This window comes from Lutra lutra, chromosome 14 (assembly GCF_902655055.1).
Source record: "Lutra lutra chromosome 14, mLutLut1.2, whole genome shotgun sequence".
Taxonomy (NCBI): domain Eukaryota; kingdom Metazoa; phylum Chordata; class Mammalia; order Carnivora; family Mustelidae; genus Lutra; species Lutra lutra.
The window spans coordinates 84888839-85033017 of record NC_062291.1 but is presented as its reverse complement, the minus strand read 5'-3'; the positions used below and the strand labels follow the sequence as shown (position 1 = coordinate 85033017).

Below are 144179 nucleotides of genomic sequence, written 5' to 3'. Positions count from 1 at the left end.
GAGGGGATTTCTGCCTTAAAAAAATACATTGAGTGCAAATCAGGCATCTCCTACCTTTTTCAACTAAAAGAACATGTGGAACATTTTACTTTTAATTAAACACTAGATTTTTCTTCTGTTTTGCAAACTCATGGTTCAAAAAGAGTAGTCTGGGATAGAGCTATGGCTGCAGAACCAACAGAAATCATCTCGAACCCCTTGAGAAAAGGAAGCATTGGTGAAAAGTCATGTCGTTAAGCACCTGATTTATTGTCACTTGCACGGTCTTCCCTCCTTCCCTTCTCTCTGACTGTCTCGTTCCTTTCTTTCTTCATGGTATGAAGTTAGGAGTAATAAAGTGTGCGTGATAGGCATGAAGAACAGCGCAGTCTATTTGCATGAGAAAAGCGTTGGCCCCCTGGTAATCCAGGAGCCATGAATAATGAAGTGGCAGGGACAGTTCGCTTGGACATGGAGCCCCTGACTTTTTTGTCGGCATTATCACCTTCCTGGTTATTCCAAACTCAGACTGTTGTTCACATTAGCTCTCTCTCCCTTCATGCAGAGGCTGGGGCCGCTGAGGGAGGGCTAAATATTGGGGTGTGGGGGGACGGGGAATAAAAGGTGTGTTCGTTAGCCATCGACCAAGTGTCTGATCCACATACGCAGATCACCCTCGTGCTGGCCATGGAGAAGACACCCAGTGGTGCGGACACATGGGTGCCCCCGAACGATGTCCACACACAAACCTGAAGCCTGAAACCCTGGGCTGTCACCTAGCCAGCAAGGGTTGTACGGCAGGCGAACGTGCAGAGCTCCAGCCCCACTCAGTGAAGAGTAGCTGGGCCCCTCCCTTGGGGGACCCTGACCTGCAGGTTGGCCCCAGGAGGCAGGGAGGGGAGGGCTCGTCCCTCCCAGAGCTCTGTCCTACTCCTCAGCTCAGTTTCCAGTTTGCTACCCAAATTGGCGTCTGTGGTTCAGCCGGCAGGACGCTGGAAGAGGCCTCTTCTGGGTGCAGGCTGCCGGTGGGGGGTCAGGGGCTGTCTATCCAGCAAACTCATGGTTCAAAAGTCTGTCAATCCCGAAGTCCGCCTGCATGAAGTCTGTCCTGGCAAAGTCAGTGATTTGATTTGATTTTCTCACATTTCACCGAAAGAAAAAGCCTCCACATTGGAAGAATTGCCCTCCCTCCTTGAGCCCAGGGTGACTGCTGACACCCAAGGGCATGGACCTAGCCCCTCGGGATAGAAGGCGGGGGTCCAGGGTGAGCCTGGACAAGGCAGGAGTGCGTGTGGCGGTGAGCTGCTGCTGAAGAAGGGGGCCGCGATGCTGATGAAAACCCACTTCTCAGTAAGTGGGCGCACTCCAGAGACAGGAGCCTCAGCTCGCACCACTGAGGCCCTATGCTTAGAGAGCTGAGCCCACATGCGTGAGCTTCGGAGCCCATGTGGTGCTTGGGGGAGGGGACGGTGGAGGTCAAGGTGGGCTCCTTATTCCCCAGGGATGTGCACTGCACGGAGAGGCGCGGGGGCAGGAGCCTCAGCTCAGACCCTTCAACTACTGGAAGGACCCAAGTTGTGCCCAGCACCTGCTCGTCTGAATTCCATCAGGCAACTCAGGGAACAGGGGCATTGGGGCTGGATTCCAACCCCACAAGGCCACACAGAGCAGTCATCAGTGCCGCCGCCACGACCTGACCGGACACAGCAGCCCCCCGCCCCGCGCTCAGATGAGCAGAGAGGATCTCAGGAAACCTAACCGCCCTTCGACTTTGCAGCACAGAGAAAGAGCCACCCTCCTACGGTTCCCCGAGAGGCCTTCAGGGCTGGCCAGGCCCGTCCAGGTCCCATGGCAGGGGCTGGGTGTCCTCAGCTTTGGCTCCTGCCACTGTCACGCCCGCTGGGCTCCGAGGGTCCCTGGAACTTGGAAAGCCGCTGAACGGCGAATTCACCAAATTCTCTCCAGCCTGTTATGAATGTGGGATCTCAAGTGTTCACCACTGATTAGGCAACATTATTTCTATTATCCTACTGGGCTTCACACTAGGAGTGGAGGCACTTGCCTTGATTTGAAACGCGCAGACACCAGGAGAATTTGCTGATTGCTAATGAGAAAGCTAAGGTTTTGTTGATACCATCTGGGACCCTCTTGCTGTGGGCTGAGATTAGGACGGGGAGCTCGACATAACACACCATATTAAGCAGTCATTGACTTTGTTATGGGCTCGGTATAACTTTTCATGTCTGCAGTATGCCAAGAGCTTAGCCCGAAACACCTTTTTCCAGAATATGAAACATAATATCTCCGTGCTCATTGCATTATTTAAAAAGGGGCAATGTGGTTCATAACTTTACATTTATTGCATACTTTTAAGCTACTTGACCCATATAAATATTGCTATAGAGTTGCCCTCAGTTATTAAACTCTTATTGCTTATAAAAGGGGCAACAGGAAGTATATAACCCGCAGCCGAAGGTGTGGGGAGGGTGGGGAGGGCTGGGGGAACCCAGCGGGGGTGTGTCGGGGGGCGTGCAGAGAGCAAATCCACTCAGTTCTGCTCTCTGCTTTCCAGCCTGGGTTTTTTTTTTTTTTTTTTTGGTTTTTTGTTTTGTTTTGTTTTGTTTTTTCTCACCTTCCTACTTGTGGACAGCAGCCTGTTTTACTTTAGCTCAAAGAATTCTACATCGACATGGCAAGCGACATTTTACCTTTCCACTAATTAAAATGGAACCCCACTCTTTAAAAGAAATTGTTTAAAAGAATTTTTTTTTTTTATTTCAGCAGCACAGCTGAGACCAGATAAAAACAGGGCATCAACATTTACCAGGGTTCAAAGTCAAGTCTCCTCGCTGTGAAAAGGAGCAAATTGTGTCTTCATTGTCAGTCTTGGATTCTTGTTACTGCTGTCTCCCTTGTTCTCCCGGTCGTCCTAGGAGGTTCGCCGGCTCTGGCCACTTCACGTGTGTGCGTGCGCACACACACACGCACACCTGTCCTCGTCCCCAGGCAGGCTCTGCTCAGCCGTACCTCCAGGGGCTGTCTCCTGGGGTGCACCTTTTGGAAATGACAGAATGACCATAAACACTCGTAAGACACCTCAAAGCCCTTCGATAGAGAAGGTTTCCAAAAAGCAAGTTCCCCTGAACGCCAGGGTGTCCGCAGCCACATGGAGCCTTGCCCCTACCCCCGCGTGGAGGACATGGCCAGCAGAGACCGTGGATGGCATCATCTCCAGCACAGAGCGGAGGTGGAGATCCATGGGGTCTGAGACCCTTATCAGAACATGATTCCTTGCACCTAATAAGAATTCCTCCTGCCAGGGTCCACGCTAGCGCCTGGCGCCGGGGCAGGGGATGCCTCCTGTCCCGATCCCTTGCCTGTTTGGGACCGCGCTAGCCACACATTAACATGGGCAATTTCGTTTCCCCTTTGCTTAGGGCAGAGTCTCTGAACCTAGAGGTTACTGCTGTCAACATAGGACCTTTTTCCTCCTGTCACTTCTTTTAGAGATGAAGGGAGAGATTTCCCTTCGCCAACAGCACTTAGCGTGCAAACCCTCCGCTGCCACATTATGAAGCCACAGAAATCACGAAGCCAGTCTGCGACCTTCCAGCTCTGTGACAGGACAGGAGTCCCTTGAGCAGTGGACGCCTCCTCTGATATTTGGAAAAGTGTCATGTTTTCTTTGCAAAGAAAACTGTCAGGTTGTTGTTGGCATAAAATACAACACTTTCTGGATGGCGATTTGCTTGTTTGCTACAAAATGTCACCTGGGCACATGACATGTTTTTGTTTGGCTCACAGCAACTCTGCACTTAAGATATTCAAATGGAGCCCGGAGAAAGGCAAGCTGTGGGCTCAATCAGCCCCATCAGCCCTCATCGCAGTCACAGACTTTCCACTCCTTGCAGATAGGGTAAAGCTTGCAGACCAAGAGGGCTCATCCTCCGCTCCACTCCCTTGTTTAGGGTGGACGGAAAGCGCTCTGCAAATACAGGTTTAGCCCGGCGATGTCCTCTTTAGAAAACCTGTAGAACAAAGACATGCAGTCACCCACCATGGTGAGTTGTGCTGTTTAAAAAGAAATGGAGGAAATGGGAGTAATTTCACAAGGCCACAGCAGCCAGCCCGTTGGGTCGGCCGCACCAGGCTTTGGTTCCTGCAAGGGGACGGCTGTCCGGGTTAGCCGCTCACCTCTGCGCGTCAGCCACCAAGCGTCCATGTCATCGGGCTGTTGTACCGAGGTCAGCCTTAATCTCCCCTCCTGGATAATACTTATTTGTAAATTCCTTTTCTTTTTTTCCATTCCTGGATCCTACCGTTAGAAGCACACAGCAGGATTTATACTTAATAAATAATGGTAAGTGATTTAGGTGACATGAGAAAAAAGCTTGAGGAAATACAGTATCCATGTTATTTTTTTTTCCTTTTTGCTCCTTTGAAGACCTAAAGCAGGGGAAATCTGTCCCTCTTTAAGTCTTATGTCTCTACAGACAGAAGGGCAGACATTTAAATAATGCTTTTTTTTTTTCCTTGTGAATTTAGCACATAAAAGGAAAGCTAACTAAAGAAGGGATCTTGCAAAATTCAGTTGCCTATCTAGAAGTGGGATTGTCGATAAACAGAATTCTCTTGGAGGAGTTCCTCCCCAGCCCTAAGAGGCACTGAACTGTTTAGTGAAAGGGGCGAGTAGAATCCTATTCTTGGGATGACAAATGCAGGAAAAATTCAGCTCTGGTGATGCTCCGGTTCCCAGAACGAGGGCTGGAGTCCAGTGAAAAACAGAAAAACAGAAAAAAACAAAAACAAACAAACAAACAAAAAACAACAACAACAACAGCGCAATCACAGGGAGGGTTTACCCCTCAAGGATACCCTCTGGGAGTGTTTCAGGCCACAGGGAAAAGTACAGTCTCCTGTGCAGCAGACAATGCCAGTCCTTCAGCTCTTAGGATGCAGATTTAAGGGGGAAGCAAATGCAGGGGAGTAGACAACACTGACCGCAAACGTGTTTTGTTTATTTGTTTAAAGGTTGGAGTGATTTGCCAAATCTCTATCTGGTGCCAACCAAGAGAATTCCTTAATTGCCACCGAGCACACCCCCTGGCTGCCGAGGAGGCAACTGGAAGGCTCGAGGCTCTGTGGCTAGGGCAGAAGGCGAAGCACTCTGTCCTTTCCCTCCACACTCTGTGCCAAACGCACTCTGAGAGCGAAAAAGGCAGAACCTGTTATCATGCCTTTCCCGGGGATGGGAAATTAATTTCTTGCGGTTAAATGCACACAAACTACAGCTCTGGACACCTGCCCTTCAAGATTCTGCCTCTGGATTTGGATAACCAGCCACACTTCGGCCAGATTTTCAGGGAATCTGAATTAGGAAATGTGGCCTTAGTTCATTAGGGCTTGCCTTCAGTGGCCATCGCTACTATTTTAGTTCCGAGCTTCTTTTACTCTGCGGTGGCCCCCAGAGGACTGCTTCACCCTGCAGCGTCACGCTCAGTCAGGCCAAATGCTGGCTGCGTCCTGAAACGGCAAAACTGCAGAAGTGGCTCGGGAGGCAGCACCCTGACCTGCGGAGGAACGAGCCGGTGGTGCACGGGGCCGCGCTGGCAGGACAATGCAGTTGGCAACTTCTTAATTCCACGTGGGAGAAAGCAGTCTGGGTGGCTCTCCCGGGCACCTGCTGATGGCCTTCCTGGTGCTCAAAGGGGAGCTTTTTGTTGTGACTGCCTGGAAGGTACAGCTGAGTGCAAAATCCAGCACACCCTGGACACAGATACTGCTTCAGGGATAGAGCCCAGGTTTAACCTGTTTCCCAAAGTCAGAGGTGACTGTCAGAGGGAAGCTAAAAAAGGATCTGTATGAATCAAGTGCTCTCAAAATGGAAGGGCTCTCCTGGAAAAAGTCGCCTTCGCCCGGCCTCTTGCTTGGACTTCATCTGTGCGACAGCCACGGCAGCTTCGTGCCGGAAGGTTCATGTCTTGTCCTGTGGGACATTATCCTTGCTCAGTGGTGCTCACAGCCCCGGTACACCTGGCTTGTGGTCCTGCCGGGAAGACACTCTTCTTAAGGATGAAAATACACATTAACCAAATTAGGTGTTTTCACTTAAAAATAGGAGTAACCCTTTCCTATTGCGTTAGAGAAATCTGAACATTTCCAGTCTGGAGCAAGGACAGTCTTTATGCCTAGACGCCTGTTCCAATCACGGAATTCATTCATACTTAAAAAAAAAAAAAAAAAAGAATTGCAGGAAAAAAATTAACGTCTTTCTTTTCCCCCCTTGAACATTTTAAGGCAAGCACCTACCTTCTAATGGTAGAACTTTATTTTCTTCCTCATAGTAATATATAGTACTGAAATTCCAAAGGTTTCTGGTGCATTTCAGCTGTCACCTCAAGTCAAAACCATAGCATTCAGCTATAAAAGAATATAATAAATTTAACCTAACCTAACTGGGGATTTGTAAGCAGTTTTTTTTTTTTTTAATTGTGTATCTGTGAGCTCCCTGTGCCCACATATAATTTTTTTTTCCTAGCCTGGTTCTTTCTTGAGTTCAAACTTGTGTACATACGTGCCATTCTCTCTGCTTACACGAAACTGCTGTCAAAAATTTTAAGGGAGAGATGCCACTTTGGGGTGAAAAAAATGGAATTCTAAGAGAAACTTTCCATGGAGTGTTTTAACCCCGGCCTTCTATCGCCTGAATTTTCGGTGGTGTCCTGTCCTGGGTGACCGTGGTAGGAGTCCCCCGGGGTGGGGAGCCCCCCTCCCCCAGGAAGGTCCGTGGATCTAGCCCGGGGAATAGTCTCGCCCGCCTCCCCCCACCCCCACGCCTCCCTCTGTCCGCGCCAGCTCGCCCCATAGCACTCCCGGGGCTGGTATCTTTTGCACCGAAGTAAACTTCAGCACTCCAGTTCAAATGTAATCAATGTTTTTGTTTTGCAGCCTTTGTAGACGGAGTCTTTGTTAGGAGCGCGAATCGTTTCCCCCAACACCCGAGGAAATCCCCGGCATCAGAGTGCCCCCAAAAGGCAGCCCGGGAAATGCGCAGGGGCGCGCTGACCTTTAGCGAGACAGCTAAGGTTATGCACATAACATTTGCTTGTTTACTTTGCAAAATAAGCAAGGAGTTGGAAACTCCGCTTCGAGCTTCTCGGAGCCTCCGCGCCCTCGAAAAACAGCCGCCGCACCGAGGGCTGCTCCCGGCCGCTCCCGCGCGCGGAGCCCGCGATCTGCTTTGCTCTGTATCCGTCGCGATGCAACTTTAATAACGCGAGCCAGGACTGCTCGGAAAATCACAGCCGTCGCTGGAGGCAAAGGAAAAGGGGGAAAAAAAGAGGGAAAAAAATGCGCTAAAACGAGGTGCTTGTCCCCAGCCTCCCCAGGACTGGGGTGGGGGGGCGCCGCCTGCGCGGGGGGAATGGGGGGGGCAGGGCCACCGGATCGATGGCCGCAGCGGGCTGATGGCCACTGGTCGTTTTGATGGATATGACTGTAAAAAAAAAGTCCAGATTGGTTCACAGTGGACCTCAAACCATGTCAGCTAAAACCAAAGAGACAAAAAAGTGACAGCTGTGGAGAGCGCACTGCAGGCAGTCAACGGCGCCTGTGATTTATTGTTCCATCTGCCTCGCCGCTGTGAGGACAAGTTCCCCCTGATTTGGTTAAAATGAAAAGGACCTCAGAGAGCGCAACGTGGGTTTTGAAAATGTGCAGAAACTTTTTTTTTAATTTCCTGATTTATGTCCCTTTCCCCCTCCAGAAAGTCGGCCTGCTCGGAGCTGCTCGGGAGGGAGGGTGGGCTCGCCCCCGCCCCCGCCCCCGCCCCCAGGGCGCCCCCTGATCTCGGGGTCTGGCCCTGGCGCCCCATCCGGGTCTGCAGGCGCTCAGCTCAGGGGGCGCGGGAGGGGCGCGGGAGGGGCGGGGGGCTGTGAAAAGGGGCGCGGGGCGGACTCCCCCCACCTCCAGGGCAGAGTGCGCCGGGCTCCTCCCCCCTTTCCGGGCAGCTGAACCCCGAAGATGAACCCCGGGCCGCCTGCGGAGCGCCCCGTCCAGGCTGCGCCCTCCCCAAACCGCCATCCCCTGGAAGTTCGGCCTCCTGTCCGCGGCTCCAATAAAAGTTTTATGCCGGTCAGCACATTTTCAGCCAATTTCCCATGAAGAGGCCTGTTGGTTTCGGTGGTGCATGGAAAGTTCTGCTCTCTCCGCCTGAGCGCGGGGCCCCCGGAGCCCTGACCCGGTGGCCAGCACTTCCTGGCTGGAGGTTTTAGGCCTCACAGGTCCAACCTGGTGTCGAAAGCTGGTCTGTCTTGTGTCTCAGGATGTTGCTTTTACCTCTCAAGTGTTTCCTGAACTTGTGAAAATTCTCTTTCTAGCCGCTTGTCCGTGGTGGCTTAATGCTCAAAAAAATGTTTATTTATTTATTTTTTTTTTTTTAGAGAGAGAGAAAGCCAAGGGTGGGGGGAGGTCCGGTGGAGGAGGGGACTGACAAAGTGGCAGAAAGAGGGAGGAAGAGGAGGCTTGGCAGCTACCGTGGGGCAGGGGCGGCCCCCTGGGGGCCGGTTCTACTTTTGGAGCATGTTCCTGTCAGGCAGGGGTCAACATCTTTTACCTCTTTTTTCCATTATTCAAAATAAGTATTGATGTGATGTTTTAGCTCTTTAAAAGCCAGCTGCCTTACTCATTTCAGATACTTTTCCTGGTCTGATTATATGTGGTAATAGCGGGTCTGCGTATCGTCTTTCACAAAATCTAGCCTTTCAGAGCCTCGGTCTTCAAATGATATCAATCAAAATTTATGCAATTCAAAATCCATATGCATAGAGTCCCAGGTCACCTCATTTCATGATAATGGTAAACCACATGTTGTGTACATGTCTAAAACACTTTTCTCCCTCTTGACTGTGTTAACCCTAGGGCCACCCTGTTCTGCACAGCCTGCCCAACTGAGCGGCCTAAGACATTGATTACTACTTGGCAACAGCGGAAATCTTGAATAATAAAATGGTGCACGAGGTAAATGTGAACAAATAACACAAGGAGAACGTCAATCATGTTTGAAGATGCACGTAACGTAAACAAGTCGGGAGGACCTGGGAGGTGGCCGAGGCCCGTTCGTCTGGATGCACAGAATCACAGATCGTCTCTGACGAACCGTCTTAGAGTCGATCTGCACCCAAAAGAGATGTTGTGGCATGGGGAGAGTAAGCCCTTGGGTCTGGCCAGGTTCTTTTTCAAGTTAGGGGGAGGAGACCCCGGGGCCCTCATCCCAGGCAGCCTAACTCCCCAGGTGGGCCGTTGCTCCTGCACTTGTGTGTGGAGCAGAGGAAGGGGAAGAACCTTCTCCCCCATGAAATCAGCCCATCCTTAGAATGCCTGATCCTAGGTGGGGAAAATGATTTTGGAGAAATCATTTGCATTAGCTTTGAGACCTGGTCAGTGCAATGCTTGAGGGCTGTTTTTGTTTTTTTATTTTGTTTTTGTGTTTTTTTGTTTGTTTGTTTCTTCCAGAAAGAGCTGATAAGCAGGTGGTTCAAAAAGGCATTAATCGCTATATTTGAGGCTTCCGTCCTGATGGGGGATCAGAGCCCCGCTCAGACTGTTTATCACCACGCGGACGTATGTGCTCTTTAAGTGACGCAAGCCTTCATAGGATCTGTTTTTATCAAAAGCAAAACTGGTAGCGTCCTTCCGTGGTTGCAGGATAGCATTTGCCTCCGACAGGATGCATTATTTACTTCAGGTGTAATATACATTACGAGTAAGATTTGCTTTCATGGAAAAGCGTTAAAACATTTGGCAAGGGGAGAGCTGAATATGTTCCTTAATTTGTTTTGGCAACTCTGAAAAACAGAGGTCATCACACACACTTCTCCATTCCGGCACCATAACAAGGAACAAATATTTTAAGACAATCGAGATATAATTAAAAATACCACAGTGTCTTTGGAACCCAGGAGGCGTGAGCTGGTGAGTGTGACTCTCCCGCTGCCAGGGCTGGGGGGGGTTGGGGAGGAGCGGAGTGGGGGGGCACAGAGCGGGTTTTACAAGGAGCAGAACATTAGAGGCGAAGACTCTGAAAGCATTTCTTCTGGAAATCTTTAAAAACAGCCTAACATCAATTATTCAGCATCAAACTCGATTGGTTTCATTTTCCCTCCTGGAAAACAAGGCTTTTTGAAACACCTACACGTATGTTCCCATCCCTGTCGTGGGATAGCCAACGCGCATACGAAAATTAATGCTAAAAAATTAAGCACACTTTTGTTTTGATTAACCGCGATCCGTTCCTAAAACCACAAGGTGAAGGAGCAGAGGAGGAGAAGCAGAGAGCGACGCGTCTTCCTCCTCTGCTCTCCAAATGAGCCAAGCCGAAGCAGGAAAGCTGTTGACAAATTAATACTTTAAGAAAATCAACTATGGTCAGGTTCGACACAGAGCAACTTTATCCTGATTAATTTGTGTTGGAGGCTCTCCAGGCCCCATTACAAAGCACTGCAGTTTGTACAAATGTAATTTCCTAATATTTACATGAGGAAAGCCTTAGCAGTTAAGCTTTGCCTCGAGTGTGAGTTTTGTGGTTTGTGAAAAGACAATAAAAATACAGAGAGGTAATTGTAAGCACATTTGAAAAAGAAAAGAAGAAAGAAAGGATTTTTTCTCTCCTCCTCCTTGTAGAGCCCTATAAAAATGGGCCGTGTGTGCAGACGCTCAGAGAGGGAAGCCGGCGTTCAGCCAGCGAGTTTTAAGTAATGTAACACCTAATACTTAATAATGTAAGCGTGCAACGGAATACAGGTAACGAGCTCGGAGAACACCCACCGTCGCTCTGAACGTGGATCTTTTCCGTCCTGACATAATTCATCTCTGTCCATCGACACGGTCTTGTCATTTTCTGCCTTTATTTATATTGAATGGTGGGCACTCGGAGGACTGTCTGATTTAATAAATAGGGAAAAAAGGAAAATGCAGTCGTAACGTGTTGCTTTGTTCTGAGAATATTAAAAAAATAACCTTTAGTTTTAATGAGATTTTCCCCATCAGTTTACACAATTTTCCAGATGCAGAATGAGCTTTTGGCTGTAAAATATTTTATCACATTGTCTTACACAATAAAGATTAGATGTTTTCTCTCTCTCAACTGCACTGCAATTATTTTTTAGTGTTTGCAAATCATAATATCATTTAAAAACCATATTTTATACCTCATCTAAAATACTTTTATAGCAGTATGATGAAAAACATAACATCTATTTAACTACTCTTTTTAAGTAGCTGTTACGTGCTTTAGTCTAATTTCCCGGGAAAAGGCATAACTAAAAAGCTTAGCTTTGCTTGAAAACATATCTCTCAAGCAACATCTTTGCAAAAATCCCCAGAATTTAATTCCCTCGACTGGAAAGCCCAGAGTGCCTGAGTGTAAAAATAGTAGCCCTTGTCATTTCACATTCATTAAGTGTGAAACTCAGAAATTAATAATGTAAAAATATGCTTTTTAATTAGTCTTACATTCTGCCCAATGTACTTAAATGGGATCAGCGGCTCCCTAATGATTTTTTTCTTAATAAAGTATTAGCCTGTGATGCACGGAGGTTGACAGGTATGATAAACTGGAAAGTAGTTTTGGAGGCGTATGAATGATACCAAAATAGTGTTCACCCATTTAAATGTAATTAACATCAGGGAACAATATCCCAAGAACAGAAACCTGCAAGATTTTTATTTCATTTCTTATTTTATGAGTAGTTTCATGATTGTAGCAGTGATTTTATAATTTAATTACCTTTGCTGAAAGCTAAGCTTCCACTAAAAGCAGGTCAACAGAATCATAAAGCAATCTTCAAAAATATTAAAAAGAAAGTAAATCCCACTAGACAGGCTCTTCAAGTGCGACGCGTGTGTGTACGTTTATTTACGTGTGTGTATGTGTGTGTCTACGTGCATGTATTTATATCAGAGACAGATGCAGAGATAGACCGGTGTAGGCGTGGGGTGTGTCTACATGGTTCTAGAAGGGAAGTATTTCACTCGTGGTGATGAAGACTATTGGGAAGGAATTGTGGTAACTTGTCCTTGGAACAGAATTGATGTCAGGAATTTTTAAGTGCTTCGGTTTGGGAAAAAGCAAAAGAAGACCCCAAAAGAGTGTATTTGATCAACACAAAAAAATTAAAAGGGACCGCTGAGTAAGAGACGGAAGTCAGTTGTCACCTGATCGTCCTCTGATGAGCAGCTTCCAAATCACAGCCGCGACTTTGAGCGGGTCTACTATTTTAAGTCACAGGGAATAAACGCGAGATGGATTTCTTAGCACATTAGCATGCTGACTGTCAGTGTTGTTTACTCAAGGTCCTCCCCTCAGATCTCTGAGTTTCTGAGTCCCAAATGATGGTCGCTTTCAACTCAGTAGACAAGAGAACACTGACATGACGTGTAAAATATATGACAGAATCCAAAACGTCTTGAGTTTACCCCTTAACTGAAGAGGGTCGGCTCACCGACCGGGCTCCGTGTCCATTCCAGGAGGACCGCCAGAAGCCCACTGGACACTTGGAACTTGTGTGACAATGTCTGATGGCCACCCTTGGATGACCACAGCCCAGACATAGCAGCTGAAGACCAGCAAAGAGGACCACAGAACCCAAACTCGTGATCCACGGTCTGTCCGCCCATGGGGTTGACAGGGCCTTGGGGAGTTTCTTTCTTAATTAGCCTCAACAACAAAAGAGGAGACACAGCCATGACTTGTCATTTACCCAGCAAACAGCCCTCATTGAGCACTGACCGTTACCGATATTTTCATCTATTCAAGAAGCAGCCTAGACTGTGAAGGCATGGACAGTCATTTGGCCACTCCTGTGGAACTGAGCTCAATGGTCAGGAAACCAGTCCGCTCTGGCCGGCCGGGCGTGCACAGCCTAATTCCTCTGAATTATCACGGAACCCTCCTCACTGATATATTCCTTTCCACACACTGACATCAGTGTTCAATATTTATTGGAAGCCCTTAAAGAGAAAATCTAGCAGCTGTGTTAGGGAGATGTTTGAATCCTTGGCAGTGGGATGTGTCTTCTGTTTACACAATAAACAGTTTACACAACTTTATTATCAATCATTTCACTAGTGTATTTTTAGAAGCAAAAGTGGGGGGCTGTATACAGGGCACTCATTGTCATATTTCCTTAAAATTCAGGTGAGCAAATTCCAACTAGAAGCTCCGTGAGGACAGCGTAGGGGATTTTCTTACTCAGGGCAGAATTCCCAGCTCCCGGGGATAAGCCCCCCCAACACGTGTAGGATAAATGGTGGGTGAGCGATTAAAAATGTCAGATAGGAAGTTTTCTCTGCATCTCCTCAGATCCAGCCAAAGCCTTGGTAGATATGATTTTCTTGGTATTTTTCTGACATAAACTAGAAATGCATTATTCTGCTTCCCAGCCTATTGTACTAAGTACTGAAAAGTCACAGCCAAGTTAAAATTGCAGAGTTAGTAGATGAATAAGTTATGGGGCTGTAATAAGGTACGGCGTAGCGGCTCCAGCTAGCAGGCCTGCCTTATATGCTGGGAAATTGCTAAGAGGCTAGATCCTAAATGTTCTCACCACAAAAAAAGGAAGGATAGTTATGTGCAAGATAGATGTTCTAGCCTTGGTAATCATACTGCAGTATACGAATGAATCAAATCAACGCACTGTAGCCTTTAAACTTACATAAGGTTACATGTCAGTTACATCAATAGACACAAACCTCAGAGAGCCACGCGTCTGCCGCGTCACGGAGCCCGAACTGGCCTTTATAGCCCTTAACCACTCAGACATCATCCGTTCTTAAATCAGCCTGTGGACACTGAGACTTCACTTCTGACGCTGTCTGCTGGGAGTTTCATCATCAAGATGTATCTGCGGAGCGGCGATAATTTACCTAAAATCGTGAATTATAGCTAATGCCACAGATTTCTCTTACTGTAAAACAGATGTGCCTTTTCTCTTACTGTGTTAGAGAAGCTTGTCCTTGTGGGTGATTCACTCTCATTTTGTTGGAGAAACACTAAGATGCTAAATAACCTTTCGACCAGGGGTCATTTTAATTATATTCATTGTTATATGAAGGCTCATGTCAAAATGAGTTCATTCGTTTATTTGTATGTTTTTGAATTACATAGAATAAATCGTCAAAAGTGATTTAATAATCTGGAAGTCGAGGGCACCTGGGTGGCTCAGTTGGTTAAACATCAGACTCTAGATTTCAGCTCGGGTCTTGCTATCATGGCCGAGAGTTCAAGCCCTGTGTTGGGCTCCATGTGGGCAAGGAGGCTACTTTGAAAAAAAAATTTCAAATAGCAATCTGGAAGTCAGACAACAGAAAATATACTGAGTTCATCCCACGTTACTCCTATTGATTTAATTGCAAATTTCCTTTGACCATTACTTAAAAATGGTATTCACAAAAATAACAAAATATAAAATATTAATTTTTGTCCAGTGAGTTTCCTTAGTTTGTTTGTCCTCCTCTCTCCCTTTTCCCTTCCTTCCTTCCTTCCCTCTTTCTCTCCTCCCTTCCTTCTTTCCTTCCTTTCGGACTTTTAAATCCAGTAGTGTGACGGATCTATCTTCCTTTAATCTGACTTCATTCTTGGAAAATGGGACTTAGACCATTCCCTTCAGAGGAATTTAATTTCTTTCTTGAATGAAGGGAACTACTCTGAGAATTTCAACCTCTGGGGAGAGAACCAGAGCCTTTTACATTGTCTGGACAATCCCAGAGACATGAAAAGTATTTTCTGGAAACTTCAGCATCAGGTTGGTCACCTTGACAGGGCGGACAGTCCAGGTGTCTCAAGGGCTGCTGATGCATCCGTCTCCCCCCATGACAGACCTGGTGGCCATGGGTCCTCTGCTCCCAGACCTACAAGACAGTAGTTCTAGGCAGACGAGATCTGCTTCCCACCAGCCTTGCCTCTAAGGCCGCTCCAGTTTCCAAGATGTGATGGTCCCAAAGTAGGCCCACTTCTTTTTGTGGACCCACAAAGGATTCCAGTTTGCTTAAGTGTGAAATGGAATCAGAGGCATTAATGGAGACTTAAGGACAAATCACTGAGCGCACACAGATGAAGCGAGAGCACACATCACTGAGAGCAAAAGACCTGCTTCTAAGGGACACACGAGTCCTAACCCTGGGATGGGGGAGCAGGGGACATCATACTGGGGATGTGCTTCCTGCCCAGAAGGATGGCAACAGCTCCCATAACAGAGTTTCTTAATGGCCAATCCATGCTCTGGCATTTGTGCAGGAACCCGAGGGACCCCTTGTTTACCCACTGCCTGAAGGAACACGCCGCCAGGTTAGGGACACAGAACCAGAAGAGACCTGGGAAATCCAATGGACATGAGTAAAATACAAACCACTGCAAATGGCCCAGGTACACAAATTTCAAGGATCCAATTACCCTAAAGTTTTTCAGCAATCTCAAGAAAACTGCAGAGACACAGAATAAAGACGTACCCCAGTCACCTTGGGTCTTTCTCCAGAGTTGCCCTCAGCTCCCATCAAAGGGAGAGCCTGGTGGCCCCAATGCCCACCCCTGCATTCTTCTATTCCACCTCACCCTCGATAAAACAAGGGAGAACTCTCCTTGGTCCCAGATTTGGAGATAAACCCGCATTTCCAGTGGAATGTCAGGGGAATGCAAGATGACGTTTAGTGGAGAAAAGAAAACAAATTTGTTATTAGTTTTCACTACTGTCTAAACAGTGCAGTAACGAAGAGGAGTCATACAGTTGGTTCATCGAGGGCATGTTTAGGAAGCCTTAGTAAACAGATAGTGTGTGTGTGAAGATGAAATTTGCCATTCCTCAACCATCCGTTGACATGGGTATGAGGAAATGATTCTCCCAAAGCTGGGTTTGACGGGGAGCGTTCCTAGTCCCAGCCGCCAGTCTGCTATGCCCCAAATCTATCCCCACTTTAAGCACAAAGAGTATTTATGAATGCAGTATACGAATGAATCAAATCAACGCACTGTATCCCCAAGGCTCGGGGGCAGGCAGAGTTTCAGGTGAGGTCTGCTCTGAACCGCCATCGGTCCTTGCCATGATGGCCCATAGTGTTGGCAAACTTTATGCCAACAAACACACACACTGTTCCACCATCTTCAAGCTCAAGAAAAGCTACCATGCGGCCAGCGGATATTAAAAAGCAGGTCCCAGCTCTGCCAGTTCTCCCAGAATGTGAAGTCATCAGGTTCTGGGATGTGAAAGGAAAGTCACCTGCTTGGGGGAAGTGCAGCTCTGAGGCCAGGACAGCATGAGGCGGTCTGGGAACGTGAGGACCTGGAGGAAGGAGGCTTTCCAAGAGATGTCAGTTAAAGCAGAGCCCATTTAAATACTGCCCGAGGAAGACCCTCTTGGCAATTCAGACTGAACAATCCTGACTCAGTTGCTGGCCAATCAGGGGTACCGCATTCTTTGATCATCAGCATGACGGGGGCCTAGCAATTCATCACACTCTGGGAGGAACTCCTACGTGACCATGGCAGGTGGTGCTGGACAGCGTCAACGGATGAGGGTCTGGAGCTTTCTGGGATTCACCTTCGGGAGCCCCCCACCCCAGGGTCGACCCAAATACTGAACTGAGAGCTGATTCCCTCTCATGAGGGTCAATGAGGCAAGCTGGGCAAGGCTGGTCTTTGTGTGGGGGAAAGCAAGCATTGTTTCCTATCCAAATGACCTTTAAGATTAGTCTAGAATAAAGGACTTCTTTGTGGGCTCAGAAATTCATTCTGGTGTCACGGTTGCTAACTGAAAGAAGTATCAGCCATGGGACCCGCAGCCCGAGACCAAGAAGGGCTCACACACTTGCTGAGAGGTACCGAATCTTTGGAAGGCTCGGGGGGCGTGTGAGCTTCCGTTTCTTAAAGGCAGGCCTCCCACCTCAGCTGGCTGTAGTTCAGTCCTCAAAAGACAGAGGCACTGATCTCTCTAGGTATGGGTCTTCACGAAATAAATCCTAAATGCTACTGGAAAGTAGGGGAAAAAAGTTACAGGCTTCTCATAATCCCGAACACTTCCACTAATGAACAGCAGATGGCGCTACAAAAATCACTGGTGTGAAGACTTGGGGGAGAAAAGGAACCTTTTAACCTGAAAACCAATTCACTCAGAACCATTTCAAAATAGAAATAGGACTGTTCTTTGTGGTTTAAAATGTCAGCGAGTCTGTTTCATTCTGGAACTTGGGCAGAGTATCCCCAATATCCTCCTGAGTTAAAATTAACTTACTGTTTTAACATGGATTTTTTTTTTTTTAATAACGCCTCCTCCTCCAATACAGTTTGCCAGAAGACAAAGTAATTGTCTGCAATTCACTGAATCACAGCAGCCTCACACCCTAGGATCTCAGAACAGAGACGAGCCATGTAGAGCCCCTCCATGGCGTCCGTGCACACACCGCACACGCCATGCCTTTACACACACACATTCTTGTGATGGTTGTTTTTCACTGGATTTAATCCCCTGCACCAGCCCCTGCGGAAGGCACTGCATATCAAGCTGCAGGCCATGCCCAGACTTGCGTGAAAGCGAGGCACGAGGGCCAGGATCAAGTAAGTGTCTTGTTGAGAAAGAGCACAAACCGAAGCAGGATGCCGGTGCCTCCCACTGGGCTCTGCCAGTGAAGACCCCGAGCCCTGGGGTCTCCCCGCGGAGCTGAGAGCGCGAGCCGGTCCTCACCAGGGGCTGCAGCCCCGCCAAGGCTCTCCCAGGCTCACCTGGCTCCAAGACATGTTCTTAGCTGCCAGCCGAGTCCTTGGGGGGACAGAGATGGGCAAGGAGCAGATGGACAGATGCCACTTCTGGACAAATCCGGTCCGCGAGTGTGTCCGTGAATCGAAGGCTGCCAGATACGGCTGTGCATTGGGGCCCACTCTTAACCCCGAGAAAGAGCAAGAAGGCGCCCGCCTCTGGCGAGGAGGAGCCGTCCTGCCCCCACGAAAGCTGTGATTTTATGCTTGTGATATAGACGGGAGCAATTAACAAGTGTAAGTTGTTTCAAAATAAGCTTAAATCTGCATTTTATGTGTGCAAGTTTCGAGCTGTAATGGGATTATGATGTCAGCAGAGGGAGGGGAGTCTGCGTTGCAGCCGGCGATCGAGGTGGCAGACAGCTGTTAAAATCGAGAACTAATGGTGATTAATTCTTATTATGTGTTTGAAGATTTCACAAAGAGTTCAGGACCCAGCTCTTCCCACGGGGGATGAAGTGAAGGAGGGAAATTTCTCTGAAAAGAGACTCAGAGAAGAGTATGTGCGCTCACCGTGCTGCCCAGACCGTCCCGCGGCCAACCCGGTCATTTTGTTTATCCGTTTTAATTCGATTCAGTGTTTTGAGCAGCCCAGATGCCCCTGGTATCTGCCAGGTCACACCCAGAAAAGCTGGCACAGAGTGATGGCTCGCTGCGTCTCCCACCGAGGCTGAGACCCGGTGTTCACGGCATCCCCTACTTGGGAAGTGCTGGCTGCCATCAGTTATGGGGACATGGGCCCAGCCCCTGAGAGCGTGATGCCCCAGGCTGGGCTCACCACGTCCTGGCAGGTGGCAGCTTCCTGTGTGGAAGCTGAGATCTCTAACGAGACCTTAGAAAACTCTCTAAAAAAACCCATGTTAACTTTGAACTCTAACCAAGAGTAGAATCTGAGGCAGGTTACGAGGGTGGTAAGACACTCATTCCTTTCTGAGGTCTTATGTAACTCGCGTTTCCATAAAAGGTGGTCTTTTCCCCTGCAGCTTTGAAGACAAAATCGAATATTATGTTTTCAAGGGGGGAAATTAAACAAAAACAAAAATAAACAAACAAAAAAAAAACCCTCTCAGATGCCACAAAATAAGAAAGTTACATAAAATATAGCTAAGAATAATATCTAAAGTAACAGGATAATTTTAAAATAAAAAACTATCAAAATAAGAGAAAAAATATCTCATAAACTTTTATGTAAAATATGTCTGGCCAAGCTTTCATTCGTAAAGACATAAATTAAAGTTCAGAAGCAAGTAGCTTGAAAGTCAGAACCCTCCGTCCTTCTGCTAGACCAGCAATTGCCCAGCTAGAAGACACTAGAGAAGTCGGCGTCTTCATTTGTGAACCCTGTTATCACGGAGAGCGCCTCCAGCTGTAAAATACATTCACTGTGAAGGGAGGAGAATGGCCTGGCAATGAACTCGCTGGGTCCTGGGCTCAGAAACCGCCCAGATCAAGCCAGGCAGCTCACCGGCCCTCAGGCAGGACTCCACGTTCTCATGGAAGCTTCCCAGACCCCCTTTCCCGCACTCTGTGGAAGTCAGTTTTGTTTTGTTTTTGTTTTTTAAGTGTATGTTGACCTACTAAATGGGAAGGAGGAAGAAACAACTCAGGCAGGGACTCGATTTGCAGGAGACAATGAACAGAGGCGGGGACCATACTTGGACAGAGCTGCGGTCACGAAGGCTGCAGGAAGGGGAGGCTCAGACCCTGCTCGCCGGGTCCGCTCTCGGACAGGGTCCAGGAGGTCTTTTCCTCCGCGCGCACATTTTCTGCAGACCGGGGCATTCCTCCACACGGGGCAGAACGCGGCCGGGCTGAGATGCAGACGGGGCAGAATAATGACGGCGTCCTTTCCAGCCGGGCCTTCTGGCATTGACGTGGTCCTAGGGCTTGGGGATGGAAACAAAGAGCCCTTGTATCCCTGCTTCCTATCTGGGGGAAGATCAAATTGCCCAGTCCTCATTCCCCCTTCCAACTAAAAAAAAAAAAAAAAAAAAAAGAAGTAGAGAGAGAATTACAGAGTTGAAACCAGAAAAGAAGTTTGACGCCCGCTAACGACACTTAGGCTCTGCACGGACGGGAGCAGCTGCGCGGGGTGGACAATTTAATTTCAGGGGTGATGCCGTTGACCCCTAACTCATTGGACTCCACAGAATTCACGAGATCCTGGGCTTGGGACCATTCCTGCTCTGTGTCCCTGCAAAAACGTTTGAGCTCGCCTCGTTTTCCTTACGGCATTGCCTTGGTAACTCGATGATCACAACCGTCATGGGCTTTAGCTTCTTTTATCTTCAAAGTGAAGGCAGAGCGACAGGACAGTGTCCGCTCTCCATGCCCCCACCCCCGCCCTCCGCTTCTGGTGGCGGAGGCCGCCATCCCGGGGTCTGAGCAGCAGCCACCCCAGGGTGGTGTCTGTGGGGCGCCTTTCACTTGAAGGTTAGAACTTGGCCAAAGCTAACCAGACGGGAAAACAACAACCCGAGACACACTCAACCTTCAGCTTAACTTGCGCAGGACCTTGGTCTTTTGAGGCGGTGGTGACTTTAGTGAGTGGCCACAAGGCAGGCTTCCGTGTCCTCTTGAAGGACACCTTCCTGCCGCGGGCTGGGGGGTGCGGCTGGGTGGCCAAGAGCTCCCCAGCTCGGCACACATGGCCTTCCCCAGTGCACCGGGAACTGGAGCATGTGAGCTTTCCATGCAGCCCGGTGGCAGGGCCCAGCAGAGGAGCGGTCACAGCTGCTGTGCTCCGCAGACTCTAACAGCCAAAGGTAGGGGGTCCTGGAGGGGTGCCAGGAACTGCCTGAGAGGTCAGAGGAGGGGGAGGCGGTGGGATGGGAAGGGGGGAGTGCGGAAGGAGGCTGTAATGGGATGGCACAATGCCCAGGATTCATGGGGCATAAAGACGGGAGGCGGCTGGGGCAGCGGAGGATCCTGGGGACGCAGGGACACTGGGACTGGGACGGGTCGCAGAGAGCGGCCCGGGAAGACAGTTCGGGCGGGAGGGATCGGTGTCCGAGGATGCTTTCCAATCTGGTTCTAAGTACCAACCAGATCTAGCAGCACATCTTAACGCATAAATTGCAAAAATGCTGATCAGATCCTGAGGAAAATGTACCTTTCTTTGCAGGAGGGTAGGCATTCCTGAGAGGTTCACCCTTAATTGATGAAAATCTGCAGATTAAGGCAAGGCTACGTTAGAAGATAGGAAGATACTTCACAGAATTGTGTATAATGTGTTTTAACAAAAACTGCTCCCGTTTCTGACTTGCATAGTACATGTACACACAATCGGGTGTGTACATCCATATAGAGATGTACATATATTTCTATATGCATACGTATCCATATTCACATATACATGTATATATTTATAAAGCCAATTATTTCAAAATGTTTCGCTGTTTCATTTCAATTTCCACCCCCTTGAAAATAACAAACAGTGCGGCACCTTTGGACTCATTTGGAATACGCCTAGGCTCCCTGGATGAGAAACAGCTGAACATCCAAGCGCTCAGCAAGCAAAGGGAGGCCACAGAAGGTACCACGGTGGGCATCCAAGGACCAGAGAGCAAGAGAGGAAGAAGCAAGACGGTGGCCAACCAGTGAGGAAGGCCTCCGGGGTGGGGTGGCGGGGGGAGCAGCGAGCAGAGCACGGGGAAGAGAAGCAGGAGGCAAGCAGGTTAGGACGGAGAATGGCACACGTGTCTGGGGCTGATGCTCTTTGTCAGAGTGAAATGGCGGCCCCAGGAGCGTTCCCTGTCCATCAGGAAATCAGCAGGGAACCCGGCCAGAGGCCACCACCCCGTTCTTCCTCTTCTTACTTCTGTCCACCCTTATCCCCTCAGAAGACCGTACGTCGGCTTCCCTTACTCATCATCTTGATTCTGTTTTGTCCAGCTGATTCCACTAAGAGGGAAGCACCATGAAGGCAGGAATCAGTCTGTTTTGTTTGCTGATGGCTCCCCGGGGCCTAGAACGGCACCTGTTAATGGCGGATGCTCCAGAAACATAACAGAGATTTGTCCGAGTAAAGGAAGTAAAACACGTGGTCCTCCTCACCCTTGAAAACACCGCACTGCTTTTGTTTCACGAGAAAAACAGAGCCCGTCAGCCTGAGAGAGGTCACGAGTGGTTCCATCTGCCCAGAAACATCAAGTAGCAACTCAAGACAACTTCGGAAATTCGACCTGGTCAAGTTCATCACATGTCACCAGCAGGTACCTTTTGGGACCAAGGGAATTAGCAAACAAATTTCACAAACCACCAGCAGTTATTTTTAGTGAGGTAGTGGGAAATGAGAGCCTAGAGGAGAAATGGGAAGAATGGATGTGAGAGTGATTTTTTTAACTCAAAACGAAGATTGATCCTGATTCTTACCATCTGGGAGCTAACCCAAATCCCTAGGAAAATAAGGCTCCCTCAAGTCAAGGTAAAATTAAAGAGACATGGCAATCCATACTCATTAACGGTCCCATAAAGCATCAGGAATGGCTCACCCTTATCCCGGCTTCTTGGCTGGTTATAGACACTCGTCTTGTAGAGGAATACAGTAAATATATTTACATTGTTTATGAACATGTCTTGATTGCAGTTAAACAATTGATGGAAGTTAATCCCATTTGGTTTGTGTAAAAAATGGTTGTTCAGAGCCTGAAAACATATCTGAGTGATGACAAATTGGATTTACTGATTTGGGGAGATAGCCTGCAGGGATGGGAACAGATGAAAAATACATAGGCAATTGGGATATCGAAGTAGGTAAATGATTTAAAGCAGCCTTGGAAGTAGTTTGTTATAAGTGAGTTGCCAGGAGGATTTCCGACCCTACTTGTCGGGCTGTCTCCTCCCTCTGGTACGCAGCGGGGGGCCAGCATGCCCACCCCCTCCCCCTCCCCGCTGCCCCTCAGCATGCTTTTCTGCCTCTGCTCCTGACTGCCTTTGCTTGCCCCTGACTTGGGATGGAGCACTACCAATTGCTAACGATCACATCTTTTGTTCTGCCACCGGTGTCCCTCAGACCACCATGCCCAGGGAGGGAGGACCCTGTAGAGCCCCCACAGATGGCTGCTGTCTTCGGCTATAGGGGAGTATGGCCGGACTTCCTCGACTTACACATGAAAATCAAGTCCGAGAGAGAGAGAGAGAGAGAGAGAGAGAGAGAGCAAGCGAGAGAGCACAGTGTGTGCCCCAACTCATGACTGATGGAGACAGAACCAAAACTCGTCTCCCTGACCACCCACGCTGTCCGCTCCACTTGGCAAGCCTCTTTCCTCCAAAGAGAATGGGCCCCCTCTGACACACCCGGTTCCCTCACTGGATATCAGAAGGACAAGATCTCATCCATCACTTATTTTTAGCCTGCCTTGGAAAGTTTCCAGTAGCCAAAGGCTCAGAGGTGACCTGTTATTTTGTTTCTACGGTTATACAACATTCTGAGAAAAGAAAAAAAGAAAGGCAGGAAAAAAAAAATCAGTCCACCGAACCAGAGGTCATCTCTAAGAGGGACACATTTTATCACACATTTCACTGTAAAGCACTGCTGGGATGGATAGATCGATGGTACAGACAGATGATGGATGATTGATAGGTAAGTAGATGATGGATGGAGGCAGACACATAGATAGATAGATGATAAGAGTATTGTTTGAAGATGGACAGGCCCAGCCACACTGTTCCTCATGGGTCACAATCCTGGCTGGCCAGTGGGACGCACATACAGCTTGGTGCCGTGAAAAGAATTTAGAGCGGTGATCTGGCATCTCGGAGGCCTCTGCCCTATCTACCCTGAACGAGGATCTCCCACCTGTTGGGAGATCCCTACATCTCCCCCAACTTGGGGAACACGGTATTTCACAAGTACAGTCAGGTTGAGCAGAAGAGATCAAAGAGTAATGCTCATCATAATAGTAAAGATAGCAACAATGATTTCAGGACATTCTGAGTCTTCATAGCACCCCTCTTCTCAGATGTCTAGGCTTCCTTTTGGGTGCATGGCATCCTTCCTATCAAAGAAAGTGGAGCCAGTGGTCCACCCTCACCATCAGTCCATCAGACACAGGGGCAAGAATTTAAAAGCAGTGCTCGGAGTGGTGGGTCCCAGGAGGACCCTCATGGGGCTTGTGAGTTGCTACATTCCTCACAGAGCTTTCCGTCACGTTAAGGAGACGGACACCACCCAGGCTGTGGGGGGGCACTGCTGGGTTCTACCCTCAGCACTACCCAGCCTCATCTCCGCCTCCAAGTCTACTTGACCTTCGAAACGTAGCTCCAGGCGCCAGCTGCTCGCACGCTACCCGTTCTTTCCTTCGCACCGAGTGCCCTGGCCCGTGCCTCATGCCGTTCCTGCGCTTCGTCCTCATGTCATCTATAGACTTTCATTTTAGCCTTTACTTTGCCTGTAAGAAATCAGAGGACTGGGAAGATTGGCCACCCGCCAACGGCCCACCACCCCTGCGGAACCTGCCGCACGGTAGACCTCAGTGAGTAGCATTGAGTGGTTCCATGAAAGCATCAGGATTTGAACCCAGCGCACGCCCCCGGCAGTCAAGACACAGCAGGAGCCAGAGGGAAGGGACAGAATGGATCTGCCATAGGGGGAGGATAGCAGAGGTAGGACTTGGCGACCGGAGCCCTCTTTGCCAAGAGCAGATAAAGGCCGGATAAGAGCCCAGTGGCTCCCAGGCTGGCCGGCTGCTGCAGAGAGGAACAGGATGGTTGGGATGCAAAGCGGTTTTTCTACACCTCAGACTCTTCTCAAAATGCTTTACAACCGACCACACTTTCTCAGTGATGGTCCCCGGCAACCCCCGTCCCGAGCTCCGTCCGCTTGATTCGTCTTTCCTTCCACTTTCGAAATTCCTTATTAATTATAATTCACAAGACATTATTAATTGTAAGACATCTTACAGTGACATGGGAGATTTCTAGAACACCAAGACCTGCACATGCGGATAACCGCACCCTCAAGGGTCTGTGGATTTTGTGGGATAAATGCATGTTCTGGGAACTCCCATTTCCCATCCACGGCCTCTCTGGTTTCTTCAATCACTGGAAAGCAGTGTTTCCCCGGGCTGGGCTTTGCTGCAGCTGAGAAGCTGAGAAGCAGGCACCTAGGTCATGCTGTTAGCCCCAGGGAGGACCCTGTGCTTTGCGGTGGCCAAAGGGATCCAGAGATTGAGGACAACACAGTTCCCTTGGAGAGGGCTGGCTGGACCAGAGCCCAGGATATCTGCCTCCTCGTACTCAGAGCCCGTGAACTAAGGGTGTCGGGGGTAAGCAGAGGTGGTTATTCCTTTCTCCACATGCTGACACCCCTCTTGTTTCTTGCCCATGTGCCCCTAGGAAGTGACCCCTGCTGAGGCAGAACCCCCCCCCCCGGCCCCTGCCTTGGCCTTCAAAAGAAGGCAAGGCTCTTAGAGCCACAGGCAGTGAGAGGAGTGTCTCACGAATGTACAGAGAATGTGTCCTGCTGAACAACCATCAGGAACCAAACAGCTAATGGGCCAGGCTTCAGTCTTATTGGGCCAAGGGCCCCCAGGCTGTTCCCCCGGGGCTGCTTCAAGCCAAGCTATTTTTTTTTTTTTTTTAAATAAACTTGTAGTTGCTGAATAACAAAACCAGACATAAAACTCCAATAAGAGACCCAGATTGCAAGGAGCTGTATTTTTTACTTCAGATTAAAAAAAGAGGTTGCTTGGCTATGTGGAAAGTGTCCTGATGAGCCCCACACTGGGCTGCACCCCAGGGGCTGGCAATGTCCCATGCCGGCACTGGGACTCACCCCTACGTTTGCAGGTGACCTGGAGGTGGGTCTCCAGACGCAGTGGGACAGACAAGGCATATCTGAGAGTTTGGATCAGGGGAGAAACAGATGCATGAATGGACCCGACTCGCCGTGTCTATCTGGGAGATGGCTTTTGGAGGAAACAAACAAACAAACAAAAGCTTTATTTTGTTGGGGAGGAGCTTTTAAAATAATCCCTTAAAATTATTTTAAGATGAAAATGTCGTTTCTCTTCTGCGGAAATAAAAAAAGGAAATAAAAGAGGAAGATGGGCCAGCCTGCTCTTTCTCCGGACAATCAGGAATTCTTTCCAGAAACAAGTCACTCTTTTCATACAACGGCAAAGGGAAGAAGCAGAGAAAGCTACCGTGGTACTCCCGGGGGTGTCCTCCTCAGATGGCCGAGAGTGCGGGTCAGACCACGTGGGGCAGCGACGCCAGCAGAGCCGGGTGGCCGTCAGCCTTGCCCTCGGTTTGTTCTCTCATTATTTCATTCATTCCTGCCCCCCACCCCGGCTGATATAGGAGCCAAGGAACCCCAGGGGGGAAGGCACTGCCTGAGATGCGTCAGGGACAGAAATCAGGCCCCAAGCACCAGAGCTCGTCCTGGGCTCTCCCCAAGCTCAGCCACTGTGGCTTAGTTTGGGGAAACTTCCCTTCTCCCACACTCAGCTTCTTCACCTCCAGACTGACAGGACGGAATGTTCTAGAAGGACCTTCTCATCCTCCATAGCCCGGGACAGAGGTTATTTCTCTGCACAAAGCAGATCAAGCTGCTCTCAGCTGAGAGAGTAGAGGCCTCGGCCACTGGGCGGGATTCTAACATCACATGAGATGGGCCGTTCCCACGGGGGCAGGCATGGCTGGGGGGCGTCCACGGAGGCGGGTCTGGCAAAACTCCACTCATCCCTACAGCAGAGCCTTGGCCTGGAGGTGGCACGGCGCACAGTGTGCAGTACAGATACTGGTTTAGCGAGACGTAAGGCCTCAGAGAAGGCTTGCGTGCACAGGTCAGTCAGACCCTGAAGTCATTGGTGATGTTCAGACACAGCTCAGGTGACCTAGAGGGCTGTCCCTTCAGTGATGGGGACACTGGGTGCTGCCCATTGGGGTTGTCTTTTAACTGTGACTTCAGAGCCTCTCCATATGAGGGTCATCCTTCCCCTTTGCTGTGATGTAGCCCCAGGTCCCTGGAGTAGACAGGTAGTGTAGACACCACTGGCTCCTCAAATTCACAGAGCTGGGCTGGGTGGAAGCCACATGGGGTGGGGCTGGTGCCCAGGGTGACCAGGGGACTGTAGGAGAAGAGGGCCCTGGAGGCAGGATTCGTGTGGGCTCCTGGTCTCCCCCCTGCTTGGCTGATAAGCAAAACCAAATGCAAGGGGACAGAGAAGAGAGGAGATGGTGTGTTCCAGCAGAGGAATGGGGAAGAAAGACAGTCAGTCCTGTAATCTTGAGAGCAGGGTCTCAAGCGTTCGAACTGATGGGCGGTGTCCCGCTCCGTCTGCTTGGTCACCCTCTCATGGGTATCAAAGGACGTCCTTTGTGCCACTAGAGGGATGTCCAGGCCCCACGTCCATGTGTCCATCCTTCACTCCTGTCTCCGTGGCAGAGACAAGACTACCACTGATGGCCACTCTTGCCTGCAACCTAGAATGGTTTCCTTGGCCAAATGCCCATTAAAGAAATAATGAATTTTCACTCAGCATTGCCTTTTTCCCCCACTCACCATTTGAAGCAGTTGTGCTGAGAAATTCCTTGTAAATACAGCTTGAAATATGATGACATAGATCCTACGTCTTCCTGTCACTTTTAGGTAGAGACCAGGATCGGGGATTATGCCCACACGGACTCTAAATGCCGGACAGAAGCTGAGCCTCATTGGAGAAGGTCTTGACACTCTGATGTGTCACGATTCTTCTTGAACCAAATCCGTGTCTTAAACTTCCTCGGGGCCACGTGACCCCTGCAACTTCATCTGGGGGGGGGGCCCTCAGAAGAGGCAGGGGGCACATGTTGGGATTAGGTGGCACGGGGGCTCACGGTAAGAGGCTGAGAAAGTGGCCCTGGAGACGGGCCCCGGCAGGTTTGAGCGGAAGCAAGGCCCCCTACCCTCACCCAGGATGCGTGCTCAGCTCACCCGCCCCCACGCCCTCTGGTTTCCATCATCTTCAAACAACAAAAGCAGAGACGAGGTCACGGGGAGCCTCTGGAGAGAGCATGCTGCCTCTCGACACTCCCCAGATGGCTCCAGCCCCTACAGTCCTCTCTCTGGTGACTTTTTTACCAAAGCGAAATCATCGTGTCTGGGGCTGCCTCTGCCTCATACTCTCCTTGAGAGTGAAGCGTGAGGTAGCTAAAAGCATTCCTTTGGAGAAGTTATCTCATCAGCCAGGGACTTGCAGGGCCCCTGGAGCGGAGAGGGGCCATGCATGTGGGGGCGCACCCCTGCGTGGGCCCCGCATCACCCCCCCACCTCCGTGCTGGGGCCCGGCAGGTCGCAGGGAAATCTCTGGGTTTTGGCAATGGGGCGCTTGACGGGCATCGGTCCTGAATGCGTGACAGCATTGCATTTTTAATTAGGACGATGTTAAATGAACTTAATGGGTGACTCTCTCCCGATTCACAGAGCATTTTTATAACATTTATTTAAAAAGGCCAAAGTTTATTTTACAATCAGTAATAAAAGGGAACACAAAAATGCAGCCATGGGCACAATGGCCCTAACACGTTCGTTTGGTCCACAAACTGCATATTATTTGAGCTCGATAAGTGACGAGGAGAACACAATTGAAGTCCTGCACGATGTTTGATCACTCACTTAGTAACAACAGATGCTGTGAGTGGCAACATTTTGAAAGGCGCTCTGTCTGCGGCTGGTTATGAAATGGCAGGACATTTGGCTTCCTCGCGCATCACACCATTTGAAAACCGTAGAGTCACATAAATGGCCAACGAGAGGTAGGAAAATGTAGCTCCTGTCTGCACAGTACGAGTCATTTCATTCCAGTGATGCGAAACAGCAGAGCCGCCTTTCAAAAGAAAAGTCTGTAAAAACTTGCCAGGCTCTATCGTGTTTAGCAGCAAAGGAAACACACACGCAGCTAGCACCGCCAAACGTCGGTGAAAAACAGACTTAATAAAGTGGTTTTAATAAAGAAATGCTATTTTCCCATCTAGTGTTGTGTCATGACTTGAGTGTTATTAAAAGGGAGTAGATCTGCATCCCTGAGCAGAGCGAGGCTGGACCGGCCCCTGAGGAAATGCCTTCTCCCCAGCAGAGCTCACGCGTAGACCTTCGATGAGGGAGCAGGACAGAGGGGCAGGAGAAGCAGGGGACCCATAGGCGTAGCTCTGTTTGCATCTGGAGCCAGCAGATGATTTGACTGTCCCCACAGCCCAAGGGGTGGCCCACCTCCCTTAGGAAGAACATCACCAGCTGCTTCCCTTGGTCAAGATCTGGGACTTCTCTTCAAGGTCAATGCTTCGAGATGCCTAAACCTCCCTCCAAACCCCCGTGCCTTCTTGTCCATGGGGCTTACTACACACAAACCTGATGGAAACGTCCCAGCCTCCCCGATCCCATCCTTTTGCTACTGTCCTCTTCGAGACGACAGCCCCAGCTCCCGATGTGACCTCCCAGCCAGTGGTGGTCCCCTCACTCAAGTGTAGACTCTACGGGCCAACGCTAAGGTAGAAGCTCTCCATTTTTCCAGGAAAAAATGGAAAGGAGATGGGGTTATTTAGGTCATCCAAGCTGAAAACTGCTTGAATTCCAGCTGCTTATATGCTGGAGACAACAGATTCGCACAAGACACACAGGCCCTTCTAACTGCTCCTGCGTGTTTAGGGCAAGGCCTTGGGCCCTCCCCGCTTGCTCATTCCCTTCTTCTGCGTCTGGAAGGGGCCGTGTGGAACCAATCAGCACCAGAGCTTCCAGGCTTCGGGGCTCTTCCGGGCTTTTGGTTCTCCTGGGGCACTCAGGACGCTTGGAGCGGAATATGAAAGAAACCAGAATCAAAATCCTGAAGGAAGGAATTTTAGCTTTGGGAAAAAGAAGGGAATGATCCCGCTCAAAGTAACAGGACAAGACCAAAGACCGCCTGCGGACTGGGATGGCTTTGAACTGATTACACCTGTTGATGGCCCTCCAGCCTGACGTGGTCTTGTGACGACAGGGTATGGCCGTCACAACTGTCAACAAGGATCAGACATCATAGATATCATGATCGATGCACGAGGTGGGCCCAGCAAGGCCCAGTCAACTGGGCCAGAACCCGCCGTGACATGGGTAAGGCTCTCAGCAATTTAAAGTTTTGGCTTTGAATGATGGAAAAATACAAACATTGCCAGGTGCCTTGCTACTCTGTGTTCACAGAGCCCATGACAAAGAGGAAACTCACAGATATTTGAGCGAGGTTCTTCCTACTCTGTAACCACACCCCTGAATGGGGCCCCGGGTCCAGCTTTCCGGTGCCTCTCTCCCCAGTGGACACGTGTGCGTCGCGCACGACCTGCATGGGCTTCGAGGACCGCCACCCGCCTGGCCAGGGGACTCCATTCCTATAGGAGCACGCCATCATCTCTTCCCGGGTGGATGGTTTTCTCTGTCATTCACCACAAAACCCCACTTGATATTTGATTCCATGAATCTGAGGAAAGAGAGTTTGCAGCCAGAACTTGGGGCAATCGCCACATGTTTTTTTCGAGTGTCATTGAACATAAACCTTCCTGGCTCGGAGCTGATTGGCTGGGTTTTATTTCAGCCCAGAGTGATTTTTTAAATGACTAATTTATAAAATCTTTGAAAATAAGAGTTTCTAATGGAAGTGCTTACACAACCATAGCTCTGGCGATGCAAATGGCATCATTGTCGTTAAGGGTGTGTTGTTGTTTGTTTTATGCTAATCTGCCTTCAATGTGACAGACTGTCACCTGCACGGGGGGTACCGTTCAGCGCTATATTAGCCCATATGGCACAAGCTAAATTGTATCGAAGCTATGGGCTAATTACGGATGAGTTAATAAAGCCAGGCAGAGTGAGTCTGGCCATCCCCCCCAGCCCGGGGAGGACCCCCCCACTCCCCAAAGTGAATGAGCCCTGTTTGAGCTTTCAGCTCTTCGCAGTTTGGTCTCTGAGAACAAACGCGTAACTCCATTTTAAATACACTTTTTGTCCTTCCGCGTCCCCAGGATTTTGATGTCAGACGGGAAAACAACTTGCAGACACTTGATACTTTTCTCTAATGGCTGATTTCCTCACGAACAAGGGCAGACCGCGCTCATCACAACAGGACTAAATGCAGCTGGGGGCAGACCCAGGAGTTGCTCCAGTTACTTGGGTTTTGATAAAGAAAAATTAAATATGTTTAAGGCTGTAAATACCTCCTCCAAGTAGAGACGCTTCGGAGCCATAAATTATAGTTTCGAAGCAGCAAGAACAACGGTAACACGCGTCCGTCGTGCTTTTAATCAGAAGACGCAAACATTTAATTTAGAGGGAATTAATCATCTAGTTTGAAAACATTTCCTTTAAAACCTATTTTGGGTTTCTGGCAAGCTCCTCCGGAGCTCTACACCCAAGAACTGGCAGGCTTGGCTTCCCACGTGGGGACGGTCGCATATCATCTACCCCTTCTCTGCACTCCACCTCCACCACCGGCCGGGGGAGCAGATCTCCTGCGAGCCAGGAGGGTAGGCCCTGCAGGCCTGTCCTCGGAGACCCACACTGACGTCGCTCTGTTAATCAACTGGCACCGGGAACACGGGACACATTTGGCGTCTCCCTCCCCAATGAAGCCCCGGCTGCTTGTGATATGTCAGCCTGGGGAGTCAGATTTCTTGGGTGACACCCTCGGCTTCTCCCTGTGCGGTCTTTAGATGCCTCGATTAACTGGGACAGTCACTCGCAAAACATGACAATCTGCCACTTTACTAATATTTGCCAATAATAGCACTTTCCATCTCCTGGAAAGGTTCAGACCATGAGGGGGCCAGCCAGCGAGACTTCCAGCCCATCTCTCGACACCTGAAATCCATTTCCGAGCACTGGGAAAAATCCCCCCCCCCCGATATTTTTAATAAAACACAACATTTATTTTCATTCTCTTTCTGTGTTCTCACTCAGGTCATTGGCATCTAAACTGAAAAACCATCAAGGCCAAGAAGAAAAAGAAGGAAAAGGCAAGAAAGTCAGTCTGGTTTGCTCACGAGGGAGGCAGTAGGTGCCACGGAGCTGATGGTCTTGGGCTAGTTTCCTCCCTGTGCCTTCACTTTCCCATCTCTGAAAGGGGCACAGGGGCAGGTGGGACCCACTCCGTCAGTTTTATGAAGATCAATCAAGTGGTAGCCTCCAAGGCCATTAGGGCAGCTTCTGGGGAGGCCTAAGAAACCAACAAAGAGTAGGAAAAACACATAGACCACCTTGTCACCGTCACTGGGCCAGTGACCCGGGATGTCCATGCAACACGAACTTTTTCTCCACAGGATCCTAGACAAAGGACCAGAACTAGAGCAGAAACAACACCGTTTTCTTGAAGAAGCTACTCCCCCAACAGCCGCACAGCCAAGAGAAGGGGGTCCTCTTCTACTCGGAAGCCTGAATGGGGGCCTTCTCCCGCCGAAAGAAGGCGCCTCTGACAGGCATTCTTGGTCCTCTGAGCCAGGGTCTGAACAGGGGTCAGTCATCGAGAATGCACTAGAGGCTTCTGCCCTCAAGTGGTCGTGGGGCTCCATGCTCTGTGCGGGTGACTGACGTTTCCGTGTCTGGTGCGGCTGGCGCCAGGAGCACCCAGGACAGGCTGTCTGAGAGGGAGGATGGCCGTGGAGCGGGAGGAGGCCAGGCCCAGCTGGTTCTGGGCAGCTGATCCAGAACCCACAGGTCAGACTGGAACCAGGGGCCACCTCGCCACCCCTTGGCCTGCAGCCTTGCTGCTGGGAGTGGCGCTAGAGGAAAAGGGGGTGGGTGCCCTCCTCGTGGCCCGGCCGCCCCCCAGGCCCAGGGCTGAGAAGCAGAGCGGATGACTCCGCAGGATCGAGGGGAGGCCTGGGTCCACAGCAGCTAAGTGACGCTTGCGTGAGCTACAGGGGCACCCGGCGCCACCACCTCCTTCAGGCCCCTCCCTCGAGGACCACTTCCAGCCGTCCAGAGCCTCTCTGAGGCCACACCAGCCAAGCATCCTGCAGGAAAGGGAGCTCTAAACCAACCCACCCAAACCCACCCCAGTGCCAGCAGGAATGAGGGCGCCAGACCTCGGCTGAATTTAATCGCCCGCCAAATCTCTCCAGTTACACAAAAGCAAATGTTGCTAGTTGATCAGGTGTCCATGCTGAGCACTGCCTCTGGGTCACATGTGCCCGTGGCCCCTGTCCTCAGCCTTCGGGATTGCAGCTACTTGGGTGCAAAGGGGCTTCTGAGGGACAGAGCAGAGCTCGGCTGGGGTGCAGCCCGGGGTCAAGGGCATGGGGGGCATCAACCACAGGTCAGGGGCATCAACCGCATGGTCAGGCAGTCCCAAAAGAAAGAGACACACCTGGGTGACAACTGAACTAGCTTCAGCTGAAGAATGAGAAGACCCCTTGCTCTCTCTTTCCCTCGAGGAGGGCCTGCGCCTCGTTCACTCTGGGAATTACTGACTCTCCAGCCACATCAGCCACAGAACGCTGCGCCCCTGAGTCCGGCAGCCCGGGCTTCTGAGTTTACACCAACACTGGTGTTTTTCGTTCTGCCTCCGGGGGAGACTGCGCTGTCCTAGCCTCCTGTCCTTGGCCCACCACCGACACCCGTGCCTCCTCGTGACCCCTTCCATCCAGGTGCAGCCAACCACCCCCAAGAGTGGGGGCTCCAGGAGCCAGCCCAAGCCCCTGCTGCTCGGGGAGGGATTTGCAAGGGCAAGGCCGGGAACGGGCTCCTCCCATCTCAGCACCTGCAGGAAGGACTTCCAGCCCCGTAGTCAGCAGAGCGGGCACCGGGCCTGAGTTGTGCGACTTGGAGGGCCTCCTGGGCACCTCGTGGGCAGTGGCCGTGGGCGTTGCTGAACATCCACGTGCACAGAACGTCCACACAGCAGAGTCCCACCCGGCACAGTGGCTGCTAGCACTGAGGTTGAGGAGCCCAGGCTGACGGGGAGACAGCAGTCTCTCCACCTCCATCCAAGTACTCACTTTCCCGGCCAAGCCCCCGTCAGCCCTCCGAAAAGGCACTGTAGGCACTCAAGGTGGAAGACAGGCCAGTTTGCAAGTTGTTTAAAAAGGAAAAGAAGCATGGACTGTGTTATGGGAGCAGCCCACAGAGCAGAAGGAAGCCGACGAGAGGAAAGATGACAGCTGTCCCTCACCCGCCCAGGTATCCAGAGAGGTCGAGCAACTCACTTCCCTGTCTTGTACAATACCCGTAAGGGAACAAGGACGCCTGACTGCCCTACCAGCGGCTTCTGCCCGCGGAGGTGGCACCTTCTTGCCCAGGGACCCGCACGGAAGCGCAGGGACCCCTGCACTGTGAGTCTCAAGGTCCACAGAACCCCCGAGACACAGACAGACACACAGACAGTGAGAGGGGAGGCGCCGGATGGCGGGACTCTGAAGGGGACGGGCCCACGGCGGCTGGTGCCTAACGAAAACCAGGCCAGCACGCGCCAAGCCAGAGGAGGAAACCAGATTTATGGCCCGGCAAGATGAACAGACGCCCAGGTCCCCAAGGGGTCTCTGAAATCTTACCAGCGTTTCCCCCAACGAATGTCTGGCTGCCTCAAGCTCTTCGCATGACCGTCTGCCAGGCACCCAAGGCCTCAAAACCAAAACCAACAAAAATGGTTCCAGAACCTCTAGCCGCATGGCCCTGTGGATGGGATCCAAGGCAAATCCCTGCCCCGGCTTGTGGCACCACAGCGGAGACACCTATTAGTGTCCCGCCTGGTCTGGTCGTAGCAAACCCACAAAATGAGAGCCGCGCTTACCTTGTCCTTCCCCCGCCGGCACTTGCTCTGCGTTTCCCATACGCCATTTCGGCTACTCCTATGGTCATCCCTGATTGACCCAAGAGGGCACAGAGACATGGAGAGATTAAGGGGACTTCATAAAGGCCACAGAGCTAGTACATGGCTGTCCGGGTTCAAGCTCAGGGAGCCTGACTTCAGAGTCCCCGCTATTAGCTAAGACACCGGCCCAGAAAGTCTGCATCTAGCAGGAGGCAACTGGGCACCCTGACTTCTAAGGCTCTGTTTTCTCATTGGCAGAATGGCTTTGACACTCTCCATGGCACCCCGGAGTGCTCTGGAGTCACTCCTCAAATGTGGCGGAACCCTGTGAGCTCTAGGACTGTCCTCCAAGGTAAGGCTAACCTACCAGTCCTGCCCACCAGGGGCCCTGAGTTCCCACAGGAGCCTGAAAGCGTCGTGCCAGATGCCTCCACCTCCCTCCCTGTACACACCTAGAATCTGAGATTCTGGACTGTGGTCCCGAGACTGGTTCTATCCGAAGTACTTACTCAGAGCAGGACCATTGGCTGGAAAGGGTACATCTTCTGAATGAGAGATTCCCTTACGCCCATCTCAGTGGGATGTCAGCCAGGCAGCAAATGTTTTGTAACTGCCTTTTGAGACCCTTGTTCCTATAGGTAAGATTTTCCACTGGTTACTTTTGGTTAGTTATTCCTACAATTCCCCCTTCTTCAAAGACCTCTGAAGACTAGGCCATTTAACAGCATACCTGTTAATACCTGTTTGCGATACATTTATTGATTGCCTGTTTTTAGACCGTTTTCTCACACAGCCTCCTGTTGCGAGTTGAGAATGGACTTCTACTAGTAAACTGCACCCTTTTCTCAAGTTCAACCACCAAACACTTCTGTGTTACAAGACTTATAGGATGTTCTTACCTTTATTTGATTTCTTTCCGCTAGTTGGGGCAGAAGTAGATGCCTTGCTTTGTTTGCTTATGTTTTTGTACAGTGTGCCAACAGTCGCAGGCGACTGTGGGAAATTCACACTTCCTAAATACAGGATGGACTTGACCCATTATGAAATAGGGACCCAGGACCAGAGAGATCACACTCGCTTTTCCCTATCATGAAAGCAGTACTAGTGACCTGATGGCTGGCAATAGACATAGGACAAATGTGTGCTTGGGTTTTGAAAATTCTCACAAACATCTTTTAATGTCCTGAGCCGACACAGAGAATTTCCCAGAGGACTCATCAGTGACAACAGATTGATTTATATTTGCAATTGTAAAGGTAAAAAGGAGGGTAAGCATTAACGTCCGGGTCCAGCACCAGGAGAGCAGTTGGGGACGGTGCAGGGGGTTTTGGGGGGCTGGGTCAGAGGCAATAATGGTGCTGGGGGATGAAGGCCATGGTTGTATGTTGCCAAGCATTCTGGAGTTTACAAATAGCCAGATGTTTTGAGTCATAAAGTTAGTTTAATGCCCCACAGCCACACTGAAGTTGGCCATTGTCTCCAGAAGTTGGGGGGCCTGCAGCCCCAGCCAGAGCTATAGGTGTCTGAGATGAGTCTATCTGCATGGGATTTCTAGGTATTGCTGGCTAATTTAATTTTACCACGAATTGTTGTCATACTAAAAACATTACAGCTGGTGTTTTGCAAAGAAAAATAATATTTTAAGATACATTGGCTTTCCTGAGGTGGCAGGTTGATCAAACCCCTTCAACTGTTTCACAAGCGAGTAATTAGATTAAGCCAACTTAATGACTCAGACATATAAAATGCCTTACCTTACCTCTCCCTCCTTCACTAATGCATACATCGACAGAGAATTAGGTGGGATAATTTTAAGGCCAGACCCATATAAGCTGGGAGATTCAAATTAAGGTTTAATTAACCTGCTTAGTACACGAATCTCTAAACAGCGGGAAGTTTTACACACTGTTACGTGTGATCTGTAATAACCAGGTACAACAGGCTTCTCCACAACCATTTTGTGTACCGGGAGATCTGCCTTGGCCTAGGTACTTGATCAAATGTCTGGAGTCTGCCGAAGCCAAAAGAAAAATCTCGGGAGATGTGCTCACAGATCATCCTTAGGCTATGTATGTGCCCATCCGCAGAAGAGTCTGGGGAAAGGAGTTGCCTTCAGCCAAGCCACCTATGATGTTGCAAACAGCTTGTTGGATTCGTCAAACGATTGACTGGTAAATACATGAGTTATTGATTGCCTGCTCAGACCATTTCCCACATAACAGCCCACAGCGAGTTGAGAGCAGAGTTGAATCTGTAACCTGTACCCTTTATTCCAGTTTAACCATTTGAACACTCATGGGGCAAGCCAGATCGTTTGTTTCTGTCTCTGGGTTAGAAAAAGACCTGGTTGGACTCAGACGTTGAGGATGTGGATGAGCACGTTACCACGTTTTTGGAGCAGAAGGGCACAGAATATTCTACTATAAACTGTTGGACTGTTTCTGCCTTAGCTCAACCTAATTCCATATTAATATGATACAAAAAGTCAGGATTAATTGATAGTCAAGACATTTTCCCTTTTACGGCCAACACCTCACTTTCCTAGTCTCAATGGTCAACTTTCAGATGCTGTTTTATAACTAAGTTATGGGAAGATGGACATACCATCTAAGTCATGGTTTCGTGTGTATGTTGACTAGGATGAAAAGAATCCCTCAGATAGTTAGATGAATGGAAAATGGCAACAGAAAAGAGCTGTCCATTAACTGGATTCAAGACTTCTTCTAGAATCGCTGAAGAGCTCTGGTGAGAATCTTCTTATCTGCAGCTGTTCCTTCCCCATCCATGTCTTCCCACGACTTTTCCTCTCCTCCCACCACTTTCCAAACCCAACATGGTAGATTCTCTCTACCAGAGATGCCAAGTCCTTTGGTGGGATTTCCGAGGGTTGGGAGGGTAGCCATGGACAGCTACCAAGACTGAGTTTAGACATGTCACACTTTCCCGGACCTGTCTGGAGAAAGCCATACAAGTTTGCAAGGCCTCTGGTATGCCAGCCTCATGGCAAAGGAAGCAAGTTTGTTTGCTTACGTCAGTCAGTCATCTTCCTTCCTAAAGAAACAACCAGACATATAGATGGCATGCCTGTTGGGATGAATCTCCCAGGTTTACACCATGAGTACCTATGTAATAAGTACAGCTGACCGGTGAACAACACAGGTTTACGCTGTGTGGTTTCACTTACATGCAGATTTTTTTCAATCAGTCTAGTACAGTACTGTAAACATGTTTTTTCTTAAGAATATTTTATTTTCTCTAGCTTACTTTATTGCAGTCTACAATATAGGTAACAAAAAATATGTGCTCTTTGACTATTTGTTATTAATAAGGCTTTCAGCCAAGAACAGGCTATTAGCAGTTATGTTTGAGGGAGTTGGAAGTTATCGTTAGATTTTCAGCTTTGTGTGGGTCAGTACCCTTTAACCTCACGATGTTCAAGGATCAACTGTATGTCAGTACTCGTATCTGCTCACTGAGCAGAAAAATTCAAACAACTGAAATTACATAGTGGGTAATGCTTTTACACGAACACTATTTTGGGAGAAATCAAATAAACCTAGTTGATGAGGTAAAGTCTTTCTAGAAAAACTCCAGCTGATAAAATGGAAAGGAATATAAAAGGAATAATTGCCAGTTTGTGAACCCCAAGAAAATAGTTGACTCAGGAAGCGATCATTGGTATATGAAACCTTTGGGGGAAAAGTTGTTGGGGGAACTTTGCAAAGGGGGTATCCTGCTGCCATCTGAACCCCTTGATCAATTTAGAATTAAAAATGAACAGCCAGACAATACGGGCCTTGTGATATAATACAACAGGCAGGAGGGATCTTTACTAAAAGAAAAAAGAGAAGAAGAAGAAAACCTAAATCTAATCAAGCCTTTGGAATTAGCTTCCAGTTTATAGGAAATATGGGGCTGGTATTAGGTGTTCAATGTCAGAAGGAGGAAAACAACAGACAAATTCATTCTAAAGGACCAACTGAGCTGACTTCTTCAACAAATCCAAGTCACAAAATAGAATGAAAGGGGAGGGTGATGCAAATTTAAAAAGACCTGAGGAGACTTAATGACCACATGTAAAGAATAGGCCTTGTGACCTGCATTTCTACAAACCAACTTGCATGAGACCAGAGACAACTAAGGACACTTGAGTGGGGGTGGCGTATTTGTTGATGAATCCAAATGTTTGTTTCTCCTTGTTACAAGTTAACAGCCTTGTGTTCATGGGACAAAATATCTGTATTCTTTAGAGTTTCACAATGAGGCACACAGAAGTAAAATGAGATCGTATCTGAAATGTGCTTTTAAATGCTGGAGCACACACACACACAAATCAAGACAGGCAAATTCCTGATACCTATTTAATCTGGCTGATGGGTATTAGGGGATTCATCATACATTTTTTTTTTTCCATTTGTGAGTATATTTGACATTTTTCTTAATGAAAAAACCATGCTGTTGTGATGAATGAATGGATGAATGGATGGAAGGATGGATGGAAGGATGGATGGATGGATGCATGGACGGATGGATGGAAGGTTGGATGGAAGGATGGATGGATGGATGGATGGATAAAAGGATGGATGGAAGGAAGGAAGGATGGATGGATGGATGGATGGATGGATGGAAGGATGGAAGGGGGCTGAGTCGTACCCAATATTTCATGCACACACACTGTCCATCTGTGATGATTGCCCATATTTACCAAACCATGGTATCATGTCATACCCAAAAGACTCCCCTGCCTGGGCCCCCATGGTCAGCCCCAGTGCTGGTGAGAACTCTGTCCTTCCCAGAGAGCCACACTGGCGGGCTCAGCAAGGCATCAAGGTGATGAACTTCCTTTGGGCACAGCCTGTCTGAGAGCACCTTTGAACAAGTTCCAGCTTGCCTTAGAAACCCCAGCAGCAGACAATAATATTTCAAGGTCAGTTCAATTACAAATTTAATTTTAAAATAGCATACAGAAATTGCCTTCCTTCTATACCTCCCTGTTCTCAATTTTGAAACCTAAGAAATATCTGAGAGAGGGAGAAACTTGCCAAAATGGTGGATGCTTTGATAACTCTAGAACAAATGCTTTTCAAGCTGTGAAATCCATTTAAAAGGTCATGAGCAGAATTGAAAACAATAACAACAAGAAGCTGGGACAGAATAGGTAAGAATCAACATGTGTTTCACAGAATCATTGTCTTCCCCAATATTGGTTTCAACTACGTAAAGATGAGTGCAGGGTCATGATGTAAACTGTATTTCTTACTTAGTCTCGGGACTGCCCTTAAAATGTTTGATAAACACGTTTCTAGGAATACGCCTGGTTTTGGGGAGGACATTCTTTTCATACAATTTAACCTTTTAACTTCAAAGGGATGTATTGTGCTTATTCGTTATTAAATATCATTTCCAAAAACTGTGCAAGGTTTGGATAGTGAAGGGAAAATCTTTAACATAACACTGGATTTCCTTGGAAGTATGGTCACCTGTTCTGATTTGGACATCTGGAATGAATTACTGTCCCTGTCGGATATAATCAAGAGGAACAAGAAAATTTAGTGCCATACAGGCAAGAAGGTGGAGTTTAAAATCCCTGGTACTTCTTCAGCGAACCCTGGGCAACCACTTGCAACCGTGCAACAAAGCCTATGTCTAAACTGTGGGCCTGAGTGCTGCCCTGGAGAAGTCCGCCTCAGGAGAGAAGTCAGCAAGCTCAGAATGGACGCAAGGACACTTCTTTTGATTAGCCCTTGGAAGTCATGTCACCATGAGCTTTTCTGACCTCTGGAACTTTCTGTCAGACTCCCTGGCTTCAGCCATCTTGAGGACCTCCTTAGCTGAATGTCCCAGGAGAGCAAGCTCACAGGTGTGGGCTCCTTGGTGCCGGAACTGTATCACTCACTGCCTGTCTGGCAAGAGAAGACTCAGCCGTCTGTTCCTGGGGCCAACCTTAGATGCTGCAGCATTTCAGCCAAAAAACAAGAGGGGGCCTGTAAAATCAGTGGCAAATCTCACAGTCATGAGGGGTCTCTTGGGTCTTCAAGAGAATCCCACTCCGCCTTCAGAGAGTTGACCATTACATCTCATTTTCAAACCTTATGTTTTGCCCATGCACTGGGTCGAATAAGGTGTCTCCAAAACACACCCACCAGAAACCTGTGAGCGTTGGAAATAGGATATTTACAGATATAATCAAGGTATGATGAGGTCATATTAAAACAGTGTGGCCCCTACATCCAATATGACTGGTGTCCTTCTCAGAAGAGAGAAATTGGGACTCGAAGACAGAGCCAGGGACAAGGCCACCTGAAGTTAGGGACAGAGCTTGGAGCGGTGACTCTGCCAGCCGAGGGACCGAGAGATGGCAGAATTACCAGCAGTAAGCAGAAGCTAAGACAAGACAAGGAGAGGTCGTTTCCTAGAGCCTTGGAGAGACCATGGCCCTGCTTTATTTACAGACGTTGGGTCTTCAGAATCATGGGAGAATAAATCCTGTTGTTTCCAGCCCATCTATATCACTAGTTCAGGGCAATTCATTGCGGCAGCCCTAGGAAAAGGAACACGCTCCACAAACGAATTTTGGATGGAGGAAGACAGGAACGGCAAAGATCCCGAACTGCGCGTTTCCTGTACGTCAGGGCGTCCGGCGAGGGCAGCACGAGATGTCGTTCTGTGCCTCTGGGCGGGTGGGCCTGCTCTCTTCCAGGAGTGGCCAAGCTGCGGAGGCGGCCAGCGCTTTTCCCAATCCACCAGCATTCTGGGTGACGGAACATCTCCTGAGACGTTGGTTTCGTTGGCTGTCAGTCTTGGGTCTGGTATTGCATTTACTGTGTGTGTGTGTGTGTGTGCGTGTGTGTGTGTCCACACGCCATGCGCTGCACTGGATTTTGGGAGAAACGAGTCGTATGAAAGAAATGACTAAACAAGAGGGTCTCAACATAACCCTCTTGGGGTTGGACCAGACCTGGACATAAAGGCTCCTGTCCCTCCACCCCCAGTGCCACTCACCATGACGTGGATATAATAGAGACTTCTCGAAGACCGAAATATTTTCAGGTCCAGCTGAAGGAAAGAGGTCAGATGGTGAAATGGTGGGCGGTGGGCACTTTCTCCGAGTCCCCTAATCCCAGGAGCCTGTCTAGTCCTATGGGCTGGGGAGGCTAGGGAGGACCGAGTGTTCTGGTACCTGCGGAATGATCCAGTCCAAACTCAGTGGGTATGCTAGTAAAAGCAGAAAAGGAATTTCATGGAAATCTGGAAACAGGACACGAGCAGGGGCCGAAGCCCACTAGGCCTTTTGGATTTCTGAAACAACAGCAGGAATTCCAGCTCTGGTTTTGGTCTCTGCCAAGGGCCCGATGCACAGACCATGAAAGAAGATGCCAGTGGCCACAGGACAGAAAGTGCTAGCCACATGGAGAATACCAAAGTCAGGATTTCTAAGGGAACAATCCCATTACCTCAATTCATTTTATTTAACCAGAGGTCACGATCAGTAGAAAAACTAGACATCTTTGAGTTCAGTGTTTACCCCAAGAAAATCAGCGATGGGCAGAGTGGCGGGGCTCCACGGCACAGACATGGCTCCAGGTAAGGTCTGTTCAAGAGGGTCTCGAGGGCAGGCAGCCCGCCCCCAGATGTGTGGCTAATGCAGGTGTGAGATTAGCCTAAGCCTCAGCCTGCAGCTCACATAGTAAATCATTTCCCTGAGGCAGTAGGTGCACACACACACACACACACACATACACACACACTTGTGTGTGAAGTTATACACAGCACACATATGGTCCACACACATCCTTGGAACAATCGCCCAGCTACACTCAACAATACATGGGTCAACACAGTACACACATGCACACACACACACACACACGTGTCACCATAGATCCCAGGCTCACACCCAGGCACTACCCCACAGTGCTACAGACATGCACGCATCGACCCCCTCCGGAGACAGAAGTGCCAGACCCGTCTGTCCTTGCATGAAGGGGCCCGTGCACGAATGCAGAAACTAACAGGTCCAGACACTAGCGAGGTCACACACGGGCAGGTCGAAACTGTGGGAGATTTCATTAGTTCGTGTATCTTTCCCTCCTCCCCACAGGTGGCTCTGCCTAGAAGATACTGGACTGGGAAGGCAGCTTCTGGGCCCTGTGGGCACAGGAAGCCCGAGTTCACTATTGATTTCTGCCTTTCACTCGGCTTCAGGACGGACTCATCAGAGAGTGAGCCGGCGCAGTCTGTCGGCGGTCCTGAATGCAGGAAGCCCCGAGCCCACAGATCGGAGAGAGAGCAGAGCTTACTTAAGACAAGGGGTTGCTAAGAGGAACAGAAGTCCCTCCAGCCAGAATCCTGCCCTGCCGGGATGCGGGCCGACGGGGCGGGGCGCACAGCCAGGGAGAGGAAGCCTCTGGATATGAGCCTGGCATGGGAGGCGGTGTCCTGCCGCGGTCTGGAGCTGGGCTCTGGATTAGGAGGCCTGGTTTGAATCGGGATCCACGCTCCCCTTCAGAGCGGTGGTCCGTCCTTCCTCGGGTAGCCCGCACCTCCCTCCCTACCCTCAAAAAGCGGGGAGCATTAGGGTCACGTGAGAATGAGTTGGGTGCGTGCAGGCACAGCGCCCAGCGGTGGAGGGAGCGGTGGAGGGTGGCTGGGGTCCCCCCTGAGGCGCCCCGATCTGCCGCCAGCCCCCACCCCCGCCTCAAATCTGAGAGTGGCTTGCGCTTCCAAATGGAATTTTTAAAAGTGAAAATCAATGCGCCCTAACAGAAAGCACAAATGTTCAATTACAAAATAAATGGAGCATTAAAGAACACATTACGTAACACGACTGGTTAATTGTGCAGGCGTTAAACATCTAGAAGTACCAGTGGACCCCCGGCTATGCAATGAGGCATGGCTGCCTCAGACGGGAGCAAACTCACCAAAGGTGACTCCGAGAATCTAGAGAAACAAATGCCCACCACTTACCAATCCTGTTGGTGGGAAGGGGAATGAATCCCCGTGCTCCCATAGCGGGAAATTCCCGGGGGGCTCTTACTCCGATTACTGCTTACCTTAGTATCCGCCTCACTGCTGGAGGCAGGCAGAGGCCGAGGGAATTCGCTGTCCTCCCTGCGTACAGGAAAGGTCTGTGCACCTGCCCCTCCAGCCCCGCAGAGCCACTGCCCGTGGGGGCTCGGGGGCTCAGACCAGCGAGGTCCCAGTGGAAAGGTGGGTGCAACCTTCCCGCCAAGACATCATCCCCCTCAGGATGGCACCCTGACCTTGGCCCACCACGTCTTCCTCCTCTGCTCTGGGTCAGAACCCCTAAGCCTCTCAGGGTGTTCCTGAAGCACCTGTCATGGGTGAGGCTGGTTCACAGAATGTCTGGTGCATGAAGGCCAAAGCTTGCTGACTGTCAGCCACACGGACCCCTGGCTCGGGGTTCACAGAGCAGCGGCATTGCTGAGCTGACTGTGGGCACAGGCACCCCGATGCCTGAGGACAAGCCCCCTTGCCTCTCTTCAGGTCTCCCCCATGCTGGAGGAGGCCCCAGGTCCCCTGGCTGCTCCAGGCCCGTAACCCCCGCAGGTCCCGTGGCAATGGGACTCAATCAAGTCCAGCTGCCATTGTGTGATTTTCCCCCGGATCTCACCTGCAGGCACATCCCTACGAGCACATGGCGTCCTCTCCCCATCTCTGCCAGCACCGGCCATGAGGGTCAGGGTGCACGGACTCCCACCAGATCTCAATGGCCGGAGGCCCCCACTTGGTCAGCAGAGAGACGAGAGATGGCAGTTTCTCTGGGAAGCCACAAACGAGCCAGTCAATTCCCTGGATTTTGGAGCTGGGCTGCCGGCATTCAAATCCCTGCTCCCTGACTTTATGGGTGGGGTGACCTGGGTAGGCCTCAGTTCCGGCAGCTGTGGGGGAGGTCACTGGAAGGGACAGGAGATGGGGCTCCAAGCTCTCCGTCAGCACCGGGGATGAGGCCGTCACCAGGTGGCCAGCGTTATTGCTCTTACTGCCCGTCTGTTCTTGTGCTTGGAGCTCCAGTGGACACAGGGCATCTGGGGGCCCCTGCCCTGGGGGTGCTGAGTACCGTGACTTGTAACACGTCACCCCATCGTGGTGATGGGAACCCTGGAGAATGGAGCTCAGGGCCCAGGCTCTCGAGGGATGAAGCAGGGACATCCCCTGCCATCCCACAGGCCCCAGGAAACACCCCTGGGGATCAGGTGCCTATCCGGGGAAAGCTCCATCCCCACCTGCCCTGGGGCTCCCTCACCCACACGTCCTTGCTGCCAGGCCAGCGCCCCTTGCCTCTGCAAAGTTGGGTGCGGGGGTGCAGCGATGCGGCTCCACGTGCCAGGCCCACGCCTGCCCAGCTGGGGGTCGGAAGACTTCCTGGAAAGAAGCAAACAACTGGGGTTCATCAACAAAGCATAGATGCTCATTTGAAAGAAATGATTCCCACTTCACACCTTACTGTAATTTTCCAATTAATTGTGATTTAAATATGTAAATATGGTTAAGCAGGCTGAGCAGCAACTTACAGACTTCCCGAATAATGAAGCAAGGACTCCTGGTGCCCTCAAAGGGGTAAATGTGCCCACGGAGCTCAGCAGGGTAAAGACACAGCTGGGCCGGGCCAGTGGCTGCACCGACACACGACGCACGGGCAGGTCCTGCAGATCCCGTGCGGTGGGACGAGGCGACAGGCCGCAGCAGCTCGGCTGCAAGCTCCCTTGGGTTCCGTCTGTCAGAGTGTCTTTCCGGCCACTGCCAGAGGGGGACATCCTTCCCTCCCTGGAGGGAGCCCTGGACAGGCCAAGAGGAGAGTGGGCTTGGAGGTGACGCCGACCCGCACTGGCCTGAACGGCTTGGGGCTTGTACGCATTCTCTCCTCTCCAAGTGAAGTGAGCAAAGAGGGACCTGGGTCAGAGAGGGGGCTCGGTGGCGAGAGAAATCCACACACAGCCCAGCTGCCCAGCTGCCAGCCCGGGGCAGGTTCTGCAAGCCCCGCCAGTCCCCAGGGCCATTTGTGAATGACTGAGTTTGAACCGGGGCTCTGCGCGTCCCCCGGATTACCTACAACATGGCGTTCCTCCCCCAGACCTCCCCTGCCTCCCTGTCTCTTACGGAGAATAAAGAGTCTCACCTCGAGGGCTGTTATAACAGAGGATCAAGTACAAGGGAGGGAACAAGGACAAAGCCCGATGTGTCCGCAGGCAGAGGGCGCTCTTCTGGGAGCGTGCCACCCCTCCCCCCCGGGAGCCCGTAAAGCTTGTGCTGGGTGGGCAGGTGGGCAGCACGGCACTGGCTCCACATTCACCCAAACCCTGAAGCACAGGTCATAGGACAAAAAGCCTTCAAATGCCTTTGACATCGCCGTCCAGCATCACTTTTACTGGGGCATAGGCTCGTCTTCGAGCCCAAATTTACTTGCTATTCATTCAACATACAGTCATGGGGTGCCCGTACTATACCAGACCATATTCCACGCAATGGGAATGCGACAGTGGGTGAACTGGAAAAATTCCTACTGCTAAGGGGTTTGTGTCTTAGAAGAGTTGCTGTGGGCTGAAATGCATTCCCCCAAGTTTATATGTTGGAACCCAAATCCTGACAGTGACTATATTGGAGATGGGCCTTTAAGGAGGTGATTAAGGTTAAATGTGATCCCAAGGGCAGAGTCCTGACTCTAGACAGCATGTGTCCTTATAAATGAGGAAAGCAAAACCAGAGATTTCTGTCTTTCTCTTGGCCATGTGAGGACACGGCCAGAGGTGGTCATCTCCAAGTTCTTGTCAGAAAGCGAGTCTTACCTGAACTTCATCTTGGACGGTCCAGCATCCAGAACTGTGGGAACATTAATTTCTGTTATTTAAGCCACTTGTTCTGGGGTATTTGCTAAGGCCTGAGCAGACGAAGCCAGTATAGGAGAGCCAGTGTCAGACAATAGGTAAAGAAACAAGTAGGGAACACATCAGGGGCCGAAGGCTGTGCAAACATTACAGTAAAGAGGGTAGGAAGCTCTGCCCATTCCAGAAGGACACAGCAGCCAGGCAGACCACTCACGACTCCAAAAAGCAGCTCACGTTTGGGCATCTGGATGGAGCTGGCCAGGACCTCACCCCTGGGAGCCCGCTTCTGCCCCATACTGATCATTCTGTAATGATTCCTTCCTGTCATCAGGCATTAACAGTTAATTTATCTGAATTGTATCCTTTCCTTATAAATGGGACAGTTAGTTTAGACATTGCCAGTTGCTGTCAATTTAGGACGGCAGCTCTGATAAATGCAGATTAATGGGGGGACCGACTTACCTACCTAGCATCCGGCGGCCACACAGCGGCTGATTTACGCAGAGAAGTAGGAAGAGTTGTGTTTGTGCAGATGAGGCCACGGCAATGATACGGGGACATGAGAGAAAGTCTTCAGACACCTCTTATGACAGATCTGGGGGACAGATTCAGGGACGTGGAATTACTGGGCCCAAACTCACACTGAGAGAGATGCCCGGGCCTCCCCGAGCTCCGCGCACAGGGAAGCCATGAACCCCTGAGTCTCCCATCCCAGGTCCGCCCCGGCTTCTTCACTTGTTCTCAGTCCTCATGCTGTGGCTTCTCTTTATCGCAAAGAAGAAGGAAACCACAAACCTGGGCGAGCCTCTCCCTGTGCTTCTAACCATGGCCTCCTCATGCACAGGGTGGCTCATAGGAAGCTGGTACCTCTCGCATCGAAAGAAGATCTAGAATCTAGGTGTGTCCCAGATAGTTTCCGGAAAAGGTAAAATCTGCTCTCCCCAGGAGGCCGACCCTGTGGAGACCTCAGGTTCCATGCTGGGTAAGAAACTGAAGCCTTCCTCCTTGTGCTGAGGACATCACTGTTTCTAGCCACCAATGGAAAGACAGCTTCTACTGGCCTGATGGGTTCTGATAGGTTTTTCAGCAGAACCTAGAAAGTTTCTAATCAAACAGGTGACCTGGTGTTAATGCGGCCGGGCAGCCTGGGGTTGGGGGTTCGCGAGGCTCTTTGAACACTGGCCCATGGCCCCCATGAAATTCCTCTCCCGGCGTGATGCCGGCTTAGCGCCCTCCGGAAAGCAAAGCCCGGTGTAAAAGATGGCCTAGCAAGCCAGGCCCAAGTAAGTGCTGGCCCCTAAGACCGAGTCCGTATTTAAGGGGAGCCAGAAAAACTTGGTCTGGTTCACGTCCTGGAACTGATCCAGGAGTTGCCGATTTAAAAAATCTAAAATACCATTTATTTCCAACATATCAGTAATTTTTGTATCAGAAATCTAACGTTGCTCATATTTTTAATGACAAAGGGAGGAGGGAGCCATTTCAGGGCTCTGGCATTCTCAAGCGCCCCTCATGCCCCACAGAGAGCTTTTTCTGAGTCTCCAGTTGGGCGATGACAAGGACTAAGGGGCTCCTCAGCAGGGACTCTTCCGGGAAGGACCCTGTGGGCCTGGGTCTCTGAGACTTGCCCCTAGGGCACGCCTACAGACCTGCCAGGCAAATGTCTTCACCAACATGAACTTGCTCCTGCCTCATTCGACATGGACCTATTTCATATATGAGGGAGCTGGAGGATCAGGAAGGTGGCAGATTTCTTCTAGAAAAGAGTAAGGCGAACTTCAAACCCTGGCTGATGTGAATTCTCATACACAAGACTGGGCCACTGTGCTCACTGCCTCTCTCTCTCTCTCTCTCCTGGGTGTTCCATCGACCTTCTCAGTGGTTTTCCCAGTTCCAAAATCTCACACGTCCTCCATCCTCCCTCTGTTCACAAGGCTAACGCACAGCGGAAGTTTGCTTTCCACAGTCCTGTGGCTGGAAGTAGGAGGTCAGAGTCCAGCACGATGAGGTGAGCTCTTCCAGACGGCGTGTCTCCTAGTGTCTGCATATGGCGGAAGGGGCCCGGAGGCTCTGTGGAGTCCCTCCCATCAAGGCACTAATCCCAGGCGTGGGGCTCATGACCTAAGCACCTCCCAAACTCCCCATCTACTGAAACCATGACCTTGGGAGTTAGGATTGCAACCTCTTTTAAGGGAATACAAACACTCAGACCATAGCAGAAACATCCCCAGGACTCCTGTCTCCAGTGACTCTCCTGCACAAATTCCGGGATGACGGCCAGACTTCTTGCTTTCCCGACTTTTGGAATACGGTCCTCTGTTCCCTATGAAGCTTTATTATCCTCCATTCTGTTCCCCGATGCTGATTCTCTGCTTAGTCAAGCTCTTGCCCCCAGACTCTGCAACACGAGGCCTTTGCTTCTCTGTTCTTCTTGCTGGAGGGGCTATGCAGAAACAACCATCCTTAAGGCCTAGGGTGAATGGCTTGCTTGATGGCCCTGGGACTCTGCCACGGTAGCTGGCAGGGCTTGGCACAGAGCAGAGCCCAGCGTCTACTGATTCATTCACCCCTTACTGTGTTCTCAGTTGTCAGTAACGTCGGACTCGATCTCAACCCCACTGCCTGACCATTCAGATTTGTTTGCCTGTCACTTGATCCACACAACCGAAAAGAGTTGTTCTACACCAAATGCCACCCATTTCAATCGGTGGTTTGGTGCATCATCTTGAAACAGAGTGGCAGCTGATAACTTTCTGATGTGTGTTTGTTAGTCTAATGAGCTACAGGGAGCTAGAGTATGCAGGTTCCTGAAGAGACATCTCTGACCCTCCAACTTACCAGGCTACTTGATGTCCCTGAGCAACACACCAAGGCCATAAGGGAGGTAGAAACCAAGTGACTTCCCTTGACATCTGGTGCACAGGCCCTGTCTGGATAACCCAAAGATCCAGTTTGTTGAGAGTAGTTGACTCATCCTAATATCTAATGTCCATGTGTGAATTTCTCAAGGCCTACACCACCTGACCATCTACTTTGGTGGCATGGTTTTCCCCCCTCTACTATTTTAGTCCCTGTCTTGGGTAGAGTGTGAGGTCTTGAGTCTATGGAATAATGAGTCAGTTCCCTCATCTTTTGGTTCTTTGGCATTTTCCCAAATTTCTTCTTAGAACCTGCTACTTCCTTTGACCTCACGAGTTGCATGGCTGACTTACACTCTCCCTGAAGGCCCTGCTTAATGGTTTCTTCCTCCCTGGGCATCCTGGTCCCCCAGCTTCTCAGACCAGGTTCTCTGGGCTCTTATCACCCCCAACCTGTCCCTCTTCACACCGCTTAGAACTTGGGTCATTTTTCGCTCACTGGCTTCCTCCACAGATACCGAGCTCCATGAGGGCAGGGACCCTGTGTCACCCGTGTGCGGCATGGTATCACCACATAGAAACCTCTGGTAAATATTTCTTCAGCTAATGAACAAATGTTCAAATTAAAGCCATTAATTCAGGGTGATGATGCCAATAGCCTCCGCTTAATAATCTGTCTGAAAGCTTTTCCTCCCAGTAATTTCCAAAAGAGAAACATAAAGAGTCGGGAGGCTCTCAGGGAGGCCACAGCCACATGCATGACAAGGTTTGTTAAGGAGGCCACAACTTACAAAAACAACCCATTCTGGTGTTATCTTTTTTCGTTTTTCTCCACAGAACAAAAGTCGTGTGGAATGAGGTCCCAGGGTCTCCTCTATAAACATGTTTGGATGTTTCTCACTTAGGTCAACATTGACAGTCATCGAAAGTGGCACATTTAAACACAAAAAGCACGAGGCATTAACAGATCCAGCCACTAAGGGCCCTGCACCCTTTACAGGAAAAGTCCTTAAATAAACACAACAGGCCCAAATTGTGTAAATGTCAGGGCTTTCGAAGTCACTCACTCCCATGCCCTTGATGGGTCTTTCTCCAGCGTTCTGTCTGCGTGGCCACAGAGGACATGGGCTGGGCGGGTAGGAAGGGGGCCTCCTGGCTCTTGTGATGCCGTCATCCCAGGGAAGCCGGGGGGACCGGGCACACAACCTCAAACCACACTTCTGGTATTACACCTGCTAAAAGGATGCCTACGCACTTGTCACCCCATATCCAGTGAAGGGGGGTTCACAGTAGATGTGTCCCCTGTTCATCTCGGATGTTTTTCCCTGGAAAGTGGATGTTCTGTCCCACTGCAGCCCCCTCTGGGTGTGTGTGCATAACTCCCAGCAGCCCACTGGCCTTTCTATCATGCCAAAGCTCTTCAGGATGCAGTGCCTCATTGTGATCCTCTCGGCGCACGTGCAGGGAGATTGAACAGATAGGGGCCCCATGAATTCTTGGAGACATGGAGCCATAGACTGACCAGGGCTGCCAGGCCAGGAGCTCCCCTCCATACAGCACGCACCCCTCCCATTTACACCTACACAGGGATCCATCCCCTCTGTCAGTGAAGGTCCCACTCCACTGCTCTGCTTGGGCCCGTCTTGAGACCCTAGGATCTTGGCAGAGCATCCTTTCTCAAGACCCAGCTCATGGCTGAGAGATGCTGGCATATGGACTCATTCGGGGCCTGGACTTGAACGTATGCCTCGCCAAACCTGGGCACCCCTCTGGGCGCTGCTGCCCGGATCTGGGGCTATTCCCTCCAGGCACAGCTCGGGGAAGATGGACACACTGACTGAGGTTTGACACAGTGAGGGGTCTTTCAAGAAAAAGAACTTTGATTTTTCAGCCACCATCCTGAGGCTAAGAGTGACTTTGCTCCAGGCACCTTCTCTGGTGCAGAAGAGAAAGGGTATTTTCTCAGGCTGGGGGTCAGTGCCTGAGCAGCAACGACGTCAGATGAAACAACAATTGTGGGGTTTTCCGTGCTGTCAGGACCCTGTTTATACATTGGGTGGGGACGCAGGCAACGGATTCACCCTCTCCAAAGCCTTTGGAAGCCAGAACAGGACTGTCTCCTCGCCAACATCTTCTTCTCCCTGCTGCTTGCCTCCTGCAGGAACCTCGCCTTGATTTTTCCCAACCAGGAAAGCTGGAGAGGGTGCAGCCAGCATGGCCATCACTTGACTCTCCTAGGCCAGTGGGGGTGGGGTAGGGTGAAGGTCGCTCCATGAGTCACCAGGATGAATTGAGAAGGCCCAGGAGACATGGTGTCATCAGTCTGTACTGGGTGGACTAACATCTCCCCAAATCCACATCTACCAGGAGCCTTTGTGCATGACCTTATTTGGAATCAGGGTCTCTGCAGAGGGAATCAAACGATGACGAGGTCATACTGCAACGGTGTGGGTCCTGAGTCCCTATAAGAAGAGGGAAGTTTGGACATGGAGACACGCAGAGAGGAGGATGCACTGTGAGGGCAGCGATGACACTGCAGTGACGCACCTGTAGGCGAGAAGGACCAAGGGACACCTGGAGCCACCCCAACCAGAAGAGGCCAGGAAGGTCCCTCTCCTGGAGCCATCAGAGGGAGTGCAGTCTTACTGACGACTTGATTTCAGACTCCTGACCTCCAGATCTGTAAGAGACTAAAACGCCTATTGTCTTTAGCCAAACAATTGTGATCTTTTGTTATGGCTGCTGCTAGAAACTCATACAGGCTCCTTGGGGCTTCGCCCCCATTCAGGACCAAGAATTGCGTTGTCTGGGAACGCATGGTAGAGGATCGTGTGTGTGTGTGTGTGTGTGTGTGTGTGTGTGTGTGTGTGTAGGGGGGCGGTGGTGTGAGTTTGTGCACATTCAGGCCACAGGATCACCCAGAAGATCACCAAGGTCAGTGGCCTGATGCACATCCATGTCAATCCCTGTCCTGTCCTCCATCCAGGGACTGAATAGGAAGGTCCCAGAGAGAGGCCCTGTCATCTCGAGAGCAGCTCCCCCCACGTGCTTGGGTTCTAGCAGCTATCTTGCAAGCTGCTCTCCAGAGGAACCCACGGAGCTCAGCTCCTACAGCTGGCTCAGCGGTATGGTGGCCTGGGAGCCACAGCTGGGTTTCTGGCACTGAATGTCACTCACGGTCATCTTGCAGAGGTAGCCACGGGCTGGCCCAAGACCCACAGCCTGAATGAGCATAATTCCCAGAACAGGGGAAGAGAAGGCATAGAGAGCAGCTGCTCTGCTCTGAGCCCATCCTCCCTTCAGCAGCTGACCCTGCCAGGCCCCCCTAGCAAGGCTGGTGCCATCGGCCATAAGTGGCTGGCCACTCTTCCAAGGGAGTTTGGTGCCCCAGAGAGCAGCAGAGAGAGCCTAACTTCAGGAAGCACAGTTCCTTTCCCAAAACCCTCTGGACAGCCACTGCCTCTGGGCTGTCCTGGCAGGTGCGCACAGCTGGCAGGACCTGAAGAGACCCTTGGGTGCTGGCTCAGCAAGAAGAGCTCAGAAGGGCCCACCCTGCTTCTTAGCAAACTGCCCTGTTGGACAAAGAAGGTGCTTTAATCCAGCTAAACGCCAGCCCGGGGCTTTCCAATGGCAGGAGTGGGCCTGCCTCCAAGGAGCTCAGGTTTGGCCAATGGAGCCTGAGGACCTGGATGGGGGCAATGCTGTGGAGCAGGGGTGCCCCCACTCCTCCCACCCTCCTGAGGGTACTGGCAACACCTCCACTCCTGTGAAGTGCCTGAACGGGCTCTGCAGAATCCTCCCCTCCTGGGGGACGTGTCGGGGCAGAAGTCGGGAACAGCAGGAACATCGGGGCAGAGACAACGTTTGGAGCAGAACGGTCTTCATGGAACGGGCTGCTCCTACCCTCCTTGGGGGACTCTGGCCCTGGAGAAAGCAGGAGCGTTCTGGAAAGTTTCCCTATCCTCTCCTCTCTTTCTAACCTTATTGTCACAGGAGTCATGGTAAAGGTCCTAAAGGACTGACCCCAGTGCCTGGCCATGCCTACCCGTTTCTGGAACTCTCCGGAGGACAGGGACATGTGCCCGCCAAGACTGCCCCTGGGCCTCTGAACATCATCTGACTCAGGGACTCCTTGGCAGGGCACGGAGAGGGTCTGCAGGCTGTGGCTTCTGAGCTCCAAGTGCCCCGTAGGCTTTGCAAATTTGCCACGTGTTCTAAAAAGCTTCTGTTATGGACTGAACATCTGTGTCCTCCCCAAAATTCACAAATTGAGATTAAGTCCCCAAGGTGATGCTTTGTGGAGAGAGCATGTCCTCTGTCTGCTTTCCAACACGGGAGACACAGGAAGAGGATGGCCATCTAGGCTCAAGAAGGGTCCTCGCCCCACACCCGCTGGGCCACCACCTTGATCTAAGACTTCCAGCCCCCAGAACCATGAGAGTAAGTGTCTGGTATGGAAGCCTCAGCTGGTGGCATCTTTCTGCCGTCCACATGGATCCGGCAGCAGGACCTGCTTGGGGAACAAGAATGTAAGATTTGGCCTCAGAGAGTCACCAAGGCCAAAATGAGGGGTGTGGCCAACAGCACCAGCCTGAACCCCCTTTGCTGGGAGAGCAGGACCACTTGTTCCATTGCACTGAGCCTCTAGGTCCCCCCGGGGACATTGGGGACAGGCTGGAGCTGTCTGGGAAAGTCAGCAGTGCCCACAGAAAAGCACAATGAAATGTCCCCAGTGTTGTCTCCTGCCCTCCGGGCCGCCTGGAACACAACTCCTGTGGGCAGAGGGGAACCGCATATAGCTTCTCTCTGGCCTGTACCTGGGCTTTGCTCCCGGATGTGCTGCAGGGACAGCTGAGACCGAGGTCTCATCGCCTGGGAGTTTGCATCCAGCAAACTCCCGGGTCCTTCACATGTTCCCCAAGACCAACAGCCCTAGAGACAGCGGTTTAATAAAAGCTGGGAGAGTGGTCTTCCGGTGTTCCCTTGCTCCCCTTGGGGGGCAGGAGCAAAGTCAAGTCCCTGGGTGTGCACTTCCATGGCCAGGGGCTACCTGGGAGCCCTTCACTTCCCTTTGGGACCATCGACTCACTTAGGGGCCTGTCTGTGTCCCCCTAAATTCCTATGTTGAAGCCGAACCCCCAGTGTGATACTACATGGAGGGGAGGCCTTTGGGAGGTGACTAGGGACAGATGGGGTCATGAGGTGGGGCCCTTCAGTGGGAGTACTGCCCTTATGGGAATAGACAGCAAGACAAGCTCTCTCTTTTTCACTCCTCTCTCTCTCATCCTCTCTCTCTCTACTCCACACCACACATGCGCGCGCGCGCGTACACACACACACACATATTGAGGGAAAGGCATAGAAGGATGGTGGCCACCTTCAACCCAGAAGAGGCCTCAGAACGAAGCCTCCCTCGCTAGCCCTTGATCTTGGCCGCTCAGCCTCCGGAACTATGGGAAATCAAAGTCGGCTGTACGTCCTGCCCCCTCACTGCCCCCACCCCACCCCCAGTCTACGGGACTGTGTCAAGGCACCAAGCTAACCAAGGTGAGGCCCTCTCTTGCCAGCCCCCAAGCCACACAGTCCATCATACCTCTTTCCAGGTCTGATTGACTCTCGTCCTGGCTCTGAATCGTCGGAAGCCGGGTCCGATCTGGAGCTCTCGGCCCTTATGGCTGGCTCCCTCAGGCCCGGGCAGCTCTCGAGGGTCGGAACTCCGTGGGGCATGCGCAGCCCACCTGCCACACCTTCCCCTGTTCCCAGGTGTCCCCGGCCCGTGGGCGCCTCCCGCACTCCTGCTGCCTTACCTCTGGGGCCTCAGGCGTGGCCGGCCAGGCCCCGGGGCCCCTGCAGCAGCAGCCTCGGTGGCCTTCCGGTGGAGGTGAGGCGCCTGCCGCTGGGAGAGGCCGGAGCGCGGCAGTGCAGGCGACGGGCTCGCCATGCCCCTGGCAGGGCTCTGGTACCAGCTGCGGCCGCGGCTACTGTCATCTGACATCCCGACGTGGACGCTGGGAGCCAGGAGGCCTGGGCAGCTCGCTGCTCTCCCCCGGTCACGCCCGGACCCCTGGGCCCAGCCTCCAGCCAGACAGGTGTACGGCGCCTGTTGCATGTTCTGGGAGAGGCTCTCGGGCCCGGGAGAGGCCTCCGAGGGGAGAACAGAAGAAAAGAACAAAGGAGGTTAGGCCTTGGGTTGACAAGCTCATTGATAACAGTTTAGGGGAACAGGTCTGCCTAGTGACAACCAATGGCTCCTAATGGCTTCTGCCGCCTGTGGGCCCCGGTCAGGGAGAACAAGCTGTTAGCTTGGTCCGGGGGAGGCAATGTCCGCCTGAGGGGAGGGACCCCCTGCCCGCTCCCTTGTGTGGCCTTCCTGCGGTGAGAACGGACACCGGGGACCCCACCGCGCAGAGCACATCAGCTGTCAGCTAGCACGTTCCCCAACGGGGCCTGCCTGGGCGTGCTGGGTGGGTCAAGGTCAGCCCCGCATGGGTCGGCCGGGCAGGTGTGCTTCTTCTAAATCCTCATTTTGGCCCTGAAGGATCTTGAATTCGGGAAAGTCCATTGTTGCCAAGGTCACATCAAGGGAGGAAGCGACAGAGCCCAGATCTGATTCCAGGTGGCCCAACTCCAAACCCGGAGCCTCTGTCACTGGTCAGCTCTGCCCCCACGTGCAGGGAGGGTCCCCAGGCCCACTTCCCCTGCCTCACCCAGACACGGCACGGGGAGCTGTGGACAAGGTGTCTCCAGGACATGCCACCAAAAGCCTTCGTTAAGGAAAATTCTGAGGCAAAGCCAAACATACCTGAAGGCGGCTGCGGGCCCTTTCCAGAGGCCACACTGACCATCGTGCCAGCCCGAAGCATGGGGCCAGGCGCTGCTCGGGGCTTTGCTCCAAGGAACGTCTGCCTGGACTCTTGTTCTTGTGCCTGAAGAGAAAGTTCAGATCAGAGCTGGGTCCACAGAGCAGATGCCCCGACCTCTCAGCGGGGAGTGCGGGTCAGTAGTTGTGATTCTCTGAGGAGCAACGGCAGGTCGGGTTGTCTCCATTAGGGGCAGGGAGGCATTTCGTTGTGGGCAGCGCAGGGGAGGAGGTGGGGGAGGAGCCCAGCAGCTCCCCACCCCCCACCTCATAGGCCCTGGGGCAGGAGGGCTCTCTTTAGGCCACCATCCCACTCAGAGGCCTCCTGTTTCCCCTCCCTCGAGTCACTACCTCAGTCTGGGACGAGGGGGCATGAGATGGCGCCTGCAGGGGCCCGAACCATCGGTGACCTCTTTGGTTCCAGCTCAGACAAGACAGGATCGGTGGGGAGGACGTGGCCGCGGGGCTGCGTACCTGACCAGTCCGGCTGTCCTCTCTGGAAACAAACATGTGTGTTGAGAATCCGCCGCAGGATTGCTGGGATAGGCTGATGGGTACCGTGTGGATGAGAATAAAAACCAAGCCCCTCCTTCTTTGCGATGTAATCACAATGCACACACTCATTTGTTTGCCTGCCATGACTATGGCCCTGGTGAACACCCCAGCGGGGACCTCTGCTCAGGGGCGTTTAGGGCCCACCCAGATCATCCTGCCTAATCCCCCCAGCTCAATACCCTTAATTTAATCATGGCTATCAAGTCTTTGCTACATAAGGGAACACACAGGTTCTGGGAATCGGGGCCTGATATCTCTGGGACCCCATTTGGTCTCTTCCCCCACAGAGTGTAGGACGGATGAATGGTGGTGGGAGAGGCTGGGAGGAGACGCAGCTCACAGGTTGATGCTTCTGAAAACTATGTTCTGTGTGTCCCCCAACGCCTAGGGATCAGGGAGGTGGGGGAAGATGAAGGTAGCCAGAGTCTATATCCGGGGAAATTTACTGACAGCAGAACTGGGGGTGTTCTGGGTGCAGGAAGAACAGACGTGCTTATTCTCCTGTTCATTCTTTTCTACACTTCCCGAAATCTGACTCAAAGAGGGCATTAGCTTTTTCTGTGTGTTGTGGTCTATTCGCCTTGTATCCTGGCATGCATGCCAGGCCACGCCTGCAGTAGGTGACCCGTGAATGCACTGTACAAATGGACCTTTGTGATCAAGAAAAAGTGAGCTATGGTGAACGGTGACGGGAACCTGTGCATGGCTCCCTGTCCAGCCTCAGTGTCTCCCTGCCACACCCTGACCCTACGGCCGTGCCCCTTGGGCAACCCCTACGGATTCAGAGACTGTTACTTCGTCCTGCCCCTCCTCCCCTCCCCTGCCCCCTTCAGGCAGGGGCTACGGAGTTGCTGTGGGCCCGGGTCCAGAACTCGGCTGCGGCGCCCTGGGCTTCCCGGGAGCTCCTGCGATTTGCAGTCGGAATGACAATCGCCGCGAAGCCACATTGCTGTTTATGGCAGATGGCCCACAACCCAGCTCTCGTCACCATGCCTCCAAGACTCACATGGCTAGGATGGGGGCTGTTCTATTCCCTTTCGCACCTGAGAAAAGGAGTCTGGGAGAACTGGGGGACTTGCCCAAGGTCACTTCGCTGGTAAGCGGCCAGGCTGGGATTTGAACCCAAAGCTGTGTGGCTTCTAAGCCCGGGGCTCAGCAGAAAACCAAGGCAGACAAATTGGGTTGTGAATCACATTTCTTTAAAGTATCGTTTCCATTCTTTTTGTGCAAAGCAATCAAATAAGCGAAAGAAAGAAAAAAGTGCATTCCAAACGGCACCAGTGCATCCCTGGGCTCTTCTCCGCACGGCGAGGTGTCGGCTTCCCCAGACAGCAAGCGGAGAACGCTCAGCCACAGTGGCGGCGCCCACCACACGGCAGGGGGGCCTACCCTGCCTCAGTCACCCTTCGAGGGCTTCTAGATTTACCTTCCAGCTCCTTCATTCAATCTGACGCCGGTTCTTCTGTTCCCGCAATATCTGGGCTCTGAGAAGTCCGGGTCAGGACAAGGGCAAGGGGTCTGCTTGCTGCCCAGAGCAGGGGGCGAACACAGCCTTCCGGGACCTCCACGGCCTCTGAGAGCAGCGGCCCATCGACCCGGCCCCTCCTAGCTGGGCCCCTTCCAGATTCCACCATTTGGCCCCCGCGACAAAGCTCCCGAGCACGGAGAGCAGAATGTCACCCTTGCCATCATGTGCCAGGCAGGACAGGGCATGAGCCCAAACGCCCTGGCGCGGCCCAGAATTCTGGATGGAAGCTGAATGTTTCTCTTTGATGTTCTTCCACTCACACCCTTTAAGAGCACTTAATTCACCCCGAAAGTGAAGTGGGTTATTTACGACCCCGGCCATCACATGGTGGCAAGGGTGCCAAGACGCAGATGATGGTTCTGGCACTGTTGTTTCCCGGTGATATTTGCTCAACAGCATCAAGCTGAAATATCGTTTGCCGGGGATCACTGCCCATCAGGCACTTAATTACATACAAAATTAGATTTCCTTGTGGGTTCACTGAAAGCCCAGGGTGTTGGGATAATTACTAAGAGAAAAGATAAAAATGCAAGCTTACCCCCCACACTGTCCCCCCAAATAGCAATGAGCAGAAGCACAAACTGGCTTATCTTGGAGGTCTGTCTTTTCCCCAGTCAAGGCATCTGCTGGTTGCCCCCTCCCTCCTGCCTCCCAGCCGGGCAGGCCTCGGTGCACATGGAGATCTGCCCTTCCTGGAGCCCAGTGCCGCCCCTCCTCCTGGGAGTTTCTAAAGAAGGACACCGTAGCGCTCTAATTTTTTTGATGGGTGAAAAGAGGTTAAGCAGAGACCATATTTCCAGAATTTGGAAGCAGGAAAGACGTGGATCCGAGTTCTGGTCCTACTGGCTAAGTGACCATGGGCAAGTCTGTCTGAGTCTTAGGCGACTCTGCTGGAAGGTGGGGAATGGGCTCACCAGCCAGGATCCCTGCAGAGCTTCCCCCAGACTGTCTCTCAGGCAGAGACCCAGAGTCTGGCACCAGCAGGTGCATGAGAAATGGGAACAGTGAGAGGAATCTCTCTGCAGGATGTTTTGCTGGAATGTTTTCTAGGAGTGAAGGGCCCTGTGCCTTCCGTCAGGTCCAGACATTCGTATCCGACGGAGAGCGCTGTGCCCGGGGTCCTGGCCTGTTCTGCACGAGAGGGTGGGGCTTTGGCTCACACCACCTTCCATGAAATGGGAGGGAGGTTGAGGTCTGGAAGGTTTTCCCAGCTTTGAGGCTCTAACTCACGGCTCCTCTGCCCCCATCTGCAGCCGTCTCCCCAACGTGTAGCCACCGAGTGGCTGATTCCCTGTTCCACTGCTGAAGGATGCCATGGCTGGGGGGGCCGAAGGAGGGGACCTGAAAGTGCTCGATGTGCCGTACCAGGGCACACCCTCCTGCCCCTGGTCCTTGTTTTCTGTCTCTTTCTATTATCTCCTAGAAGTTTCCTCCCCAGACAGAGCCAGGCTCCTCTGCACAGAGACCCTTCTGCCCTGCCCTGGTCGGTCCCAAGGGCCCACTGAGGGTCTGTGCTGGCAGGCAGCTGATTTTCGGGGCACAGTGTTCCCAGGGTACATACGTTCTGCGCTGTTGGCTGAGGCCAGATGAAGCTGTTCGCTGTTTAAGGGCCAATCTGGGTAAGCAAGAGAGTGCAAAAACATGATACCTCTGGAAGGCTGGAGGCAAGATTCATTTAAACAGACTCCGCTGTCATCGGTGTCACAAGCTGAAGCTTGTCTTGTTTACCGGATGAAGGTTTCACACTGTGTCAACGTTCTGCCAGAACCCGGCATTAAAATGAGCAGTTAGTACAAGTCAGTCATAAACACGGCAGATCTGCGAGACGGGCAGAAGCCACTCGGAGATCCCCCCGGTAGGGCTTTTAAGCACTTGGCATGCCGCTTGCTCAAACTGGAGAGGGGGCCGTGTGCATCGTTTGGGCCCGAGTGCAATGCACTTGAAATAATTACTTTAATCAGCAAAAGTTAATTACTTTAAATCATAAATTAATGGCAGAGCATTTGGCAGGGCCTGATGTGTGTGGCGAGGCTGTCTACTAGAAAGCCAGGTGAACCGGCGACCCTGCCCCAATGTCGCGGGCAGCAGCCAGAGCCCACCTACTGTGCATGCCGCTTCTGCTCCATTAGGAAGAACTCTTCGTAACCGGAGAAGAGCCACCTTAAACTGTCACCTATAAAAAAAGGAGCCATAAACAAGCAGACTGTGTTAAGCAGGTGCTGCTGGGGAAGCCGGCCCTTGACAATAATAAGATCTTAAAATGGCATCTGCCTTTATTTTATAGTACAATTGGAAAGATGGTTAAAAGTAATAAACCCAGCTGATATGTTTTATGAGTTGGTAGTCAGCGGTGTTTACTGTGGATGAAGATTTTGGAGAAGAAGCTGTCACCCCCGCCCCAGATGCGCCCCTCCTTCCCCAGCATCGAGGTCCCCGAGCAGCTGGAAGGTGGAGGGTCCTCTGCGCAGAGGCAGGCAGCGGCCGCCTCCATCATTCCTTCTTCTCCTCCCCGCGCTGCCATTTCAAAGAAGCCAGAGTGAGTCAGAGAAGAAAGAGGAGGCTCTTTCGAAGAAAACAGGGAAGGCTTTATGCACACATCTCTGCCTGAGCGAGCCTGGTGTGACTGCGCGCTGTGGGCTCGGACGCCCTTCAGAGCACCGGAGACGTTAGGGCGCCCGGCGGGCCAGCCCACGACCCCCTTCGAGAGTCCGGCGACATTTGTAAGATTTATGCGAGGGGAGGAAGAGCCTGCTGGGGAAGCGGCTCCATCGTGTGGCTCCTGAGAGCTGTGTCTGAGGAAGGGGAAGGAGGAGAGTAGCCCGGGGCTCAGTGGGGGTGTGGGGTGCAGAGATTCCGCGAAGAGCCCTGGTCTACAGGACCCAAGCAGATGACGCCGAGCTCTGGTCTCCCCATCGTTCATCAGAGACAGGGAGCGAGGGCCGCACGTGCAGGCTCGTCCCCGGCACAGAAAGTAGAACTGAGAGCCAGCCAGACCCAGCCCCTGCCCAGGGGACGCTTAAGGTCCAGCGGAGGAAGCCACCAGAGACAAGGGAAGTGCCACTGGGCTATAACAGAGAAGTACACGGTTTGGGTCACACACACAGACATGTGAATCCGATGTGGGTGGGGGGCAGTAGGTAAGATCCTCAGCCTCCTTCTTGGAGGAAAGTGAGGACTGTGGTCACCTGTAACTGCAGTTTCCAGAGACCGTCGGCAATGGTTTGCTCTATTCGCTCATTGCTAGGTCTGGGTAAGAGCCTTACAGCCACACTCAGGACACAATGCACCTTCTCTCCATAAGAAATTCCAGATGAAGCCGGCAGGTAAAGAACAAGACATAGGCACCTGGGCTGAACTGAAAACAGCTCCATTCCTAGGTTTTCCCGGGGGTAAAGGCAGAGCCCTGAGCCTCTGCAGAGCCTGCCACGAGATGATCCAAGGCTTCCGCGAGATGACATGACAAACCCCACCCACGTCCTCCATGCAGACCCCTCACCCCTGCAGGTGTAACCCCTACCAGGCCCTGCCATCCACTCCCGGAGCATTGCCTCCTACCCAAGGGGCTGGGACGACCACGCTAGGAGGTCCTGGTTCCCAAGGAGACCCCAGTAGGCCCTAAGCTGTTCACTACAGATTAGAAGTGTGTTGTCTGGGCCCTGGGGCTGGACCGCACATGGGCTCTTAGGTGGGGATAATGGAAAGAGCCTGGGTTTCACTTCTTGCTCTGAGTGACGTTAGCCAGCCTGTCTTTGCTGGCCTCAGGGCTCCCGGTCTTGGATATAAGGACTGGCTCTCCATCCCACAAAGAAGCAGCCCTTCTTCATGCACCGAGATGAGCCCAGGATTGCTATTCCATTTTCTGAAAACACACAGTACAATCCCATTGGATGGTCTCCATCACTCCTCCCAGGTCTTAGGAAGGCCCAGTCCTCGGCATTCCCTAGACAACCAAACACATCCTTTCAGACAGCATGCCACCACCGTGTGGGACTTGGCTTTGGCCTTCAGAAAAATTGGCTTTAGGTCTGAATGCCACAGATTTTGTGTGATGTGACCTAGGGCTAGTTATGTCACCCACCACTTTCCGTACCTACTCTCATGACCATGTACAGGACACACCCACCCAGTGGTGCCCACGCCATCATTTCTTGGCCATCCACTTGGCTCAGTTGGGCTGGGCGCGCACTAACAGTAGGGAGATGTCTAGCCTGACTTCTGTGCAACCTGCTTGAGGCCGGTGACCAGAGGAGAGCCGTCTCTAGAGGCTTACACCACTGGGAAAACCATCGTGGAAAGGAAAATTCAGACACTGGACCTGGCTTGTAATAGACCCTCCATCAAGTTTGTTGGCCTCTCAAGGATATGGAGGGAGCTGGGCATTGCTGCTTTGTGTTGGTTGCAATGAATACAAAATAACCTCTCAGCAAAGACCCCATGTCTTGAAAATGTTGACCACTGGAAATAAAGCCTTCTTCTGGCTGAGCACGAAGATGGGCTGCTGTCAGAGGTGAACTCAGGGGGCCCGTCCCCCAGCCTCAGCGTGAGGGGGCTGGAAACCTACAGGGATGCTTCCCTAGATGTGAGGCCTCTAAAAGTCACTAAATAAAAGAAATGTTGCAGAAAATGAAAAACATTTCTCCTGTGTCATTAACGTCAGTGACTTGAGTACTTGGAGCATCCTCACGGCTCAGAATTCCAGTCCGTTGCTATCCGTCACCAATATTTTGGCAGAATCGTCGTTAACCAAGCTCATCTTCAAAATATTCTGGGTCAGATTTAGTTTTTGGTCCCATGTGGGAAATTTCTACTTTCATCAAAGTTGGTCAAGAACTCACAGATTCACTCTCGCAAGGCAGGGTCTCGGGTAAATGTGGCCTGGGATGAGAGTCCGGCTCCTTCATGATAGTCTTAGGATCATGATAAAGCTCGAACCCTAACAGGAGCTTCTGCCACAATAGGGATACTCTAACGGGAGCTCTCTGGTACGGTGGCCAGCTGGACAATCGGCATGTGGGAAGTGTGATGGAGGAACAGGGTCTTAAATTTTTTTTTTTTTTAGTTCAAATTTGAAGAGTCATGTGTGGCTGGTGGTTGCAACGCTGCATCAACGACACCGTAATCCACATGTGGGATGGGGACTGGAGTCTTAGATTTTGACGCAGTACTGGGGGTGGGGACAGGTGTCCAACCAACTAGGTTGTCGCCCTCACAGGAAACTACCTACAACAAGGGCAGACACTATGGTTCACCTCACACACCTCACTCTGGTGGGCTCTAGAGAGGACTTCCGATGACCGGGAAAATACCTTGAATTCCAACACCTGAGTACACCTTGTCCATCCTGTCAAGAAACTGGATTTATCTGAGACATACTCCACAGGTACAGTACGTGTGTGTTCCACATCCTTAGACCTTTGAAACCAAAACACAGGCCACTGGGTTATCATCCTCAGATGAAAAGCAGCAGATACAACAAGATTCCAACCCAAATTAAATGCATGAAAACTATTTTCATGATTTTGAAGAAGATCAGAGGAAATTAAATATGAATTTTGCATATAAAAAAGGCAACATTTGCAATCCCACAAAAGCATGTCAAAATGAATTCATAGCTCCCAGCAGTGCCCAAACTCCCAAGGGATTAGGTCCATTTTTTCCCATTGAAAATCCCTTAATAGCTTTGGATGAATGAACGTTGAGGGATGCTGGGTGAGACCTACCAAATTTTTTCCTCCCTGTCATCAGAGGTTGGGGGAAATGCTGGCATAGAAGTAGAAGCAAAAGTACAAATCTACCTTGTTGAGTTAACCTCAGAGAAGACAAATAGAAAAAGCACCGGTGGCCCATTAGCCCAGTGGTAAGAGTAAGGAACGTGAGGGGGCTTTGTAGGGAGCTGTGCTGGAAAGATCATCCAATTAACTTCCCTCTTTCTGGTGGAACTCTTAGCTCCTTAATCCTGGGGCATCCTCTTAAGAATGTGGCCTGGGGGCTGGGGAGCTGGGGAGAGGTGAGGGGCTGCAGCTGACCCAGCGTGATCCCAACCCCTGTGGGGAAGGCCAACCCAAGGCCAGCTCAGAGCGCACAGGGCTGACCCAAAGGAGGGCATCCCTGGGGAGGAAGAAAGGAAGCCCAGCCCCCCACCGTTATTCCAGTTGCAAGCACAGGATCCAAGCAGAGAAGCCCAAAAACCAATCCCACCTGAACATTCTCACACAAAGTACGAGTTCTGCCTTGCACCAAACTTTAATCTTTTCCCCCAGGCATTTACTCAGGGAGCATTATTTTATTTAATTTTTTTTTTTTTACTATTAATATTCTGCTCTCGATGTTCCTGCAAAGCAACTTCCTGAAAGAAAGAATGGAGTTACCAGGAGGACTCATTTGTCTTTAGCACCTGGGCTGTTTTAAATTAGAGAGCGCCCAGCGCGGGGAGCCGGTGCTATTTTAATCATTCCAATGTGTCCGGTGCTGGAGATGAACTCAAAAGGTGAGTATTAAAAGTAGTTGTGGAATTCAGTCATTTCACGAACGAGCACGTAATAGCCAAAGGCAAAACCGGAAGGCAGCTTCACTTCCAATCAGTGTTCCCATTTTATTGAAACCAGATTGGAATTCCTGGAAGGAAGCCTGCAGATCACATCTTTAATACTCATTTTCATATACTCCAGTAAAACTGTCAGGGAGAATCAGTTGTTGGGGAAGGCTTCCTGTGTAATTTACGGACGTGCCTCCCCTAGCCCATTATTTAGAACCGAAACAGAAATATGTTTTTGATCAAGCTCGGAGACTTCCTCCCACCTGCCCAGGTGTCTGTGGCTTTAATTTGTCGATTAATACCGGCCTTTGCACACCGCGCTGACCCACCACACCAGGGACATTAATCCCCACACACGCAGCCGCAGATCGGCTGGCCACCGCGTGCGCCGGCCTCCCCGGGGACACCGAGCCGCGTGCAGACCCGGCCGCTGGGCGGCTCCTCGATCGAGCGAGCGGCTCTCGGGAAGTCACGGGTGCCCCGGGCTGGTCCAAGAGGTCTCGGCTCCCGCTCTGAGAGACGCCTCGCTCTCCCCTTCTTCTTCAGCTCAAGACAAGCTGCTGTTGGTACCCATCATTCCTAATTTTCCCTTTTTCCCTTTTGCGTCCCCAGAAAGTCCAGTCCCTCCCATGGGCTCTCCGGCCAGCCGTCTGCCCAGGCTGCCCTCGGAAACGCCCAACGCTCCTGTTTCTCGCTCCTTCCAGGCCTCCTTTCCATCTCTGATCCCTACCTTGGAAGACAGCTTTTTGGAGAGTGGTGATCTCGGGCGTGTGGACAGGGAAGCGGGGTCCCTGAGCTCTCCAGCTCAGTGAGAGGAGTTAGACGTGCACTTGGCGAGTCGGGACTGCCAAGGATGAGTCCCATGGTCTCACATCTAAACAGCCAGTGGTTTATGGTGGGGTCAAAGTCAGGTCAAAGTTCTGTTTGCCTTTCACCTTCCTCATCGCCACACGGAGCCGAGTGCTCAAGGCAAGAATGCATCTCGTGGAGAAACCTAGTGACGTCGCCTGCTTCACCGTAGACCAACACTGTCCTGCATGTCCTCGCTGCCTCCTGCGGTCACCCCTTCCCCGAGCCATCACCCAGTTCCCCATATGGTGCCTCCGTGAGCTGAATGCCCCATGACCCGGACAGAGAGAACGGCAACGCCAGCTCACAGAGCACAGCCGCGGGGCAGGAAGAGCAGGGAGAGGAGGACGCTTTTCTTCATCTACTTGACCAGGCGCCAGGAAAGTCAGAGAGACTGTGGTCATCGGTGGGAAAACAGCCTTTGAGTCTCCACACTTCCCTATCATACACGCACACACGCACACGCGCACACACACACACACGTGCGTGCACACCCTCCCCCCGGGGGCATGCACACTCACAGGGCCCAGTGGTCAGGACGAGGGCTGTCATCCATCCAAAGGTCACAGTGTTTCACTCTTTGAGTGTTTCTGATGTTTTCCATGTCAGAACAGGAAATGAGAAATAAATTACGGAGCTAGTTGGAACAGACAACACTGGGGACAGACAGGAGGCGGTCACCTGCAAACTGTGCATGCAGAATTCAGAAGGAAGCCTGGAGCCACTGGACAATCAGGGAGGACACTGGAAACTGCTCCCTTAAATGTCACTCATGCTGAGACCCTCTTCTTGCAAGTTCCCCTGTCACCATGCCCAGACATCAAAATTCCCTTTGAGCTTTGGGCATATTCAACATTCATCCAAACGTCAGCCTGAGAGATAGAGTGTGACTACTAGAAATCCCTCTGCCCAGTAACCTACTCCCCTTTACCACAGAAGGTTAATACTTCAAGGTCACAGACAGAACAATCTTGTATTCATCAGCTAAAGCCCTCAGAAACTTCAAATTCCCATTGAAGATATAACGGTTCCTTTTAAATTCATGCTAAAGTGTAAATGACTGATACCGGATTCTTTCCTGAGAACAGACCTAATAAACAGAGACAGCTTTCTTTTAAAGGAAGGGGAAGAGGAGTGGCTGTTTATTTAACATCTATTATGTCCTTTAGCTTCAGTGATCTTGTTAAATCTTCACAAGACCCTTATGAGGGAGGTAACGGTGTCTCCATCTGTAGATGCAGGAACTGAACCCCGTGAAGATCCACAGCCAGGAAGGGGTCAGTCGGCAGAGGTCTGCCAGCTTCCAAACCCAAGCTCTCTCCTTGGCCTGATCAGGAAACCCGATGTCACCTGTGCCTCGTCACCACCAAGCTCCCGAGTCTGGCTACAAGACATAGCCTTGACCTCTGAGGGGGTGCAGAGTGCATGGGGACTGCTACAGAGGTGCCCAAGAAGGAAGACTATGGCTGTGGAAAGACCACAGTCCTGCTGTCTGAAGCCAGGAAGGAAACGAGGTCAATACAGGGCCTGCCAAGAAAGGGGGGAGCAGCCCCCCTGCCTGAGGCATCTGCTGACAGCAGTGGCTTCCCCAAGGGGGAGCTTGGTTCCCCTTGAATGACCAGAATATTCCTTCTTTCTGGGTCCCCAAAGTCTCACCCTCCCAGAATGGAGCTGGACTTCTTCCCTTCAGGGCATTTTGGGGAAACCAAAGGACTGTTTCTAGAGCCGTCAGAAAGGATCCCAGCCTCCCAGCCCCTCACATCCCAGCCAGGGCCAAGGCGGGCCAGGACAGCAAGCAGAAATCCAAATAAGCAATAATAAATAAACTTCTCCCAAGCTGGGCATTTTCTGGCTCACAGATTGGCCAAGGCACAAAAATTCTTCAAGTAGAAGGAAAAAATAGATGTGTGTACATGCCTGCATGTGTGTGTGTGTGTGTGTGTGTGTGTGTGTGTAGTTTTGAGGTTATCACACAGATGGACAGAAACAGGCCAGGAGGCCGAAAGGGCCCCCCACCAATGGTATCTTATGGTTTGTGAAGTCCCTGGGTCCTGGCCGCTGAGGCCTCCCTTCTTCTGGGAGCCAGGGCCAGGGCTGGCCAGGTTCAGTCTCTGTCTCAGGACGCGTCGGCTTTGTCTAGAAACTGTGAGCCTCCCCTGAGCTGCAGGGACAGCTTGTGTGCCCAGAAAAGAAAGAGATCCCTGGCTGCCCACAGTCACACACCAGCCCTTCCCTTCCCCTTCCTAAGAAATCCTAAGAAAATGCGTTATCCATGTGGTGTTATTGGGGAGGGGACAATGAATATTTCACGACACCATCTTAATTGTCAAAAACTTCCTTTTTGAGGCGAAGTTATTTTTTTAATCTTCATTTTTAAACCCTTAACATAATGACTGAATGGCTGATATGCAATGGATGCATTTTTAAAAGGCTCCTTTGAAAAGACATTCAAAGCTGAACTTGAGCAGAGGACCACAGGGAGGGAGAGGGGGCCAGGGCGGCGCTGGCAGAAGGCGGCTCCCGCCCGTGCCAGCTCCACGCTCTGACAGAACAAGTGTTGCATGAGATGTGAAGGATGACTATGGTGGCCGGCGAGCCCTGGAGCAGGTGCGGCTCGTCGTCGTTTGCAGCGGAGCGTGGCCCCCGGCTCAGCGAGCCGAGCCAGCGCCTGGCAGCCCCCCACGTACCTGCGTGCAGAGAGGCACTAATGATAATGGATGTGGGCCGATTAGCCAGCCCATTTGGAATGGCACACCGTGGCCTGGCTCGGGGCGAGCGTAGGCAGTCCTTGTCAGTGGGGAGAGCAGGGATGCTGGGGTCTCCCAGGGCTGTGGGCTGTCCCCACGTCCCCGTGCCCAGGGCTAGGTTAGGGCAGAGCTCTCCCAGACAGAAAGGTGTGCTGGATTCTCGGTCTCCTCTGGGCCCACCAGTGCCCGCAAGCGACATTAGTCCCGATTTCCTAAATAAAAGGACATGTGGCTAGCTGCCCACTCTTGTCCTCAGGAAGCCCCTCTGGCTAGGGCTGTCTTGCTGGTGGGCCACTGGACAGTCTCCCTGTTGCTGTGCTTGGGCTGGCCCAGGACTGCCTGGTGGCCTGCTTCTATCCACTCATTCCTGGGCTCACGGGTCGTCTCTGCTGACTGGGTCCTCGCATTGATTTAGGACAGGGCATGGCCGGGAGTCAGCCCGCCTTGGTTCTGACTCCAGCTCCTTCCCTTCCTAGCCGTGCCTCCTTGCTGAGGTCCCTGAGCTCTCTATGAAGACCACACAAGCCTGAAGTGATTGTGGGGCTGGGACTCCATGAGGCTTGGCAGGTGACATTCTTTGTCAGTGTCTGGCACTCCTGTGTTAGTACATGTCAATTTTAACATGCAGCAACATAATGCGGTGTTGCCATTCCTGCCAGGCCGCCGGAGGTCAGGCCGAGGGGATGCACTAGGGAAAAAGACACGTGGGGTCCTGTTTTTCCAGAAACCCCTCCCCGAGATGGAGAAGGTCACATGGCTGATCTGGTGCTCAGGGGTCCCTGAGAGGCACGTGGCAGCAGGAATGGAGGGCAGAGCCTCAGGAGTCCAGGAAGCCTTCAAAAAGGAGGATCCTTAGAAAAGCATCTCAGGGACCAGCCAGCCGGGACTCCAAGAGGAAGTAAGGAGCTGGTGATGCTGGCAAGGACGCAGCTTCGTGGAGACCTCTACCAAGCCTGGACAGCTCAGCCCACATCGACCAAAGACAGGGCAGAAATAGGGCATCCAAACAGGTGAGCGGGGCGAGGAGGGGGCCTTTCCCCATAGCCAACAATCCTGATGAAACAGACCTGTTCCCTCTCCCGGGGCCAAGAGGCTCCAGCTCAGGCGGCTGAGCAAAGGGTCTTCCCCTTAGGGACACCCTGGGCCATCCGCTGCGTGTCTTAGGTCTTGGGGGTTCAGCTTCCCCCCGACCCCATCGAGAAGAAGGGGCCTTTCTAGGCTAACTGGTGGTCAGTGATTAGGAAAGCAAATGGCATCAGCACTTACCAAGAGATGCCCACAACATTAATGAAGGGGGTACACACCCGACTTCTTAGAGATGGCCCAGGGTGGGGGGCTTTGAAGACGGCCTTAGAACCAGTGGTTCATGTTACTCACAAATTCTTGCCTCCAACTCATGTCAAGCAGCCAACCAGTTCATTTGTCTTTTTCGTGTAATTTTGGCATAGTTTACCGAGTTTGGTCTTGCTTGGAAGAACTGATCTGGACAAATGCATCCACTTTCAGAATTTTCCAGAAATAACACTTTATGTGGGTAAAGGCTTTACCACTTTCAAAATGCTCCTCTGCTCACCTCTGCCTTAGTAAGGGGTGAGGGAGGGAGAGAGGGAGGCAGGCGTGGCCAAACCTCTCTGCCATCCGAACGGGCGCCCTGCTCGGAGCTGGGTGACTTCTGTGAGCCACCGTCCCCAGACGGGGCATGGAGGGTTCGCCCTGATCTGGAAGCTGCTCTCCTGGGCTGAGGCCCTGCTTGGCCGCTGGCCAGTTATATGCCCCTGGAAATACTCGCTGTCCTCAGAAGGTAGCTTACTGCTTCGTACAAGGTTACGCTTGTTACTTCTTACTCAGGGGTCAGTTGATCAGATGTCAGAAGTTCTGGAGGAGTGAAATCAAAGCCTGCTGGAAGTCTACCAGAGCCATCAAGCAGCTCAGAGGATGACTGGAAAGAGTCTCAGGGTCCCAGAGCCACCCTGGCCCAGGCCCTGTGGGGGCAAAACTGGCCTAGAGATGTGGGTGCACAGGGCACCCCAGCCAGAGGACCATGGCCCCTTCTCTAAGCTCGGTGCCCAGGAGCACGAGCCTGTGCAAAGAAGGCACCCATAACTGACCAGAGGTCCCTCTTCCACCCCATTCCTGCCTTCTTCGGGCTCCAAGCCCAAAGCTGTCCTCAGCCCTGGCTCGCCCCTCTCTGTGCAGCCGTGCTCAGGGGTCACAGGCATGGCACCCGTCCGCCTGCCGTGCATAGCCTACTTCAGAGGAATAAGTCCCCCACGCACAGGACAGCCATAGACCGTATAGGGGCAACCCCACGTCTTAACTTAGAGCAGTAGCAACATTTTCAGATTGGTCACAAAATACCCCTCCTTCACCGCTCAGGGGCCCCCGATTTCTGTACTGGGACTCGTGCACTGGCACCGGAAGCAGGCCGGTTTGTGGAGTCTAAGGGAACAGCGTCCCTACGCGGCCAGAGAGAAGAAGATGGAACTCATTAAGCAACGAAACTCCAAACAGAGAGATGCATCTGTCCTCCTTTCTGTGCTGAACAAGCGGGGTTCTCATCACCGTAATTGCCCATGTCCTTGTGCGTAGAAGAGATAGAGCATTACGGTGACCGAAAGCAAGAGGATAGTCACACCTGACCTTGCAGAGGCTGGCCCAGCAGCGCCTCACCAGGCTGGAATGTTCCAGGGCCAGCTGTCAGATCCACAGTGACTCCCACCCACACCCACACCCCCGCCTGGGGATCCCTCTCAGTGGTTGGGGTCCTCCAGCCCAAGTCCAAGGGGACAGCAGAGGCCCAGCTCCCAGTGGGGCCCCAGCTGGCCGGAGCCTGTGGATGCTGTGGCCCCACGACCCAGCCTGGAATCGGGCTTCTCCCCGCGGCAGGTAACAGTTCCCCACTCTCAGCCAGGCACGTTCCCTGAATCCCCCGACATTCAGGTGTCACCGTCGAAGAAACAGAAGGAACGTCGGCACATAGAGGGCAAGGTGCCCGGGTCCTCTTCCCTGCCAGAGAGGCCCCGGCTTCCTGCCCCCTCCTCCCTTCATACCCTGCTCTGTGCGGGGCCATGGCGCTCACCCCACTGTGGGGACTCTGAGCGTGGCCCGTGCATCTTCCCGATCACCTCCTGGCGTGCCCTGAGTCACCTCAGCTTTGTGGACGAGCTCGCAGAGCGCAGACGCTGCCCCGGCTCCCCCAGGCCAGGGAGCCCCAGGAGGCCGAGCGGGGACTTCACCTCCGGCTGCTCCAGTTCCCGAGACTCTGCCTCCAACAGCTACGCGGGGGCCGGCCACACTGTCACCCACAGACCTCAGCGGGAGCAAGAGCTGTCCAAACCCCTGACTCGGGCCCGGAGCTCAGGCCGGGTTGCAGAATCGGCCTCGGCACCGACAGAGCCTTTGGGCAGCCCCTGCCCCGGCCCGCACACGCCTCCCACGACGGCCCAGCCGCCCAGCCCAGCCCCGCCGCTGGTCTTGCCCCGGCAGACACCAAGTTCACCTGCAGCGGCACGGGACAAGGGTGACGGGCACGGCCGGACTCGGCCCCTCACCGCGAGAAGCTGACGTGTTAACACAAGAACACGCGGAACAGAAGCCGGCTGAAAAGGACGATACTGAGCTCCTAGACAGCACGGCATTTCTCCGGTTGACCTGTTCTTTCCAAAGTCGGGAAGAAAGGTGAATCAGGGCCGAACGCGCCAGTCGTCCGTGAGGATGACTGAGGAATAAATACTGTGGAGAACAGAGATTCCTCAGGAAGTCGAGTTCATGGTGCAGGCGGAGGAGATCCCAGCCCAGGGAAGCCGGCGCGGCCCGTTCTGTAGGCGGGGATTGGGGTGGGGGGAGTGACATGTCCTCTTTCAGACCAAAGCCAGGGGCAGGTCTGTGTGGGTGTCTAGGGAGAGGTTCCCCTGGATGGCCAGGGGGGAATGGCGGCTCCCAGAGCAGCAGGATCTGGGGGACCTGGACATTCCCAGCTTGGGCTGACACCCCAGACCTGGGCTCCCACCAGCCCCAGGAGGTTTCCTCACTGAAGAACAATAGGAACGTCCCCACGAGGATGCAGCTCGCAGCCGCAACGCCTGCAGACACACTGCCGGGATGTTGGACACGGCAGTGGGACCAGGACCCACCAGGCCCCAGAGGGGTGTCCCAGGGGGAATCAGGGGGCCAGGAGGAAACCCATCCCTTGTGCAGGGACCTGCCCTGGTCAGCAAGGGGCTCGTCCATTCCTGGGGACCGAGAGGGAGGCGAAGACTGCCAGGAGACGAGCGCTGCCTCTATTTTCAGGTCAGTCCGGGCGCTGAGCATGGTGACTCCTCAAGGCCTGGGACCCCAGCAAATGTGGTCATTTGGCGGACTGGCCCCACCACGTCCTGGGACAACCTGGGGCAAGTCACTTCATGTCTTGAGCAAAACAGTCCTCATTGGCAAAATAAGTCTGATACCATGAACGCCCTTGCAGAATGGTGGAGAAGACGCGAATTTGCCAGAGAAACGTTCATTATCACTAGTCCCACCTTCATAATCACTCGCCACAGCCGTGGAGATGTACTTACACGCCGGAAGATAGTACTTTCCGGTCTGATTAAAATAAACACCTGTGTTATTTCATTCCAAGTCTTGATGTGGACTTTTCTGTACAGTCAGGACACAGCTATCTTCTGCATGAATGACCTTGAGAAGTCAACCCGAAGATCACCCATCCGCCGGTCTGTCGGCCAGCATTCGGTCATTATTTGCTGGCTGTGGGCCCAGCACCATCCGTAGCCCTGGGCTTATAGATGGAGGAGAAAGTGACTGCCCACAGGTGCTTCTGCGCTCGGGAAAGTTCCTGCAAAGGAGTAGCCCTCTGTGCACATGTCATGACCAAGCCGAGTTGTTCAGAGAGAGAATTCCCATCAGCTCCAGGGGCATGTGACGTCCAATCCTGTGTCCCGCACAGTCCAGGAGGAAGAGGCCTGGAGAAGGATGGGGATACACCCCCGTGGGAATGAGACTTAGAGCACAGAACGGGCAGAGCCCACACAGGTTTCCATGGAAACCACGGAAGTAACCCCGGGTGGCTGCACCCACCAGCCCCCACCCTGTACCACCCTCCCCCGCTCTGCTGTCTGCCCTCAGCCACCACTTAGGTGATGGTAAGTGAGGGCAGGCAGGTTCTAAGGAGGAGGAAGAAGGGGGAGATGAGAGGAAAAAGAAGCAGAGGAGGGAAAGGGAGAGGGGGACAGATCAAGTGGGAGGCCTACAAGGAACAGGGGCACGTCCATTCTGTGGCTAAAATCCCCTCCCTCCCACTCCTCACTGACCAGCCCCGCGGCCAGTCTTCTCCAAAAAGTCCCCTTGATTCCCTGGGACTGTGGCTGAGGCTTTCAGTCATGGCCTCAGGGAATGGGCTAGAATTTTTTTTTGTTTTACAATTTTATCTATTTATTTATATATAGAGAGAGGGAGCGCACATGAGAGGGGACAGGGCAGAGGGAGAAAGAGAGAGGGAGAAAGTCCCAAGTAGACTCCATGCTGAGCATGGCTCAGGCTCACGACCCTGAGATCAGGAACTGAGCTGGAATCAAGAGGCAGGCACTTAACCACCGAGCAACCCACGTGTCCCTGAGCTAGAGATGACATTGTGGGCATCAGTGTCCCTCTAACAGGAAGGATAAGGGCAGATGAGGTGACAGGAGAAACCTTCACCGCCCCCCTTCTCCGGTTTCACTTGTTTGCATCTGGAGACCCCAATGCATGAGTCCAGAGCTCGCCGGTGGTGACTTTAGGAACACACGGAGGGAGAGACGGGCCCTGCTGGACTGAGGGACTGAGCACTGAGCGGCCCAACTCCCTGTCCTCCCCACCCAGGCTGCCGTCTCTCAGGACCCGTCCAGAGTGCTGGTCCCCAGGCCCCCACCCTCCCTAGTAGCGACTGGTACATTCTGCCTAATTATTATTTTGTGCAGCCTTCCACAGCGGAAGGAGAGAAGATTAGGGGAAGGGAAGAGAGAGCTGAAACCTCTATAATGAAATTTTTAAATCACAGAGCTCCTGCTGTTAATATTTTCCCAGACTCCAAAAGCATCAAATATTGTTTTATCCCACAAGCAATCTCAAACGTATAGATATATTACAATATTTGGACACGTTAACTCGGGGCTGAGTCCTGAGATGACAGTAGCCACTGCTGAGCTCGGTGGCCCCACCACCAGGCTCGACGGAGCTAATTGGTCACTTTGTCCAGCTGAGCAATGGGGGTTCCAGTCCATTCCTGTCATTAAGGGCCTGCCAAAGTCTCCCCCACTTTGAATCAGCGGATATCCTCCTGTTCCATGTCGCTTTTAAGCACCTGTCTGCCCAGCACCCTGCTTCTGACTGAAAGCTTCTGCGTCTTTGATGAGGGCTTTGGATAATTTAATCAAGTTTCTGTGGTCCTCCCCATCAGGAAGAAGTGTGCGGCTCACTTTGGGGAGACTCTCGTAGCCACACATGCACTCTTCCCAGCCCTTAATAAGCCTCCCAAATGGGTCCGCACGACAGGGTGTTTATCTCAATTAATGCATTAACAGCTCCACCAAATTGCCAGGAAAGTCTGACACTGACTCCTGAAAACAGGGTCCCAGCTGAGAAAGAAGCTGACAATGGGGCAGTCGCCACATGTATACTCCGAACCACATTTTGAAGAGCCGACTCACCAGCAGTTTTGTTTTCTTTTTTCTTTTAATTTTGGTTGATCACACACGCACACACACACGCACACAAGCCTTGGAACATAAATCGCTTGAAAGCTTGGTAAGAGAGCAAGGGGAGTGTCCAGAACAGGACAAAGGTTGGGGTCCACATGAATGGGGTCCACAGACCCCTCCCCAGCTGGTCCCTGGAGCAGTCCTTCTGGGGGTCCCACTGCGGGGGGCGGGGGGATTGGGGAGGACAGAGGACCGCGAGCTTCTTTCCCTTCGTCTGTGTGCACGCCCCTCCCAGCCGCACACGGAGAACCCTGGCGACAGCGTTTCTCGTTTTGCTACGTAATCAAGACGCGGAGAACATGCTTTTTTGTGCTTTGCAAGACTTGCTGTCGTGGGCCTCGTGCTCCAACACCCCCCTCAGGGATCACGGCGGCCGGTGGCTGCAGGATGAGAAGGGGAAATTTCCATTTCTAAGCTCACAGTCCTGGGCTTTCGCGAATGGCAGAGATGTCTTTCTGCATAATAGACACAAATAGGGCCCTGAAATCCCAGACTTTATATAAAAGAAAAACAACAAGTCTTTAGGCCCCAGGTAGGCCCCGGGTCCCCGGGGATGGGTTTTGAGGTGGCAACCTCAAAAAGAAGCAATTTCTAGCCCACAGCTAAGAAAAACAACATCTAGGACCTGCACATCCCTGGAAAAGTTACAGTCTCTCTGCTGTTTGCATCCGACAAGGGCCTTGGCAGAAGCCCCATCTTTGTTGTGACATTCGCTACCGCCTGGAAATGAACTGAAGTCGCACCTGGTTCTGAATACGACCTTCAACCCAGTGGCGTGGCGGAGGATTCTTCATCTTCGCTGCCCCGTCTGCCTCACTTGCTGGGGTGTGGACGTGGGGCACAAGCTGCTTGGGGGAGGTCAGAAGCGTACAGCCCATGCCTAGCCCAGGGCAGCCTTGGCACCTGGGAGAGAGCCACCTGGACGCTCAGTGTCACCTGCTTGTGTGTGACAGTCCTTGCTCCCAGGTGCAACCCATGCAGTGTGACATGAAGATGGCGCGCAGGCCGGACAAGGGGAGGCTGGGGCAGGAGAGAGGAGCCCCCAGAAGAAAGGCACAGAAGCAGAGGCAGGAGGGGACCATGTTCCCGCAGGGAAGAATGAAAAGCAGGAGACCTCAGAGGGGAACTAGTCAGTGGGGACAACAGCCTTTACCCAGCAGACCTTGGTGTCAGGATCTCAGTCCAGGCGTTCCACAAGTTCCTGGGACAAGGCAAGGGTCTAAATCTATATTCCACCACCAAGGCAAGGCTTGACCTTGGTCTTCAGAATCCAAGGACCAATTTATTTCAAGCTGCACCCCAAGAGTATGACGACAATGAGGATGACCATAGTGACCATGAAAATGACGAGGAGGACAGTGAGGAGAGTGGCCCTAACCAGCAGGTACCGACAGATTGTGCTGGGGACCCTGTCCTAAACATTTCACATCAATTATACTTTTAATCTTCTCAACAAACCAAGCTTTTGGCATTGCTGATATTTTACCATCCCAGGGGGACTCTTGGGTCCCCAGAAGGTGAGCAGCTGGGATCCGAGCCCACCAGCCCCTGTTCTCAGTCTCCACTCAAGGAACTTTTCTGTCCCATCTAATTTTTTTTTTAAGATTTTATGTATATATTTGAGAGAGAGTGTGAGCACAAGTAGGCAGAGGGAGAAGGAGAAGCAGACTCCCTAGTGAGCCGGGACCCCGACACAGGGCTCCATCCCAGGGCCCTGGGATCATGACCTGAGCCGAAGTCTTAACAGACTGAGCCCCCCAGGCACTTCCCATCTCACTATTTTTTTTTTTTAATTCTGTTTTTCCCTTTGTAAACCATTAAAGGGTGCCCATGTCGGAGTTCCCTGAGCAGACCCTGATGGTGGCCGTGGACCGTGGGCTACTCCACACGGGCCCCCACCGGCCTGCGACACCTGCTCTGCCACTCGTCTCCCCGCAGGCTCCCTGGAGGCTGGACGGGGGAGAGAGAGGGTAGGAAGAGTCTTCACCAGCTCTGCTTCCTTTTCGGGGTGATGCGGGGGCAGCAGGGTCTCCAGGAAGTCAAACTGAGGCCCAGTGTCCCTGTGGCCAAACGCTTAGGTGACAAGGTGTCTGAAGCACTCACTTTTATTTAGAAGGAGAGTGACTGTCCCAGGAGTTTTGCAGAAAGCTCAAGGTTAGCATGGAGCACTCACTCACCCTAGACAAGGGAAAGCCAGGAGGGGAGCTAGCGTTGGTCACCACTCATGTGCGGCCCCCACTGCTGCTGAGACCGTCAAACGCACACCTTGCAGTCTGAGAGATGGCTCTGGGAGGGGTGTCGGGCACATCCCTGAGAGTCTGGTGTTCTGAGACACCCCACACAGATCACACCGCTCTGCTGCTTGGGGGAGCATTCCCACCAGGGCCGCGGAGCGTGGCTAGATGGGGTAAAAGCTACAGGGACAGTGCCCAGGGCGGTCACCTCTACTGCCATTGAAGAAGGTGCGCCCAGGTGAGCCTGAGTTTCCTTCCCGCCCTGAGATCTGGCATGTCTGTCATCTCTCCAGCACAGACCCTCCCATGGGCCAGAAGAGTCAGTGCATGCCCACAGAGACCGGCTGCCTGCGCGTCAGGGCCGGGGACTCCGCCAAGGCCAAAATCAGGACCCTGGAAGTTCACAGCACATACCGCAAACTTCCTCCCAGGACCTTGTGAGCAAGGGACTCAATTCGAGGGTCACTGGGAAGCCCAACTTGAAGCCCTTAGTTCCTTAAGGGGCCGCTTGTCCTGCTAGTTCTGAGAGTGGGAAGAAAACCAGGGCTGGAGGAGAGGCACTGGCTGCTCCAAGGTGGCCTGAGTCAGACTGACATCCAAAGCCTGCTCTGTGCAAGGGAGGCAGACACCAGGCCTACAGGCAAACACCGTGCTGTTTCAGGGCTGACCTAGGGCTCCCAGCTGGCATGGCACCTGCTGGGGACAGCTTCCATGCTCCATCCCAGGACCTCGTCTACCTTCTACTGCATTCCCAAGAAGCCCCATAGGACTCTCCCTATCTCCAGAGGCACAGGCTGAAGCCCACAGAAGGTGACGGATCCAAGGTGACACCTGCCTGGTGAGTAGGGGACAGGCTGGAATTCTTTCCTGTGCCCCTCATGCCTCGCACATGGCTGGCTTTTGCTATGAATGAATACATGTAGATCCATACCCAGATGCTTTTTCTACCCCTTTCTCCACCTCAGAGAGATCCCAACTGCACACTGAATTTCAAATCCGTGCTCTGAAACACCACCCCACAAGCACTGGGTCATCTTCCTAAACCCTCAATCACCAAAGGGACTCCTGTTCCAAGGGAGATACTCTCCTCAGGGAATTTCTCTGGAGCAGGGAGCAAGCCCCCACCTGCCACCAGCTTTCCCAGCTGGTATGACATCAGTACCAATATCCCTCACTGCCACCTTAATCCTGGCCCCCTTCAGGTCACCCGGCATGTCACCTTGTGTCTCCAGGTGGCCTGGGGACATGACGAGGAGCAAGATGGGGAGCCCCCTACCCATGCTTGTGAGCCCCAAGCTAGTGGGCGGGGCCTTTTCTGTCTCTAGGTAGAAGTTTCTGCAGACTCAAGAAAGCCTGTGCTTTTGGGGGGGTCTAAAGTTGAGTGAATCATGCCTGTGCCTTTTTTCATCATTATGAAATCACTTCTCCTAAGCTCTCCCCACTGGAAAGTCCCGGAAGAGCAGAGCCCTTGTGAATTAATGAGACAGTTGTGACAGAGAGGAGGGAGCTCTGGGTCTATCTAGAGCAGGAGGCTGTGTCTTTACTTACCAGCTCCACAAACTTGAACCAAGCACTTGACCTCTCTCAGTCACACTTTACTCTGACACAGTGGACATGAGCTTAAGCAAACTCGTGTATATGTGACTGCTTTGAATAAGTAGCAAGGGAAAGAATGTCGCTTTATTTCACATGAAGGCAAATACTGGGCAACCTTCATGCATCCTACACTGGGAGGGTGCTCTGCTGGACAAGGGTCCCCATGGTGACTCAGAGAGGAGGCTGCCATAGGCTTTCCCCGACCTCCTTTGGTTTTGTTTTCTTTTTGGTCCTACTGTTCAGCATCTTCAGCCCCAGTGACCATTCTCCAGTATGCTTGTCTGTTCTCCTGAGCTCTCTTACACAGTTCTTTGACTCATCCTTGTCACTGCTGGGCACAGCCACTGAGACCACCGGCATCCAGCCCCATAGCCTGTGGCTCCCTTGTCTACCAGCTCCTAGAAGCCTGTGGCTCCCCTATCTACCAGCTCCTAGAAGCACAAAGGAAGTAAGGCAGGGAACAAATCCAGTGACTTGCTGCATGTGTTAGGACTGGGTTCAGTTGGGGTGAAAAGGGAATCAGTGGTATTGTTGGCTGTAACACACACCATTCAGTCTCTCATTAAGTTCAGAGAGAAGCAGTTCAAGACAGGCTCAACAGTTCCACAAAACCCTCAGATACCTGGGTTCCTCCTATCCTTCCGCTGTCATCCTCAGCTCCCCACTTCCATGTTCAAATTAATCTGATGGCCCAAAAGGGCTGCCAGAGTGCCAGCCTTTATGTCCCAACCACCAGAAAGGACAAAAAGACAAAGAGGAAAAACAGGCTCATCTCCCAAATAGGTTAGCAATCTTTAACTGCCTTCTCATTAGCTACAATAAGACAGCAGCTGGTTACAAAGGGGTTGGGAAAGGGGCCTTTTTCTTAGAGGCATTGTTACCCCCAATAAAATTTGGGTTCTATTGCTAAGAAAGAAGGGGCATATGGACATTTGGTGGCATTAACAACCTCTCCAAGACCACACCTAATAAGTAGATATATATTAATATAATCAGCTGGAGTTCATCTGGTTGGAAGCCCAAGCTGGTTACTTCTACATGACGTGCCCTCAGTCACCCCACTGCCATGTCCCATGGAAGGAGCTGACCCAGGTCTGCTGGTACAGCCCACAGTACAGCTGTCCACCTGCTAAAGACCCCACCCCCTCCCTGCAGCCTGTGACACCTGCAATCCTGGGAAGGAAGGAAGGAAGAATGCACCTCAACTTGTCTCTACTTGCCCTCTGTCCCTTGCCCAGAGGCCTGGCACAATCTTGGCACTTTTCTCTGGTTATTACAAGACTTCTCCAGAAATCTGCAACCCAGAGAGGGCAGTGTCACTGCCTCCATTGGCACAGGAGAAAAACCTGAGGTCAACAAGTTAAGTAGCCTTCTCACCCTATGCTAAGAAGACTGGGCTCTACCTCGTCGTGCTGCTCCTGAAGCCCAATCTCTTCTTGCCTCACTACCCTGCTTTCCAGAAAGCCGCCCCCCTCAGATTTTCTTTCCAGGAAGACGGTGAGTCTTCCAGCAAGTACTCTGGGTCCAGAACACCCAAGCAAGTCTTCAAGGTCTGACTCTCTGGAAGCAACATAGAGATATGAGCAGTGTGTTCCACTGCCCTCATCCTCCCAAGTGAGGGCTTCCTTGAAGCAGGTGATGACCTTTTGGTGTATTCTTCTAATGGATCTGAAGAGTTGTAACAAGTCAACGAATTTGCAGAGTTTCCAAGATGTTTCCTTTGTGCATTTTTCTTTGGTGAATGAGGCCAGAAAAATGAACTTTCTGGATAACTGAGATTTCTGGATAACTATAGGAACTTAAAAAATATATAGCCATATATATGGAAAACTTTATAAAATGTAGCATATGAGCCCCTACAAAGAACAACATAATTAAGCAGAGTATGAACATCATTTAACTTCCCCTTAATGACAAGACCATAATTAGGAACATCAATTATAGTACTGAGCTCTGCTTCACAGGGTGCCCTCAGGAGTTGCTGACGTGTGTAGGGCCATTTGTCCCCGCACAAAATGGCCCCATTTGTTTTGCTTTCCTAATTCCTCTGGCTAGTTTATTATTATTATTATTATTATTATTATTATTATTATTATTAATTTGTCTGGTGCCTCCCTCCTCCACAAATGGCTAAGACTTCTTGATGCCCTCACTGAGTCCTGATAGCTTTTTGGTTTTCCACTTTGCTTTCTCACTGTTGCTAGGCCCTGGGCCTCCAGGTCTCTCCTCCTGGGATGGGGAATGCCTGCCAGACTCCTGTGCAGAGGCCCACTTTGTTTATTCCCACAGTCAAAGTTGTGTTCTGGATTTCTGAGACTGGTCCGGGATTCAGGTCTGTGCATACAAGGGACCCACAGACCTTGAAGGTCCCACTTGGATCTGTTGTTGCTGCTGACATGGACTGTTTCTCAGTGGACGTGATCCAACAGGAACCTGAGCCAGAAATGAAGAAAAGAGCCAAGAATATCAGCCACAGAGTCACTTACTATGACCAGCTATTTGTTCCTGCGGAGATGCCTTGAAGGTCCTGGTCATGCCATCGTTGGTAGTTGATCTTCCAATTTATGACAAGGAGATCTTTAAAAAGCAGAACCAGTTTCCACCCTTACTCCTTAATATGGATTCTTGTTATCTCTGAGGAAGTAAAATTGAAGACAAACCTGGATTCTAAGCTTCTTCAGATTCTGAGCTATTCATATATTCATAAAACAGTAGCAATTTGCAAACGCTTACTTTTCCCTTGAAGCCAATGATTAGGTAACGATCCATCAATGTGCTGAGTTAAACACAACAAATGCAAATCACTCTAATGATCATATTTGCAAAATAAGTTACCTTTATTTGGAAATAATTACCATGTGCTTTTAGCTCTCCAAGTGAAATCAAGAAGGTTCGCCATTCAAATCTGATCCACAGAAAGAAACAGATGATGGAAAGTTGATACTGGCCCATGTGTGCTCCTGGTTTGCCCTCTCATTTCTTTTTAATATCCTGCTAATATTTGCATGATGATGAGAGCGTTGGTTCTTTGGGCTCCTTGGCCTGGGTGTTCCTTCACCAAGACGACTATATTATGAAGTATCACTCTTGGGATGTGGTAAGTTGTCCATGTGATGCTAAGGAGAAGGTATGAGGTCCCGTCTTTACTCTGAAGTTGGTCACAAGTACTGCTGTGGCTGTAGGCAGAGGAGAAGAGGGTATGGCTCCAGGGAGGCCCTAAGCGCTCTGCAGGACACCCCCCCCCAAGTGTGGGGCATAGCCCATATCACCCTACAGGATCCCCAACACCTGTGTCTTTTCACTCCTGTAGGCACAGACATGCACATGTCCTCCTACCTTCACCAGATGAAGGGATAAAGGAGAGGCAAACATAGTTTTAACCAGATTCCTTCCTCATGCTCCCCACCACGGGACTTTTCCTCATCATTAACACCTAAATGAAACCAACATAGGATTCTCAATCTATTTCTAAATAACAAGACAGGATCTAAACCATTTGAAGAAGAGATGTGTTCCTGGTTCTGAAGGTGCCCAGCGTCTCCCCTGTGTTGCTAGAAGGGCCATTTCCCCGGGTGGTCTCCTTCCTGGAAGCACTGACCAGTGTCCACGGAGCCCGGGATGACCATGGGCGCTCATCTAACAGGCTATGGCAGAATCCTGTGACGCCTTCCACAAGCCACTTACTGACCATCCGAACTAAAGTGTCATTTTGATATAAAAGAAGATCAAAAAGATGAATTTACAAACATCAACTGAAACGTCAGTCATGGGAGAACTTAGGAAATTATTAAATGGTGTGAGAATGAGGGATATGATTATTTCAAGCAAACAAGAACAACAGAACTCCAAGCACCAGAAGCCAAACTACCATGAAGAACATTAGTCTATATCTTGCAGTAGAGGAGGAAAGACATTTTTAAACTTATTCAAGATTTAACTATAAGAAATAAGGGATGAAACATACTTACTGTCCTCTGAACAGTAACACCATGACGACCTGGGGTATCAGCTTGCTTGTGCTAAGTTGTGTTTTACTCAGATAAGTCATCTTAAATTAAATATTAAAGATTAATAAATATAATACCCATAATAAATGACACATACTAATTTAATTAAAAATAGATGGTGAATTTTACAAATGGGGCTTTATTGTAATGATACTGAATGGACTTGTTATGCTAAAAATGTGCAGTCCTGAAAATGTGCAATCTCCATGCACATTTTACCCTTATTGTGTCTCATTAAAATTTTAAAAATAGCTATTTTAATTGTCAAGCATTTGACAGACTGCTATAAAAACTTGACACTTAAGTTTCAATTTTACAATATGCATTTTAATGACTTCTTTTACTGCATGTTTTGTTATCTATAATCCAGTTTTTCAAAAAAAAAATTAAAATGTCATTTCCCAATAGTTTTTAGAAAACAGAGCCGAGCTTGCTGCGGGGCTGCAGGAAAACATGTTTAAATCTTTACAAATAAATATGAAAATTAGAACTATATTTTATTTCCACTACAGCCCATGGTTTGGTTGTTGATTTCAAAGCCTTCGGGGGACCAGGGAAGGAAAGGAAGAGACTCATGGGAGCTCAGTCAGAGCGGAGGGAGCGGGGGCTGTCAGAGATTTTAGCACAAGCTTTTCACAAGGATTTCCCATTTCCTCCACTTGGGATTAAGATAAGGCAACAGAGATGACTCATAGTAGCCACTGCAACCAATCTTCTATTAGAAAAAAAAAGGTGGGGCCTTTTTAGGGTAAGTGGAATCGTGAACATGGTGTCAGAAAATGCCTACGTTATCCAGAAAAGCTCTTTGAGTCCTTGAGGGCATTACGGTTTCATCGGCATATTCTAGGAGAAAAATTGTGCGAGTCAGGGTTTTCCAGTGCCCGACCACTTGAGGAAATCGAGTTTCCCAAAGATCTCACCTGATAATATCCTTCAAACTATCCATCTGTTGGCAATCCAGGAGTTGCTTGGGGTGGTGGGGGCAGTGTTTGGATAAGCAAAGGAGAAAAACATTATACTGGCATAGTCACGTGGTTAGTACCAATGACAGTTTGGTTGGTGTCCTCAGTCTACCAGACAAAGTACATATGCTTCTTACCTTCTTTAGCTTCTTACCTTCCCAGTACTTGGAGCCCTCGGTGCTGGTACCATCTCTGTAGCTGGCAACCCTGGGGCTCACAGTGATGCCGTACATTATCCAAAACCACAGTAATAAGCAATCGCATCTGAGTGCAACCGACCTCTGACAGCAAGGGTCTAGGAAGTCCCTACTTGGAAGATGCTCTGAAGGTCCGATGATGTCATGGGCTGACATTTTAAAACAGGTGAGCTATTCCCAAATGTCAAGTCTATGAGGTTTTCAGCCACTGACCTCTGGCGGGGATCTTACTTGTCCACCCATCTACTGCGGCCTCACCACACCCTTTTCCAAGCAAACTGACTAGTCCCTGCTTCGGTACCTCTATTCAAGCTCTGGGCTCCCTTCTGAGTGGGAGGCGGCCTTGATGCTCTGGTGTGGCAACTCACAGGCCACGCTTGCTGACCTTGCATGCAGACCAGCCACAGGAAGAGAATCATCCTGGGCCAGCCTAGCGCTTACTGCGTACAATTAGACACAGAGGGGTCTTTTACAGAATAACGGTAAAAAGGAGACCGGCATCATGGCCGTGGACTCTGGTCGGCTCTGAAAAAGTCCTTACGGGCCACTTTTTAAAGTCTAATATGAACCACATGAGGGCCGCCCAGTGCCGTCTTGGAGACCATGGGGAGTGTACTGCAGCGCTTATTCAAGAGATCCCCGTGTTGAGGGGTCTCCGTCTCATGTTAATGCAGACACTACAAAAGGCCCCAGAAACAACCTTCTTGGTTCCTGGCAGGGTACAGGCAGACAGCTCCTGAACTGAGATCCTCAGTCACATCTGAGGCAAGGAGAGAGCACAGCCTTGTATCCACAATACATGGAAGCCCACCACCGAGTGAAGGCTGCCCCCCAGGCAAGGAGGCAGCACAGTTCCATGCCACAGATCAAAGGGCCTTTCCAACCTTCCCATGGTCCCCTGGAATCCATGTAGAGCCCAGAGCTGCTCTGTGTCTGGAGCTCAGCCTGCTGCCCTGCTCCAGCCTCCCAGGATCATTCCACAGGGCAGCCCGTGGATCCTGGAAAGAAAGCAGATGTTGCTGGAAGCTCACTTTGCATACTCAAGAATGAAGCCAAGAGCCACCGTGGGTGTCAGGCCGCCCAGGATGCCAGGATATTTATCTTTGTGCTTATTGTCCTCCCTGTAATGTTTCCTCCTTTTCTAACTTCCCCAGAGATGTCCCTTTCCCAGGGAGCCCTTTTCTGACAACTGGACCAGACCAAAATCAAGTTAAGACACTGTCTGGCAGTGTAGTGTTCATCACAGTTGGTAATAGAGATAGATGATAGATAGATAGATAGATAGATAAGATAGATAAGTTAGAGGATGGGTAGATAAGGTAGATAAGTTAGATGATAGATTAGATAGATAAGTTATATGATAGATGGGTGATGGACAGATAGATAAGACAGAGAAGATAGAGAAGACAGATGATACATAGATTAGATAGATAGGTAAAGATAGACAGATAGATAGACAGATAGAAGACAGACTGACAGTTAACTTTACATGTTAACTTGCCTGGGCCACATGGTACCCAGTCATTTGTCTAAATACTACTTTAAGTGTGTCTGTAAGGGTGTTTCTGGATGAGACTGGCGTTGGAATAGGTTGACTGAGTGAGGCACACTGCTTCCCCAGTGTGGGTGGAACTCCTTTGATCTGTGGTGGCCTGAATAGTTCGAAAAGGCTGAGAAAGAGATCATTTGCTCAGTGCCTGACTGTCTTCAATCCGGAACAGTGGTTTCCACTGGCCTTCGGACTCAGACCTGGACCAGATGCCACATCTTCGGCTCATCTGGCTCTCGGGTCTTCAGACTCAGGATGGAACTACACCTTTGGCTCTCTTGAGTCTCCAGCATCCTGACTGCAGATCTTGGGGCTTCTGTAATCACACAAACCAATTCCTTATAATCCCATGTTGATATATAATACACAAATTTTGGGCGCCTGGGTGGCTCAGTGGGTTAAGCCGCTGCCTTCGGCTCAGGTCATGATCTCGGGGTCCTGGGATCGAGTCCCGCATCGGGCTCTCTGCTCAGCAGGGAGCCTGCTTCCCTCTCTCTCTCTCTCTGCCTGCCTCTCCGTCTACTTGTGATCTCTCGCTGTCAAATAAATAAATAAAATCTTTAAAATAATAATAATAATAATAATAATACACAAATTTTATAAATTGTTTTTTTTTCCATTTGTTGGATTATGGTTTCCAAATGTGTGCTATTCCTGATCACACTGTATAGGGCATGCGGAGGGCTTTTCTGGATTCCTATAGAGAAGAGGGTCCCCAAGTCACCACCTGCATGTATCGTCAACATCTCTACCTATTGCCAAATCTCTCTTCTGCATGGCTGTGATGCTTAGACATCACTTCATGCAAGGTCCGAAAGCTCCTCTGCTCCATCCCTCCCCAACTCTCACTACTATACGGTTTCGGGTGTTGATAGTCGGAGGGATGAGAATGTTTTCATTCGCATTGGCCGGATTTTTAGTTGATTTTCACCACAGGTATGTTCATGATTTCTATGTCCTTGACCATGAATTCTCCTTAACTGCTTACCTCTTTTACTATTGGGTTGTTCATATTTTTATAATTGATTTTAAAGTATTCTTTAAAAAACTGGTCATCTTTCTTGTGTTTTCTCCTGCTCTTTGGCTTAAGCTTTAATTTTCTTTATTTTGTGAGACCCCACCCCCTTAAAAAAAAAGTTGCCAAATATATCCACTCTTTTCTTTATAGCTGGGAGTTTTCATATCTTCTTTAAGAAATCCTTCCCTACTCCAAAGTCATGAGGAAGTCTTCCAAGAGTTTCTTCTAAATGATATGTTTTGTTTTTATACATGACTCTTTCATTCTGTTCCAATTTACTTTTGTATATGTCTAAAGTGGGGATCTAATCTCATTTTCATTTTCCATGGGATTAACCAATTGGTATGGCCCCATGTATTAATGATTCAGTGTCTCCCACTAATTTGAGGTGCCTATTCTCATATATATATATATATATATATATATAGTTCCCAGGGACGTTTCCTGGGCTCTCTGCACGGACCCTCTAGACCATCCTCCCTCCCCATCTTGATTACCAAAGGTCTATCAACAGTCTCAAAAGCAGACAGTTCTGCTTCCTATGTTGTTCTTCTTCAAAAACTATCTTCCATTTATCATCATGAATATTACAATCAGCTTATCAAATTCCACAGAGTATCACTAGAATTTTTGTCAGAATTCTTCTGTGTAGACTTGCTCCTTTTAAGAAATTTGGTTTTCCCATCTATGAGTGTAAAATAGTTCTACTTTTATGTCTTTCAATAAATTTTATTATTTTCTTCAAAGATCATTTTTGCTTTTCCTACCAGCTTATCCCTTTTTCTCAAAGCTTTTTATTTTGATTTTTTTCTAAAACTACAGAGAAATTGAAAAAAAATGGAGTATCATGCTTACTAATATAGTCTCCACCCATATTCATGAATTATCAACAGTTTATCACATATTCACTTTTTTTAAAAGATTTTATTTATTTATTTGACAGAGACAGACAGACATCACAAGTAGGCAGATAGGCAGGCAGAAAGAAGGGGAAGCAGGCTGTCTGCTGAGCAGAGAGCCTGATGTGGGGCTCGATCCCAGGACCCTGAGATCATGACCTGAGCTGAAGGCAGAGGCTTAACCCACTGATCCACCCAGGCGCCCACATATTCACTTTTAATGAACAACAAGTAAAGTTGCAGAAGCATGAAAATCACCCACAGATGGTTCGCATCTCTTTCCCATCAAATGAAACAGTCTTTCATATAACCATTCAGTATCGTTTCTCATTACCAAGACATTGAACATGATTAAATATTACCTGATATATAATTCACATTTAAATTTCTCTGTTGTCCAAAATATATCCTCAGTAGTTATTTTCCTTCTCCTTGGGTCCAATCAAGAATTATTGAGTTTGGTCAACATTGCAATTAACCCATTTTGAACTACGACATGATCATACCATTTTTCTTCCATCACTCATGACCCTAACACTGTTCAGGGGTCCAGATCCAGGCCAGCTATATTAGTGAATGTCCCACAATCTGATTGTTTCCTCATGATTGGACTAAACATTGTTGGCAGGAATACTACACATTAGACACACAACATGTCAGCCTGTTCTATTACTAGCATTGCTCAGTTTGATCCCTTGCTTGAGTTAGCGTTTGCTAGTTTTCTTTCTTGTAAATGGGCTTTGTCCTCTTTTCAGTGAAGAAGCAATCTACAGGGTGATACTTTGAAAGCATGTGACTATATGTTTTCACCCAATCATTTTGGCATCTATTAATGATCCTTGTCTTAATCAGTTGTGTTGGTGGTTGCAAAATAGTATTTTCTAATTTTAAGAGTCTTTCTGCTTTACCAGCTGGTCATCGTTTGTATGTATGAGTTTCCATATTTCCCCACCTTCCTTCCTTTTCTTTCTTGACTATCACTATGGATACATGAATTTTATTTTTTGTCCCAAGTATTATAACCAATTGCCACGTTCACTTTTTGTAGGGAAGATGTGACATTTCTGTGGTCTTCAAGGATACCCAAACTTGGGCAATTTTAACCCTAAGCTGCCTCCCACGGCCCTCCCATCCATTCTAACAATTTTGGAGCATTTCTTTGATTTCTGACAACAACATATTCTAGGCTCTTTTTATATTTTTCCTACCCATCCACTCCCAGACATAGAATTGGAAATTTTTCTAAGAAGACTCATTAATTTTAGTTGAAAAACGCATTTTGTTAATAAGATTTTCTTACTTTTGTGTGCTATTGTCTTCAGTATATTTTTTGTGCTGTTAATAAATGGTATCTTAAAAATTACAATGTTGGTTGCTTATTGCTGATATGTAGGAAAGAAATTATTTGTGTGTGTTGATCATGTATCTAGTAAACTTTTCAAACTCTTCATTCATTCTGATTATTTGCCTGTAGAGTTTCTAGGGTTTTCTATGTGGACAATCATATCAATTGCAAATAATGACAGTTTTATTTCTTCCTTACTAATTCTTAAATTTTCTTGCTTTATATTTTCTCATTTTACTGTGTTAGTTGTAGTGTTTAATGGCAATTATAATGGTGGCATATTTATCTTTTTCCTGTCACTAAAATAGTGCTTCTAATGGTTCATTAATAAAAATTATCTTTGCTATTAATTTTTAATTGCTGCCATTTTCTAGTTAAATACTTTTATTTTCCTTCTCAGTTTTATATCTTTATCTTTAGTTCTTATCAAAATTTTATTCTACATTTACTGAAATTGTTTTCTTTCTTTTTAAACCATTAATCTGAAAATCAATTTCTTAATGTCAAAACACTTGTATAAGGACATGATGGAATAATCCAGATGATATGCATCCTTTCACCATATCTAAACTAGAAGACTGGAAAAAATAGACAAACCAACCATTTTCAGACATTGGACAGTGGGTATCTCAGATCTATGAAACTTCAGAAATAGGAAACAAGTAATCCCCACAATCACCTTGATATTCTATCTTGAGGCCCTTTTTAGTTTGATATAGAAAGGAGGATGTTAAATAGAGCACAATGATCTTGCTAGGTTGAGGAAACATATCAAAGTTTCGTGAGGCTGCAGAAATTGGAAAGTGTGGGATATAGAACCAGAGACAAAGGAGTTACACAAAGAAAAACTCCAGAACTCTGTATAGAATTCTTTCAGGTTTTGCTCAATAAGATAGATAAATAAACTCAAAGACTGATTAAGAAACTATAAGCATAACTATACCCAGAACTTGCACATGCCTTGGGAACTCACAGTGCTCCAACAATCCAGATGGAAGGGTCCCCATTGAACACTCAGAGTAGAGAAGGGTCCAGTTGAGTTACACATTGATAACAGAGAGAAACTAGACCAGACTCTAACACAAGTCTACTAAAGTTTAGAAACAAGCCTTGTAATAATAGAGCTGAACCATAAATAACTTAACTTACTCCAAAAATTAAAAAAAAAAAAAAAACAAAACAAAACAAAGCAAAATTAGTTGAAGGAAGACAACAAAACCCAGTATTCAACAACACAAAATTTAGTGTCTAACTTTAAATTTTAGAAAGTGTTTAACTTTTGGGGCACCTGGGTGGCTCAGTGGGTTAAGCCTCTGCTTTTGGCTCAGGTCATGGTCCCAGGGTCCTGAGATCGAGCCCTGCAACAGGGTCTCTGCTTAGCAGGGAGCTTGCTTCCCCCTCTCTCTCTGCCTGCCTCTCTGTCTACATGCAATCTCTGTCAGTCAAATTAAAAAAAAAAAAAAAAAGAGTGTCTAACTTTAAATTTTAAAAAATTGGAAAGGGGAAGAAACAGAAAAATATTACCCATATGCACTAAATAAATCAGAAAATGGGAGCAGAAATAATTGAATACAATTTTTTTCACAAAAAATATGTAAAAATATAAAAATATATATTATATATATAAGTATATGTAAAATATAAAAATAAGCAACATACATAAAATGAGAAAGAGCAGGAATACAATAAAACTTTTAGAGATGAAAAATGCAATATCCAAACTGAAAAATTCGCTGATTGAATTAATAGCAGATGAGACCGAAAACAATGATCAGAGATCAGGAAAATTGAAGACAACTGTAAGATACTAGGAAATCTGAGCAATGAGATAATAAATGACTAGAAAAAAATAAATAAACAGCTCCAATGATGTATGATTCAATACCAAGTGGTCTAACACACATACAATAGGAGATCCAGGAGGTGAAGACAAGGGAGATGGAAAATATTAGACAAAACAATAGCTGAAAAAAATCCCAACTTTTTTGTAAAGTATAAATCCAGGAATCCAAGAAGGTCAAGAAACTCAAAGCAGAGTAAACAAAAAATACTAAGGGACATCATAATCAAATGAACACTAGTGATGTAATGACATCCATAAGTACCATATAAAACATATTATGTGCAAAAGAACAAAGAAATCATAACTTCCAGTGTCCATATGTAAGCCAGAAGACAATGAAATAACATCTTTACAACAGTAAACCTAGAAATACACGAACTGCAAAAAAAAAAAAAAAGTTTTCAGAAATAAAGATGAAATACATATTCTCCAGGCAAACTAAATCTGCAAGGGGTACTAACAGTCCTGCACTAAAATAATGAAGAAGGATGTTCTTAATCATCTTAAGGAAAGATGATTATACCAGGTGGAAATGTGTATCTACACAACAAAGGTGAAAATATGTGGGTAAGTGTAGAAGGTTTTTCTCACTTTTTAAAAGACCAGCACTAAAACCAACTGTAGCACAATTAGATGTGAACATTTATTGTTAAGAGAGTAACTCCAAAACAAGGGCTCGATTTCAAACTAAAGATGTAAACTAAAAGAAACTCTTTTAAATTCCTAGGAAACACTCAAGTTATTGTAGATATTTTTGTTGTTGGACTTGGTGAACTAATGTTGAATATTTGGTATAATTTGCCTATAAAATCATCCAATCAGATACCATAGATCTCTTTTAAACAAACATTTCAAATTATTTAATATCCACGGATCTATTAAAATATCTTGTTTATTTTAGTTCAATATTGCCATCATGTGTCTAGGGGATTGACTCTTTAATGTAGGTTTTCAAATGTATTGTTATGAAGTTTCTTAATAATATCTCCCTTTCTTCTCCTGGATATTGTTTATTTGTACTTATTTCAATCATCAGAATTTTCTACACTTTGTTATTCTTTTCAAAGAAACAGCATTGGTTTTTATTAGACATCTCTATTTTCTTTCTTTGTTTTTTTCTATTTTAGTAGTTTCCTTTCCTTACTTTGTTACTTTTCTTATATTTTATTTGGATTTATTTGGTTATTCTCAGCCTAACTTTTATAAACACCTTTGCTCACATGTCATTGACACATAATGAAAACGTACATTTTTAGAATTTACTTTTTAATAAGTATTGACATAGGTATATATATATACCTGTGAAACCATCACCACAGTCAATAATGAATATGAAGTTGTGGCTATGAATTTCCTTCTAATTGTAGCTTTAGATGCATCCCACAAAATTTAACATGTAGATTTTTCCTTCTTGCTTTGTCCAAAGTAATCCCCAATTCCCATTGTCATTTTCTTTCCTTTGGCACTTTGGCAATTTAAAAGTGTATTGCTTAGTTCGCCAACACTTGGAATTTTTACTGTCAGAGAGAAATAAAGGCTACACTTTGGCTCTCCTGAGACCCCAGCTTGCTCGCTGTGGATCCTGAGATTTTTCTCAGTCTCTCTAATCACATGAGTCAATTTTTCAGAATAAATCCCTTTGTGCATGCATGCACACATGTGCTCTCTCTCTCTCTCTCTCTCTCTCTCACACACACACACACACACACTGCTTCTGCATAGGCTGGCCCCCTCTTACCTTACAGGATTCATTTCACATGTCACCACTACAGCAAAGCCCTCACTACCCACCCTGTCTAAGTCAACCCCCCTCATCCAGTTATTCTATTTCTTTCTTTCAAGGCACATATCACAGCCTATATTTATTTCTTTGCCTACCTGTCATTTCCCCCTTCCCTATTATAGCATAAGTTTCACATGGATAGGGACCACCTTATCTTACCCACTGCCAGTCCCCATTACCTATGTCAGTGCCCTTTTACCCTAGTTTCCATCCAAATACCTACAAAGTGTAGTAGAGGATTTTCCCTCTCCCCAGTATCCACATGGATCTCCTGCTTTCAGAATTCCTAACCTCTTGCATTTTCACTGGGGACATGGGAACCTAGCTGCCCACAGCATCCTCCTGCTAGACTGGCATCTGGATATGGTGACATGGCTATGCTTTTCCTGTTGAGAAGCAAACAGATGTGATATGGATTTCCCTGATGACAACTTTATAAGGAAATTTCTTGCTCTTCACATTGTCTTCTCTACCTTCCTGAGGCCTGGTGGTGGATATGGTGGTGGTGATCTGGGTTGAGCCTTCAACCAGGGGCCACACTTTAGGCTAAAGTAAAAAGACAGAAACCCCTGGATCTCTGCACAACTCATGGAACTGTACAGGCAACCTACTTTGCAGCTCCTAACAATTTGGACTATTCTATGAGAAAGTCATATGCTCCTGCTTATCTGAGCCATTCAAATATAGGCCCCCATTACTACAGCCTAATCTCCTAGTTGAACATGGAATGGTGGACAAAGGGAGGTACGAGTGTTGTGACTGTTTCTTCTTCCAGCTGCGGTTCCCAAGTAGGGTCACTTGGCAATGTCTGCACACATTTTTGGTTATCATAATTTAGGAGATGGAGGTTTCCACTGGCATATCTTGTATGGAGACCAGAAATATGGCTACACTACAAGGCACACAACAGCCCACCACAGAGAATAACCATGCAGACCCAGATGTCACATTGAGAAGCACGGTGGTCTCACACCTACTGCTGGAAAGGGCTGTATTTTAGTTCTGCCTTCATGGTGGGCCACTCACTCATCAGTCAACACTGTTATTTCAAGTGGCATTCTTGAAGGAGATTAGATTTTTTCCAAATACCCAAACTCATTCCCACAACCTAGCAGCACAGAGTATGTGCTTAATGACTGTTAGTCTCTCATACACTTACACAATTTCTGGGTCTCAGTATTCTTACCCTTCCCTGCCCTTCTTTACCGGGCCAACTCCTTGCCTTCCTTCAGGAGCCTGCCCTGATCCCTCTCCCGGCCCTATTACAGGTTATTAGGGGCCACTCCTCCATGCTTCCAGGGCATTCTGTGCATTCCATCGTAGTTCTCATCCTGTAGTGTTAGACTTGGGTGTCCGCGCATCAGGCAAGATGCGGACCAAGGCTTATTTCATTGTCCTGTTGAATCAATGCAGACTTGAATATGCATGATTTTAAAAGGATATATCAAGAAAGAAACTACGTTTTATGTTTGTTTCGTGGGGGGATATTTCTGGATTTATTCCTAGGTCATAGTGGGCCAAGGGGCGACATCACACCTGCTATTTGTCAAGAAAGACTGGCCTATGAGTGCCAATTTCGAAGACTGCCCGGCACGTGAAGGGAGGAATGGGGGGACTTGATGAGGAAGCTGGAGGTCATACGGCACCTACACTTACCAGTGAGGTATCACATATCTTTGTGGCCTCCCTTGAAAACTCAGGAGATATCCAGCATGCCTGTAATTACTAAAATCAATCCCCATCATAAACAGACGAGTTCCCATCCCTTTAAATAGACACAGTACAGCTCTTAGGAATGCCTTTCCCTTAAACACTGAGAATAATTACAATAAGTCAAGGACATCTCCTTTCCAAATAAATCCACAAGACTAAAAACGCGAAGCAATGTTCAGTGGTGAAGGATCTGGTGTGTTTCTTGGTGAGGAACCGCAGCCCTGGTGTATAACACAATGTAATTGGTTCTTTTGAAGTTTTTAATCACTTTCCTTGTAATCAAGAGTGATGGTGACAAGCAGGCTATCAGAACCCAGCTCCACACATCCGTGACACAGGGGACCTTCGCCAGTGCAAGCTGGCATTGGTAATTGTTTTAGAACTAAAGCACCCAACATCCTGGGGGCTCATTACAAAGATTCCTCTGGAATAGATGAGGAGGTCAGAATTTCCCATCCCCACAAATCATTTGTCGGTGGGCATGTTATCAAAATATGAGGCGGCCCCATCAAATATATTTTAAACACTGTTAATGTATTTCCACATGTCACCGTCTGACAGCTCCGCCGTCCTCAACTTTGCCCCCAGGGAAATTTACATGCATTTGAATTCACTGGGCCAACCACCGTCTCCCACACTGACAGCCCATTTAGCTCTGTGATAAGTTAATCTGTGCACGTTTGATAGATTTCTGTCTTTCACCCAAAACAGAGTTCGCAAAAATTATTTGGGCACAAAATTTCCAAAATATTTGTGCTCCAGCTTCATCACCACAGAAGTTGGAAGCCTTAGAAATGCGTGCCTCCGTAAGGCCAGCCAGGCCCAGCCGTGGGGGACCTCCCAGCCTGTCCTTCGCCTGCGCTCCACAATCCTTCGCCATTTTGTTATCAATCCTCACACATGTATTCAACGAGTCAACAAGAGAATTCATTAGCCACTGTCCCCAGACACAATAAAATTTTAAGGAATTAGATTTTCTGCCTATTTATTTCAAGCCAATGAGCTCCATGCTACCAACCCCCCCCCCCCCCCTTCTGATCATCGTGTTCGGTTTTCTGTGTCTGTCGTAACAGTTGGTCACAACATGGGTGGCTTGAAACAAGAGGAGATTATTCTCTCACAGGTCTGGAGCTCAGAAGTCCAAAATCAAGGTGTCAGCAATGTTGGTTCCTTTTGGGGGTTCAAAGGGAAAAAGTGTCCCCCTCCTGTCTCCTGGCTTCTAGGGATTGCTAGCAACCTCATGCACTCCTTGGCTGTGGCAGCAGCTCTCCAAGCTCTGCCTGTCTTCCATGGTGTCTGTCCCTCTCTCTCTCTCTTTCACTTTTAGTCAATTTCCCCTCCTCCTTTTCTCCAGTGGCAAACACACTGACAATTCTCGAAGGTGATGGGGAGCCAGAGGTCCCCAGGGACCATCTGCTTGAGCACCTGTAGCCTATCCCTCCCTGCGCTCTAGGCAGATGTGCCCACGTGGCTTCCGCACAGTGCAGCTGGGGGGCTGTGGGTGTAGACCAAGTGGTAAGCGCACAGCCTATCAGGAACTTGGGGTCCAGGCTCTCCCGTAGAGGAGGCATGAACACTTGAGCGAATCCACTAACCTTCAGGGGACCCTGAAATGTCAAAAACGAGCCACTCAAATCTAGACCTGGGATATTGGTAGCAGGGGGCTTGGTGCGGGAGAAGAGGGTGTGCAGTGATCCTGCTGACCAGTGGGAAAAATAAAACACAAGGAGAGAGCAGGTGCGTTGACTGCCCGGCTGAGTATGCTTTGAACTGGTGGTCCTGCCTTCAGAGGCAGACCACCCATCAGGATAGCATGACTGTAGGGGTTTTGGCTGATGACATCCATCTTGGTGGCTGCAGCAGAGGGTACAAGGCAAGCGAGCTTGAACCAGGTGCGGAACTTCCCCTTGCTGCTGGATGGAGAGAAAGGAGGCAAAGAAACTGTCAGTGTACATGGGTCAACTGAAGTTTTCATCAGATGATCTGCTCCAGACCGCGCCTTCAGGAGAGAGGAGAGAAAAGGAAGGAGAGGCACCCATAGCGGGGAGCCATTCTTCCCTTCAGGTTTGGGGGTTCACGCCACCCTGCCCCACCCCAAGCCAGCCCGTCAGAGAAGGTTCTGGCCTCTGGACATCCATGCTGCCATCATTCCCTCTGCCTGGGATGGTTGGCCTCCCTTCCTGCCAGACCTCTGAAGCGTTTGCTTAAAGCCTCAATCACACATCTTTCCTGTCAAGACCCCTGATGGGAGTGCTGCAGTCCTGCCACCACCACTCCGCCCCCGCAACCGTCTGTGTGTCATGCATGTTCCTGGTGAGCTTGAAGCCTCCAAGCATAGCATCATCCCCTCATGTGCTGCTCACTGCCTGCCTGCCGCATTTAGCATGGCCCCTGACATACAGGAGGTACTCAATAAATGTCTATCAGGTTGAAATTGTAGTCTACCTTCGCAGTACCTGATACCCTTAGGAAGATATAAACACAGATTTGTTAAATGTTTGAATGCTCAAGATGAGAGAAGGGGGCCCTGACGCACCACAGCTCCTGGGGCCCCATTGAACCTCCACTGGTAGCGAAGTGGCCAACTGGGAACTGGTTACGGGCACTGTTGGTTTATTCGGGAAGCCACTTCTGGCAGAGCAGCTGCCCTGAGCTCACGGGCACCCAGAAAGAAACACTGGCAGCCAATTAGAGGAGGGGGATGGCCCCTAGACACCCACGACAGCCTCTTTTGGATGCCTGATGCCTGATCCAGATGTGCAAAGCTGGACGGCAGCCCAAGAAATTAGTGCACGCAAAGAAGCCTCCAGAACTTGGGTATCGTCCCTCGAAATAAAAATAAGGTTGGCAGATTTAAAAGAGCAAACAACAAAAATATCGGATACCCAGTTCCATTTGAGCCCTTTAGATAAGCAATGAGCAATTTTTAGTCTCGGTTTGTCCCATGCAATGTTTGGGACCTGTTTAAACTGACATGTTTATACTAAAAATTACTCATTTTTCTGAAGTTCAAATTTACCTTGGTGTCCTGTGTTTTATCTGGCAATGGAACATCCATACGGTTCCACCCACATCCACACCATGCCTCTCCTCCCGCCACAGAGGTCCCGTGAGGACGGAGGCCTGGAAGGAACCCTGGTCACAGCACGGAGGCCTGGGTCCATGAGGAACACTGGCCCCAGGTGCAAAAGATCTTGTGGGTGCTGGAGTAATCTCCCCGGGGAGCATCAGCAGGGGGTAACCAAAGCACCAGTGGTTTTGTATCCTAACGACTAGAAAGCATCTAAGTATGAATCCATAATGTTACCTGCAGAGAACAGCCAAAATTGTACTGCTGAACTAGGATATACTCAAGGACAAACATCTGCACGGAATCCGGGTGTGCAAATTCAGGGGTAATCTCCACTCCAGCTCGCGTCCTGAGCCCTTTCCCAGGCTCTGCCTCGGAAGGATGCCGTTCATGGGGCCGCTGCCTGTACCCCTATGTGGAAGGCACAGCCTCTTAGCTGTTTGCCCCCAACCGAGTCACCTGCAGGGCCCCATGAGGGACAAATCACAAGAAGGCATCAAAGGCGGTGTGCACCTTCCAAACGGGGACGATGCCCACTTTAAACAGGGCAATGCGGATCCCCTGGGAGGTTTTGTTTTTTGGAAAGAAGCCAGAAATCTATATTGAATTGGTGAGCGCCCTTGACATCTAATGTTAATAAAGATTGCAACATTCTTTCACACAGTACCGATCCGTCCACGGCGGAATATGGCCACGGGTCCATCTATCCTTGGCTGCCAATTCTCTTGACCGGAAGCATCTTTCGGGACAGGGTCTGGCTCCCTGTCTTCCTTCAGCCCAGGCCTCAGCCCGCACCAGCCACCCCCCGAGCGCCGCCAAGCTCCAGCCTCTCGATGACTTCACCTTCTCACTCTCACCTCCCTTCCCGGGATGCCAGGAGCCAACAGGCAGCTGTGACGTGACAAATCGCCTCCCAGCCCTCCGTAAATGCTGGCGTATATACGGGGCGCACAGCGCTGGGGAGGACAAATGCATCCTGGATGCCGATCTGTCAGCACAGACCTCTGAACCACAGCCTTGCCGGCTCACGCCGTGCACACCTGCGGCTTGTTGTCAGTGTGGAAATGAGAAATTCGGAGGCAATTGAACACCCCGTGAATTCACATCCCCGACCCGCACCAAGGTATTTAGCACAGGTGTTTTTGTAATTGTGATGCATGAGGACGCTTCCCAGTGTTCAGCGGCCCTCGACACTCACACCTCCACCTGCTGGGGGGCGGCTGGCGGGCAGGGTTGGGCCCACGTGGCACTGCGACTCGCAGGTTTGCCCGCAGAGCTCGGATGCCCCCAGTGCATGTGCTCGCTCCTATTTCACCTCTGGGGATCCTTGTCAGCCAAAGAGCACTTACATGTCTGCTCAGCCCTCTCCTGGCCTCGCTCCCTTTCCGATTACACAGGGTTTGCGAGGGGCTTGCTGGAAATGCCATGGCAGACAAGGGAGGCGGGAGAAAAATGAGGAGCGTGAGAAACGGGGGAGGCTTTAAAGGAGGTCAGTCAAGTGAGCTGTCAACTGGCGACCAGGGCCCCGAGGTGGGGAGTTCAAAGTCACGTGGCAGCCCGAGCCTTAGGCGGGTGCACCAGGGACCAGGAGCCCCGACATAAACGGATGGGACTGGGGGCCTGCGCAGCCGAGACTGGAGCGGAGGAGGCACAGAGGGAAGGGTGAGAATCCCCGGGTCTCTGGGGCGCCACCAGCAGGGGTCCGAGGCCTCCAGACCCGCAAGTCGCAGCAGCGCAGGTGGAGCGCTCGGGCAGAGCCGGCGGCGGGGCCGGAACCGCGCGGCGCACCTCCTCCAGGTACCAACCGTGCCTCCGCGTGTGTCAATTATTTCTCCATAAAACTGGGCGCGGAGGGGGAAAAGGTGGCTCAGAGCATCCCATCGGCCTGCCCTTTCCATCGACTGGACCCCTGTCAGCCGAGAGGCAGAGTGGAGGCGTCCAAACACAAGCCCGCTGCGGCCCGCGCACCGGGGCCACCACTGCCCGCGAGCATCCGGGAAGAGCGCCCGGGTCTGCGCCATGGTCACGGTCACAGGCGCCAGTGGGGGTCGGGGGAGGTGGGCAGAACTCAGCCCGGTCCCCGTCCAGGATGCGCCCCGTGCCTTTGCGTCGGGGACAACTGCCATCCAGAATGCCTTCTGGCCCCTCCTTCATGTTTTACCTAGTTTTCAGTATTATTTCTTCATCGCGGCATAGTGAATTGTGTCCTGAGAGCCAAAGACAAACACCGGCACACACCGTCAAAGGGGACCATTTCCTAGCCACTGGAAGCTGGGAGGCCAGGAGCCACTTTCCCTAGACAGGACAGGAGTCCGGCCTGTGGGCTCTACGGGGCGCCTGGAGGGGAACCCAGGTCGGTGTCTGCTCTCCTGAAGAGAGAGCTGGGCCACCCACTGTCACCATGTTCCCATGCCAGCAATCCCTGCCACTTTGGCACTGAAGACGAGCGGGCCACTTGTGGCACACACACTTACACATGTCCACATGTCCACACACTCACACATCTTGCACACATTTGCATACTTTCACATATACACATTCCCACACATCTTGCACACATTCACACTTTCACATGCACATTCACACATACACTTACACACAATACTCACATTCACACACACACATTCCTAATTGCACACATTCTCACAGTCACACACACAAAGCTCACATTCACACAGCACACATGCATATACACAACCCTCACACACACTCACACACACATTCATAGTCACATACACACATATACACTCACACATTCACAGTCACATATACATGTACACACTCACACATACACACACTCTCACACACACTCATACACTTTCACATATGCACATACTCACATGCTCAGTCTCACACATTCTCACACCCATTCAAATTCTCACAGCATTCACACACGTATGCACGAGCAGACTCACGCTCACTCTCACGTGCATTCTCCCACAAGTGCACACACTCTATACACTCACCCACACATGCTTGCACATGCATATATGCACATCCTGACACCATCACCCCCTCTGTCTGCAGGGGCCCATCAAGCCGCCCAAGCACAGCTCTGCACTCCCCAGGGCCTGGGGTGGGTTTCCCCAGGCCCTCTAGGCCTTAGTCTGTGAAGCAGGCGTGAGGGCCCCAGCAGGAGCCCCAGCACCTCCCACAGGACCACAGCACCTGCCTCATGCTCTCCAGCCACCATGGGACCAGCAAGGAGCTCCAGGGGAAGCCTACAACTCCCAGTGTCTCACTCCCTCCCAAGCTCCATGCAATCCGTGCCCTCTCTAATACCCACCACCTGGTTCCCCCAACCTTGAACCCCCCTCCCTTCAAACCCCTCAGATTGTTTTTCAGAGTCCATAGTCTCTCATGGTTCACCTCCCCTTCCAATTTCCCCCAACTCCCTTCTCCTCTCCATCTCCCCTTGTCCTCCATGCTATTTGTTATGCTCCACAAATAAGTGAAACCATATGATAATTGACTCTCTCTGCTTGACTTATTTCACTCAGCATAATCTCTTCCAGTCCCGTCCATGTTGCTACAAAAGTTGGGTATTCATCCTTTCTGATGGAGGCATCATACTCCATAGTGTATATGGACCACATCTTCCTTATCCATTCATCCGTTGAAGGGCATCTTGGTTCTTTCCACAGTTTGGTGACCGTGGCCATTGCTGCTATAAACATTGGGGTACAGATGGCCCTTCTTTTCACTACATCTGTATCTTTGGAGTAAATACCCAGTAGTGCAATTGCAGGGTCATAGGGAAGCTCTATTTTTAATTTCTTGAGGAATCTCCACACTGTTCTCCAAAGTGGCTGCACCAACTTGCATTCCCACCAACAGTGTAAGAGGGTTCCCCTTTCTCCACATCCTCTCCAACACATGTTGTTTCCTGTCTTGCTAATTTTGGCCATTCTAACTGGTGTAACGTGATATCTCAATGTGGTTTTAATTTGAATCTCCCTGATGGCTAGTGGTGATGAACATTTTTTCATGTGTCTGATAGCCATTTGTATGTCTTCATTAGAGAAGTGTCTGTTCATATCTTCTGCCCATTTTTTGATATGATTATCTGTTTTGTGTGTGTTGAGTTTGAGGAGTTCTTTATAGATCCTGGATATCAACCTTTTGTCTGTACTGTCATTTGCAAATATCTTCTCCCATTCCGTGGGCTGCCTCTTTGTTTTGTTGACTGTTTCTTTTGCTGTGCAGAAGCTTTTGATCTTGATGAAGTCCCAAAAGTTTATTTTCGCTTTTGTTTCCTTTGCCTTTGGAGACATATCTTGAAAGAAGTTGCTGTGGCTGATATTGAAGAGGTTACTGCCTATGTTCTCCTCTAGGATTCAGATGGATTCCTGTCTCACGTTGAGGTCTTTTATCCATTTTGAGTTTATCTTTGTGTACAGTGTAAGAGAACGGTCGAGTTTCATTCTTCTACATACAGCTGTACAGTTTTCCCAGCACCATTTATTGAAGAGACTGTCTTTTTTCCACTGTATATTTTTTCCTGTTTTGTCGAAGATTATTTGACCATAGAGTTGAGGGTCCATATCTGGGCTCTCTACTCTGTTCCACTGGTCTATGTGTCTGTTTTTATGCCAGTTCCATGCTGTCTTGGTGATCACAGCTTTGTAGTAAAGCTTGAGATCAGTAACGTGATGCCCCCAGTTTTATTTTTGTTTTTCAACATTTCCTTAGCGATTCGGGGTCTCTTCTGATTCCATACAAATTTTTGGATTATTTGCTCCAGCTCTTTGAAGTAGAAACAATCATCAGAAGTTATCAACTTTTATATGCCAATAAGCTAAGCAACCTAGATGAAATGGATGCATTCCTGGAAAACTGTAAACTCCCAAAATTGAACCAGGAAGAAACTGACAACCTGAATAGACCAATATCTAGTAAGGAGATTGAAGCAGTGATCAAAAACCTCCCAAAAAACAAGAGCCCAGGACCTGATAGATTCCCTGGGGAATTCTACCAAACTTTCAAAGAAGAAATAACACCTATTCTCCTGAAGCTGTTTCAAAAAATTGAAGCAGAAGGAAAACTTCCAGACTCTTTCTATGAAGCCAGCATTACCCTGATCCCAAAACCAGGCAAAGACCCACCCAAAAAGGAGAATTTCAGACCAATATCACTGATGAATATGGATGCTAAGATTCTCAACAAGATCCTAGCAAACAGGATCCAACAACACATTAAAAAGATTATCCACCATGACCAGGTGGAATTCATTCCTGGGCTACACGGATGGTTCAACATTCGCAAATCAATCAATGTGATAGAACAAATTAATATGAGAAGAGAGAAGAACCACATGGGCCTCTCAATTAATGCAGAAAAAGCATTTGACAAAATCCAGGATCCGTTCCTGATTAAAATGCTTCAAAGTATAGGGATAGAGGGAACATTCCTGAACTTCATCAAATCTATCTATGAAAGACCCACAGCAAATATCATCCTCAATGGGAAAAAGCTTGCAGCCTTCCCGTTGAGATCAGGAACACAACAAGGATGCCCAGTCTCACCACTCTTGTTCAACATAGTATTAGAAGTCCTAGCAACAGAAATCAGACAACAACAACAAACAAACAGCAATCAGAGAAATAAAAGGTATCCAAATTGGCAATGAAGAAGTCAAACTCTCTCTCTTCACAGATGACGTGATTCTTTATATGGAAAAACCAAAAGACTCCACCCCCAAATTACTAGAACTCATACAGCAATTCAGTAACGTGGCAGGATACAAAATCAATGTACAGAAATCAGTGGCTTTCTTATACACTAACAATGAAAATACAGAAAGGGAAATTAGAGATTCAATTCCATTTACTATAGCACCAAGAACCATAAGATACCTGGGAACAAACCTAACCAAAGAGGTAAAGGATCTGTACTCAAGGAACTACAGAACACTCATGAAAGAAGTTGAAGAAGATACAAGAAGATGGAAGACCATTCCATGCTCTTGGATCGGAAGAATAAACATTGTTAAAATGTCTATACTGCCTAGAGCAATCTATACTTTTAATGCCATTCCGATCAAAATTCAATGGGTATTTTTCCAAGGTGATTTTCAACTTAGTCTGAGAACTGCCCAAAAGAACAGCTGGTGCTCCAAAGGGGCAACTCCCCACCTCCCACCCCTCTTGCTCCAGAGCCCATCACATACATTTAATCCTATCTTGGCCCAAAGCTGCCCTGCAGGTTCTCTGCGATCCTACATCCAGGCATTTGGTGCATCCCTAAAGAGCCTTCCCACTGCCTCAGATCAGGGTGACTTTCTGGGGAGGGGGAGAAGAGGGGGAGAGGAAGGGGAGGGGTCCCATCCAAGGAGGGATTCATTCAGTTTTCTGGTGGTTGATATGTAACAAGTTCCTTACTTCTATTACTTTTAAAATATGATTACATTGGCTTCTCTAATGAAATATCCCCTCCATCTATAAATATCTCTTTTGGATTTATTTTTTTTTATTTTCAATACTTATTTCTCATTTTTTATGTCTTTTCAAATTAGTTTGAACTGCTGTGCTATATTGAAGAATACGTTTAGCACATCTTTGGAAGCCAAACTGGCAGAACATACTTGCTCTCTACCATATTGTATCTCTCTGAACCCCAAATTCACATGTTGAAGCCCTCACCCCCAGTGGAATGGCATTTTGGGGTGGGGTCTTTGGGAGGTAGCTGGTTTGGGTGAGGTCATGGGGTTGGAAACTTCATGACGGGATCATGAGGATGAAACTTTCATGAGGGGGTCATGATGGGCCCTAATAAGAGGAGACCCCAGAGAGCTTGTCGGAGCTCCCATCCCTGTGAGGATTCCATGTGAGGGTGGCTGTCCACAGGCCAGAAGGAGGTCTCTCACCAGACACTGAAAATGCCAGCACTCTGCTCTTGACCTTCTAGGCAGAACTGTGAGTGATGCATGTCTGCTGTTGAGCCCCCTCCCCCACGTCTGCGGCATTTTGTTATGGTGCTTGTGCTAAGACAGGGCTCTAAAGCATAAAAACTAGAACTGATCCTTCATAAATTTTAAGAAAAGATTGTAGGCTAATTGGAGGGTTATCCTCCCACTCCATGGTAGAAGATGAGGGACACACAAAGACACATGGAACATTCCCTTCTCTGAACTCAGCAATCTGAACAGCCCCACATGAAGCAGGGAAAGACAGACTCATCCCAACACACACCTCCCTCTCCTTCTGCCACCAGGGCTGGGATTGACCCCAAAAAGGCTTGTCTGGACGTGAGCCTCCAGACCCAAAGCCAGATGGCATCCAACAGGGAAATGATCCCACGATGTTGAGCTGAGCAAAGCCTAGAGCTCCTGCCCCGCAACTCTCACCCCTGCCCAGTTCCTTGCCCCCCATATGCAGGGACCACTGCTGCAAACCTGGAAAGAGAGAGATGAGCAGAGAAGCCCCTAAAAGCCATTATTATCATGTATTCTCCCTCTCATTTCTAATTTGGTTTATACGGACTTTCTGTTCTTCCTTTCAGATTTGCCAGTGATGTGTAAGTGCTACTGGTCTTGCCCTTATTTTCAAAGCACTAGCTCTTGGATGCATTTCATATTTCTATAATTTCTGGGTTTGTTTTTTTTTTTTTGCCTCCTAAGGAATGGAGCCTCTGAAACCTTATGTTCTTTGAAGTTCATTTAGATTTTCTTCGGGGCTTTGTTTAGTGTCCATGTGCTTTTGTATTTGAATCAAAGGATAATATTTTAATTGGAAGATTTTATCGTTTTTATTTATAGCCTCCCTTGTTCCAAAAAATCTTTCACAGAGATGAGTAATTTCTGCTTCGGCAAGAGAGTCTTGCATATGCTTGTTTGCCTTTTTTTTTTTTTTTTTAATATACTAACAACATTTCCCTGCCCTCATTTTATTTGTGTTTCCTGCTACTAGTGAATTAATGTCTCTCCTTATAATTGCGGGTTTTTAAAATATTATCCAACCATCCCCATTGCTACTTTTTAACAGATCTTATTTAAAATGCCTGGGTGCTATATTATTTGACCCTATACAAAAAGCTTAATTAATGTCATATATTCATTAATCATCATATTTTTATCAAAATCAACTAACCTTTTATCTAATGTTTTAAATTAAGTGTGCCTTATCTGTTTTCCTCCCATTTTTAATCCTCCCTCTTTGTGTCAATGGATGTCTAGAAAGCAACATCTTGTACAGTTTAGTTTGTCATCAACTGGAGACATGACTTCTTTGGTAGGTGATTTTGAACTTGGGGTCACTGTATCATCGTGAAATTGGTTGCTATCATCATTTAGAGATGCTTCATCACTGATGGTTTCTGATGCATTGACTACACTCTCTCAGGATCGAACATGTAAAAATTATTTGAAAGGTAACAACGTTCCATTCTTGACACTATTGCTTTCTTCAGATGTCATACATACGTTTTCAACCACTTAACTTCTGTCGGACTTGTCAGCATCACACCCACACGTGGTCCTTCTGACTTCTCTGACGGGGGACGAGGGGCAGTGTTCTCCACCTTCTTTGCGTGCACCTGCTCTTGCAGAACAAAAGTCCTGGTCTGAGACCTGAAATTCTAGCAGAGGAAGATAGACTCTACAGAAGATAGCAAATCGCCGGGAGTACCATGGAGAAAGGCAAAGCAGAAGCAGAGGACCCCTTTCTGCTATAGCTATTTCGAAAGCCAGCGGGTCAAGCCTGCATTTGAACTAAGACTGTAATGGAGAAAGGGAATAAGCCATGCAGAGAACTGGCATGGAGAGAGTCAGGCAGAAGGAGTGGCCAGGGCAAAGGCCCTGGGGCACATGTGGCTTGTTAAGGATCAACAAGGAAGTGGTAGGGCTGGAGCAGGGAGAGGGGAGTTGGCAAAGCCAGTGAGGTTGGGCCATGGGGTGGAGCCTGGCGATATTTCAAAGCAGGACCAACAATGGACTAATGCAGAGGATGGGAGGGGAGAGAAAGAAGGAAGTAGAGGTCATTGAGTTCTCTTCCATTGGTCCAGACATCAACAGCAGGTTACAGATCTGGATAACCCCACCAACCCCTCGTGTTCCTACCTATTCTTCTCTATCCACAACTGCACGTCCCCCATCGATATGTTCCTCTTTTAAATCGGAAGTTAGTTTCACTGGTCTGCAAAGGTGTTTTCTCAAAATTATACTTTAAGTCAAGAATTCTTTATTTCAGGTACATAAAAGCCTTCCCGTGAGCTCAGAAGAAAAGGCATGTTCTGGAAAGGCAAGCTCTGGAAAGGGCAAGGTCTTTCAGGTTCTTTCTGTTGTTCCCTTGTGAGACTGGTAGGCTGATTTATGTTATGGACCGAACTGTGTCCCCAGAATTCGTCTTTTGAAGCCCTCATCCTGGCACCTCAATGTGTTTCTGTATTTGGACACAGTGGGCCCTGATCCAGTTTGACTGGTGTCCTCATAAGGAGAGAAAGTATGGACACACGGACAACAGGAAAGTGTGTGCACAGAGGGAAAGCCCTCAGCAGGCCACAGGAGAAACCAAGCCCATGGACACCTTGATCTTGGACTCCCAGCCTCCAGAACTGCCACAGAATAAATTTCCACCATTATGCCACCATTCTGTCATGGCTGCCCTAGCCAACTCCTCTAGCTTCCATCATTTTCTCTCTCTCTCTCTCTCTTTTTTAAAGATTTTCTTTATTGATTTGAGAGAGCAGGAGAGAACGAGCAGGAGCAAGGGGAGCTGCACCAGGAGAGGGAGAAGCAGGCCCCCAGCTGAGAAGGGAGCTCAGTCCCAGGACCCTGAGATCATGACCTGAGCCAAAGGCAGAGGCTTCGCCCAGAGCCATCCAGGCGCCCCAGCGTCCACCCTTCTTTAAGAATCACCAAACTTTTATTGCACTCTCTTCCTGCTTTGTTGCCGGTAGAAGCTTGAAGTTTGATTTTTACTTCCTCTGAAGGGAATTCCATTTTTCTGTCAAGGAGCTTAGAAAAATCCTTTTATTTTTTTCCTGGCAAATTAAGAGTGTCTTAATTTGTCTTGTTACTGATGCCAAGGGGAACAAACATGGCCCCTCTTTCTTTCAAGAAGCTCGGGGTCTAGCAGAGTGGGACAGGGAGACATCGTGGAATTTGACCCCTGCAACCATCACAGACGAGGGTTGAGGCATGCGGGGGTGGTGCAGGGAGGGGACCAGCGGGAGACCCAACGAACTCCAGTGAGATTACAGGGAGACTCAGCAGGAAGCATCATGATCTTTGGACATATAAATGGGTTCACCTGGTGCATGTGAGAGAGTGGGGTGAGCCTAGAGCGGGTTTTCCAAGAAGACGGAACGTTTGCAAAAGCTCAGAGGTTTGAAACCTCAGCAAACAAGGTTTGGTCTAGCCAGAATCCCTGAGCATGGGGGAACATGGGCCTGGCTAGGGGGTTGGATCACATTGGAAGTGGAGTAGTATGGTGATCAAATTTGCATTTCAAACACGATGACAGGCCATGGGATAAGCCAAGGGCTGCAGACAGAGAAAGGAGTCAGTGAGGACGTTTTCTTGGTAGACCAGCAGCCAAATTCAGCCGGCTTAAACATCCAAAGAAACATAGTCCTTCCGGTAGGGACAGGCCTGGTGCAGGCAAGCTGTTCCCAGGCTCCCCTCCTCCACCCTGGCCGCTGTGGCAGGTGGTGCCGCACCCTTCCCTGGGGGTGGGCTTTGAGGTTAGACTATGAGCTCAGGCCTGACACCCAGGCACATGGGGCTCAGAGGGCAGGGGGAGCCCCAGGAGAACTTCTCTGGCAGAGAAGGCAGTGTCCTGCATGGAGCAGGAGGGCTGAGACCTGCAGACGCAGATTCGGGCCTCAGAGCCAGTCCCACAGCCCTGATGGTGGGTTTGGTTTTGTTTTGTTTTTCAAGATTTTATTTATTTATTTGACAGACAGAGATCACAAGTAGGCAGAGAGACAGAGAGAGAGGAGGAAGCAGGCTCCCCGCTAAGGGGAGAGCCCGATGTGGGGCTCGATCCCAGGACCCCAGGATCATGACCTGAGCCGAAGGCAGAGGCTTTAACCCACTGAGCCACCCAGGCGCCCCCTGATGGTGCTTTCTAACCAAACTACCCAGGTCATCACTCTTCCAATATTGGCTTTCTTTTCTTTTCTTAGTAGTTACCCAGGCTTTACTCTATTTTTCTGAGTCTGTTTTTCTAAGCCCTAACCGGTCCTCCTGAAAACAAGTTCTATTCTTCCAGCTCTCCAAGGACCGGAGAGCCCCACTCCCCGTGTCTCTTTTTTTCTGAGGTGTTCCTCTCCGTGAATTCAGTGGTCAGTCTAGAGACAGCATCCCCAGTGTCAGATTTTAGAATAACCCGGGTGCAGCCCCAGGGCTGCCACGCCCTCGCTTTGTGACACTGGCAATGTACTTAATCTCTCTAAATACCCGTTCTCTCATCGAGAAAGTCATGGCAATTTGACATTTACCTTGTGGGGTTGCTATAACCATCACATCCAAGTACCCAGCAAACAGAAGCTGCCTCCTAAAAGCTGGCCAGTCTCGCTTCTAGTGTTCTTTTTGTGACATTCTCATTGTCATCTCCATTAGGCGTCTATTTTTGGAATGTCTGCTGTTTAACAGCATCAAGCCGAACTCCACATTCCCAAGAACACTCTTACCTGACAGGCAGAATTCGGCATGTTCCGTTGTTGTGTCAGAGCTAGGATATCCTCTTCTCTCTTCCTGAGAGGGGATCAAAGCCCTTCGCCAAAATCTTCAGTTTCTCATGGGAGATCCATTCCAGAGTGAGATTAGCCTTTGTACTTTTAATGTTTTGTTTTGTTTTTCTCCTTTTTCTTGAAATCAGGGAAGTTTTGCAATGAGATCAGCTGTTTTTTCCAATACGTAAGAGAGTGGATTGCCTGGGAGGCTGCCGTGAAATCTCCCGTTGCTCAGTTAACAACGTGGTGAACTGCCAAGGACAGCCTTCATGGTACAGTAAGGTGAGACTTTTAAAGAAACAGTTCCAGGAAATTCTATGGCCTGACAAAAAGACAAAAGTATCATGTGTAATGTTCATATCACCTGGAAGTAGAGCATTTATTTCCCCAATTCCAGCACACCAACCCCCCAGTCCCTGGCCAGCAGCCTCCAGAGATGGGGCTGGACACTTGGGCCAGAGGCAGATGTGTACTCAAGCACCTGTGACAGATGACTGTTGCAGTAATGCATTGAGTAAGTTTTTCTGGAGCACCTACTATAGTGTTCCTATCCTAGGAGCTGGGATGCCATCAGTGAATAGCACTAGGAAGAGCCCCTGTTTTGCATAGCCCTGCTGAAAGGGTTAGAGCCCCACGTGGAAGCCACACGGGGTCTGGTTGTGTCCTACCCATGACCAAAGGGTCCTACCCAGCTGGTGGCTGGTCGTTTGCCACGCCCCTACCCTGGAGCCCCCGAGGGCACAGCTGCCCTGGTCAAAGACTTCCCAAGCCACAGCCTGGAGGGTTGTGCCAAGTCTTCGGCTCAGCCAGTGGTGTGGAACATCCTACAAAGTCTTTCTGGAATATTCTGGAATTCTCGCTTCTTCGGGGGATGCTCTAATTGAGAAACATTTTTCTTTCTTTCTCTTTCTACCCCCTGGATGATTTCATGAGTATCTTAATAGGAAACAGAAAGGGGGTGCCTGGGAGGGACCTAATATCCCCTCCCCGACCTTTGTCATCTTCTTGGGTGCCTCTCTCCTGTGTTGTCTTAAAACACTCCATCTTAGTAAATTTAAGGTTGTCCCACTCACACCGTGTGTCCTTTTAATGACATTTTTTGCTGGATTATGTACTCAACCTTTTTTTATATAAGAGGTATTCCTTTGAGATGCCGCCAATCTGATCTCATTGGAAGTTTATGAGAAAATCCAATATGCTCGGGTCCTACCACCGAGAGGGCGCGCGCCAGCATGCCAGATTTATCCACAGCTCCAGTGCAAACACGGCTGATCATTCCCGGCTTTGTCCTGCGCTCACTGGTTCCAGAGTGGTCTCTGGGGCTCCGCGTTCCTGCCAGAATGTTCATGACATCACTCATATTATTAATAATTACAGGTTATTCACAGATGGACGGGCAGATGGACACACGGCGACAGAGATTGGTTTAATCTCAGCAAGGCCATTTCCCCACACATCTCCCTTTGCCCACTCTTGCTACCTCCCTGGAGGAAAAAATTCATGAAAAAAACAAAATGTCTATGGAAGAAAAATGAAAATCCTGTCGGAGGTTTGGTTGCATTTTCCCCCTTCAGGAGGAAAAAATGACCCGTTCCCCCTTCCCTTTCTCAACGTAGCCTGTGTAGCGTGTTCCTTTGTGAGCCTTTGAACTATAAACATTCCCGAAGAAAGGCGCATCTCTGTCCCTCCTCCTGCCCTTGGATTGCTGCGGGCTTGATCTGTGATCCAAAGTTCACAGAGGGGGAAGGAGTAGAGCGGAGTGTGTGTGTGTGTGTGTGTGTGTGTGTGTGTGTGTGTTCATTGCTTGGTCCCCAGTTACTTCCTGGGTTTTCTGGAAGGAAAATGGAGCACCCTTCAGCCTGTGGGGCTGCAGGGCCCCTCTATGAAGACATGTGCTTGCTAAGGACAGGACTCCTGGACGCTTCTCCTTGGTCAGCTTTCGAGGTGGCCGGCACCCCCCTCCTCAGTCAAGGTTTGAGGTCACTGACCCAGACCGGAGCTGCTCCCCGCACCAGCACCAAAGCGGCTGTCTATATTGGAGCTGGGGGAAGCTGCCAGCCAGCGAAGCCTTAGAAGCTGTGTGAGGAAAGATTCCCAGAGCGTGCCGTCCTGTGGGCTCAACACTTCTACTGTGGGTGTGGCCCACACACTTCCCTTCCTCGCACAGCTCCTCCTCAGTCTCGGACAGCGTAGCCCATGGTCTGAGCGCTCCCTGCTCTTCCTTCCCTACCTCGGCCAACGGGTCCAGACCGCAGGTTCATTCCCACCCGGCCCAACTGAGTCAGTAAAACTGCCTGAGACACCACATCTCTCGGCTCAGCTGGGCTTCGCACCTGACTATGGAATGCCCAAGTCATGATGTCTAGGATCTTAAAGAACAGACAGACCCTTAAGACCTTTGCATATCATTAAGCCAGGCCTGCTCCACCCTTGGACGTCCTGTGAATACCTGTTATCCCTACAGGTTCTAGACCAGTTGTGTTTGTGGCCGTGCAGGAAGAAACACAGCTGCTTTACTTGCAGGTGGAACAAGTAAGACATAATCGTAGTATCATCCAACTGGGAAAAAACAAAAACAAACAAACAAACAAAAAAAACAAACATTTTCAGGGAACGGCTCACCTTAAAAGTATCTCTCCACACAAGACAGGTTCGGGTCAAAAAGCTACTGATGATTTTTTAAACACCCAGGTACTTGACTGCATTCAACCTGGCTCACGCAGTTTCCTGCCAAATCTTTCCGTGTGTGCAAACACCACCTGGCCGTCAGAGTCTTGGCCACAGGGCTTTGATACAACTTGTGTAAACTTGGCCTCCAACTGCCAAGCATTTCTCTATCGCCCAAACTCAGAAATATTGGGTCTTCCTTGGGTTCGTGGCAACCCCATGATTATCAACAGAACCTTTATTTTTCTGATGAGACCTACCCTATTTAAAATGCCAGAAAGGTTGCCGATGGAGCTGCTCGGAGGAATTCACTAATTTTCTCTTATGAGGCTGTGATTCGTGCAGAATGCCTGCCGCATGGGAACTGCTTAATAAATACATTCTTCTTAATAAAAAGATGCATAAGTATAAAAATGTGGACTCTATCTCCCTGAATGCAATCGCATCCATCCCACTGCAAAGGGCAGGGTCATTCTGGAATGAGTTAATGGCAAAGAGAGGAAGCAATCCGGCTGTCCTGCTCGACACATGCAGCACACAGCTTATTAAATATTGAAACTCTTTAGGAAGGTCTACTGACCACAGAGCCCAAATCGTCTGCGGTGATTGAGAATACATGATTTCAACAAATCACACCCCACCACCCCAAGCTGCCCCACCAAACCCCCTGCCCCCAGGATGGCCCAAATGCATTTATGCCGACGCCTCCCCACCATTCTCAACTAGCAGAAATGCAAGGCAGACCAGGGGGCTGGGCTGGGGCTCTATTCTGAGGCTAGCGCACCGCGGCCCGGATAACTGGCCCAGCTGGGGCTCCTACCTTTGACCTCAGCTTCATTAGCACAGTGCTTTTGCCCCCTGAGCCAAGGAGGCTCCTGAAATATAAATCAGCTTCCTTCTCCCAATTCCCCATGCCGCTAGCCCAGGTGCTAATGAACAGGGCAGTGGCCAAAGTGTGCAATGGGAGAAGAAATAGATTTGGGGAAGCCACAAATTGGATAATCTACCTCTGGACAATGGAGAGGTGGATTATGATGCTTTCTATGCAAAATTCATCCACCTAACTGGGCCCCTCTGACCAGCCACCACCACCCCTGTGCCAGCATTTCCAGGCTTTTCAGTGTCTCCAAAGGCCTCCGTGTCCTCCCCCCCCCCCACGCCTACCACCCACAGATGTCATTTCTGCAGGCTCCAGGCAAAAAAAAACAAGATGGCGCTCCAGCAACCCCCAACGGCCTCGTACATTTAAAAAAGAAAAACACACCTATGCTGCAATTAGGATCACTTTGCTCCCAAACTTCCTGCCCATGAAAGGATGGATATTTTGATCAGAGCTGGAGTTGTTTGTTGCCGCATCCCTAATGCCCTGAGCTGGGGCCAGTCCGCCTGTGGGTCCTCCCGCCTCAATCCCCAGGTCGTGATGCTCTGGAGGACCAGCTTGCTCACATTGTTGTCTTGGACTCCTGTCTTCCAATTGTAGAGCAGACTGACGCTTCTCCCTAAGCCAGGACTTCTGCTCCCTTCTGAAATCTGCATTTGTTTTGAACTCATAACCTTGATCGCCCTTCAAGAGTGGGTATTTTCAACATCAGCGCCCTGCGACTCTATGAGCTTCATCTATGTAGTGATGCTGAGGCCGGCGTGGCAATTCCATTTTTCTTAGCAGCGCTAAGCAATCATCATTTATCTTAAAAATTGGCACATTCCTCCAAATACATTCATGAGAAGGTTGGGTGTCCACTCCAATGAGAGTCAGAATCTTAAAGAAAGCATCTCCACCTACTTTCCCACATCCTAAAGCTAATATGAAAAAAAAAAAGATAGGCATCCTGTGTTCTACTGAAACAGAGATTTGGGGGAAATAGGCATTGAAATGCATGAGGTGAAGTGCATCTGAAAATATAAGCTCAAAATGTCATTCCATAATGAAACAAATACCAAGTAGAGGGAGAAATTCTAATCGCATACATAGAGATCAAGAACGTATTGCATTTCTATGTAAAACAAACTGATTTCTCACAACTCAGAAAGAAATTAGAATTATTCATTTATAACTTCATAGATGAGGTTTTGCCTCTAACATCCCACTAATCCCTATTTTCATCACAACTGGGAAGGAAGAAGTAGTCAAGCTTTTTACTTTGGGGACATCTGAGCTCCTCGGAGGGAAGAAAGAGATGCCTTCAGCCTATTTTTCTTTTAAAAAGCATGTCATCAATAATTCTAGGCCGAGGTTATGTGACCTGGTTCCCATCAGAGAATAGTGAGACACAGGTGCCCGAGCTCCCGTAGCCCCCAGCAATGGGCACACTGGACCCTGCTCCAAAGTAGAGGGGCCCAGGCCAGCCAGGGACCAAGGGCATTAACCTCCAGATGTCAGAAGGTAGCTTGTTGGTATCAGCCAGCAGACATTTTCTGAGGAGAGCCAAACTTCCTTAGCTGATGGTTCATGGCAGAAAAGAAAACGGTCTCTAAGCGGTCAGGGTCTGTTTATTAGCACAGCCAAAACGAATGTCACCATCCACAAGGGACATTGGCCACAGGAAGCCACTGCCCATTTGTGAGGTCATTAGAGGTCACAGAAGAGATTGTCTCTAAGCCCAATGGAAAGAATTAGGAACACGGCCCTGCCCCACTGACTCTAATGACAAGACCCCCAAGGTGGGACAAGGAGACATCTCTCAACTGTGATGACAAAACACTGTCAAGAGAGGCTCAGGACCCTGGAAGAAGGGTGCATGGTGGCCTGCCTAGAACTTTTTGTTGCTTCTCTTAAAGCAGTACAGATGTCCCGTGTGTGTGTGTGTGTGTGTGTGTGTGTGCGCGTGCGTGCACGCATGTGTGACTTCATACTTGCATACATGCATTTGTATGCACATACCTTCATAGGAAGGAGGTGGTTGAGGACAGTTTTAACTGGCCTGGGATCTGTGCCTGGACTCCCATTGCCTGGAAGGATCTATGCCTTCCTTCCCAGGATCCCCGATAGAGAACTCTGACAAAAGGCAGCTCCTTCCTCTGGTCTCTGCTTTTTTTGGAAAATCTCCTCTAAAATCCAACTGGCAAGGCAGGTTTCACCATTTCTTGGGTGGGATTCATGGGATAGGTTTAAATCCAGGGTCGTATCTTACTCAGGTACAAAGACCAGTTTTCTGACATGGGAATAAGGATGAGAGTGCATCGCTCTTCACAAACATTGTGAAGACCCCATGGACCAGCGTCTCTGTGACCACCTACCTCAACTGTCCTCAGAGAGTCACAATTATGACTCGACCATTTCACACAGTTATGCAAAAATTGGTCTACATGGCAAGAGGGATAATCTCCACCTGGCTCTTATTGGTGAAAAGTTTCAGATAGTTCTGATGAAGTCTGCTGCTTTTAGAACGGAATATCTTTTGTAGATACAAAGTCTATTTTATTTTATTTTATTTTATTTTATTTTTTAGGGAGAGGGTCAGGGGAGGGACAGAGGGAGAGAGAGAATCTTACATAGGCTCCACGTCCAGCATGGAGCCTGACACCGGGCTTGATCTTGGGACCTTGAGATCATGACCTGAGTCAAAATAAGAGTCAGACACTTACCTGAGACACCCAGGTACCCACAAAATGTATTTTATAATAGTAATTAGGCACTAGAACTGACATTTTTAAAACTGCCAGGCTCTGACTAGACACAACTTCCTTCAGGTGTGCTATGGGTTGAATATTGTTCCCCCAAAAGATGCTGAAGTCCCATCCTCCTGCCCCTGTGAAGGAGATCTCATTTGGGAATTGGGTCTTTGCAGCTGAACAAGTGAGAACAGGGTCATTGGGGTGTGCTTTAATCCAATATGACTGGCATCCTTATAAAAAGGGGAAAACTGGACAGAGATAGACACACATAGAATGAAGATGATATAAAAAGACAGGGAGAGGACCACCGGGAAATGTCTGAGGCCACCAGAAGCCAGGAGGGGTGGGGGCTGGAACAGATTCTCCTCGCAGCTCCAGAGGGAACCAACCTGGGTGCCATCTTGATCTGGGACTTCTGGCCTCCAGACTGTTGAGACAGTACCTTTCTGTTGGTGAACCTCCCAGTCTGTGGTATTTGTTATAGCAGCTGAGCTGACTAATACAAGGCATTTGAACAGTCTATGCCCTCATCATCACTGAACTTCAGGCAGCTCGTGTTTGCTCTGTCTTCTGTTGTGGGGGTAGGGGGCCCTCCTGGGTCCTCATGGCCCCTGAACTTCTGTGGGGAAGTTATGGGTGATTAGTCTTGGAAGACCAAATGCATAAATAGACAACAGCCAGACCATTTACAAAAAGAGAACGATGATCCACAAGCTCTCTAGTGTCCAACATAAGAAGCCAAACTACAGGGTGCACTGCCATTGCCTATGGCAGTCTGGATGTGGACAATACGGCCAGTTTCCTTCATCTTTGTTCCTGCATCCAAATCGGGACCCACCAGAGAAAGCTGAATATCTTCCCCAAGCTCTGCCTCTGGTGGGCTGCCTCCAGCTTCCCCCGGCCAACGGCCAGCCGCCAGGCAGGCCCACCTGAAGCCGTCCTCTTTGTACTCTAAAGCTCTTCTGCTACTCTGCCTGCCTTTGACTCTCTGCCCAAAGCAAGGGATGAAGGCTGAGCCCCTTGCGATGGCAAGTTCTAAGCAAATACCCTCTGTTTGCTCTCATCTGGGTGGTCTTTGTTTCTTTCCACAGTCCGACTCCCATATGATGTCACAAATTCCACGAAGGGAAAGCACATTATAGGTTTCAGGAAATACTTTTTGGATGGCAGAAAAAAATGAATGAATGCTGTCATGACAACAAATAAATATTTGTTGAATGACTGAGTGGGTTTTGCACAACTTGTATAGATGGGAGAAAAAAGATTTTGGAGACTATGAGACACTACCATGCATGAATTACTTGGTAGCTTTGGGCTGTGGTCAAACTGGAGGAAATGGCCAGATTGTGAGTTTCCAGTTTACAATACAATATGCATTATTCTTTCAGCCTTATTTACTGTGGTATTTTTCAAATTATAATAAATTTGCTTTCTTCTGAATATTCAGATGCTTCAAAAGGTACCCAAAGGATACAATTAGCCCCTGGGGAAATATGCTATCATGTGCACATATCATGTTTTGCATAGGCTTTCCATCATCTACATAATTTATGTGCCTCTGCATAATTTTGCCTCTTTTTATGTTTTCTATGTGTTTGTGAGATAATCTAGAAGTCGGTTTCCTACCATCACAAACACGGAGAGAACTCAAGTCAGCTCCTTCACCCAATCTGCTTTACCTCCAGCGGACCCCCTAGAGAACCCTCAGGAGACCATAGCCTTTCATGGGCACCACACATCAAGGCAGGAAGAAAGTAGAGGTTCAGGCAGCTTTCAGGAATGAAACAGAACCTTGTCCATTTTCATATTCTTCTGGGTATTCACCGGGGTCTCTGATGGATGGTGCTAGCATTTTAAAGCTCTTTAAACTGTTTATAATCCTCACTTTGGTTTTGAAACAGAAAAATCATGCCAAAATTAATGGCTTTTTAAAGTTCTGATGTGAGTTGGTTGCATACAAATTTCCCTAAAACTGAGAAAGTCCCTCACCAGGGGAACAGGTAAGTTGTGTGCAACCCTGCTCGGACTATAATTGATTTTTCTCTCCCAACAGCCTTTTCTATTTCTCATATTTTTAATTTCTGTATCTCATGTGCTTTCTTTACTGCTCAAATCTCTTTATGGCGCAGTCATTAGATGCTGAATAGAGTTGCCTCCTTGAGCAGGGACCCCACATGGGGATCTCGGCTCGGGCTTGAGCCAGCTTTGTCACAAGGCCAGCCCTCCAGCCAGCCTCACCTGAAGTCAGAGCATGCCAGAATCTGTCCTGGCCTCCTTTGTCATGGGAAAGTAGTGCTATAACTTTAAGACTGCCCTTGACTCCCATCTGGGCCAAAACATGGAAGGAACATGAATCACGACCATTTTTGGAAATCATCCTACCCTTACCTCATTTTCATGGATAAGAACTGAGATCATGCCAAGCACAGGAGGCCTTCCTTAGGCCAAGCAGTGGAGGAGGGTATTGGAGTCTGGATGACTCCTTCTCTCTTTTCTCTCTGGAAAGAGCTATTTGGAGGGGAAAGTCCAAAGAGGGCAGGCATTCCCAATCCACACACATCAGGCGCCAGACTGTGACATGCACTTCCTGAAAGCAGCCAACCAAGGAGGAGGGTGTCGTCCCCGTGGACTAGAGCAAAACCAACTGGCCACAAGGGATCAGGCCTCTTCCAGGTGCCCATGAACCATGTGCATGCAGCCATTCCTCCCCTTCTCAGTCAGGAGCCACTCTAAGCACTACAACAAAACTGTAGAGACCACCAAGGCCACCCCTTGAGATACCCCACCCCATTTGTCTATACAGTCATGCAAGAGGCACACCCAGAAGTCACCCATGAGAGGTCATACAGTACTGGGAAATCAAGGTGGTTCCACATATAGATCCTAGGACAACATTTTCCCAAACACCTTTAGCAACTAAAAAGATATCCTATTGGACAATATGAATACTTACATATTGAAAGCAGAGATCACTGAGTTAAAAGGAATGTTGGCTCAAAATTTATAATTTCTGCCGAATAAATATCAGCATCTATGAGGGCCAGGACAAACTCATAGAACTGACAAGAATAAGACATCTACATGAAAAATAGATCCTCCTTGTCCCAACACAAAGCACTGTCAAAAGATCGAGCAAGGAAAGAGAAAAAAACACTACTTCAGTGGCCATTGTTAAAATCTTGCCTCAGAAAATCATGCCAGAAATCAGAATCAAAGGCATGAGGAAATCTATCTTCAGACTGGAGAATATGGTGCCTTCGTTTCTATGGTTCCATGCAGAATCAGCACAGATGTGTCTACTGAAGGACTGCTGTTTCCTCTGGGCATCCTTCTTCATGACACTGACCTTCAGACCACCATCTGACACTGCGTCCCTTCCAGGCATTGCCTTTGACTTTGGCTCTCCCTCCTTCTCCTGTTCTCCTCTCACTTTTCTGCCTTTTCCTGATTGTTCTCTTCCTCTTCCGCTCTTCTCCCAACATGACAGCTTCATTCTGATAGAAGCTCTTTCTTAAGTAAACTACAAAACATCCACGATCCTTTCTAAATTTAATACCCAGATCAACTGCCCTCTGTTTATGAATAAGCAAAGTGAGACACAGAGAGATGAGGTAGAGGCTAGTTGAGAAAAACCCAGGGCAAACCACAGTTCACGGCTCCTATACACAACTCCTAGAATTCCTCCAATTGAAGGGTTATTGAATTTGGTAACAATGGAAAAGGTGGCCACAAGCTCCTAACTATAAAAAAAAGAAAACCTTTTAAGCAAAGTTGTGATCTCGGAAAAAGTGGCCACTCATCTCACCAAAACACCACCCAAAGTACAAAAGAAAACTAAAAACAGGGACGAAAACATGTGTATATGTCACCCTCCCGTGCCCACCGTCAGTGCAGGCTGAGGCTATGTGTGACCCGGGGCACATTTAAGGAACCTTTCTTAAATGGAAAGGCACCTCTCCTTAGTAGGTCAAAATTTTGAAAATACGCTCCTCTCAAAGGACCTATGGTTCATTCGACTTCCTCACCAAGCACAACCCAACAGAGGAGAGGAGCCCTGCCGGAAGATACAGGCAACATACAAGTGGCACGAAGGTGTCACTGAAGGAATTCTGTTTCCATCAAGAATCCATACCTTGTGAAGGAACAAGAGTCCAACAAAGAACAGAGAGCTGCTTATCTAAAGCTAGCTTGAGGCATAGCAGCTTGTATGACTACAGAACTACATTATTGAACTATGTAATTAGTTTTTTCTTAATTTGTTCCTTCTACAGTAATATATACTCCTTGCAGGCAAGAGCCATAACTGTCTTGTTTCTAGGGTCAGCACCAAGTGAAAAGCACTGTACAGAAAAGGAGCAGGATTGATACTAGTTGAGGGACTCATCAAATGGCTGAGTAGAGGGAGACCATCTTCCAGGAAGGAACAAACCTGTCGGACTGTCCACGGCTCCCTCTCCACCCCTCACCCCAGGCTGTTCGTCTCTTTGCATACACTTGTGCCCATTAATAATCATTACAGTAGCACTAGGGATGGTGGAACCCGCCCCATCTCTTATGATCATTTACCAGACCTGGAGAGACCTGCTTTCAACAATAAGCAAAGAGAAAAACAAACCCCAAAGATGCTGTGACATTAAAGAACGAGAACTCCCACTCTGAAGAAGGGCACTTTTAAAAAATATATTGACACCTGCCAAAAATAAACCCGGGAAGTTGGATAGCACCTATTGGAGCTCTCAGAAATGTCTTTAAATAACAGGAAAAGAACTTCAGAAGGAAGAGATGAAGGATGAACGCATAACTAACAAGATGAGGGGCAGTGAGTCATTGAAGGGAGCCAATCAAGAACAAATTAAAGGAAAGAAAAGATGTCAACATGGAATAAGCAGGACCAGAGGCTCTGAGTGGGAGAACTGACCCTACAAGAAAACATCAAATCAGCCGGTAAAGGATTTATGACCTTCCAGGCAGCGAGAACACAGGAGAAGAGCCAAACAATTAAAATAGCAAGAGAGAACGTGACAGCTAAAAACGGTAGAGATGGGAGACTGGATACGCCGACGACTGCTTTTCATGAAGAAGCTTCCAGAATAAATGCAAGAGAAGCAACATCTGCAGAATGTGTCTTTCTCAAGGTGGAGGAAAGGCTTGGACCTGAAGTCCAAAAGGGCCATTCGCCAGCAAAAAACTGGATTTTCACCAAAAAAAAAAAAAAAAAAAAGGAATCCACAGGTATGTACACAAAAACAAAAGCAGCAAGGAAAAGAGATTGTTTACGAAAAGCAACCCTGGTCAGCCTCAGGTTTCTCCTCTGTGACATTAAATGTCCTTATGCTTTTGAAGGGCTTATAATCCCAGGAGGATGGAGAAGAGTTTAAAATTAATTAATGTCTTCCTCCTATATAGCTGGAAATCCAAAGACCACGTTTTATGTTTGATATTTTAAAAATATATACTTTAAATATGTTTTAAAATTATTAATACAAAAATTTAATTTAAACATTAAAATCCCCTTCCAGGATTAGAGCATATCAGTCAACATGGAAGATCGGAAGCTAAGATCCTGCCACCAGTAACGGCAGCTAAATTGCTGGGATTAACTCTGATGGAAAACAATGAAAAATGATCCACAAAATAGACAACCCCTTCAAAGCAGAGAATCGAAATGGTCACAGGGAGCCCCAAGCCATATTCTAGAATTACCCAAAGAGGGAGGAATCGGAAACAACCCTGAGCATCTCTGAGAAGCCCACACTCTTGGGCGTGCACAGGCTGCTTTGGAGATGTTGAGGCTAAAACCAGCATACCCTGGCCTCCCCCATCCTGGGAACCAAAGAAGGAGAAGAAAAAGGACTAGAAAAGTGCCCTGTCCCTCAGAGGCTGAGACCCCAGGGCAGCTGTGTAAAAGCTCGGGAGCCCAGGTGTGTCGGAGAAGCTCCGAAGAGAATGTGGCTTGAATTGAGCACCAACTGGCACCCGGAAAAACCACCACAGAACCTCTCCAGGAAAGGCAGAGTCGTACAAAATTCTAGAATAAATGTTCGCAGGGCCCCAGGACGTAGGATGAACGAGAAGGAGCAGGAAGCACCAACAGCGCAACCTTTACAAACTTTGGTATTGGAACTATGAGTTAGGTGTCGTCACTCAACTGTGTCTCGCTCTCCTGGTTGGGGAAAAAAAACCACTAGCTTGAAATCTGCAGAGAATGAAAAACAGGAAAAAGGGGCATGGCAGATTTGGAAAAGGGCCCAAGGGAGCTTCTAGAAAAGAAGTGACAGTGACTGGAGAGTCAGCAAAGCCAGTAGGCACCTCTGGCAGCAAACTGGACAACAGAGGAGGAGAGGGAGGGACTGGGGAGAAACTCAACCCCCAGGTGGGGGAAGATTTGAGAAAGAGCTGGCAGGCAGGTCAGGGTGCTGGAAACTACCGTGTGGGGTTCTGCTCTAGGACCCTGAGCTCTGCAGGCCGCACAGTAACTCCAGGGGAGAAAGCCCAGAAGCAGCCCCTGTGAGGCCCAGAGGGCAGAGGTGAGCCTGGATGTGACCGCAGCAGGGGCTGCAGAAGACCCAAGGGCCCCTCGGGTGGGGACGGCCCTCCCAAGATGGCGGCACCCAGGCCAGGGGACCAGGCCATTATACCCATGCGGAGAGCAGCCGTCACAGCTGGATGCCCTAAGGAGCGGCTTTCCCAGGCAGTTTGCAGAAAAGGACTCAGGTGTGGGCCTTCAGCACGAGCCAACATTTCTGGAAGCTGGAGAGTGGGAGCCTCCATCCTAAAGGGAACCAGGATAGCACAGCTCCCGTGTCTGGGGCGGTGACTGCAAACATCACCCAGTCACCTACACACAGACTGGGTCAGAACCCCAGCGCCAACAGGCTGCTCCCCCTGCCTTCCTTTCCCACCTTCCTCTTCATGATGCCCTTGACCATGGCCAAAGCCCAGCCCCTATGGTGGGGTCCCATTTCTGCTTCAACTTTCCTACCTTCGACCCTGCAGAGTAAGAGACTGCTCACCTCCAGAGGGCGCCACACACAGCATGGTCTACACCAGGGGCACTCCAGATGCTGGGAGGCTCCAGGACAGGATCCGTTGACTCAGCAGTCTCTTGGGAGAGCGTCGCCAGCAGGCAAACAGTCTCCGCTAGGCAACCTTGCCCGCTCCGGTGCCGTCCAGGGTCCAGAATGAGTTACCTGGTTTCCCAGCAGGGCCTTCATAGGCACCATGCAGAGGCTGTCCCAGCAGCAGGCCCTCTGGACGGGGCTCCCTGACAGAAGCTGAATGCAAACAAGCAGTTAAGATGCGGTTTGGTTCAACATCTCCCTTCATTTTGTTCGGATTGTTTCTTTCAAGTCTAAATGCAAAGTGTTCTGAAGGAAGCTGCTCGGACACTCTGAAATCCTCGACTATGGGATTGTTAGAACAAGAGGAAGGAACCCCAGAGTTTCCCACCAGCAGTGCCTGTGGGCACAGAGGTCGTGTCCTGGGCCCAGGGGACCCAACCTGAGTCTGCTCCCTCCTCCAGGGGTGGTGGGGGGATAGACAGGTGGGAAGCTGTGTGATATCTGGATGCGCAAACTCTTCGCAAGTATGTCCCTCTCCCTAGACCTTAACGTTGCCTGAGAATTTGGCTTGGTTTCAACTGCCCACAGAGAAGGGCTGAAAGGGACACTTCCCAAATTTTCTGGGACAAATTACCACCCATTTAGCGGAATGTCCAGGGACGACCCGTAGGATGGTTTCCTGCGCGGAGCCCACAGCCGGGCGCAGCAGGAACCCCCCAAAAAACTGGGACAATTTAAAGAATTAAGTTATTTGTGGAACACAGAAGTCAGTACCTGCTGCTTCTCTTATCTTTTATTTATTATAGTTAATATGTTTAACTCATACATCACACCGATACAGGAAACAAATAGCTGAGAAAATAATGAATATGTTTTATTAAAAAGTTCAGATGAAGTTGAAAAACTTGGAGGGTTAATTAATCACACTGGTTTCTAGTTACATAAAAGCATACAGACAGATGCTTTAAATTCAGTTTTAAAACAATGAGCAAAATATCTAGTTACTATCCAAATTCATTCCCAGGGTCTCCTCGGGGTAACAACTGTAGTATTTCTTACATACTACGTTCAAACTGGAAGGTGTGGTAAGCCAAAATTCAACTTGGTCATGACACTTTGCACATATCCTAAAACACAAATGCTATGATCTCCATAAATCTGACATCATTAGAACGGTGTACAATGAGATTCATGGTTTGAAATAATAGTTCTCATCATTATGTCCAAGGCCAAGGGTTCACAAACATCCCAGGGAGTTTCATCAGCTACTTGAGAATTTTTAATTTTTTTCTGTTGTCATTGGCTGAAGGTCTAAAAAAATTTTTTTAATATAAAAACCTCTCTTTTACCATGATAATTTCCCATCAAAAGCCATATCCCTAGAATAAAATTTCAGTTTCTGAAGTGACTGTTTCTCTTACTGAGGCCTGCAGAATCCCCCCGGGGGTCTCGAATATACTTTGGGGATTTTTCCTTGGCTCCTTCTCTTATAGAAATATAATTGGATTCTGATGCCACAACTTAAGGAAATAATATATTTCAGATCGACAGTCCCCTCAAGAAACTGCAATCCTTACTTGCCCCTTCTTTTAATAAAAAAGAGAGAACATTTACACCCACACAAATAACTTATATTGAATATTTAGTTATTCCAATTTTTTATTAACAAAACTGGCCATGTCCCAGGATATACAGTGGACAGACTCCCAGGTGGCCCAGGGTCCCCTTCTGTTGCTGTTTGCTCCCGACCCCCACCCCACCGAGCGTCCCTCACTGCCCTCACCTCGTGGGCTGTCTATGACTTGCACTCACCAATCAAATGTGGCCAAGTGGCAGCAGGTTCATCTACCTATGAGATCACCTACTCATAATCATGCTGCATACAACTGTAACATCTGTCTTGCCAGGGCACGCTCCTTCCCACCGGCTTTGGGAGCTGACTGAGCGGCGAAGCTGGGGGGGGGGGGCATGGCAACACGCCTGAGACCCTCCATCCTTCAGCTGCAAGAGAATGGCACTGCCACCGAGCCCATGATTGGGAAGCAGAAGCCTCCCCAGGCAAGCCTTCGGATGAGAGCACAGTCTGGCACCAACGTCTTTTCTTAAGCGTGGGAGGGTCGGGGTTCCAAGATTGACCTAGGGCCACCAGTGATGAGTGATGCTGTTGGCACCGTCCTGGGACCTTCGGAAAGCAGACCCTGTTCTCCTTCCACCTCTCCCTCTCCTGAGCTCAGTCACCTCTCTCTTCCTGCCTTAGGTTCTGCAGGTGAGCCTGACAACAAGACCACCTCTGTCTGATTGGTCTGATGCTGCAGTTTGTGCTGAATGCCTGTTCTCGGCTTTGGCGCCCACTCTCTCCCTGCTCCGTGGGCAGGAGGTAGATGAACCTGGATGTTTCAGGGGCTTCTTTATGCTTCAGGTTCTAATAGGGTTTAATCAATGAGAGGCCGCTGCAGGAGATCCAGAGGGTTGGGGAGAGAGGGCTAAGGTGTTTATGGCCCTGCTCCCTCCCTAGCAGGTCACCTTGGGGCGATATCTCTCCCCACCTACAGCCATAGCTCTGTCAGGCACCCGTCTCCATGTAATTCTCCCTCTGGGCTCTGGGGACCACTCTCCCCTGCTACCCAGTCTGAGGGTCACAATGCCCCCAGGGGTGCCAGCCTGGGATACCTCTCTCCCTTCTAGTTTCTCCAAATCCTGCCCACAAGGGGAAACATTCCCTTCATTAAATCCTGCTCAAATTCCCCAAGTTGGGTAAGGTCCTCTTTTCCTCCAAGTCCAAACTGATACAGATCCCTGCTGGGCTGGGCTCAGGACACCGCTCCCATCTAGAAGATGGCTTCAGCCCTTCTGTGCCCCCTCCCCTCGCAAAGAGCAGCAGCCACTTCCAGAGGGGCCCTTCCTTCTTGCAGTGCTCTCTCTAGGACCCATCCAGCCCGGTGCAGCCCAAATTGGTACCACCTGCTCCCAGTGTGCCTGCCTCTTCTCTGGGACATCACCAAATGTTTCACCGTGACACAGGACAGTTGTCGGCGTGGCTGCACGCCTTGCATGTGCCCGCAGAACCATCTGCCTCCTCCTCTACTGCAGAAAGCACCATCCATGTCTCCCGGTTTATGAAAGAGTTGTTTCATTAATTATTATCTGCTGAAGTATACTTAACATAACTCCAACAGATCCCAGGAAACATGATCTTAAAGAAGAGCTTGTAGAGTAATTAAATGTAGTATGGAGAACGTCGTTAAAGTCAATGACCCAGTCCATTAGCAGTTTAAACACATTTTACCTTAACGTGATTATATTCAATGAAATTCTGATGATGTCAGACAAGTGAGAACATATATAAAATCAGGCAGAGTGATCCTACTTCCCAGCTCCGCTGCAATCAGATGGCTGGGCTACCCCCACACAGGTGGCAACACGCCAGGACCCCAGGGGCAAGCCCCTGGCCCAGTTGCATTCCCATGCCGACTACAAACATTTTTAAGTAAACCCAAGTAGATTGAACAAACAGAGTTATTCCTATTGCTCTGTAATGATACCTGTTATCTGAAACTGACAGTTACCAGAGGGGAGGTGGGCCGGGGGTGGGGGGGATAGGCAAAGGGGATGGCAGAGCACACTTAGTGTGATGAGACCTGAGGAATATATAGAATTGTTGACTCACTCTATTGTACACCTAAAACTAATACAAGCCTCTACGTTAATGGAATCAAAATTAAGCAAAAACAAAAACAATTTAAAAAGATACGTGTTCTCTGAATCATCGGGTAGAAATTCAACCTCTGATTGTCAGCTACGATGGCAAGGGATTTGCACTTGATGGGATGGGCTTAGGTTCAGGTGGCCCCTCAGAGATGGGGATCGTGGGGGTGGCTAGCACTGCCATCACTGGCAATGTGGTTTTAAGTCCTTCTGGGTTCCAGGAACACTGGACACTGGAATTGGCAGGGATGCCCACAAGGGCAAGGAAGCATCAGCCCCCATTTTTCTCAGACAGACGTGAGTCAACCCAGACAGCAGGAGCAGCTTCGAGTGTCAGTGGAGGGATTCGTTCTTTCCATAGAACATGACATTCAGGAGCAAGAACATGGCCTGTTTTCAAGGGAAACCGTGCTTATCCTAATTCAGACAATATTCTGGAAGATGTTTTGTTCCATTCCTCAGCAGTGAGAGGAGCAGCTCACTGTTGTCCTAGATGAGCAGGGCAGCCGGAAGAGTCACAACACAGCCTGTGACTTCAATTAAGCCTTTGCTACCCAACTTCCAAAGGCACCAAGGATTTTCCCTTCTTTGGGCACCTGTTAGACGACATCTCCCGTCTCTCATAAGTGTGGCCCATATGACCATGTTCTCCACCATGGAACCTGGGCCCATGTGGGCAGTGATCTAGGGGGGTGCACAGAAACCACTTCTAGTCTGGGTCTGGCTCCCTCCAGGTGACTATAACCACTACGCCCAGCCTCAGAGCAGCCCAGACGTCATGCAGAGACTGCTCTGATTTCCTGGGACATTCCCTCAGCATCATGACAACAAGAAATCGCCTTCCGCTGTCGTAGGCTACTCCAATTTTGGCTACTGGCCACTCTAGACTAGCTCCCTGGGACCAATACAGCTTCCTTCACTCAAGGCTGAGATTATGAAACTCAAGTTACGTAATTAAAAGCATCATGGAGGAGGGGCAGGTCTTCACGGCCTGCCCTTCTGTCCAGCAACACCTCCGACAGCCCCCACAGAACTCTCTGAGTTCAGCTTGGTTGCGTTGTCAAGCGCTGAGCCCCTGCCTTGGGCTGGGGACACAGGGACACACAAGGGCCAGCTGTGAGGCTCAGGGCGCTGCCCGCTGACAGCACATCGGGATCTGGATGTCATCTTTCCTGTCCTCTCTCCCACCTGCAGGAGGCCGTCTCTGTTTTCTTATGTGTCTACTCTCAGGATCCAGGGCCCGGAAGCCACTCATCCAAGGATGTGACAGTGAGAGAGACACATCAGTCACTCCTAAGGCGCGGCGATCTTGGACGCAACATAACTGAGCACAGCAAGCCTCCTTCCCTCCAGCGGATGAAGAAAGAATCTTTATACTCCGAGGCATTGAGATCCGAGGTGCTTCTTACTGCTCTGCAGCCTGGCCCAGCCCGCCAACCCCTACCCTCCAGGGACCGTTTACCTCACTCTGAACCACCCACCAGACTCAACGTTCTTCCTTCTCTCTCTACCAACTGCACACGAAACACGTACTAAGGTGTCTATCCCACCAGCTTTTCCGCATCTCTTTATTCCCCAGGACCTCATATCGAGGACAGGCCGCAATAGACACTTGCTGAATCCTCAAGTCCCCAACGAGATGGGCTCCCAGGCGGCAGAGTGGGGGGGAGGGTACCTGTTAAAACACACCCGAATGCATTGTCTCGCTCCCCAACATAAGCCTGGGGGACGTTCTCCTTCTGGAATGAAATGTCAAGGTGTTTTGTGATTCAAGTTATGGGTCTCCTCTGCTTTTGGCTGTGCCATAAGCACAGCAGGAAATGGAGACACAGGGAAAATAAAATCTCACTCAGAGCGAGGGAGTGACAATGGCATGAATGCGGGCTTCCAAACATTTCAGGGTAAGCCCGAGCAATGGCACGTCTCTCCTACAAGCCAGCCTCAGCTGTGCCGGCTTCCTTTGGTCTGTGCTCGGCTCCCAGCACTTGTGCCCTGGGCAGTGTGCTGTGGCATGACATTATTTGCTGTGACAGGGACACTGAGGAATGGGAAAGGCTTCCCAGATGGAAGTCTGTGTGAGTGAAAAAGGTTATGAGCAGCTGTTGGCATCAGGTAAAATGCCAGAGGACTGCGGGCTCCATCGTGGGCAGAGTGAAGCCTAAATGCCAAGCCATGTTCACGTGGGATCCGGGTCTCCTTCCAGACCTGTGGGAAGGCACACACAGCCAGTTTGGACAGTAGATCGAGTTGTTCCTGCACAGGGAAGTATAATAAGTTTTTGGGCTCAGACGTGGCCACCCACACACAATGATCAGTTCAAGGCAAAATCAAGCTTGCATTTGTGAGCTCTGAAGGGTGAGGTCCGGTTCCGCAGCCACAGGCTCTAGGCCCAGGCCCCTGCGATGTCCAGGCGACAAGAGGTAATCAGAGGACCAGGCTTGGACAGGGAGTCCTGGGAGGGTCCTAGTCTACAAGTGTGCCCCCCCTAATCAGGGGCGGGGTGTCACAGCTAATCCTTGCCAATAGCCTTGTGGCACAATGAAATTGGTATTATCTCAACAGCTGGCAACAGGCTGCCAAGACACTGGGGAGTCCGTTAAGGGGAAGATGAGACCCCCCCCCCAGGACATGATAGGCTCTGAGGAGTCTGGCTGGGGACAAGAAGCAGAGAAAAGGGGAAAGGGAGCTGCAGAACAGAGACCATTGGGGGCACGACAGTGATGTGATCCAATGAGCTGGAGCTCCAAACCCCAGCCCTGGAAACTGCCATCCTTCTGGAAGCATTCGGGCTTCCGACGGATAGGGAATGGAGATGGTTTCGGACTCCTACTTCTGAAACCCCAAAGAGGAGCCAGCCCCCTGCTTATATGAGATTCCAGTAGTTAATGTTGGAAGATACTGGATCATTGCTATTGTTTAAGTCTGTTAGAAAGAGATCAAGTCTCAGCTTGCCGTGGAGGAGTCTCTGGCTGATGATATCCCTGGGGGAGGGTAAGTGGGGGGAGGGGGAAGGTGCAAAGGATCCACTCACACTGAGTGAGTGGTTTTGCACTTAGAGCTGGGATCAGATCTCCAGGAAAATGTTCAACTTCTTAGTGTACCTAATTCACACTTTCCCCCACCCAGGAACATCAAAATATATTATATCATTAAAAAAAAATGTCGACAGCAAAGAAGGAGATCTTAGTCTTAGCTAAAGGACAGCCTTGCAGACTGAGTCTACTGATTTATACTCACCAATTATCCTTTTTTCTGGCTTTTTTCTACCAGAACTGACAGAGCTCTGAGGACAGGTGTCTGCCACTCTCCTGGATACCTCTGGAATCACAGGTGGGTTTGCCACACAGGGTCAGAGAGAAAAGGAGGCATCCGATGGGGGCTATCTAGAGAGAAACCTCAAAACCGAGGGATGTCCCCCAAATGAAAACATGCAAAACTTACAGTGCACACATTTTGTCCATTTCTTTCTTTAGGGGAAAAAAAAAAAAAGATGAGCCAGTTCCATCATTCCGAGGCAAGCAGGACCACCCAAGGATTTCAGGGGCGTTTCCCTCCCAGGGGCTTGTCCTTGCATCCTGGGTCACGGGGCCATGTGCTCCTAAAAGGGATGGTCAGGAGTTCCGGCAGCCCCCTAGGATCTCTCCATCGGACCCCAACCTCACTTCTTTATGACCAGTCAGTGAGTTCCTTTTCAGGCATCTCCCCCAAAGGCCCGGTACAGGTTACAACGTTTGGCAAAGCTTATTTCCTTTCTCCTACAGAAGACCAGTCCCATCACCACCAAATTCCCCTTCTCCACAGGGGGTGCTGATCACCATGTGCCCTCTCCCCAGGGTTCCAAGTCTGCCATCACTTCTCCCAGGCCACATTCCCTGGTAGCATTTCTCAACCTGGAACACACCCCATAGCCACGACTCCGCTGGGGGTCTCACTGGTAACAATTCTAACCAGCCTCCCAGTGATGCTGGTGCTCTTAGCCCAAAGTAGACATAGTGTCAATATCTAAGATCTAAAGCCTAGAGCACATCCCACCCAAAATCAGAGATATCCTCAACCCCTAGTTTATCTTGGGCCAAGGGCTCCTTTGAACAGTGTTGCTGCACCACCCAGACTAGAACATTCATGTGGCCCCATGCTGAACCGCTGATACCCAACATGACCAGACAGTGTTTCAGTCTTATTCCACACTTGCCTTACATGTAACTAGGACCAGGTGTATACCACAGGGACTACCAGATACGGTGTCGGCCTCCTGCTGATGAGAGATCTGAGGAAAATCTAGCATCTCTAATGAGGGTAGATCTGAAAATAACACAGGAGACTTGACACACTGCCCTGTGTAAGAGGATCTTTTCAAAGAATATTTTACTCTCTGCATACACATTTAAAATGTTATATTATCACACGCCACAGACACAAACCTACATAATGTGTTCATTGTCGAAATTTTTAAACAGAGAAATAACATGAACATATCAGAAATCATGCCTACTTTCACCATCCGCCTCTTTCCTGTGCATAAAAATCTTGAGGTCATAGAATACGTGCTTTTACAGCCTTCCTTCTTCTCTAACTTAACGTTTTGTCAGTATCATGGCCTCATTGGAAATTAAGTAAATCTCCATTTTGGTGGCCACATAACATTCCATTACAAAGTACCAATTCACCTTTTTACCAAACAGTTAGGTTGCTTTCTTTGGTGGGGCCATAAAAAGGTCTCTTTTTAGGATATATCATTCTCTACATTTTATTCACTTCACCAAGCTTGAGCTTCTACAAAGCGTTAGGTACTAATCATTTTCTTTGGTTGACTTCCTAGAGCAGGAAATATTGAGCCAAATAGTAAGGAGACGCACACAGTAAATCACCCTCCAGAGAGCAGGTGACAATTTGACACACCCAGCAACAGCCCCAAGAGACCCTGGCTCACCCTCAGACCTTCAGAAACACTGATTTTTATGAGTTTTTACATTTTAAAAACCATTTCAAGGGAGATCGTCACATACTTTGCCCGTGGCCATGTTTGCCTTTAGCCCAGCTGGGGATGCTCCATGAACCACCCACCGTGTCCTCGGAGGCAGAAAGCTCTGTGCTCTCACACTCACGCTCCTGGGAGCAAGGTCTTGAGCCAGCCATGAATGAGTGAGGGGAGAAAACCCAGAACCTTGTCATTGATTATTTAGCGCAGAAGAAGAAGAAGAAAATGATCACAGGTGGCAATGGCAGATGTGTCCTGCCCAGGATACTTGGCAAGGCATGGCTCACACTCAATCGCTGGTGCAATGGCTTCTAAGGTATCAATTGTCCAAGCAATGCTCGGCTGCCCCCCGCCCTCCCATAGCAATGCATCACTGTTTTTATTTTCTTCACTTCCTTTCCTCTCTCTTTTCTAAATACTTCAATTGGTGACATCAATGGCAGATGCTGTGTGAAGCGAGATGCCTAAGTGAGGCTATAAAATTTTCTCAACAAACAATGCCAGCAATTAAATGTTTCAAAACAGAGCATCATGGTCATATCTCAAAATAGATGCATGACAACTTGAAAGATCACTGCTATAGATACCAAGTTTGGCGAGGAGCCCGAAACAGCTCTCATTCTAGGCACCAATTCAAAATGCTATTACTATTATTCTTAATTAGTGCATACTAATTACTTTCTAACTTTCTCTCGGCTTTAAAAAAAAATCCCTTCTCTTCTGTCCCGGAGTTTCAAGGATACTCACTGACAGTCTAATTCGATAACGAAGTCACCCTCATAGAAAAGGCAGCCTGCCCACCAGCCGGGCTCCGGCAAGATCCTGCCAGTCCTAAGACGATCACCCCGGTGCTGAGGTTTGGGAAGACTCTGGCTCCGGGAAAGAAAGTCAGAAATTGCTATTAGGCTTCTCATACATCAAAAGCAACTTCATTTGCATTTTGCTACCACAAGGAGGATTAATAGGCAAATGGCGCATCATCTGCAGCCCAACTGAGTTGAAAGGTGGATAAACATTCCGTGCCGAAGCGAGAAGACAGATCAGGCTGTTCCAGCCAGGGCGCCAAACCGTCTACACCTCAGCAATGCTGACGGAATAGCAATGAAGACTGTAAACTGCAAGCCCCAGCCACTGTCCCCCTTATGCATGTGATTAAGATTTTTCTCCCACCCAGAAAGCCTGCGCCTCACCAAGGAGATCTCGGGACCTCCAGCGAGATACTAAGCGGGAAAGAAGGGGTGGGAATGAAACTGTATGAGCCCCTCTAACAAGGTCAACTTCAGGAGAGGAGAGAAGTCAAAACCACAAAAAATACAAATAAAACACCGACACACACACAAACACACAACAGATATGGTACAAGAGCCCCCTGGATGGGAGGGATTCCTTCTCTCGCTCTACCTGCTTTGTGTCCGTGGTTCACACAGATCACATTTGACTTGAATTCGCACAATTCTTGAATGCTTGGAATAAGGTCATTATTGCTCATTTGCTGGTGAAAGAACTAAAGGAAATCGCAGGAGCTCACAGGGCTACGAAGGATCTGAGTCGAGCCCTCCCTGATTTGTTCAGCTGGACCCAGGCTGCCCATCTGCATCCCGGACCTTCCCCCTCTCTTGGGCTGCTCTGGTTCTCTCGGTCCTCACACTCAGTCTAAGCTGGCTATTTAAAGCTGGTCTCCAACAGGAGAGGTTGGTCATGCTGGGTGGAGAGGATGGCATGTGATTGAAGCCTTGGCTTCCCTGGAGCCATTTTTATTCTTATCTGTGGCCATAGCCCAGCTCTTTCACAAGTGTGCCGCTGCTGATCTGTGATGCTGGGCGAGTGGGGATGGAGGGAAAGTGCAATCTTCCATCACCAGGAAATCCCCTGCCCGTCGGTAGTGGTGAGAAGTCTACATGTTGTACCCAATGTTTAACTAAGGTCATGAAACATGAGAATGAGAGAGAGTACAGTCATCAGGGACTGTCCAACTTCCAACCATATCTGCGTTAGGTACAACTCTTCTGATCACAAACAACAGAATATACAATAAAAATGGACTAAAGCCAAAACCAGAGATTATCTGTCTCATTTAGCAGAGGGTGCCAAGATAGGGTGGCTGGACCAGGGCCTTGTTGATGCCACCAGGATACCTCTCTCAGTCCTCCCCTGGATTCTCTTGATTCTTTTGATTTTCAGCTTCTCCCACAGGATCCTGTTAGCTTCAGGACAACATCATAGAAGAGAGAACACCTTGATCTCTACCAACACCTTGACGGGGGTCCCATGAGTGAGTCTCGTTCGCCTTCCCCAACCTGACTCCAACTTCCAGATAAACTCTCACCACTGTTTTAGAGACACGGACCCAACGAGTCAAGGAACCCAGCATAATCTCAGTACTTACTCTCATGTTCTCCTGGTTTCCCTGGAAACACACACAAACACTCCAACATTAAATTAAATGTGAGACAGAGCCAAGTGTTGGCAAGGACGCAGAGCAAATGAAGCTATGAAAACACTGCACACAGGAGTGAATGTTAGTGCAGCCACTTTTAGAACAGGGTTTGGCAGGGTCTCTAAAATTAAAATACACCTACCTTATGACCCAGCAATTCCACCCAGAGGCCTATCCAAGAGCAATGAGTTTGTACATCCAAAAAAGAACCATACAAGAATATCCAAGACAGCGCTGCTTATAATAGCCCCAAACTGGGAACAATCCAAGCATCTTTCAACAGGGCGATAATCAACCACGTCCTGCCTGAAAGAATGAGCTGCTGGTACACACAACAACAAGGCTGGGTCTCAGTTCTCACGTTGAAAAAGAGAAGCCAAACGCAAAAGACTATACGTTGCATGAATCTATTCATATGAAAATCAAGAACAAGAAAATCTCATGGATGGTGGAAGAATTCTGCATTGTGATTCCCTCGGGGAGGAGTGCACTAAGTGGAAATGAGAACAAAGAAAACCCTTGGGGGCTGCAAGTGTCCTACATCTTGATCTGTCGTAGACACGTGCAAAACTTTGTCGGATTGTACGCTGAAGGTTAGCTGTCCCGTGTACACATTCCATGGCATCCTCTATACCTCACTAACAGATTAAAATTCAAAGTTAGACTTGAAGACGATAATAATATAGAAAAAAAAATGTTGGTTGAAATCAGATGTCTGAGTGATTCTGAATACGGTTGTGTATCGATGTGGTTATCCAAGCCCATACTAAGACAAGGCCTAGGCAGGGAGCAGATAACCAAAGAATGCTCAGCGAGAGGTATGTAGTAATTCATGGGACAGTTTTTATTTTTCCAACTTGGTCTCACGTTCAGAGTAATTCCTATAACCGCACAGGGTGATAAACCCCACTCACGGGGAAAGGAGATATTTTGCAGGCCCACAGGCAGAAATGGTATGGCGCAGGTCCTTTCTGGTGGCCTGGGGGCTGTCCTCTGTAAGGGAAGCCTGGTTCTAATCTGGATACACAAGAGGGAGTGAAAAGCAGTAAGGGTCCCACTACATGAACTTCCTGAAAGAGGAAGGAATCATTTTAAAGTCTAGAGAAAATGTCTCCGGGAGTCTTTGGTATAACGACACAATGTGGATAAGGAAAGAGAGACCCCACAAAGTCCCTGTGACTTTCACTTCTACAGTGGCATGCTACATCACCTTGTGGCTGTCCACATCTATAGCAAGAGGTCCGTCTAGTTGCCTGCAAGGAACTAGAAATTTCTAAGTGTGTCGACAGCCTGGTGTAAAGGGTTTCAAGTTGACCACGTGTTAGCCATGCAAAGCTGCCGTCTCATGTAGAAAGCCATTCTCAAGGCCCAGGGCATCTGAGCTGCTCAGGCAACCCCATCCACCTCCCAAGTGGGCTGGGAAACCGTTCAGACTAAACGTCAATCACCTGTGCTCTGGCGACCCTCATGCTTCCCATGGCACCCCCAACACGAGCCAACCTTCAGGGTTGTAATCTGGTCCCAGCAAGTGCTCCACTCTCACCCGTCCCTGGGCCCTGCTGCCCACCACACTCTTGGGGGTGGGCGTGGCGAGCATGTGTGGCCCTCGTCCACCACGGGGCTCTCAGGCCTTCCTGCCCATCTGTAGGGAAACCCTCCCTTTGCCCTTTGTGGCCATCTCCTTCCTGTCAGGTCTCAGTTGAATTCTCCTTCCCTCGAGGGCCCTTCTCCAAAGTGCCATTTGGAGCAGACCCACCTGGATACCCGCTCACATAGCACAGACTCTTTTCCTTTGTGGAACACGTCATGAATAGCGTGTAGTTGTTGATGTGCTTACCGTCCTAGTCTCCGACTCTCAGATTGAACTCAGAAGGAAGGAGGCCAAGCTGAGTGCAGCACAGGGTTCCCAACAGCAGCAGAAACATAGTAACGGGATGGCGCGTCACACAAGGACTGCAAACACATGGGTTTTATTCCAGTCTGCTGCCTAGCAAGGAAGGGCTCATTAAAATGATAGGCGTAAAAATCAATTAGAAAATAAGTTTTAATCCTAAAACCCATGCTGATGAAGCCGTAGGAAAAGAGAAATGAACTCATTGCCGAGAGTGGCAGGAAGCAGCAGAACACCTGTGGGCCAGTCACAATTATTTGGTACCAGGAATTAATTCAAAATAAACAAAACGGCTTTTACAAAGATGTATGTTTCCCATGTTTTCGTAATAATTATAGATTAGAAATAGCCTTAGCTATGTAACAAAGAGGGAACTGTTCCATCTATCATGCCAGCTGGGTAGAATGTCTGCAGCTGCTTGAAATGATGACTCCTATCTTAGGGTCATAACAATTAGTTTTGACCATTGTTTCATATTAAGAAACCGTAGTAAACACAGTCTACAAAACATATATGCTACCGTGCCTAGATGTACAAATAAGGAGTCTGAGGAACTCCAACAGGAGCATAAAGAACCCCGACATGAACATCTCTGCGTGAGAGAAGAGAAACATTACCATTAACTTCTCCTTGAATGACAAATAAAGGAAGGTGAGTAGCTGAACATTCCGTCTGGATCTCCATACCCAAAATCACTTGTCATCGATGATTACAGACGCCAACGGCTGCTATCTCCACCTGCTGCCCCAAACCCTGGTGTCTGTCCCTCTTCCCTCAGCTGGTTCTCCCTCCTGGGACTCCTTCCACACGGCACCCACCCCACCCACAGAAGCCCTCCTTGGAGGGAGCTGGGCACCAAAGGGACCCTTCAGATACTCTATCCTTGGAAGCTGGGCTCCTTTCTCTGGTTGTAACACCCGAGTAAGCAAATGGTTCCCCAGTCAAGAGACTCACATTGAACTCGACACAGTCTAGGTAAGACGGGGTTTTCCAGAACGTCCCCTGAGGATGCTTGAGAAGGCGACTTTTGCTGCACACCAGCCTCCTCGGAGGCCCAGCTGAGGCTGTGGTGCTCTTGGGTGTTTCCTCTGCAGCAGAGAAGCACAGTCTGGAGCTTCTGCTCTGTGGCTGACCCGCGTTTGACAACCCAGAACAAGGCATTTTTGGTTTTCCACATTTTTTGGACTGTCAGTTGGCCCTCTCCCCACAGCAGATCAGAAAAAGACCATCTTGAAGTTCCACACTTGACTCACATACCAGAGAGTTCTGTGGCTCTTCAAGCTGTTCACACGAAGATGGTTTCCACAGGGGAGAGGCGGACACGAGGGGAAGAACACGTACCCACATGCACGCAACAGAAAATGACTGACTGTTTTGTGTTTTGCGTCCTTGGGTAGTTCTTTCTAGGGAGCTAAGCAGATTAGCCACCTAATTAGGAAGAGTGAAATTGGTCATGTCTTCATTTTTACAGTCCTTAAAGTCTGATCCGATCCCAGACCACTCTGGTGTCCACACGCACCCGTGGGCGACAGGAGTCACCGCTCGGTGAGGGCAGCCCCTCCCCAGAGCCGCCTAAGTCCGCCCGAAACGCTGCGGTTCCCGGAGCTGCGCATCACTCCTGCTGGGAGACAGACCCTCATCACTCTCAAGCTTCCTGAAGGCTCATTTAGGCCTTGGCAGGATGGTGGGTACAGAGCAGCTGTTTGCTCTGACTCTTTCCCATCATTTGACCAGTTTTTAATCCGCAACAACGCTTCCAAAATTGAAAACGGAACCAGGTTGGATTCCCGACCAGAGCTGACCGAGTGCGGGGCTGGCTGGGCACATCACAGCAGGTGCCAGAATGAAGATGAATGTCCCTGGCCGCCTGTACTCCTGGGGGGCGGGGTGAGGGGGGCAGCTCGGCTGCCAGGAGCCCTCCCTGCGCGGCGGGGAGGCCACTGGCCCGCACCCGGCACCTCCCTGGGCAGGAACTAGGGACGCTTTGTCCTGACAAATCCAGACATCCCCTGACCCTCCCCAAGATACCCTCGGTGGTCTGTCGGACATGAACAGACCATCTGAGATGCTGTATTAATAGCTGAGAGGCACCAGCATGAGGGGCCGAGTTTCATCAGAATGCGGGAGCACCTGCCATTGGGGAATTCATCCAAATTTATATTCGTCTGGAGTATTTCTTAGGCAGGTGCCTGGGTGGCCCAGTTGGTTAAGCCGCTGACTCTTGATTGTGGCTCAGATCGTGATCTCAGGGACCTGGGATCAAGTCCCACATCGGGCTCTGCACTCAGCACGGAGTCTGCTTGCTCTGTCCCTCTGCTCCTCCTCCCGTTCTCTCTCTCTCTCTCAAATAAATAAGATCTTTAAAAAATAAAAAAATAATTAAAAATAAGATGTCTCTTATGAGAATTGTGTCTAGGCATTCAGGCTTCTTTTTTTTTTTTTAATTGTGGTAAAATATAATACCATAAAATTTGCCATCTTAACCACGTTTCAGTGTCCAGTTAGGTGGCATGAAGTACATTGTTGTACAATCCGCTCCACATCCATCCCTAAGACTCTTCATTCTGCAAAACCAAAACCTCATATACCTGTCAAATGATGACTCCCTGTCCCGACGCCCCACCCTCCAGCCCTCCGCAACCGCCATTCTTCTCTCTGTCCTTATGAGTTTGACGACTCCAGGAACCTCATGTAGGTAGAACTATATAATTTGTCCTTTTGTGAGCGGCTTATTTTACTGAGCATAATATCCTCAATTTCTATCTATGTTGTAGCATTTTTTAGAGTTTCCTTCCTTTAAAAAAAAAAAGATTTTATTTATTTATCCAACAGAGAGTGAGAGAACACAAGTAGGAAGAGAGGCAGGCAGAGAAGGAGGAGGAAGCAGGCTCCCCGTTGAGCAGAGAGCCCGATGCGGGGCTTGATCCCAGAACCCTGAGATCATACCCTGAGCCGAAGGCAGAGGCTTTAACCCCCTGAGCCACCCAGGCGCCCCTAATTTCCTTCCTTTTTAAAGCTGAATAATATTCCATTGTATCTACACAGCCTCATTATATTTATTCATCCATCCATCGATGGACACTGAAGTTGGTTCTATCTTTTGACTCTTATGAATAATGCTGCAGTGAACATAGTTGTACTAATATCTGTTCTACCCCTGCTTTCAATTCTTCCAGGTATATGCCCAGGAATGGAATTGCTCCATCATATAGTAATTGTGTTTTTTTTAATTTTTTGAGGAGCCACCATACCGTTTTCCAAGCAACTGAACCAATTTACATCCCCACAAAAGGGTTTACAGGACAAAAGGGTTCCAATTTATCTACATCCTCACCAACACTTCTTGTTTTTGTTTTATTTTGCTTTGTTTTTATATAGTCACCATTATAACGTGTGTGAAGCCAGATCTCATTGTGGTCAGACTTCTTTTCACAAATCCAGAAAAAAAGGAAAAGGAGCATTCCTAGGTGTTCTGTGGGTGAATTGCATCTGCCTAATGATAATAGGAACCACACCACAACCTCAAGAGCAGGGACTGCTCCTCACAGGTGCATCTTCGGGCCTGGCACTAAAGCGGTCACTTTATACAGATGCCCTGGTGTCTAAGGGTTGAGGTGATGACTTGGTGACAGATGGAAGCCTTGGCCACTATGTAGCTAGGAGGTGACTGGATTAGGGAGCCAGGTGAGAGGGAGAAAAAGACGTCTCGAGAAGGCAGAGGGAAAGAAGGAATGAAAGAGGCCTTTGAAAGAGCCAGTCCTTGGAGAGAAGCATGGAAACTTTGATGTCACCCCGTGAGAGCTGGTGGAGGGTCCTCCTCGTTAATTAGCGTCCGCATGCATATGGAGCTCAGGAGGACTGCTCACGAGCCCAGCCAAGACCGCTAGCTCAGCAAGTCGTCTGGAACAGAAGCCAACTCGGCGGAGCCGCACGCCAAGAGCAGGTCATGGGTCATCTTTTGCTAAATAAGAACCGAAGAATGCACCCTATTAATGAGATGCCACCCATGACAGACACCACGCAATTAAACCAGGAGAAGCCAAACGCAGGAATTAAAGAGAACAGATGAAAACGGGAGGTGGAGGGAGAGGGAGAGTCAAACAATAGTGTAGCCAAACTCCTGAAAGATGGAAGGACGTGCTAGGATCGCAGATGTGTTGAAGGCAAGGTCCGCTCCATATGATTTTTCCATGAGTTTTTTTGACTCCCTTTTTAACTCTTCCACCAGCTGTGAATCCCGCCACGCAGATGGGCTGACACCACTTTCCTGATGTTCCCCGACATTTGGATTGATGGGCAGACACCGAACACTTGCACTGCCTCCTTCCATCCCCTGAGTGGGTGTGGCAGTGATCACAGGCCACGCCCCCGCAGCTGTGCCCTGGGCCTTGACCAGCTGTCAGGCCCTGACCAACACCACCTCCATCTTGTCACCAGCCAGGACCGGCCGTTTCTCCAGCGAGTGATATTCTGCCCCCTTCCTTTCCACAGGTCAAAATAGTGAATGGATGCCATCCAACTATCAGAGGCAATTCCTTTTCTTGGAACATTCTGAAAGCCTCAGGATGCCAGGTTCATGTGTCCCATCTTCACTATCAGCTGGGGAATGGATGAAACCCACCAGCCATCTGGGACATTGTGCAGGATCCCCCAACTTAGAAAAGCCTGCTCTCCTATCCGTCTTGAAATTCTTGATAATTATATAACAAGGGCCCAGAAATTCACACAGCAGATCTTGCTAAGAATTTCTAACATTTTCCGAAATTAACTGAGCTCTGGGCAAGTGCAATTCCTCTCCCTCTTGAAGGGGATCTTCCTCCCTGTCTTCCTCCTTTCCTACTAACCTTGCTCCCATTCTGTGCACAGCACCCGTGCGTCGGTGCACAAAACTAGACAACGCGAAAATATGTTTAGTATATTCCCTGTCTTTCTTTGTTAACTTAAAGTGAGAGTTTGTGTGTGGAAAGGAAGAGAGAATCCCGTTATTTAATTACATAGAGAAAAAAACATGATCTGTAAGGACATGTCCTTAGACATGTCTAAGGGGGCAGAAACAGCCTCAAAAGAAGACACACATATGGGGCACCTGGATGGTGCAGTCGGTTGAGCATCCGACTCTTGGTTTCGGCTCAGGTCATGATCTCAGGGTCATGGGATCGAGCCCCATGTCAGGCTCCAAACTCAAGGGGGCATCTGCTTGAGATTCTCTCCCTCTCCTTTTGCCCCTCTCCCTGCTTATGCCATATGCTCTCTCTTTAAAAAAAAAAATAATAAAAGGACATGCTTGGTAGCCCACACCTATGACTAGGTAGATTTCTGAGGATAACTGTCTCTGAAATTTTAAAAAGCACTATGTTCAGATGACTCCTACCAGCTCTCAGATTGTCCTCATTCTTCGACTGATTTTTACAGATAACTATCATTGTTTGATGTACACTGTTAAAAATAAGTACAATATATACAAACCAAATGAATGAAAAGAACAGATCATACCCAGAGATAAGTAATGTTGACCCATCACATTCACTATGTAAATCCCTGCTGAGTCTCCTCTATATACTCAACACACTTTTTACATGTTGGACACCAAAGCATCATGATGGGGCTCATGGAACTTGCATTTCAGTGTGGGAACTCAGCAGAGCATGAACACCAAGCCATAAGGCAATCCACTCCAAATGCTCTTACGAATAGCATACAGAGAGAGACAGGGCAGCACTCTAAAACTGGTGGTCTGGGGAAGGTATCTCCGATAAAGTGATACTGAGCAAGGGGTTAAGGTGATAAGCAAGATTCAGCAGAAACATCACATGCAAAGGGCCTGTGGTAGAACACACCAGGTTGTCAAGGATGATTCCAAGCCAGAGGGTCCAGAGCACAGTGAGCCAAAGGGGAAAGTGATAGAAGGTGAGGTCTGTCCAAGAGGCAGCAGGGCCAGGGCTGTGTGAGGTGTTGCCTTTTATTCTGAGAGAGAAAGGAATATGCTGCTGGAGTTGGACAGGGTCTGAGGTAAAAAGTAAAGAGACAGTCACAGTAATAGCTAACAAGACCTGGAGTGCTTACGATGCACCAGGGTCTGTGGCGTAGGGTTCAGAGCGTCCATCAAAGATTTTGTAAAGTCCCTCTACCAAGAGATAAGTCTATTAAGACACTTCACTCATTGCACAAACACCTACATATACATATAAATTAACACATTTTCATATATGCACAGAAATATCTATGATTCCTACATGTAATATATATATTTAATCATGGCTATTTTGTGTCATATATAAAAATAAATGTATATGTATTAGTTTTATATATGTATATATTTAATCCTCTATGTGGGATTAAAGGAATATATATAAATATGTATATAATGAGCATTATAAATGGGTAAGTATAAATATACACTTATAAGTGTACCTTACTGAGTATACACACACACAATGAGCAGTACACACATATACAGTTAATATCCAAGGCCGAATGAGTTTACACCCACTTACTCCTCACACTGACGAGTAAACTCAGGCACGGAGGAGCTTGTCGAGTCACACAAATGGGAAGTGGAACTCGAGCAGCCTGCCTGGGAGACCAGCTTTTACCCCCACAGCACGGGGCATCCAGCAGGGGGGGGGGCGGGGGGCGGGCGTGCACTGAGCAGGGCTGGGGGAACCAGAAGTCCCAGAGCACAGAGCGGGGAGCCCTGGGGAAGTGGTCCTGGTCAGAGGAGCGGGTGCAAAGCTACCAGCCCTGGACCTCTGCTGTGTGCGCACGTGCTTACAGACACAGCAGCGAGTCGTGCCCTGGCACCATCCCATAAATGGCCTTTAAAACAGAACTGCCTCTGGGATGACTTCCCAAGTGCCTAAACATCACTCGACCACAGTGGATTTAAACCTTCTTACAGTGAGGCAAGTTTTGTTCAAACTAAGTCTTCACATTGGTTTAAAAAAAAAATCAGGAAGATAGTTCCCACAGCTTCTCTCCTGCCAGCCTCGAAGGGGTTCCCCAGGGAACCCCGCCCCCAAGAGTTGCCAGGAACACAGATTGAGAATCGCTGATTTTTGGCAGTACAATGTTTGCTTTGACATGAACGACGAAGTTGTTTCCAATGCTTCATTGTCAAGCATTGCAACAAACACCTGTGAGCCCGCTCCACGGTGGTCTTGGTGACGCTCCCAGAGTCAACCCTTCACCCGCCATCACACGGGCAATTGCAGGGTCAAGGGCATATCCATTTTTAAGGTGTTTGGGACATATTGTCAAAGTCATCCCCCAGACATGCTGTATTCATTAGCATTTCTTCCAGGTCTTCGAGACTAGCAATTTCTAGTCTCTCTCTCTCTCTCTCTCTCTTTCTCTCTCTCACACACACACACACACACACACACACACACACACACATGCACACACTACTTGTATTCATTTTAAAGATGACAAAGCTTGCCATAATATGACTTAGCGCAGTAGAAGTAAAGTATTTTTTCTCCTGCACGGTCCATTCGTGGTTTTCATTTTCTTTATGACCTGTTTACCACCTATTTTTCTATGAGCATCTTTTTATTTTTCTCATGAATTTGTTTACTTTTTAATAAAACATATGTTAGGTACTGAAGCTTCTACTTATTCTACAGGTAGCTCAGGTCCCCCCAAGTTCCCACTTGCTGTTCAGCTTCATATACGGTGTTTGAGACGATGTGTGGGGGGATGTTTGATATTTAGTCAAGCCTACAGTGGTGCCTTTTGGGACATCTACCTTTGGTATCTTACATAGAAAGTTTGTCCCCCGCTCCCAGATTGTATAAATTGTACACATTTTGTATATAATGTATAAAATAATTTTGTATACAATGTAATGGTTAGTACATTGTATAAATTGTGCTCCTATAGTCTCTTCTAGTACTTTCGGGGCGGGGGCGGTAATATTTTGACACCTAACCTTTACCCTCATCTTTGGCTGATTTTCAGTGTGTTTGGAAGCAGGGGTGAGGGTTCTTGCCCCATTCCATGCCTTCTCTCCCTTCCTGGTCTTGCATCACTGACTATGATGTTTGCTGTGGGTTTTTCTTATGTGGTGTTTATCACGTTAACGTTATTTGCTTTTGTTCCTAGTTTGAATGTTTCATCATGAAAATACTGGATTTTGTCACATGCTTATTCTGCCTCAATTGAAATACCATGTGAGGTTTCTTTCCTTCATTCTGTGGATGTGGTATATCACACTGACTGATTTCTGCATGTTGAGTCATCCTTGCATTCCGGAAGTAAATCCCATTTGGTCATAGCGTATAATCGTTTTAATATGCTGCTGGGTTTGATTTGTGAGTATTTTGTCAAGAATTTTGGCATCAACATTTTATTTCTGGTAGTGACTTGGTCTGGCTCTGGTATCAGAATATTGTTGGCCTCATACAATAAGTTAGGAAGTGTTCTCTCCTCTCCAAATTTTGGGAAGGTTTTCAGAAGAATTGGTATTAGCTCTTCTTTAAATGTTTGATAAAATTTACCAGTGAAATCATTAGATCTAGGGTCTTTCTCCCATGGGAGACTTTTGGTTTCTGATTCAATCTCCCTATGAGTTGTAGGTCTGTTCAGAGTTTCTATTTCTTTGTGATTTGGTCTTGGTAGGTTTTGTGTTTCTAGGAATTTGTCTGTTTCATCTAGTTTGTCCAATCTTTGGTGTACACTTGTTCACAGTACGCTCCTCTAATCCTCTGTATTTCTTTAGAATAGGTAGTTATACACCATTTTCATTTCTGACTCTAATAACTTGAGTCTTCTCTTTTCTCCAGTCTATCTAGCTAAACGTTTGTTAATTTTGTCAATCTTTTCAAGGACTTAAATTCTATTTCATTAATTCTCTCTATCGTGTTTCTATTCTCTATTTCATTTCTCTCTGCT

General features: G+C 49.2%; 1 long non-coding RNA gene across 7 annotated transcripts; it reads right to left on the bottom strand.

The window, feature by feature from the left end:
* Positions 1 to 85551: 85551 nt before the first annotated feature.
* On the bottom strand, positions 85552 to 132591 carry LOC125085205 (uncharacterized). Of its 7 annotated transcripts, none has more exons than XR_007122810.1 (6): positions 132361 to 132588; positions 122229 to 122489; positions 110054 to 110265; positions 108892 to 109255; positions 105680 to 105792; positions 85552 to 85905 (listed from the first exon to the last, which is right to left on the bottom strand). It is a non-coding gene; the product is annotated as an uncharacterized LOC125085205 (long non-coding RNA). The 7 variants fall into 7 exon arrangements; XR_007122811.1 differs by lacking the exon at positions 85552 to 85905 and adding an exon at positions 94441 to 96100 and having other exon boundaries at positions 132488 to 132591; XR_007122807.1 differs by lacking the exon at positions 85552 to 85905 and adding an exon at positions 94441 to 96103.
* Between the last annotated feature and the right edge of the window lie 11588 nt (positions 132592 to 144179).